The following is a 139,868-nucleotide window of genomic DNA, read 5'->3' on the forward strand; positions in this document are numbered from 1 at the left end:
CAACAATAATGTTTTTCAAGTTCAATTCTTCAACCAAGTCAATTTAAACCAACCACAAATGAGCGATGGGTCTTTAATTTTCTATAACACATATGGCAAAGATGGAGAAGGAGGAAGAAGGGGATTACGGTGGATTATATTTGCTAAACTTTTTTTTAACGGGACTAAAATTTAAACAACAGTCCTTAAAAAGGATATCTGATGAAATTTCTTGCGGTTAACAAGATGCAATATTGTCTTTTTTTCCCTTTCAAAACACGTACGATTTTCCTGAAAAAGGCGACAACATTCTAAAAATATCCTTGTAGTAGCTTACTCTTTTATCAACGTATAATATGAGACCTTATTCTCACATCAAACATTTATTTCTTACTATCCATTCACTACTAAAAATTTGCTAAAAACCGACCAAATATTTCCGATCAATGTTGGTCGGTCAAAAAAAGCGACCAAAAACCGTCCGGGTTGGACGGAAATTGGGAATTTTTTTTTATATTTTTTTAAAACTAAATACCGACCAACGTTGGTCGGTAAATTGGTCAACGAATTGACCAAGCTGGTCAGACAAGAAAATTTTGGATTACCGACCAACGTTGGTCGGTAATCTGGATCCAATTTTTTAAATTTTAATAATTATTTTATTATTTAAAATATTTTATAATATTTAAGAATTTATATTTAAAATTACCGACCAACGTTAGTCGGTTAATGTAGGGGAAGCATTTACCGACCAACTTTGGTCGGTAATTATTATTTTCTGCAAAATAACCGACCAAAGTTGGTCGATTATTACGTCAACATTGGTCAAACTTTCGAATTACTTTTATATTTACTATCTAAATAATATAAATGTAATTCGTTAACACTTTTGTAATACAAATAATGAATACACTAATATATACTATATATAACATGCTATTTGTAAATTGATTCATCGACTTATAACTTATTTAGATGCATCGATGAATATTAAAAACAAAACGTTTGACCTATATCGACTAATAGTAAAAACAAAACATCTCGACCTATATCGATTAATCTAGCTATGCCATACATTATTAGTGATGAATGAATGAAAAATAAAAAAATTAATACTAAACATCATATATATATATATATATGGATCACAAATTAAATAAACGAAAGAAGTTATTAGTATTAAGTAAACGAGTTAAATTAATAGGTCAAACATGGTCAAACTTTAACAAGCTATATATATACACACTAACATATACTATAACAAGCTATATATATAGTTAAAGTATTACAGTGAAGTGTGTTTGTATGTGTATATATATATATAAGAACACGAAGCGCTAGGACCACAGGGTCGGGTTCTTTATATATATATATATATGTATATAAGAACACGAAGCGCTAGGACCACAGGGTCGGGTTCTTTTAGGGATAGACTTGGGAAGATACTAATTAGTATATATACTTTATCATCAAATATATCTATTTGTAAATTGATTCATCGACTTATAACTTACTTAGATGTATCGATGAATATTAATCGATGATTCATCAAAACGTCTCGACCTATATATTGATTAATCTATGTCATGCATTATTAGTGATGAACGAATGAAAAAAGAAGTTATTAGCATCAATTACAATATAGTGTATGTGTGTGTGTGTGAGAAATTACTCACATACTTAATTATAACTTAGAAAATTTACTTAGATAGATGCTATTATAATTTATTAAAATTAAATAGTTAATATAATTATTTATAAAGATTATGCTTATAGTTTATAATTATTTATAATAATTGCATAGTTAAATAAAATAAATGCTTGTAGTTTATAATATTTTTTTATAGTTTATAATATTTTAAGAAAAAAACACAAAAAAAAATTTTTTTTTTTAAAAAAAAACCGACCAAAGTTGGTCGGTTTTTGGTCAAACGGTCAACACTTAATGTACCGACCAAAATTACCGACCAACTTTGGTCGGTAATTCTGAAATCAGAGAATTGAAAAACGGGGGAAACCCCCATTTCTCTCTTATTTTCCCCTCTCTTCTCTATTTCCCTCACTCAAAACCTTCCCCTCTCCTTCTCTATTTCCCTCACACAAATTCCATTCCTCACCCCGCGTCGCCACCGCCCAACCCTCGCCGTCGCCGCGCCGTCGCCGTCGCTGCTGCCGCTGCCACTGCCACTGCCGCCCCTCTCCTTCTCCATCTCCTAAAAATTCTAGGTTTGAATTACAACCCATTTATTTATTATTTCTAGGTTTTGTTAATTAGTTATGAATTGGTTTCAATTGATTAGTGTTGAACATTGCATTTTATTGAGGATTAGAGTTTAAGTCTTGTTTTAATTAGTTTTTTGTTAATTAGTTTTATTAACTAATTAGTTTTTTTAATTAGTCAATTAGTTATGAATTAGTTTTAATTGATGAGTGTTTCAATTTTGAGTTTGTATTGTCTTGAATAGTTTAGTTAGAATTGAATTATTAACTTTGTATTATCATGAATAGTTTAGTTAGAATCTAGGGTTTACGATTTGTTCTTATGAATCGAACTTTTAGGGTAGGGGTTGAATTTCTTTAGTTTAGTTAGTTTATGTTTAAACTCGTAGGATATGAATTGAAATTTTAGTTTTTAGGATTTGTTCTTGTGAATTGAACTTTTAGGATATGAATTGAACTTTTAAGATATGAATTGGACCTTTTGGATATGAATTGAACTTTTAGGATATAAATTGGTGTAATTAGGAAAAACTAATTTTCTTGAATTAACTAAAAAAGATATAATTAATTTATAATTGTAGAATAAATTAATTTGTTCTTATGAATCGAACTTTTAGGGTATGAGTTGAATTTCTTTCGTTTAGTTAGTTTATGTTTAAACTCATAGGATATGAATTAAAATTTTAGTTTTTAGGATTTGTTCTTGTGAATTGAACTTTTAGGATATGAATTGAACTTTTAAGATATGAATTGGACCTTTTGGATATGAATTAAACTTTTAGGATATAAATTGATGTAATTAGGAAAAAATAATTATCTTGATTTAACTAAAAAATATAATTAATTTATAATTGTAGAATAAATTAATTTGTTCTTGTGAATCGAACTTTTAGGGTATGGGTTGAATTTCTTTCGTTTAGTTAGTTTATGTTTAAACTCATAGGATATGAATTGAAATTTTAGTTTTTAGGATTTGTTCTTGTGAATTGAACTTTTAGGATATGAATTGAACTTTTAAGATATGAATTGGACCTTTTGGATATGAATTGAACTTTTAGGATATAAATTGGTGTAATTAGGAAAAAATAATTATCTTGAATTAACTAAAAAAGATATAATTAATTTATAATTGTAGAATAAATTAATTTATTCTTGTGAATCGAACTTTTAGGGTATGGGTTGAATTTCTTTAGTTTAGTTAGTTTATGTTTAAACTCGTAGGATATGAATTAAAATTTTAGTTTTTAGGATTTGTTCTTGTGAATTGAACTTTTAGGATATGAATTGAACTTTTAAGATATGAATTGGACCTTTTGGATATGAATTAAACTTTTAGGATATAAATTGGTATAATTAGGAAAAAATAATTATCTTGAATTAACTAAAAAAGATATAATTAATTTATAATTGTAGAATAAATTAATTTGTTCTTGTGAATCGAACTTTTAGGGTATGGGTTGAATTTCTTTCGTTTAGTTAGTTTATGTTTAAACTCGTAGGATATGAATTGAAATTTTAGTTTTTAGGATTTGTTCTTGTGAATTGAACTTTTAGGATATGAATTGAACTTTTAAGATATGAATTGGACCTTTTGGATATGAATTAAACTTTTAGGATATAAATTGGTGTAATTAGAAAAAAATAATTATCTTGAATTAACTAAAAAAGATATAATTAATTTATAATTGTAGAATAAATTAATTTGTTCTTGTGAATCGAACTTTTAGGGTATGGGTTGAATTTCTTTAGTTTAGTTAGTTTATGTTTAAACTCGTAGGATATGGATTGAAATTTTAGTTTTTAGGATTTGTTCTTGTGAATTGAACTTTTAGGATATGAATTGAACTTTTAAGATATGAATTGGACCTTTTGGATATGAATTAAACTTTTAGAATATAAATTGATGTAATTAGGAGCCAATTATTATCTTGAATTAACTAAAAAAGATATAATTAATTTATAATTATAGAATAAATTAATTTGTTCTTGTTTTATTTGTATAGATGGAACATCGTACTTGGATGTATAATAGGAATTATCCTAATCGGCGGGGATTGCGGAAGGATTTTGTAGAAGGGGTTGATGACTTTATTAGACATGCAATGTCACTTCCACCATACCAAAGTGAAGGAGTAATTAGGTGCCCTTGTGTCAGGTACGATTGTATGAAGTTTAAAAAATCGGAGGAAGTTAAGCTTCATCTTTATAGGAAGGGGTTTATAGAGAATTACTTTGTGTAGACTAATCATGGAGAGATCGATGGTAGCCGTGGGATATTTCATAACATGATTGTTGGTGAAAGTAGTAGGTCGGTGGAGAATACAAATCTTGATTCTAGAATTCAGGATATGGTTGCAGTTGCTTTTGGGATGCACTTCGGGGGTGAGCCCAATGAAAATGTTGAACAAACTCCTAATGATGACGCAAAATATTTTTATGAACAGTTAGAGGAAGCTAGTCATCCACTACGTGAAGGAAGTCCCCACTCTGAGCTGTCTGTTGCAGTTAGATTACTAAGTATCAAATCTTAATTGGAATATTTCTCAAGCAGCCATGGACTCTTTCATTGACCTTATGAGTGAACTAGTTGACCCTAATATCAACTTACCTGGTGATTTCTATAAGGCAAAGAGATTGTTTACTAAGTTAGGACTTTCGTCAATGAGAATTGATTGTTGTGAAGATGGTTGCATGTTATATTATAAAGATGATGCAACTTTAGACAGTTGTAAATTTTGCGAAAAGCCTCGTTTCAAGAGGCTTTCCAGCGGGAATATGGTCGTTGTCAAGGCGATGCATTATTTACCTCTTATACCTAGGTTAAAGAGGTTATATGCGTCGATGAGTTCTGCTCCTCATATGAGATGGCACTTTGAAAATAGAAGACCACCTGGTGTTATGTGTCATCCTTCAGATAGAGAAGCTTGGAAGCACTTTGATAGGACATATCCAGATTTTGCTAGTGAACCAAGGAACATTCGGTTAGGTCTGTGTGCGGATGGCTTCACGCCTTTTTCTATATCTGCGACACCATATTCATGTTGGCCTGTCTTTCTTACACCTTATAATCTACCACCTGAGTTGTGTATGACTAGTCCATATATATTCTTAAATTGTATTATCCCCGGTCCACGTAATCCAAAAAGTTTGATTGATGTATATTTGCAACCTTTGATTGATGAGCTAAAACAATTGTGGTATGATGGTGTTGAAACATATGACATATCAACCAAGCAGAATTTCAATTTGCGTGCTAATTTAATGTGGACTATTAATGATTTCCTGCGTATGGAATGCTGTCCGGGTGGATGACTGCTGGGAAGCTAGCTTGTCCTTACTGCATGGACAATAGTAAAGCGTTCACTTTGAAACATGGCCGAAAGCAATCATGGTTTGATTGTCACCGTCAATTCTTGCCTGATGATCATGAGTTTAGAAGGATGAAAAATAAATTCAAAAAGAATAAAGTGGAATATGATTCTCCACCTCCGATACTTTCAGGTGAGAAAATTTGGGAGAGGATCCAGAACTTCAGTAAAGTTACTGAGGCTCTACCTTATAGATTCCCCGAATATGGTGTTAATCATAATTGGACGAAACAGAGTATATTTTGGGAGTTGCCTTATTGGAAGGATAATCTTCTCCGACACAACCTTGATGTCATGCATATTGAGAAGAATTATTTTGATAATTTGTTCAACACAGTGATGGATGTTAAAGGTAAGACAAAAGATAACCCGAAGGCTAGAATGGACTTGCAAGAATATTGCAAGCGGCCTGAATTATACTTGCAGACAGCAAACAATGGTAAGGTGTTCAAGCCCAAAGCAAGTTACACATTCACTTTGGAGGAAAGATGACAAATTTGTGATTGGGTTACGAAATTGAAGATGCCTGAGGGTTATGCATCAAATCTTGGAAAAAAAGTAAATATGGAGGTAGGGAAGTTGAGCCATTTGAAAAGTCATGACTTCCATATTTTCATGGAGACCTTAGTGCCTATTGCATTTTGTGGTTTGCCTGAAAGAATCTGAAAACCAATCACAGAGATTAGTTTGTTTTTCAAAGACTTGTGTTCTACCACATTAAGGGAAGAAAACCTACTTCGGATGGACCAGAACATCCGTGTAATTTCTAGTAAGATGAGAAAAATATTCCCATGTGGTTTCTTTGATGTGATGGAACACCTTCCAATACACCTTGTACACGAGGCACGATTTGGAGGGCCTGTTCAATGCAGATGGATGTATCCCTTTGAGAGGTAATATTATTAGTTTGATGTAATATTCTATTTTATTTGAATGTACTTGACTAACATGAGATTATGTAGGAAAATTGGCAAATGCAAACAATTTGTTAAGCAGAGGAATAAGATTGAAGGATCTATATGGGAAGCCTATCTTGCAAAGAAAACTGCACATTTTTGTTCTTATTATTTTGAGAGTAACGTGCCATGTACTAGGAATAGGCCCAATAGGCACACTGTCGAATGTGTGAATGATCCATTATATCCACCAATGTCCATATTCAATTAACCAGGCCGATGTTCTAAGGATGTTAGAAAGAGAAGTTTGAGTGATATGGAGTACAAGTCAGCTACATTTCATGTGTTGCTAAATTGTCCCGAAGTTGTACCATTTCTCAAGTAAGTATTGATTTATTAGTTATCAAAATATAAATTTACTGTGACTACATATTGATGCAACTACTAAAAATATTTGATATGTCACAGTCACTTCGTGGGTCAATTTGGCCATGATGCTGTATATACGAGATTTGATACGTGGTTCAAACAGTTTGTAAGTGTGTGTGTGTGTGTGTGTGTGTGTATGTGTGTGTGTGTGTGTGTGTGTATATATATATATATATATATATATATATAGTGGACGTATAAAAATTAATTCATAAGTAGTGCTAACTTATGATTTTTTTTAACTCTATGTAGGTAAATAATCCAAATAATGGTGTAAATTAATTTTTGAAAGATATATCTTGGGGACCTGGGCTTCAGGTCACAACAATGTCTAAGTACGTAGTGAATGGTTATAAGTTTCATACAGAGGATTGCTCTAAAAATAAAAATAGCAACAACAGCGGGGTGTGGGTTCAAGGTGGTGATGGCAACCAAGTTGGAGATATTGATTATTATGGTGTGGTCAAAGAAATATTACAACTAGATTATACAGGTTGGCCATATAAGAAATTGATACTCTTTAGATGCAAGTGGTTTGACCCAAATCCAATATGAGGTACAAGAGTACACAACCAATACAACATAATTGAAGTTAATCATACGAGGGAGTATGATCGCTATGATCCTTTCATAATTGCACATAACGTTAGGCAAGTGTATTATGCTCCTTATCCATTGTGGCGGAATAAGTCCGATTGGTGGGTTGTAATAAAAACTAAGCCTGTAGGTAGGGTGGAAGTCGAGAATGTGTTAGATATTGCATATCAAAACGATATCTCCAATGTTCACCAAATAGTGGACGATCAGTTAGAAAATAATTTGGAACATCCTGAACGCATATTGGAAGAAGTTGATATAAATGAAGTAACAATTATAAAAAATAAGGACGAAGAATCAACTGATGAAGCTCAAACAAGTGAGGACGAAGAATTCTCGGACGAGGAACAATACGTCGATGAGGATTAAAAAGTTGGTTTTTTAAAGCACTCTCGTTTTATAGCTAGTTTCTTATATGTTTCAATCTAAATGTGTATTATATTATGCAGATGGCAGGCAAGGGTCAAGGTAACAATGACCCTACTAGTTCTCGGGGTCGAGAAAAGGGTAGGAAGGGAAAGAGGAGGGTAGAAAATAATACTCCCTCTTGTCCACCCTTTTCAGAGATGCCTATGTCTTATCCTCCACCTTACGGCTATACTGAGCTGCCACAGCATCACGAGCCGTACACCTTCATTCAGACACCAAGTCTTCCATCACAGGGCCATAGGACTATACGTCTGACATACAGTCCAGCTGCCTCACAGCCATCTGCATCACATCCACATGGATCACATCCCTACATATCACAGCCACATGGATTGCATCCATCCATGTCACATCCACTCGGGTCACAGCCACTCGGGTCACAACCACTCAGATCACAGCCATTGGTAACACATCTACTTGGGTCGCATCCAGCTATGTCGCAGTCACAGGGATCGCAACCATCTTCATCATCGACTCCATCTATTGCAGGCCTTCGCCTGCGAGGTAGTAGCTCTGACCCGCCTACACCGTCTTCACATGCCTCTGATACACATGCTTCGGATGGTGATGACGAGGTAGTGCATTATGATCGATATGGCAGGATCATCATAGTCCCTGAGGGTGATGGGTAAGTGTTATTCATTATTTTTGCGTCTATTGATTTGTAACATTTTTACTAAGATATTAATGTGTTTTTATTATTAAATTGCAGGTTCAGGCCGGGTAATAAGACTACGAGAATAATCACCAATGCCATCAGAAAGCTTTATGATGGCCCTTATGCGACTTGGACCGATTGCCCATTCTCACTGAAGGAGCAAATTTTCAATCAATTTAAGGTATAAGATACAGAGCAAGTGTGTATGGGAAGACCGCTATAGCGCGAAAGTGGCTACAAATTTTCATCATAAAGCTCGCAAGAGATTGGCGGATGCTTTCTCGGATGCTAGAAAGTAGAATAAGAGGCCTGGCTGGTTTACTTGAGAATTTGTGGAATGATTTGCAAAGGCAATGGCTTACCGCAGAGTTCTTAGAGAGGAGCAAAAAAGGAAAGAAAGGTCGCGCATCCGAGAAGGGAGGCTCCTTGCACACTGGAGGTGCGATCAGCCTAGGGACAATAAAAAGAAGATTGGTACGTAATTGCTTAAATTATTTTACTTTTCTAAGTATGTCTATTCTGTTTATTAACTAAATTAATTTGTTTTCAGGAAAAGAAGTATGGGCGTCCAATGAGTCATGATGAGCTATTCAAGAAGACACATATTGTGAAGAAGAAGAAAGAGGGGGATCGAGATAGGTGGGTCGAGGACCGGGCCTCGACTGCATATGTAAGCTTTCAATTTTCTTTAAGTATTATAATTTACTTTTATAAAAATTTTGAAATACTGATTTAATTTAAAATAATATAGGGTCGCTACCAAAGTAACGTGGAGGAATTCATCCGTAGTCATCCAGCTGGTGAATCGGGCGAGGCAACCCAACCTTCGGACGAGGATGCTGAAAGAATATGGTTGGAGTCTGTTGGCGGTCCAAAATGGGGGAAGGTATACGGGCTTCCTACTAAAAATTTCCATCGCTATAAGTGTGGAATGCGAGGAATAGGGACTTCCTCGCAAGGTGAGCAACTTAATAGGGAGAGCCTCTCCGCTATGCGGGAGACAGTGACAAAGCTCACATCAGAGCTAGAAGCGGCCAAGGAAAGAGAAAGGCTTAGAGATGCTCAATTCCTTGGCATGCAAGCTTAGATCAGAACTCTCCTATCTAGTGGAGCTTTTCCGTTGCCCCGATCTCGTGAGTCATCTCCAGAGGGTTGACCTCCATGTGATCGTTCCTCCCGTCCTGCTCGTGATCGTTCCTCCCGTCCTCCCCGTGATCGTGCTTCCCGTCTTCCATAAGACTGTTCTCTATATCGTCTTGTAAATGAAAGTTCATCAGACGGTGATGATGATGTTGTAGAAAATACCCCTTGACTTTTATATACTTTGAACTAGACAAATAGAACCAGTTTTGAACTAGTTGTAATTAGTTTTAACTTGGTTTTGAGTTTTTATGTTCAATTGAACTTTAATTTGTTAGTTTTAAAGTATTTATTGAATGTTTTGGCTGTTGTTCTTGTTGTGTTGTTGTTGTTGTTGTTGTTGTTGTTGTTGTTGTTGTTGTTGTTGTTGTTGTTGTTGTTGTTGTTGTTGTTGTTGTGTTGTTGTTGTTGTTGTTGTTGTGTTGTTGTATTGGTATGCTGGCAGGTGGTGTAGCTGCCAAAACAGGCATTTTATGCCAAAATTAAACCCAGAAAAACCGACCAAAGTTGGTCGGTTTTTAATAAAAAAAATAAATTATTCCAAAATACCGACCAAAGTTGGTCGGTTAATGAACATTGAATTCCCAGAATTCAACATTACCGACCAACTTTGGTCGGTATTTTGCCTGCACTGTTGAGATTACCGACCATAGTTGATCGGTAATGTTTAATTTTAATTATTTTAAAAAATATATATTTTCAATTACCGACCAAAGTTGGTCGGTTTTTTTAAATTTTAATAATTAATAAAAAAATATAATTTAGTTAAACCGACCAACTTTGGTCGGTAAAATTAAATTAATAAAATATATTTCCGACCAAAGTTGGCCGGTAAGTAATTAAACTTGTCAGATGGTCGTTTTAAGCTATCGACCAAAGTTGGTCGGTAATTTCCGACCAACTTTGGTCGGTAAGCCATTCCGACGATCAAAACACCGTCCACACCGTAATGGTTGCGTTTTGGTCGGTAATTGGCCATAACCGACCAACTTTGGTTGATTTTTTTGGTCGATTTTTAGCGAATTTCTAGTAGTGATTATCCTTTTGAGTTTTCAAATTGTGATCCTAAATTTATTTTTCCCGTAATTGTGTCAATTAAACAAGCCATTCAATCTGCATCTTAGTTTACCTATGAAAAATCTCATCAAAGAATGGTACATTAATAAGTTCGACATGAGTTTATCTTTCGAGAATATATATTCTCCAATGAAACGAGTCCAAAAAATATCAAAATTAAGGAAGCTTCGTCGTGAATTGAATGTATGTGTGTTTTTTTTGTCACTCTTCTTAAATTAAATGCGATTAACACTTACATTCTATAGAAAAAATATCAAAATTCTAGCAAATCAATAATTTCAAATTAGATGAAGCGTGATCCTATGATAAATCTATGAAAATATGTTTAACCTTTTTGAGATTAAATAATACCCCGTGAATTTACATTCCCACTAAAACTAGATTTTTATTGATTGAGTCCAAGTCATTAAGAAAGGTCAGACAATAAATTGATTGCCAACTAAGGTTGTCTGGTGTTTATTTGGAGCAATTGAGGCAAAGAATAAAAATATCCTGTTTGCCCCACTTACTCTTTGTTGATTGTCAAATAATTGCAAAAGAAACGACACAAAACCAAGTTTATATCTCATTATTACTTTCCAGCTGCTTCAGTTGGTAGATGTTTAATTTATTATTCTTTCATGTACACTTTAACAGCATATAAGAGAAATTGAAATTGATTAATGACCAACTTCTATCCATGGAATGGAATCACTTCTTTTTCCATGCATATTGACTGACTTCCCCCTAAGACAAGAAACTTGCTTTATGTCTGTCTTTCCACTTTGTGATATTTTAGACCAAGAGTAGGGATTGGGGTGGGGTGACTTTTCTTTTTCTTTTGAGGGAATTGATAATGTGATCAGCTAGTTATCATTACAAAACTTGAACATTTAAGAAATGGTTATACAATCAACTTTTTTTTATATAATGGTTTCGTTTTTATGGACAATTTTTGGTGTTATAGCGAAATGCCGTTATAAAAATATATAATATAACGTAATATGAAAAATCAGTTTTGAAAAATACTTGTTTGTGTAGAGGATTAGGGATGGCAAACGGGCGGTCCGGGTCAAATATGAGCGGGTCGAAAATAATTAATACAAAAACGGATAAAATATCTGACCCGCTCATATTGAATACGGATTGAAAAATAGGTTAACCGACGAATAATATCCATGACTTCTTGAATGTGATCACTTTTGGGAGAACTTTTAGTCCCCCAAATTTGAGGAACCCTCTTTGCAAATGTAAAAGTTAAACTCGATGACTTTTTATCAAGTATCCAATTTTTTAAGTGGATAATATGGATATTATTATTTGATCCATTTTTAATAAGTTCATTATCCAACCCATTTTTAATGGATAGTATGGATAAATTATTTTTTTTGTTAACTTATTTTGCCACCACACTATAGAGGATCGTTGTTTAAGAGAGATTTGACAGTATTCGTTTTATAATAAGTCGATGAATTTTGAATCAACGGGATAATTCTTGATTACTCTTGCATTACGTGCTGTGATACGAAGCCGATTGTTCTTGTGATCAATTGTTGTTTAGAGTCAAAATCCACAGTGATGATTAACAAATACTAAACCTTAAACTCAAAATTCAATAAACATTACTATTAATTAAATAGGTCTACTTAGACTAACAGATTTGATTAGGTGTCCATGGTTCAATGTTGAGGACATCTAGTCTTGTTTCTATATATAGAGTCAAATAAAAGGGCGAACAAATGAGCCTACCACGGTATGAAGAAGTGAAGATTCTGAACGACAAAATTCTAATTACATGAAAGGTTGACAAGATCAATTGTAAAGAGAGAAAGTTTCATCTTTTATCTCAAGAGTAAATAAAGTATTTTTTGCTTTGTTACGTCTCTGTTTAGAGTGGTTGGTATAACATGACGTGGTGAGATTGATGGCCGAGGAGACAATAAGAGTGAAAAATGACATTCCATTATTTGCTCCATATATATGTGTATAGGTTGAAATCTACCACGAAACATTTAGGGCGAGCAAGTATTGAGGAAAAATCATTCGAGGTCAATCAGGAAATGACGAAACTTGTGGTCGAGATGCTTATGATGGTCGATGACGAGGTCCGCAGAAAGAATCATAACGACTAGTTTTTAGAATAGGATAATAGAGGGAATATTCTAAAAAATATTCTCAGCATATGTATTATTAGAGTTTAGTGGGGATATGTCTCATATAAAGAGAACAAAAGAGAAGGAAAAAGGGTATGTAATATTCAGGGGATAAGAACAAATTTCTGAAAAAGATTTTCTCTCTCTAGCAAAGATACAAACATTACTTTTTCATCAAAATTTTTGTTCGCATTATTCCATACTTTTTCATCAGATCCGAGAATAGTTCGAACATTCTAGGATTTATCTGTCACTCATCATTGTTAGGAGGAACAATCATCTAGTTCATTCTTCATTGGGTGAATCATTCCTCCTATTTACTTAAATATCATTTATTGCTAGTTACTCCTCCATTATTGCTCATACTTTTTGGAATATTTAATGCTTGTTATTGTCAATCTCCCACTAGATCTCTCCAACATTATCCACACTTTGAGGACCCGCATTTAGAGATATTATCATTAACTAGGTTTAACCCATCATTATATAAATACAATAGTTTTAACCGAAAGTTATACTTTTTGGTCAAACAATTTGGCGCCGTCTGTGGGGATTTTCTAGTTAAATTTTTAGTTTCCTCTAGATCTATAGCTAACACGGATCGGTAACGTAAAAAAAAGGGAGAAAGCAAGAATAAGATCCCCTTTCTTTGTATGCACAGATCTAATATGGCAGGTAACAAAGAAGAAAGAACGAGAATAATAAGTGACCTCCCAACCAACCTCATGAATATCATCAATGAGAGCTCTGAAGCAGTGGACGAGGACGCAACGCCCAATGTCTCCCCAGGCGAGGTGGATAACCCCCTCCTCACAGTAGCATCACAAAATCTCTTGGTAAGGGAGCCTCAACATCCGTGGTGAAAGAGACACCACCAGCAGTAAAAATGCTCCTCGAGGCTTGGCTAACTGATACGCTAACCAACGTCCTCCATAAGCCCGTTCGAGATACAACTACAAAAAATGAAAGGATTTGCATTATACCACAAGCGGACGAGCAACATGATCAAATTCCTCCTAATCCAACGACAAGTATTACTCACAATATCGTTAGTAGTGCAGGTGACAACACTCTCGCAACCATCCTGAAAAGGATGGAGGAAAAGAAGAATGAGAACAAAGCACTTCGGGACCAAATGAGAGAACACCAAGTAAGGGTCGATAAGATACCAGGCGCCCCTAAGCTCTTGCCGAAGAGAGATTCTGGTCGGTTCATCGAGCAACCGTATAGTGATGACGCCGCCCCACATGCCATACCAAAGACCTTTAAAATACCGCCCTATCTGAAAATATACGATGGCACGACCGACCCCGAATACCATGTGACTCACTACGTCACCGTCGTGAAAGGCAATGATCTCGCCAAGGAACAAGTATCCTCCATTTTGGTAAAGAAATTCGGCGAGACCCTCACGGGAAGAGTGTTTACATGGTATTCACAACTGCCTGCGCGTTCCATTGAAACCTTCGAAGAAATGGCCGACAAGTTCGTTACGGCCAATGCTGAGGCCAAGAAGGCCGAGGCGAGAGTAAACGACATATTTTCTATTAAACAGTCTTCGGAAGAGGGATTGAGGGACTTCCTCGCCCGACTCAACCGAGTAAGAATGACCTTGCCGAATGTATCAGAAGGGATGGCGGTCGCAGCTTTTCAGAACGGGCTGAGTAGAAATGATTCAAGGTTAACAAGAAAGTTATTAAGTCGGCTTATGAAGTACCCCCCAACTACTTGGGATGAAATACACAATGCGTATTGTGCCGAGGTCCGAGCAGACGAGGATGACCTCAATGGGCCGACTCATCGACTGACCTCGGTACAAGCTGAATCCAGAAAAGATCGAAGAAATGATATCATAAGGGACCTCACAGCTCCGCAACCCAACAGGGAACAACATCTACCATATGTCTGAACCGCCATCGCATCCTCCTCCCGTCGTGAAGAGGTCCCACCTCGATCAAGAACAGGGACTTACCGAAACAAAAGAGGTATGGCAGATTTATTATCCGCTCACAATCTCTATGTGTCACCTACAGAAATAGTCTACGCCTTGGAGAAGCTCGGACCAATGGTGAAGTGGCCGCAAAAGATGAGGTCGGACCCGTGTACCAGAAAGTTGAACGCCCTAAGCGAGTTCCACTAAGAGCGAGGGCACAAAACCGAGGATTGCATCACCTTAAGACAGGAGGTCATAAATATGCTATGACATGGACACCTCAAAGAGTTGCTGAGCGACCGAGGAAGGATCAACTTTTCCAGAGGCCGTAAACAACATCAAGAACTGCCGAAACCACCCTCGCTGACCCGCACCATCCACATGATCATCGGCAGCGGTGACGATGCTTCCATCAACAATGTGATAATCACCACAACCCACAAGATCAAACAGTCAATCACCCACGAATGGTATGATGAACTCGAAGAAAGTATCATCTTCGATAAGTCAGATACCAACATTTTGGTTTTCCCTCACTATGATGCCCTTGTTATCACTTTACGAATTTTAGATACCGATGTGAGACACATTATGGTAGACTATAGGAGCGGCGCGTGCATTATCCACCCTCGAGTACTTGCACAAATGAAACTCGAGGATAAGATAGTACCGCACTGCATCATGCTAACAAGTTTTAAAAATGCGAGTTCACACTCCCCGTCCTGGCCGGTGCCATACTGCATGGCTCCGAAAGAGTTGAAGGAGTTGAAAGAATAGCTTGAGGAGTTGCTTGTCACACCTCTTTTTCTACCCCAAAAAGATAACGTGTGTTGGATTGTGGGTTAAAGAGTTTTTTCAATTAAAGTGACAATTTTTGAAATAGGGATTATTTTATTTACAGAGTCGCCACTTGGAATTGATTTTTTGCCGGTGTTCCAAGTCACCTTTTATTTGAATCCCTAGTCAAAGGAAGGTTTGACTCCTTTATTATTGGTCTGCGAAAACAAAGTCCGGGTAAGAAATTCTGTTGACCGGGGAGAAGGTATAAGGCAATCCCCAGTCCCGTGGTTCTAGCACGGTCGCTTTATTGACTAGAATTTGGCTTGAATAAATTTTGGATAAACTGTGTTTTATTGATTTTCATGTTTTACCTATGTCCGATTTCATTTATTAAAATATGGAATTATTTTGGATAAACTGTGTTTATTTATTTATTTTAATTTTTTTTATTATTTGAAGTTATGGTCAAGTCGCATGAAACGCGCACTCGAATTGAGGATTATGTATCATGATTATGCCACGGAAATCGTATCCATAGTCACGATATTTTATTATTAACATGCCTAGAAGCAAACTACGAGTGTTTATAAGAATTATTTTCTAAACTAGCGATTATTGCAAGGACAATTGTTTATGGATGTGGAGTTATCGAAATGATTTTTTACATCTATTACTAAGTCGTTTGATCTAACAAAATTGACATTCTCTTCATTTAATTTTCACATGACTCAAGTCTTATACCATACAGTTCTTACATATATCTATGCCCCATTTAAACTCTAAATAACCAAGTTCTTACCACCCCATGGCCCAAATATCTTAGCTAATAGTCCATTTTATAATCCAGCGCATTAGACCTAGGTCCAAACTACCAATAAAGCTCTTAAGCAAAAAAAAGGAAACAACTGAAGCAAGTTCAATGCTAACACAGTAGGCAATGAAATGAAGAATAACAAAGTATCCAACAGTCAATGCACTCAAGAAAAATCAAGATTCATCTGTAGTTTATCTTAAAAAAAATGAACGAAACATAAATTTTTATATCTTCAACACAAAACAAAAATAGAAAGTAGACCTCCAATATTTATTCGCTAAATGAGATCTACAACAGTTGAAAATTAGCACAACAACAATGCTTTCATTGTACCTTAAAAGCAAACCACGAGCGACGGAAGCCGAAGGAACCTCAGTTGCGACATGTACGTCTTCGTGTCATTTTTTAGGAACCTGTGGTGTCATTTTGGAAACAGTAATGAGGGTCATTTTTGGCTGGGTTTGGGACAGGTTTCAAGACAGTTTTGCAGCTGTTTGTTAGAGGAAAAGGAGCTGGTTGGAGATGGTATAATTACGACGGAGACAAGTCTATTTCTGGGGTGTTTTGAGACTGTTTTCGGAGCTGTTTGGTGGAGCTTTTCAGCTCGTTTTTGGGGCTATTTTTGATGCTTTTTGAGCAGATTTTGTGGCTTTTTAGCTTCTGTTTTGAACTGATTTTAAGAGCTGGGGTTTTGATATGAAAATAGAGCTGGTTTATGTACTGTTTTTGGATTGGATTTTGAGTGAGAAAGCAGTGCGTTTCAGCTGCATTTTTGGGTGGATTTGGACTGATTTTAAGAGCTGGTTAGGAGGTGTTTTTGTTGGTTCAATTGCTGGAATTTTTCATGCTTGTTGTTAGAGGAAGAAAAGGATTGAGCTCCCTCTTTTGTGTATGTTATGTGTGTGTTTTATAGCTGAAAATAGGGTATGGGGTTTGTGATAGGAGATAAGCACGGGGGACAAGGAGTGGGGAACAATGGAGAGTGGAGTAGGGAGCAAAGTGTGGGGGGACAAGCATGGGGGACAAGGAGTGGGGAACAATGGAGAGTGGAGTAGGGAGCAAAGTGTGGGGGGGGACAAGCATGGGGGACAAATAAAAGTGGAGTGGGGACACGCCTGGGAAGATGAAAGTAGGAAATATTTAAGCACGGTAAAGAATTAGGTGCTCACAGCATGCCCCTCTTTACTTGGAAACATTAAAAGTTTTCAGGCAAAAATAAAGTGAGCCGTGTGACTAAATTTTGACCATATCGTTACTCAAAATAGGAAGAAAAATAAAAGAAAAGGGTGCAACCGAGTCTTGGTTTTGGACAGCCTACATATCCCCGGGTTATAAGGGAATCAGGACGCGTGTAGTTCCAGGAAAGTGATGGAATGATGACTTGGAGAGTCGAGTGAGGTTTCGTTGAGGCTCCGGTTTGTGGTCTTGCTATTACATCAAAATTGAAAGAAACTAAACAAGCCTATCAACTATGAGTTACAAGATTCCTATCTATAAGTCTTTTGAAGCTTGATCTTGAATCTTGACTGGTTGTTCATGCAAACTCTGATCTGAACCTTGATGCTTGCTAGTTGTAAGTACTAGTTCATTCTTCTACGATTTCTTCTGAGCACAATGGGAAATGTGAAGCTCGTAACTTCAGTCATGTCTTGAATAATCTATATCCTTTCCATCTGCTTCTGCATTTGGATTCACTTTCTTTTCCTTTTCTTTTCTTTATTTTGGATTGAGACCTTTTTCTTTTGTTCATCTCGAACACTGTGCTTCGAGTTAAAACTTGCTCAGACATCACAACAAACAAACAAACGAAATTTTTCTACCCCAGTTTTCACTAGGAAAATTTCGTGAGTTATTGTAACAAAATTCTAAACTACTTGTTTATTGAAAGCAATAATAAAAAAAACGGGAATGGTGTATCCTGAAAAGGTCATGATCCCAAAAGAATGTCTCAACTAAGTATTGGTGTACCTTTATGTTGGGAAAATGTGGCAAGGTAATGGGATACCCTATATTGGCAATGATATCAGGGAGTGGTGTACCATGCATTTAAGCTCAAATCAACTAGGGAATGAAGTATCCTATGTTGGATAACACAACAAGGGATTGGTGTACCCTATACTGGTAAGGAGATCAGGGATTGGTGTACCCTATACTGGTAAGGAAATGTAATCAGGGGATGACGCCCTGTATTACTGAAAAAGAAATATAACCAGGGGTTGGCGCCCTGTATTACTGAAAAGGAACGGTAATCAGGGGTTGGTGCCCTGTATTACTGAAAAGGAAATGTAACCAGGGGTTGGCGCCCTGTATTGCTGAAAAGGATAATGTAACCAGGGGTTGGCGCCCTGTATTACTGAAAAAATGCTGAATCCCCGGGGTGAAAAGGGTCTACCTGGGTTAAACTACGAAAAGCAAACCTGGGCGAAGAGTACTTCTACTCGGAATATGAGTTGTATCCCCCTAGGCGAAAAGTTTCGACCCGGGTTAAATTGCGAAAATCAAACCTGGGCGAAGAGTACTTCTACTCGGAACTATGAGCTGGATCCCCCTAGGCGAAAAAGGTTCCACCTGGGTTAAGTTACGTAAAACAGCCTGAGCGAAAAGTACTTCTACCCGAAACTATGAGCTGGATCGCCCTAGGCAAAATGGTTCTACCTCGGTTAAGCTACGTAAAACAACCTGAGTGAAAAGTACTTCTACCCGGTACTATGAGTTGTATCCCCCTAGGTGACAAGTTTCTACCCGGGTTAAACTACGAAAAGTAAACCTGGGCGAAAAGTACTTCTACTCGGAACTATGAGCTGGATCCCCCTAGGCGAAAAAGGTTCTACCTAGGTTAAGCTATGTAAAACAGCCTGAGCAAAAAGTACTTCTACCCGAAACTATGAGCTGGATCGCCCTAGGCAAAATGGTTCTACCTCGGTTAAGCTACGTAAAACAACCTGAGTGAAAAGTACTTCTACCCAGAACTATGAGCTGGATCCCCCTAGGTGACAAGGTTCTACCTGGGTTAAGCTACGTAAGACAACCTGAGTGAAGAGTACTTCTACCCAGAACTATAAGCTGGATCCCCCTAGGCAAAAATGTTTTACCTAGGTTAAGCTACGAAAAATAACCTGGGCGAAGAGTACTTCTACCCGTAACCGTGAGCTGGATCCCTCTAGGTGGAAAATGTACTACCTGGGTTAAGCTACGTAAAACATCCTGAGCAAAGAGTACTTCTACCCGGAACTAAAAGCTGGATCCCCCTAGGTGACAAGGTTCTACCTGGGTTAAACTACGTAAGACAACCTAAGCAAAGAGTACTTCTACCCAGAACTATGAGTTGGATCCCCCCTAGACAAAAATGTTTTACCTAGGTTAAGATACGAAAATAACCTGGGCGAAGAGTACTTCTACCAGGAACCGTGAGAAGGATCCCCCTAGGCGGAAAATGTTCTACCTGGGTTAAGCTACGTAAAACATCCTGAGCAAAGAGTACTTCTACCCGGAACTATGAGCTGGATCCCCCTAGGTGAAAAGGTTCTACCTGGGTTAAGCTACAAAAACCAATCCTGGGCGAATAGTATTTCTACCCGGAAACTATGAGCTGGATCCCCCTAGGCGAAAAGGTTCTACCTGCGTTAATCTACGAAAAATAATCCTGGGCGAATAGTACTTCTACCCGGAAACTATGAGCTGGATCCCCCTAGGCGAAAATATTCTACCTGGGTTAAGCTATGATTAAAAACCTGAGCGAAAAGTACTTCTACCCGCAAATATGAGCTGGATCCTCCTAGACGAAATGGTTCTGCCTGGGTTAAGCTACGAAAAATAACCTGGGCGAAGAGTACTTCTACTCGGACTATAAGCTGGATCCCCCTAGGCGAAAATGTTCTACCTGGGTTAAGCTACGAAAGACAGCCTGGGCAAAAAGTACTTCTACCCGGAACTATGAGCTGGATCCCCCTTGGCGAAAATGTTCTACCTCGATTAAGCTACGAAAAGCAACCTGAGCGAATAGTACTTCTACCCGGAACTATGAGCTGGATCCCCCTAGGCGAAAAAGTTCTATCCGGGTTAAGTTACGTAAAACAACCTGGGTGAAAAGTAATTCTACCCGGAAATATTAGCTGGATCCCCCTAGGCGAAAATGTTCTACCTGGGTTAAGCAACAAAAAATAGCCTGGGCGAAGAGTGCTTCTACCCGGAACTATGAGCTGAATCTCCCTAGGCGAAAAGGTTCTACCTGGGTTAAGCTACGTAAAACAGCCTGGGCGAAAAGTACTTCTACCCGGAAATATTAGCTGGATCCCCCTAGGTGAAAATGTTCTACCTGGGTTAAGCAATAAAAAACAGCCTGGGCGAAGAGTGCTTCTACCCGAAACTATGAGCTGAATCCCCTAGGCGAAAAGGTTCTACCTGGGTTAAGCTACGAAAATGAGAGGTATGAACAATAGTTAGGCATGCTAAAAATAAAGGAAAGTGGAGATTTTGAGGAAACTTACCTTTGGTGACATTCGTCCTTTAGAAATCACCATTCTTCACTGTTTTGTTCATGCTACAAACAAAGAAAAATTGTGAGTTTTGAAAATAGTGGTCAGTTTGTGGCCCTGATGTCTTTGGAAGCTTGGCTTTGTGCCCATCTTCTTTTGATGATGATTTCAACCTGCCGCTAAATGTTTCCTGAATACCACTAGCATGTCTGGCCCCAGAGAGCCTTTGACTTTTCAAACTTTTACATGACGGTTGGTCGCATGGGACTTAACCTTTTCAACTTTGTTTTGCCTTTGTGGAATTTCACTTTCGACTTCTTTCCTCCGAAACTTTCAATTTCTGAGAATTGGGGAACCTTTAGCTTTTCAATCTTTGCCAAAATGGTTAGCCACTTGGAACTTAACCTATTCAACTTCATTTTGCCTTGTAGGCACTTTTAATTTGATTTCCTCTTTACAAGAGTTTTTGATTTCTAAGCATCAGCCGCCATGGCCAGTCGGGGTCGACTTGATGTCGCTGCCGAGTCTGAGTGCCTTTTTTGCATATTAGCTTGTATCAAACGAAAGCCCTGTAAATCAGTCTTGCTATCCCTTCTTTGCCTTAGTTTTGGAACAGAGTTAGACCAAAATGGATTCGAAGAAAAACAAACAATGGAATGGACAATGAATTTAGACAAGAGGTATCCCTTTCGGGGAAAGAAAGAAGGACTTATCTGGAGTATATGCGGACTTCAATGAACATGACATGTCTTTTGGACTTGATGTCTGATCTGTGTAAACCGTCCGACTCTTAGAAATTCATCACAACTTTTGCCTCGAAACCTAGAAACCTTGCCTAGGATTATCAATACCAATGGCTGTGAAGATCCTCTTTTCGATCAGTAGTGCACTTTGCGAGTTTTCACCAGCTAAACTCTCTCAATTCTCTTCTCACCATCGCCTTATAGTGACCTTTGCGGGTTTTCACTAACAAGACTCTCTCATTTTTATTTACTTTGCTCGTCATCGCCCTATGGTGCCCGTGAAGGTTTTCACCAATAAGACTCTCTCATTTTATTTCTCTCATTTTGGTGGCATCAGATCCAAGTGATTATATCCTCCAATTCTTGAACATTCTCGTTGATTGATCGGAAGGACTTGAAAAGGATTTGAGTAAAAAGGATTTGGATTGAATTACAACTTTGGAACCTCTCAGGTGTTTGGATAGCGAGAATGAAAGCCTTCATCATCCCAATCAGAAAACATTAATGCTATATAGAGGATCAAACATAGTACCTTTTGACTGCATCCGCGTTGACGGTTGTTTCAGGGACACTTTCTTCGTTGCTTCCCAAGTACAACGCTCTCTTTTGTAGTACTCTCATTACAATGTATGTACCTTTCCAATTTAGAGCCAATTTTCCTTTAGCTTCTTCATGAGTTGGGAGGATACGTCTCAGAATGAGTTGTCCTATTTTAAATTTATAGGGCCGCACTTTCTTGTTGTAGACACGGACTATTCTTTGTTGGCACAACTGCCCGTGGAAAATTGCGGCCAATCATTTTTCATCCATCAGTGTCAATTATTTCAATTGGTTCTTGACCCAATCTTTATCCTCAATCCCGGCTTCAACAATGATCCGAAGAGAGGGAACCTAAACTTCATTCCAATTTTCTATTTATTTTCTTACAAGCCTTGTCTTCAAAATATTTTGTTTCTTGATCTATTATTTTGGGGTCTGACAACGTTTTAGGATCTGGGCATGAAGTCCGCAAGCATGTCATGTCATTAAAATCTGCATTAACAGAAGTAAAAAGAGAATAAGAAAAGTGACAAGATTAAGAAAAGAAACATTCCCCGATAATGAAATATTAATTTTATTTGATTTTTTTTTTAAAAAGTTTTTAAGATAGAAGGGTTTACATCAGAAAGCAAAGCAGTGAAGTAAAATATTAGGAATAGATCCTGAAATAATTCGGACGCAGAAAAGATAGCAAGACCGGCTACCGAGACTCCCTTATGAAAATTTCAGGTTTAGCGCCCGTTTTTAGGTTTCTCTTCTGTCTCGGCAATGACTGTAATGGCCTTCAATGCCAGATCAAATTTTTCATCTTCATAGATCATTCCGATTACTGGCCCATTGGTGTGAGTAGGCAGAGAATTGTTCATCATATTAGGGGCCTCTTCATTCCTAAGCACTATTTCCTTGACATTGATGAGGTCTTCCACTACTCTCTTAAGAGTCTAACAGTCTTCTGTATTATGTCTGACTGCTCCAGAGTGGTATTCACATCTAGCATTAGCCTGGTGCGAATGGGACTCAGGGTTTGGCCGGTTCGGGGCTACTGGCCACAGTAGACCTAGCCTGACTAGCTTTTGGAACAAGATCGAGTATGATTCACCAACAGGGGTAATCCATCTCGGGAGGCTCTCTCTCTTCTTCTTTTTTTTTTTGATTTTTTTTTTCATATCTTGATTTTTTTCTCTTTTTGTTATTTTTCGCTCTTCGTTTTTCTCTGTTATTTTTTGTCACTCTTTCTCTTCTTTTTTTCACTCAATGTTTTTTCGATTTTTTTTTTACTCAATTTGTTTATGGCTATGATCGAATCTGATGGGGATTGCCTACGTATCATGACGCCGCATGAATCAGATCATTACGTAGTTCAGGAATACCGGGAACAAAGTACATAAGCTAGCTCTTTTTTTCTTTTTGAATGTTTGAAAAGAAGAATTCTTAAAGGAGAAAGAATTTTTTTTTTTTTGGATTTTGATTATTTTTGTTTTTGGATTTTTTGGGAGAAAGACTTCTAAAGAAGGAAAAAACATATTTTTGGATTTTGATTTTTTTTTTTCAAATGAAAGACTTCTAAAAAGAAAGAAAATATTTTTGGTTTTTTTTTCCGGTGAGAATCAGACCCGTGTAGTTCGGTGGATCAGAAATAAAATAGATAAACTAACTCTTTTTTATATACAATTAATCCGACAAAATTTCCTAGCAAAGAAAATATTTTTAATTTTTTTTTTTGTTTTTTTGTTTTTTGGAACTGGTGAAAGAAAAACTTCTAAAGAAGAAAAAAAATTATTTTTGAATTTAATTTTTTTTAAAAAAAAATTCAAAAGAAAGAAAATATTTTTTTTTTTTGGATTTTGGGTGAAAGACTTTTTAAAAAAATAAAAGGAAGAAAATATTTTTGGATTTTTGGTCTAAAAAAAAAAAAGGAATCTTCTAAAGAAGTAATTAAAGGAAAATATCTTTTTGGATTTTTTAAAAATTGGGGGCCGAAACCGATGAGCTTTGCCTACGTATCTCACATCCGGTGAGAATCAGACCCGCGTAGTTCGGTGGATCAACTATGTTTTTTTTTGATTTTTTTGAAAAATTAATCTTTAAAAACCGTATGCACTAGACCACATCATTTTTTCTATATTTGTTCAACTGATTTATGCTAAAGTCGGTCGACATGCCAGCCTCCCAAATAATGCAACAAGTAGCACATAACATGACATAATGGTCTCAACAAGGTACCTGTCCTAAAACAGAACTCGGCCCTTGTGTCGAACGCTGCTAAGTCAAATGCATATGATGCAAATAAAGCGTAGACTACTGGGGATATTCATATTCATTGCTTGTGGCTTGTTCTTCTAAGTTTCTAAATCCTAAAGGAGATAGTATCTAGACCTGACTTATCTGGGCGGACAACCCGAGCCGAGGAGCGTCAAGCGTCACCAGAAGTAGAACAACACTGGCTAGCTAACGGCTCTCCCGCGTAAGCATGTGTGACTAAATCCTTCACCAGAAGCTGGTAGGCTAACTGACTTTATCTCAAGATAGAAATTTTGTGATGCTGGTAGGCAAACACAACATAACTAACTATAAGAAGACTCAGAGGGGTGCGAGAGGATACAATTTATATGTACAGTTCAAAAATATCAAAACGGAAAAAAGTGGACAAGTAACACATTAGGCCCAAATAAATCACAATATATACAAAAATTAATAAAGCCAAACAAAGTCAATATACAAGCTCGAATTCTTGAGATTCCCCAGCAGAGTCGCCAGAGCTGTCACACCCCTTTTATGCCCCCCCAAAATGATAATGTGTTTGGATTGTGGTTTAAAGAGTTTTTCCAATTAAAGTGACAATTTTTGAAATAGGGATTATTTTATTTACAGAATCGCCACTTGGAATTGATTTTTCGCCGGTGTTCCAGGTCACCTTTTATTTGAATCCCTAGTCAAAGAAAGGTTTGACTCCTTTATTATTGGTCTGCGAAAACAAAGTCCGGGTAAGGAATTCTGTTAACCGGAGAGAAGGTGTAAGGCATTCCCCGAGTCCCGTGGTTCTAGCATGGTCGCTTTATTGACTAAAATTTGGCTTGAATAAATTTTGGATAAACTGTGTTTTATTGATTTTCACATTTTACCTATGTCCGATTTTATTTATTAAAATATGGAATTATTTTGGATAAACTGTGTTTTTTTTTAATTATTTGAAGTTATGGTCAAGTCGCATGAAATGCGCACTCGAATTGAGGATTATGTATCATGACTATGCCACGAAAATCGTATCCATAGTCACGATATTTTATTATTAACGTGCCTAAAAGCAAACTACGAGTGTTTATAAGAATTATTTTCTAAACTAGCGATTATTGCAAGGACAATTGTTTATGGATGTGGAGTTATCGAAATGATTTTTTACATCTATTACTAAGTCGTTTGATCTAACAAAATTGACATTCTCTTCATTTAATTTTCACATGACTCAAGTCTTATACCATACAGTTCTTACATATATCTATGCCCCATTTAAACTCTAAATAACCAAGTTCTTACCACCCCATGGCCCAAATATCTTAGCTAATAGTCCATTTTGTAATCCAGCCCATTAGACCGAGGTCCAAACTACCAATAAAGATCTTAAGCAAAAAAAAGGAAACAACTGAAGCAAGTTCAATGCTAACACAGTAGGCAATGAAATGAAGAATAACAAAGTATCCAACAGTCAATGCACTCAAGAAAAATCAAGATGCATTCATAGTTTGTCTAAAAAAAAATGAACGAAACATAAATTTTTATATCTCCAACACAAAACAAAAATAGAAAGTAGACCTTCAATATTTATTCGCTAAATGAGATCTACAGCAGTTGAAAATGAGCACAACAACAATGCTTTCATTGTACCTTAAAAGCAAACCACGAGCGACGGAAGCCGAAGGAACCTCAGTTGCGACATGTACGTCTTCGTGTCGTTTTTTAGGAACCTGTGGTATCGTTTTGGAAACAGTAATGAGGGTCGTTTTTGGCTGGGTTTGGGACTGGTTTCAAGACAGTTTTGCAGTTGTTTGTTAGAGGAAAAGGAGCTGGTTGGAGATGGTATAAATATGACGGAGACAAGGCTATTTCTGGGGTGTTTCGAGACTGTTTTTGGAGCTATTTGGTGGAGGTTTTCAGCTCATTTTGGGGCTGTTTTTGATGCTTTTTGAGCAGATTTTGTGGCTTTTTAGCTTCTGTTTTGAACTGATTTTAAGAGCTGGGGTTTTGATTTGGAAACAGAGCTGGTTTATGGACTGTTTTTGGATTGGATTTTGAGTAAGAAAGCAGTGCGTTTCAGCTGCGTTTTTGGGTGGATTTGGACTGATTTTAAGAGCTGGTTAGGAGGTGTTTTTGTTGGTTCAATTGCTGGAATTTTTCATGCTTGTTGTTAGAGGAAGAAAAGGATTGAGCTCCCTCTTTTTTGTGTGTTATGTGTGTGTTTTATAGCTGAAAATGGGGTATGGGGTTTGTGATAAGAGACAAACATGGGGGACAAGGAGTGGGGAACAATGGAGAGTGAAGTAGGAAGCAAAGTGTGGGGGGGACAAGCATGGGGGACAAGGAGTGGAAAATAATGGAGAGTGGAGTAGGGAGCAAAGTGTGGGGGGGGACAAGCATGGGGGACAAGCAAGGAGGGAAAAATAAAAGTGGAGTGGGGACACGCCTGGGAAGATGGGAGCGAGAAATATTCAAGCACGGTAAAAAATTAGGTGCTCACAATATCATGGACCAGGAGACAACATACAACGCCATAATAGGGCGACCATGGATACACACCATGAGAGCCATCCTCTCCAGCTTGTACCAAGTCATCAAATTCCCAAATCCATGGGTATATTCAGTATACAAGGGGAACAACGCATATCTCGGGAATACTACCGCATCGCTCTACCCTGCACTATCACTCAACAAACGAAGGGCAAAGAAAAAGAAGCATAGCAATCAATAGGGTCGAGGTCGATTCACGATGATAGCGAAAACGTCATCAGAGACCCCGATACGGTCGAAGCTGCGGGATCGACCGTAGAAGACCACATCAAGAAAGCTTACATCGGCTGCAAGCTTCAGGAACCAGGTAAATTTTATCAATTCTTAACTGCTAACGCGGACTTGTTTGATTTTAGCCATGCAGATATGCCAGGTATCTCGAAAGAAATCACCACACACAAGATGAACGTCGATCCATTTCATCCCCCGGTGAGGCAGGTTAGGCGTAAGTTCAACTCCACAATTAATGATGCAGTACGCTAAGAGGTGAAAAAACTATTACAAAACGGCTCTGTCAAGGAGTCAAAATACCCCCCAATAGGTCGACAACGTAGTCATGGTGAAAAAGAAGAATGGGAAATGGAGGATGTGCATAGACTTTACAGATTCGAACAAAGCATGCCCCAAAGATTCATTTCCGTTACCCCATATCGACCAACTCATCGACGCAACGGCCGGGCACGAACTACTGAGCTTCTTGGATGCCTACTCGGGCTATAATCAATTCCTTATGGAAGAAGAGGACCAGAAGAAAACCACTTTCATCACCCATCAGGGGACGTACTGCTACAGGGTCATGCCCTTCGGGTTGAAAAACGCAGGGCCAACTTACCAAAGGTTAGTGGCGAGGATGTTCAAAGACCAACTCGCCAAAACGATGAAAGTCTATATAGACAACATGCTGGTCAAGTCCAAAAGGAAAGGGGATCACATCGACCACCTAAGAGAAACCTTCGACATACTCAGAAGGTACAAAATGAAACTGAATCCCGAAAAGTGTGCATTCGGCATGGCCTCGGGAAAATTCCTAGGTTTCCCGATATCGCAGCGAGGAATCGAGGTCAACCCTGATCAAATTAGAGCCATCGAAGGAATAACAGAACACCTAACCACAAAAAAATAGGTTCAGAGCTTAACTGGTCGTATCACCACCCTTTCAAGATTCATTTCGCGATCATCGGATAAGAGCCACAGATACTTTAACGTACTCAAGAAGGATAACGGCCTCCAATGGACTTCTGAGTGCATCAAAGCCCTGAAGGAATTAAAAGCATATTTATCATCGCTACCATTACTTTCAAAACTAGAGCCGGGGGAACGTCTCCTCGTCTACCTCGCCGTATCCGAAGTAGTTATGAGCACAGTCCTGGTCTGAGAAAATGAAGGTACACAGTCTCCCATCTATTACATTATTAAATACTAGTCGACATCGAGACGAGATACCCTCACCTCGAAAAACTGGCTATGGCCTTAGTCGTAGCTTCATGAAAGCTTAGACCATATTTCCAATGCCACCCCATCTCGGTCATCTTGACTTTCCCCCTAAGAAGCATTTGGCATAAACCCAAGCTATAGGGCAGGTTGGCCAAATGGGCCATCGAACTGAGTGAGTACGATATCACATATCAACCATAAACAACGATATAGTCACAAGTCCTTGCAGACTTCGTCGCCGACTTCAGTGCAAAAATAATGCCCGAAGTCGAAAAAGAAGTCGTCCACGCTTCTCCCCAAACACAAGACCTCTAGGTCCTATACACTGACGGTGCGTCCAATGCGTCAGGGTCCGGACTGGGACTCGTACTCGAAGTCCCAACCAGCGAAGTGATTCGCCAGTCCATAAGGTGCCCAGACATGACTAACAATGAGACTGAGTATGAGGCCGTAATTGCAGGGCTAAAACTAACACTCAAATACAGGGCGAAACGGCTAAGACTACGCTGTGATTCTCAACTCGTTGTCAACCAAGTCACATAAACTTTCTAAATCAAGGAACAAAAGTTACAAAAGTACCAGACCAAAATCTGCAAGCTGCTTCCCGAGTTCGACGAATGCCAACTCGGTCAAGTCCCCCGAACACAGAATATCGAGGCAGACGGCCTCGCCAAATTAGCCACAACCAGCAAAAACATTGCAACCGGAGACAGAAGTGTAATCCACCTTCTTAACTCATCGCTAGACCTAATCGAGGTAAGAACCATAAACCTGACTTGGGACTGGCGCAACCGTATTATCATATATTTGCAGGATAGAGTACTCCCAAGTGATAAAAAAGAAGCCAAGAAACTGAGAATGCAAGCAGCCAGGTATAGCATCATCCACAACGACCTGTATAAGAGAACGTACGGCAGCCCTCTGGCAAAATACTTGGGCCCAAATCAGACGCGGCACATTCTTGAAGAGGTCCATGAATGCCATTGCAGAGCTCATTATGACAATCAGGCTTTGATCAGATGCCTAATACGAGCAGGGTATTACTGGCCCACAATGAAAAAAAGGTCGCGGATTTCGTGAAAAAATGCGAGCAATGCCAAAAGTAGGCCCCAATGATTCACCAAGCAGGAGAACACCTCCACTCAGTCACTTCTCCTTGGTCGTTAATCAAAATGGGAATATACATTGTAGGCCCCCTCCCAGCATGACGAGGTAACGTATGATTCCTTTTGGTTTTGACTGACTATTTCTCTAAATGGGTAGAAGCAGAAACATTCGCCCAAATACGTGAACATGAAGTGATCGCCTTTATATGGAAAAACATCATATGCCGATTCGGCCTCCCCAAAGAGATCAGCTGCGACAACGGACCCCAATTTACAGGAAAGAAGGTCGCTAATGTTTTTGAAAAATGGCATATCAAAAGAATACTCTCAACGCCATTTCATCCTGCGGGCAACGGACAAGCGGAGTCCTCCAACAAGTCGATACTGAACATCATGAAGAAAAAACATAAAGACGCTAAAGGGCTGTGGCCGAAAATATTACCAGAAGTACTTTTGGCTTACCGAACAAAGAAGAAGACAAGCACATAAGAGACACCTTACTCATTAATTTATGGGACTGATGCAGTAATACCGGTCAAAGTCGGGGAGCTCAGTCTAAGATACTCCAACGAGAGTAGACCAAGGAAAGATGAAAGCAGAAGGCAGGAGCTTGACGGAGTTGAAGAATGAAGAGATATGGCCTACGTAAGGATGATCGCCCAAAAACAACAAGCAGAACGCTATTATAACAAAAAGGCAAAGGTCTGGACACTCAAAGTCGGGGACTACGTGCTTAAAGCTAAAACACAAGCAAGCAAAGACTCACGGGAAGGTAAATTGGGAGCAAATTGGGATGGCCCGTACAAAATCACAGCAACAGCAAACAAAGGGTCAATCCAACTAGAAACAATAGAGGGAAAGCTACTACCAAACAACTGGAATATTACTTACCGCAAGTACTTCAACTTTTAAGGGATAAAACGTTCCCTAAATCATACTCTTTTTCCCCTCACTTGAGTTTTGTCCCAATTGGGTTTTCTCAAAGAGGCTTTTAATGAGGCGACGATAGGGACACTTCAGGTTGAAGTGCACACAAACGGAGGCACAGGACGACTAGTTCATTACTCAACCTCTCAAGACTTCTCCAGGTCGACCAATGAAGGGACTAGATAAACTGGGACTGGGGCTGGAACGCCAGCCAACGCCCGAAAAAAAGATGTAAATTTCTCCAAATGTATGAACAAAGCACAAATGCATGAAGTTTATTTCTATTTCTCCGGATATACAACCAAGGCAACATTGCCTTAAAGTTCACAATGTCGATAAATGCCTCACCTAGAGGCATATCTTTCTAAACATAGGTTATGTTCGACCTCGCACGAATTAATACCTAACTGGCCCTCGGCCATAACTCAACATAGGTTATGTTCGACCTTACTCGAATTAATACCTAACTAGCCCTCGGCCATAACTAAACATAGGTTATATTCGACTTCGCTCGAATTAACACCTAACTGGCCCTCGACCATAACTAAACATAGGTTATATTCGACCTCGTTCGAATTAACACCTAACTGGCCCTCGGCCATAACTAAACATAGGTTATATTCGACCTTGTTCGAATTAATACCTAACATGCTCTCGGCCATAATTAAATATAGGACATGTTCGACCTCGTTCGAATTAATAGCTACTGGCCCTCGGCCATAATCAAACATAGGTTTTGGTTCGACCCCATTCAAACTAATGATCCTCGACCGTAATTAAACTTAGGATGTGTTCAATCTTATTCAAGATAAATGATTACGGCTAAGAAAATCAAAAAGCATACAAGTGAGAACCAAAGAAAAAGAGTCAAGTACGAGTAACAAAGTCGGCATTTCATACTTAGAATATTTTTACAAAGGCTTATAAAGACGCCTACAAAAAATGCACAAATTTATAGCAAAATAAATGAAGGAAAAAGAAAAACTATTGGTCGCCACCAGGACCATCAGTGCCACCGGCTTGACCAGCTGCCCCCTCACCATCACAACCGCCCTCAGGGTACGTGTCCTCATACCAGGCGTCCTCTTCTATCTGATCCACATCCGCGTCTCTCTCATCGTTACCGGTCTCCAGCGTAATAGGGTCATATCCACAAGCAATTCGAGCTTCACGAGCCTTAACACGAGCATCTTCAAGGGAGTCCCCAGGAACAGATCCCGCCACATGCAAATCTCGGAACACGTCCAGTTGGGCCTCAGCGTGAATCCATTTCTCGTATAGGCCCCGGGGAACGTTTGGGAAATTTGAAGTGTGAGAAGATGATGGTTGCGCAAGCATTTGAGACTTCTCGGCCTCTAAGGCGGCCACCTAGTCCTGAAGGAGGGAGTTGTCTTTCTCCAACTCCCCAATCCTCTTATCAAGCCACTCTTCTTTAAGCCTAGCCATCTCCAAGTCATTTTGTTGCTCAGAACGAAGAATACAGATCACTACCTCCAAGCTTCCACCTTCCTCAAAGCCCCCGACCGAGCAAACTCATCTTTCTCAAGGTCCTATGCCTCCTCGACGACCTCGCCTCTTAGAGAATCCGCTCTGAATTGCCACTCCTCAAGTTGGGCGCGCAGATAATTTACCTGGGCTTAGAGGTCTCCGCACTAGGCTTCGACCTCCCTGCTAACATCAAGCTCTTCCTCTTGATTTCTGAGCGTCTCCTCGAGGACGCTGCACTTTTCGTTGACCCTCACCAGTTCGTCATCCTTCTCCTTCAGTACATCTCGAAGAGCTTGGAAATTGCCGCTCTCACCAAACCGCCTATAAATTTCCCGGTGCTTGCCACGGTACTCGCAGTATTTTCGCTGCAACTTTATAAAAATAGCCTTACTCGCTCCTCTCTTCAGGCACTTTCAATTTCCAAGATCACGGTCTGAAAATGAAAGAAAAAGAAAACAGACAGAGTAAGAACAAAGCCTAAATGTTGAGCATAACGAACAGAAGCATCGAAAAACTTACCCTGAGAGCGAGGCCGGCTATGTTCCTCGATAAGGTAGCATCTTTTAGCTCATGGAGAGTTCGACTCTCCATGTCAGAACAAAGGGGACCGAGGGCACGAACCACGTTCTCAGTATCTTTTAATAAATCCCGATCCATAGGGATCGCAATAGTCCGCGTAGACCCCTCCAGTCTCACCTCCAGCTGGGTAAATCCCTCCTCCATCATCATCATCTCGTCAGCATCGAGATCAGAAGTCATAGCAGCCAGCCGTTCGGCTCCTATCACCGCAAAAGGAAGAGGTATTTTCCCAACGGCCTCCGCCGATATCGGAACATGAGATGCCAGTTCGGCGTCGTCCTCAAGTATTATGGTCTCCGTCTCACGGATGACAAAATCATCCCTTGCTGAATCCGCAACCCGAGCGACCCCATCACCAAAGTCCACCAATCTTCTCTTACAGGGGACCAAATTTCCTCCGCTCGGTGACTCCTCATCCTCTTTGTCCACTAGACGGTACAAAGGGGAAGCCGGAAGCTCTGCAGTCAGGATATCCACAGGTTGAGAAGAAACAGACGCTGAGGCATCATTAGATGGGGCCGACGATCGAGCAGACCTGGCCATGGTTGAGGAAGGAATAAAAGCAGATGATCATGCAGTCTAGTCGCGGTCACAGCGGGAATAGACGCCGAAGAGGAGGCAGCCTTCCTCTTATGAAACGCAGGAGGAGGAGCCCTCGGCCTCCTCGAAGATCCTCGGGATGAAAATAAATAAATCATAGCAAGGTAATCATCACCACCAAGAGCAAACTACAATAAGTAGGCGACCATGAGGCCAAAACATCAAAAACATATATAGATAAACTCACTGGCCAAGGAAAGAGCAGGCCCGAACTTCTTGAAAAAGCTCGGCCACTCACGAATTCCCATGATATGAGGCAGAATCTGGCCAACCCAGTCAGAAATGTCCGCGACCAAAGGAGGGGCGTAGTCTTGGCTGCACAAAGAAGGGATAAAATTTCAGGGCCTATGACTAAAGCACACAGATCAAATGTTTTAACAAAAGAAGAATAGACACTCACGAGTGTAGTTCCAAGTCTCAGGGAAGCCGTACGCGTTGGCCACCATGTCTTCAGTTCTGACAAAGAAGAAGTTGTGCCAGAACTGTCGATTTGCCTTGTCGTCCATCTTCATCACCGGGCATTTGCCTCCTCGATGGCGAATGTTCAATATTGCCCCTATAAAAACTAGGGGCGAAGAAATGCATCAGATGCCGGAGTGTGATCTCGACCCCGACTAACTCAGCAAATTTAGTAAGCATCCTAATGAGCTTATAGATATATGGGGCGAGTTGAGCCGGGCACACACCATAGTAGCGACAGAATTCCTCCGCCAATAGGAGAAGAGGAAGAGTGTAGCCGACCTGGAAGGGATATGCATAGAACGAGCAATACCCGGGGCGGTGGATTTGTACCACATCACGCCCTGCTGGGACCAAATCGATACGGGCAATAATGTTGAAATTTGCCCTAAGCTCTTCTTGATCGGCCTCTTTCATCGCCGACTCAGAAACCTCGGGCTCGTCTTCAGGCGCCTTTGAAAAATCAGACCTAACTTTCTCACTGCGAGAAATTATTTCCTCCACAGTAGGAAAGTTCCCATCTTCGAGGCGACAAAGACGCCATCAGAGTGAGGAGGCATAAGCACCGCCAAAGGGACAAGATCAGTTCCTACACCAGAACCAGAGGATACATTAGCCATATTTCCGATGAGAGAAAGGATATTAGGGAAAAGAAGGATTAGAAGCAACATGAAGCACTAAGACCAGGAAAAAAGACTTACAGCAAGGGAGGAAGGAGAAGAAGTCACAAGGTTTGATGAGAAAAACACATAAAGAACAAATGGATGTCATCACATCTCTATTTATAAGAGTTCGGGCATCAAAACCAAGAGATTATGCCATCATTACCCAGCACTGGAATCGACGCGGCAGCTCCAACTGACAGTCGCACGAGAAACGACGCAAAGCATCGGAAAAATGCACCATAATGACGCATTATGTCATGACGTCATTCTAGTGCAGAAACGACGCAACCTCAAAAGTTGTGACTCACGAACGGCCCACTCTCCTTGACCATAACCAACAAAGTCCGCTCATCGAGGTCGTCTGAGGACGACCTCAATAAGCTGAGGGACTAACTGTATAGGTCAAAATCTACCACGGAATATTTATGGCGAGGAAGTATTGAGGAAAACTCAGTCGAGGTCGATTAGGAAATGACGAAACTCGTGGTCGGGATGCTTATGATGGTCGAGGACGAGGTCCGTGAGAAGAATCATAACGTCTAGTTTTTAGAATAGGATAATATTCTATTCTCTGCACATGTACTATTAGGATTTATTGGGGATATGTCTCATATAAAAAGGACAAAAGAGAAGGAAAATGGTATGTAATATTCAGGGGATAAGAAGAGATTTCTGAAAAAGATTCTTTCTCTAGCAAAGATATAAACATTATATTTTCATCAAGATTCTTGTTCGTATTATTCCATACTTTTCCATCAGATCCGAGAATAGTTCGAACATTCTAGGATTTATCTGTCACTCATCACTGTTAAGAGGAATAATCATCTAGTTCATTCTTTATTGGGTGAATCATTCCTCCTATTTACTTAAATATCATTTATTGTTATTTATTGCTAGTTTCTCCTCCATTATTGCTCATACGTTTTGGAATATTTAATGCAATTGTTATTGTCAATCTCTCACTAGATCTGTCCCACATTATCTACACTTCCAGGATCAGTATTTAGAGATATTATCATTAACTAGGTTTAACCGTTCATTATATAAATGCAATAATTTTAATCGAAAGTTATACTTTTTGATCAAACAATATGTCCATATTTTTAAAATATCACTGGGTTTTTATTGGCTTGAACTCGGAACATATAATAAAATCATTTATATATGCATAACGGATGGCTGGATGATGTAGATGGGCGAGAGAGGACTGACAGGTTATTTGACTTTGTAGACCGGTAAATTTCTTAAGAAAGAGAACATATGACCCTTAGGCAAATAGGAAGAATTTCTTCCGCATTAGATGGAGAGCAAAGTATATGAACGTTAGCATCACCTAAAACGATAGACTTAATAAAGGATCGATGGTCTCATTCCATAATGTCCATAGTTAAAAGTCTACTTCGATTTCAACACTCCGACAAAATTGTTGGTTTTTTTGTGCTCTTAGATAAGGTCTTTCACGAGCTCCACATAGCTTTGTGTTTTCCAATAGTTTCCCACCTCCTTTGAGTTGGTCTCTGGCCACAATTTTTTGAACCTCCAAACTCATTATTTTTTTAACTATTTGACAAACACAAAAGTAGTGACATATATATATATATATATATATATATATATATATATATATATATATATATATATATATATATATATGAGAATGGACCAACGAGTAATTAGTAGTTGATTCAGGAAGAATCTTTCGCTCAATCCCTTAAACTAAAAATAGTTAGCGGATATATAATATTTAAGTTAATTCTTCTTATATGGGATCTTTATGCAAATAGCCAGATAGATTTATTGTTTATATTTCTTAGCCGGTATACATAGATTATGCCTGATTATATACAGTTATACATATATTATACATGAATTATACTTATATTATACATCCGTCAACTATTTTTAATTTAAGCGATTTGGTGAACGACTATGAGGTGCTCGTAAAAGACCAACACAAAGCTATATATAACTGCATAAGCTTCAATAAACAGTATGTATACGGTCGAAATAGATTTCGGCCTTCGTACGATTGATCGAGGTCAAAACATAATGTATCGAAGTAAGACTTCGAGATGAGTTCCGAAGATGGTACAAACAAGCTTCGAGCCCGAGGGACCGATCAATGTCGAGCTCGATATCCTTATCAAGCTCGAATCCAAGTCGAACTATGATGCAAAGTAAAGTTATCGAACTTATGATTCAGAGATCGACCAACATTGGCCCCGAATCAATTCAAGGGTCCAAGTCAGAATCGGGCTCAAGTCAAGATCGAGAGCTCGAGTCAAAATCAAAAACTCGAGTCAATATCGAGCTCATAGACAAGAGCCGTTGCAATCCCACTAGAGGAGAGAATCTTGGCAGGAATTATGGAAAAACTGATTTATCATGGATCTTCTACTATGTATTTTAATTATATCTAAAGTAAGGTCCCTCTACTATAAAGGGCATGGTTATTATTTCTATAAGGACCAAGTTTTTACTTACATTGTAATTCAAGCACCATATTCTTCCATAATCAAAAATTATTCTTTTAAGCTTCATTAATTGATCCATTGTGCTAAGTCCTAAAAGTCATTTTCTTTCCTACCTTGTTTATATCGCATTCTTTACAATCCATATTCGATATTTCTATTTATCCCTACGGTTTGTATCAAGTTATATCATATATCCTTAGAACTACGTACAAATTCAACTCTATCCATTAGTACAAGATAGATATGTCAAATCAAATAATTTGTTCTCACGTAAAACTCAAATCTAACTAAATCATAAAAGATAGTAACTTCAGCGTGTAAGTACGTTAAGATCACTCCTAATTCGAATTAATTTCCTTAACTTCTAGACTAAATCTTATAAAACCAACTATCCACAAGTCAAGCTTTTCATTGCCAGTAATTGACATGTATCACTTCCTTCAAAAATGCTGCACAAGAAGTCGCAAAAAAAAAAAAAGAATTATAACTTTTTAATAAAGTGAATTCTTTCCTCCTCTAAAACAATTGGAATACCAAAAATAATAACTGATTGAGGTTCTAAAAGAGAAACAAATTGATAATAAATGTAATACTAGTAGCTGAAGAGAGAAAGAAACAGACAACATAAAGCAAAAAATCCAACAAAGTGAACGCAACCGCCAAAACTCAACAACAATTGAAATAATCTAATATCATAATGCAGTTGAAGATATTTTTTTGGTTGTGGGGGGATGTGAGAGGGGAGGGTTGAATTTTGAAATATTAGTTTCTGTAAATGATATAGTGAGTTGAAAACTAATGAATGTTATATAAGTTTTGCAAACTATAACATGAAGGGTTTCTCCCTTTGAAAAGGAAGAACAAGAATCTTGTATTTTTTTCAAACTTACCCACTTCTTTTTCTTTGTGCCAACTTCACTAACTTCACTAACTCCAGTCTTCTTGATTATGCTAACCTGTGAAGAAATATAAGATTGGTTACTCTGGTAGTTTAGAAAATTGTGAATACAAGATATAAAAAATAGAACAAAGTCAAATAATAATTTTTATTTCCTAATATGATGGCGTTTCAATCATAGATCTTTATTTTCCTAATCTAGACAAGAGTCTTTAACTTATTCTTTCTTCGAGGTTCTACAAGAGTCTAAATAACTTATGTAGGAGGGTAAAATCATGCTTGATGGGAATCTTATCAACATACTAGAACTTAACTACTAATAAAAACTTCTCAATCAAATCCCTTTATAATATGTTTCATATTAGTAATGACAACTCCATAATCACTCAAGATACTTCTATTAATTGCATTTGGAAGATAAGGTCGCTAAATAAGATAAAGTAAATTTGACTTCTATGCCAAGTAAAACTACCCAATAATTATCTCTTAAGTAAGAGATTAATTTAGCTAGCTGAAATGAATCATACATCAGAATATACCCTTCAAATTATTTTACACTCAAGCAGCACATAATAGCCACATATCCAAAAAAAGAAAAAAGGCAGACATTAGAATTCTGAACCTTATAAGAAATATGCAAGAGAAGAAACCAAATAACTTATAAATCAAACATCATATGATGTTAAACAATAATCCAACATTCTACGTGAATAAAGAACAAATGAATCATATATATGAGCAAAAATAAACTTGTAAAAACTTACGATGTGACCTATTTTATACGACCAATCAGTCGCACTCCAACCATAAATATAAGCAAATAACTTTTACATAATCCAATATAATATTTTCTTAATCCTTAAGCCCTTGGTAAAGTAATTTTTCTTTTCCATGGCAGAGATAAATCAAATTGTGCAACTAAATATGGCAAACATAAACCGCCTTTTAGATTTGATTGTCGCATTAACTTCTTTAGGTCACAGGATTACATGAAATTGTCCTAAAGAAAAGCTCCTTATCAATAAAAGTTACTTGAAAGAGGGAGACAAACCCATGTCCCTACAAAAGACCACCGAGTCAATAAGCTAGAGATAATTCAGTTGAGAAGAAAGGGAAAAATGATGTGGAATTTGCTAGAGAGAAACAATGAAGATGATAACCCAGGCTATTAAAACTAATCCACTCTGACTTCCCCCTGCTGGCTTAGGGCCCACTGCTAGCCTCTATGATCATCACAGCACCACAAACTTTAGCAACTATCACTGACCACCCACATTTATTATAGCTTGAATTTCAATAAAATGCACATATGCAAGAGAAGGAAAAATACTCGGTCACTGCAAAGTTTTTACCAATAACTTAAACCGACTATGTGTGCTTAAACAAAGCATTCTTCTTTTGAAATTATCGGAGCCAATCTGGTTAAAGTGCAACCAGCACAATTAAACCCTTAGGCAATAATTCCAATATAATGTAGATACGTAAAAGATTATAATTAATATTTTCCCAAAATAGCACAAGCTACAAATCCAAGATTCTTTAAAATGGGAATGCAACTATCCCTGAAACTCATGTGAGGTACATACCCAAAAAACATATACATAACTTTCTTAAGTTGAAATTAGATACGAACAGAAAGTAAAAGCAATAAACTAAGGCTACACCCATAGTAACATCAATTCGTAATTTATAGTTAAAAAGATATAGTTAAAATGAGCTTACGAACTCACCTTCTTTGTGTGAACAACGAAAACAGGTGATAGTGATTATTGGTGATCGTCCATTGAGTTATCAGAAACCTATCACAAAAGAGGAAGATTACTACAATTAAAAGAAAACTAAATTACAAGATTATCGTAAAAACAATAAATTTTTGCTAAAGAGCACAATATTTTTTACCTGCTCATTACCAAATAATTTCCTATTTGAGCCAATAGTAATACCCAAAGACTCTAGATATGCACCTATACCCAACTTTACTTTCTCGTCTATTTTTGCTTCCATATCCTTTGTTGCTTCAAATATTTTCCCCCCATCTCTTTTATTTCTTCTTTTGCTTCAAATAACTTTTTCTCCTTCGCTTCTATTTCTTCTTTTGCTTAAGACAATTTTTCTTCCATCTCAATTCTTATGGCGGAGGTTGTTTTTTTAACTTCTATCTCAACCCTTCTATCAAATTCTCTTTGCTCAGCCTGGGATCGTTTATATGCAGGGCCATAAACAAAACTTGAAGCTGCTCTTTTTCCTAGAGTTCGAACATTTCCATGAGTGCCTGGTCCCATAACCTGTGCATACACATCATTGGGAGCACTTCCACGGACATTTAACTCAGGATACACCTTAGCAAGTTCATCCATTTCTTTCTTTTGGAAATAAAAGGTAAAACAATAAAAAGTTAATAAAATTTTATTTGGAAAGAAAGTAATTTTATATTCATAAAGAATGAGAATTTACCATAGTTTCATCAGCTATCTCATTTACTGGTTGTTTATTCTTTCTCGTATGTGTTTCTTTGAACACCTCAATACGACTTGGTTTTACACCATTCTTCTTTGTCATCTGTTTAAATAGTAAAAAATGAATTGCAAATATATTCAAGAAAATAAGAATTGATATATAAATTGCAGAAAGCTTATAGTAAACATGGCATACATTATCTATAATTTGAGAATGACTTTTTCTTCCTGATGTGTGTGGCATACTCAACTTCCTTCGACTTTCTTTGTTCCTCTCACTTTTTTCCTAGAAAAGTTACACATAATTTTATATATTAGAGATAATTCATGGCCAAACATTTTTAAAAGAAAAAAGATAAAAAGTAAGAAGAATGACAGAGGAAAAGCATAATAATATTTAAAGGAAAAAGTGGGATCCGCATGCGGAATGCGCTAATAGCATGTGCTAAGAGCAAGAGAAGAAGATGTTTGATGCTTGGAGAATACCTTTGCTTCATTAGAGCTCCAATAATGAACTAATGCACGCCACTGGTCTTCTTCTACCTTGTCTGGACATTTAGCTAAGCGCTCGATATCGTTGTTGTATGGCTCATAACCAATCATTTTTGCTTCATGCTTCCATTCTTTCCATTTAGATCCAACCGATATCATCAACATAAGTCTCATATCCTCAGTAGCATCAGTATTTTCCTGCAAATATCAACATATAACACATGTATAAAAGTATAATATCAATAAGCATCTTAGTATATAATATTTTTTTTATTTTTCTAAGCACCTTAATATGATCCCATATCTATTCTTGTACAGTTTAGGCACAAGCCTCCAATCTTTATGATTTAAGGGAGCTAAAATACCATTTCGTGCTATGACACCAAGTTTTAAACTCAATCTAGATGCATCAGGCCCAATAGCTTGGCTAAGATCATTGAACTCAACATGTAAAATGCCACCATCTTTTTCCCATCCTAAGTGAATCATAGTAGGACCCCTAGGTCGCTTAGATTGCTCTTCACTAGCACTAGAGTCTGCAATAACCAAATATAAAAAAGAGGTTGCTTATGAAAAAGTGTACAAATACACAAAGAGTAACTATTCAAGAAAGATAAGATATTATGCAGAATAAGTACCTAGGGAATTTTCTATTTCATGTGAATAATTTCTTGATTTACCAGATCAGATAGCTTGTCCTTCATTTTGTGTCCAGTTTTGAGGTGGTTGAGGCATTGCCGCACCTCCCATTTGTTCTTCTTGTTGCTCCGAAAAATCAGGCAGAAGCATTTCTTGACTGGAATTTCTCTATCTTTTTCTTGCCATCACAATAAAGTTGCTCAAATACTATAGTTCCTGCAAAATTGAAAAATATTTTCTACTATCCAAAAGTATAAAATAATATCAAACTAACAAGCCAAACAAAAAGACACATGCACATATGAAATTTAAACAACTAAAACGCATAGTAAGAAATCCCCAACACGATGATCTATATATGTTCAATAACAATCTTTACTAAAATAATGACAAATAATAAAAGTAACTAAGATATGTCGTCTTCTTCATCATATGTCTCATTACTTTCCAAAGTAAGTGGGTCAATTTCTATTCCCAGCACACCTTCTCTAACCCATTCAATATCCTCTTCATTTTCAAATATAGTATCATCCAGCTGTTGTTCTGGCCACAATTTCATGTGCTCTTCCATATGCTCATTTGCTGGTTTGTTTTTACCTAAATTATAAAAACCTCTTGGTTTAATTTCAACTATAATCTGCCATTCTTTTGCCATTGGATGATGGACATAAAACACATGTTGAGCTTGAGAAGCAAAGATCAAAGGTTCATTTGATGGGTGCTGCCTTTTCTAGAGTAGATGAGAAAAATTAACAAGAGTAAATCCGTAATCATCTTCCACAATAAGCCCATTGTTATTGTCCACCCATTCACATCTAAATAGAATAAACTTGAGGTTTGCGGTATAATACAACTCAATTATGTCCGTGAGAATTCCATAAAAGGTGACTTCTGCTAATATGGGATTTCTGTCTCTTGCGCTTGCATAGCTCTGAGTGGCAGCCTTTACCATAACTCCACTATTTTGTGTTTTTAGCTTTGCATCACGAGACTTTGTTAGGTATCTAACTCCATTACTTATGTATCCGCTCATCCTTTTTGCTTGCTTTGATGGGCCAATAGCTAGATTTTGAATTTCTTCTGGTATTTGCTCACCTACCATATGTATCTTCTCAACCTATCAATTATAAATAAGCAAGAACTAATTAAAAAATGATATTCTATATAGTGTGTGTGGGTGTGTAAAAGCATTTTAGATGGTTCACAATTACATATTTTCTAAACCATATGTGAAAATTTTCATTGTGAATCCGATCCACATCATGTCTCGATAGACGAGGATTTTGCTTCTTGATTTCTTTTATATGCTCACTCAAAAAGTAAAACACATAAAAACTTAATAAAGAAATTATAAATATTATAACCTAATAATTAATTATAAAGCAGAATATTATTGATACTTACTCGCGATATGGAGTTATGGTAGCAGAATTAAATAAAACATATCTATGTGCTTGGGCATGGGTAATGTCATCAAGCATAAACCCGTCAATTTTAGTTGACTGACGACCCTCTTGATTTGGAATCTCATTATACAAACCATAATTTCTTAAAGGTCGATTTAACTTTGTCTCCACATCATGTAAATATCTTGAGCAGAATGTCATGCACTCTTCTATCCAATATCCCTCTTCAATTGAACCTTCTGGATGGCTTCTACTCCTCACATAATTTTTAAGAGTAAGCAAATACATAAAATAATAAATAATATTATAGTTCAATATAATACTTCATAAATACTATAAATAAGAATAACGAAATGGTACCTTTCAAATGCCCACATCGAACGGTATTGTGGAGGTCCACCAATCTTTGCCTCTTCAGCTAAATGGATGACTAGATGTTCCATGATATCAAAAAAAGATGGAGGAAATATTCTCTCCAGATGACAAAGAGTTATTGCAACTCGATCTTGGAGCTTTTCTAATTCACATATATTCATAACTGTTGAACAAATGCCCCTAAAAAAGTTACTTAATTCGATAATTGGCTTAAGGACATTCATGGGAAGGAGGCCTCGCAAAGCAATAGGAAGGAGTTGTTACATTAAAATATGGCAGTCATGACTCTTCAATCCATGCACAGTGCGTTGATTAAGATCAACACAACGTGATATATTTGAAGCATATCCATTTGGTACTTTCACATCTCTTAAAACTTGTAAGAGCATATCTTTTTGTGCATTGCTCAAGGTGAAACATGCCGGAGGTAGATAGTATTTGCCATTAGCTCTTTTTTTAGGGTGCAACGCCTTTCGAATCCCCATCTCTTGTAAATCCAAACGAGAATTCAGATTGTCTTTTCCTTTCCGGTCAACATTTAGTAATGTCCAAAATATATTGTCAAATACATTCTTTTTAATATGCATTGTGTCAAGATTATGACGAATCATATTATCTTTCCAGTAGTCTAACTAAAAAAATATGCTCTTTTTCTTCCATAAATATTGCAACATGGCATCATCAACATGATCAGAATTCTTCCATTTTCTTTTCTGGGATTTGGTCGATGGACATTTTCCGAATTTATTTTTAATACCTTTCAATTGCTTAAGAACTTCAATACCTGACAAACATTTAGGTGCTGCCTCTAACTCCTTAAAACCATCAAACAAAACTTTATCTTTTTGAAACTTGTGCCCATGGGGTAACCATCGCATGTGCGACATGAAACAATATTTTCGCCCATATTTCAATCTCAGAAATTTAGTCTTGGTCAGACAACATGGACAAGCATATCTGGTTTTCACACCATATCCTGATAAGTTACCTAGTGCTGGAAAATCACTGACTGTCTAAAGTAATGAAGCACGCATTTGGAACATATGATTCTTTGATGCATCATAAGTGTCAACACCAACCCACAATTCTTTTAACTCATCAATTAACGGTCGTAGATAGACATCAATATCATTGCCCGGTCCATGAGGGTCATCAATAATCATTGATAATATCATGTATGGTTGCTTCATGCACAACCATGGTGGCAAGTTATATGGAACCAAGACAACTGGCCATGTGCTATGTGAGATAGACATAGACTTGAATGGATTAAATCCATCTGAAGCCAATCCAGGTCTAACATTTCGAGGATCTTGAGAAAAATCTTGACGCGATTCATCAAATTTTCTCCAAGCAATACTATCAGCAGGATGCCGCATTACCTCGTCTTTAGTGCGACCTTCTGCATGCCATCTCACATCAGTAAATGTTTTAGATGACATAAATAATCTTTGAAGCCTCGGTATCAATGGAAAGTATCTAAACACCTTTGCTGGAATTTTTGAGGTTTCCAAACTACCAGATTCACCTACAAATTGTTTGTATCTTGGAGTTTTGCAAAACTTACAATCAGTTCGATCTTTTGTCTCACTCCAATAGATCATACAATCATTTGGACACGCATGTAATTTTTTGTATTCGAGTCCTAAATCTTTAATAATTTTTTTTGCATCATTAAAGGACTTAGGTAACATTTTACCTTTAGGAAACACATCTTTTAACAACTCTAACAGGATGGAAAATGAATTGTTACTCCACCCATTGAGACACTTTAAATGTAATAGACGAACAAGAAAAGAAAGAAGTGAATATTTGCTTCCGGGATATAATTCACGCTTTTCTTCCTTCAATAAGTTAAAAAACTTCTTTGTTTTCTTATCAAATCCCACATTATGTTGATTTAACCCACCAAAACTATCACCACGAGTGTCCGTATTAATAAAGTCACTAGTAGGAGGAACTCCAAAAGCATCATGCACCAAGTCTTGTATCTCATCACCTCTATCTTATCTATCCACAGACATTGATGAAGATGATGTCTCACCATGAAAAATCCAATTAACGTAACTAGGTAGAAATGCATCAACCACAATATGTTCAACAATTAACTCTTTTGGGATAAATTTCATATTACGGCACTTCCGACATGGACACAAGATTTCAGATGCATTAGGCCTATCTAATGAGGCAAAATAATGAAACTTTTTGGCTCCATTCTCATATAAGGATCATTCCTATTCGATATGTTTATCCAACTCTTATCCATTAATAATAATCTATATATATAGCCAAAAAACAACTAAAAGAGATTAATTATAGATAGAAACTACAAAGAGTATATCGCAGAATACAAATATTTATTTTAATTTATACACTTTACTAATGAATATACAAATGTGTTCATTCAAGGCATGGAAAAAAAAACATATCTAGTTTCTTTAGTTTTTTTCAAAAATGAATCTTACAAACTAGTTCACTTTATTGCCACAATATATAATATTTTATCATGACTAAGCAAAATCAAACTATAGAATACCATAATTGACATCTTGAGTAAATATAACTTTTAAAAAACAAGTATCAAATTGATGTTTGATTGAACTTGATTTAGCTCTATTTTAGATTGAACTAGTAAATGACATCATACTAATCCAATCTTTTCAAATAGTACCATTATTTCGATACATAAAGTTTAAGTATTACAAACACTTTGCAAGCAAACTTCTAAACAACTAGGAAAGAAGAAACCTACTAAGTATTTTTAGAACACAAAAATCTCATATTAGAGATATGAATAAAGCAAAACAAATTAAAGAACTGCCCCAAAAAAATGAACTTTCTTCCATCTATCATCAATTCGTCAAACTATGTCTCATCCCCAAATAAGTTAGAGTTGCCTATAAAAATCTAAGTCTATTGTGTTCGTTATTATTTATCTGTTCTTTTATATTTAAATCAATATCCTATTTCTATGTTGGCCAAACAACCTACGTCCCTCTTCCTTTATCAGGTTAAAGAAATTAACATTCTTCAAAAAAAATCCGAACAACTAAGAAAAAGAAAGAAAATGTTTAACCCAAATCTGAAAAATTAAGAAAAAGAAAGAAATCTGTTAACCCAAATCCAAACAACTAAGAAAAAAAAAATTATCAACTAAACTGGTACCTTGACTTTGTAGAAAATAAGTTTTGTGAAATCTCAGCAGCAAAAAATTCGGTGATAAAACTTTTTTCTTCTCCAAGTATCATTATAGTACAACCAAATGTAAAATATTAGGTTTTTTGAAGAATTCTAACTAAGGAAGGAAACTGTATTTTTTAGAATTGGGAGGAGGGAAGCAAAATTCTTACCGCCAAAATCTTTTCCTTCTAAATCTCCAATACTCTCCATACATAGCTCCTTGTAGAAATTCTAGCCAAACCCAATTTGAGATTTTTTGCCAAACCCGATTCGAGATTTAGATTGAGAAAGGAGCGGATAGGTACTGAGGACTTCAAAGGCTTGGAGTACGGCTAATTTCACTTGTGTTTTAAATTGTGGTCAATGGTGGGTTCCTTGGTTCTATCAATATTTTTGTTTTATTTTAAATATTTCAATCTTTAAATAAATCCAACATCTAGTAAGTAGTAGTAATAATAATATATATATTTTTACTAAACATTGATATTTTAATAAAAAGTTTTAAATAGGCATAATATTTTAACGTGATACGACATGGAAATTTTATTTAATATCGGGTGAGGTGTAAGCTTCGTGAACCTTTATATTTTTAGTTTAAGAAATCGAAAAGAAAATAAAAAGATAGAAAGTACATTAAAAGTTTTAAAAAAATCAAAGGATTAAGCAAACTCATAAAAAACCAAAATATTTAACAGTTTTACCAGTGTAAATAATGCAATAGTGTTAAAATTATTATCAAAAAACACATTTTATTACTTCCCTAAAATGCTAAAAGTTATATATTATTATCAAACTACAAATTTAGTTACCTTCCTAAAAGTAAATAATCAATAAACTTTATAAATATTATAATTCAAAATATTACTCCTTCATAAATAAATATAAAATTACTTTTAAATAGTAAAATAATAAAAGTCTCATAATAATTTTGGAAGATAAAAAAACTAAGAAAAAAAATCAATTATAGCGAGTGAAGATATAAAGTTCGGCTATATATATATTCAGAAAAAATGTTCAAATGATATTCACCCTCACGATATTCTCACTTAGTAAATATGAAATACTATGACTCGTTATTTGAGTTAAGATCATTCAATTGTTAATGTATTTTGAGGGTCAACACTATTAATTAGAAATTTTAACATATGATATACCTAGTAATTGTTGAGTGAGCCTCGAACGTTGAGCGATCGGTGTGTTTAGGGCGCATAACCATATGTTTGGGATATAAGCTTCACAAATTAAGTCATACACTTGAGCCGTTGCAAACACTACTAAAAATCTGCTAAAAACCGACCAAATATTTCCGACCAACGTTGGTCGGTCAAAAAACGCGATCAAAAACCGTCCAAGTTGGATGGAAACTGGGGAAAAAAAATTACATTTTTTTTAAAACTAAATACCGACCAACGTTGGTCGGTAAATTGGTCAACGAATTGACCCAGCTGGTCAGACAAAAAAATTTTGGATTACCGACCAACGTTGGTCGGTAATCTGGATCCAATTTTTAAAATTTTAATAATTATTTTATTATTTAAAATGTTTTATAATATTTAAGAATTTATATTTAAAATTACCGACCAACGTTGGTCGGTTAATGTAGGGGAAGCATTTACCGACCAACTTTGGTCGGTAATTGTTATTTTCTGCAAAATAACCGACCAAAGTTGGTCGGTTATTACGTCAACATTGGTCAAACTTTCGAATTACTTTTATATTTACTATCTAAATAATATAAATATAATTCGTTAACACTTTTGTAATACAAATAATGAATACACTAACATATACTATATATAACATGCTATTTGTAAATTGATTCATCGACTTATAACTTACTTAGATGCATCGATGAATATTAAAAACAAAACGTTTGACCTATATCGACTAATAGTAAAAACAAAACGTCTCGACCTATATCGATTAATCTAGCTATGCCATGCATTATTAGTGATGAATGAATGAAAAATAAAAGAATTAATACTAAATATCTTTGACATATATATATATATATATATATATATATATATATATATATATATGGATCACAAATTAAATAAACGAAAGAAGCTATTAGTATTAAGTAAACGAGTTAAATTAATAGGTCAAACATGGTCAAACTTTAACAAGCTATATATATACACACTAACATATACTATAACAAGCTATATATATAGTTAAAGTATTACAGTGAAGTGTGTTTGTGTGTGTATATATATATATATCGCTAGGACCACAGGGTCGGGTTCTTTTAGGGATAGACTTGGGAAGATACTAATTAGTATCTTTACTTTATCATCAAATATATCTATTTGTAAATTGATTCATCGACTTATAACTTACTAAGATGTATCGATGAATATTAATCGATGATTCATAAAAACGTCTCGACCTATATATCGATTAATCTATATCATGCATTATTAGTGATGAACGAATGAAAAAAGAAGTTATTAGCATCAATTACAATATAGTGTATGTGTGTGTGTGAGAAATTACTCACATACGTAATTATAATTTAGAAAATTTACTTAGATAGATGCTATTATAATTTATTAAAATTAAATAGTTAATATAATTATTTATAAAGATTATGCTTATAGTTTATAATTATTTATAATAATTGCATAGTTAAATAAAATAAATGCTTGTAGTTTATAATATTTTTTATAGTTTATAATATTTTAAGAAAAAAATACAAAAAAAAAAAATTTAATTTTTTTTTTAAACCGACCAAGTCAACACTTAATGTACCGACCAAAATTACCGACCAACTTTGGTCGGTAATTCTGAAATCAGAGAATTGAAAAACGGGGGAAACCCCCATTTCTCTCTTATTTTCCCCTCTCTTCTCTATTTCTCTCACTCAAAATCTTCCCCTCTCCTTCTCTATTTCCCTCACATAAATTCCATTCCCCACCCCGCGTTGCCACCGCCCAGCCCTCGCCGTCGCCGTTGCCACTGCCACTGCCGCCCCTCTCCTTCTCCATCTCCTAAAAATTTTAGGTTTGAATTACAACCCATTTATTTATTATTTCTAGGTTTTGTTAATTAGTTATGAATTAGTTTCAATTGGTTAGTGTTTCAATTATTTGAACATTCTATTTTATTGAGGATTAGGGTTTAGGTCTTGTTTTAATTAGTTTTGTTAATTAGTCAATTAGTTATGAATTAGTTTTAATTGATGAGTGTTTCAATTTTGAGTTTGTATTGTCTTGAATAGTTTAGTTAGAATTGAATTATTAACTTTGTATTGTCATGAATAGTTTAGTTAGAATCTAGGGTTTACGATTTGTTCTTGTGAATCGAACTTTTAGGGTATGGGTTGAATTTCTTTAGTTTAGTTAGTTTATGTTTAAACTCGTAGGATATAAATTGAAATTTTAGTTTTTAGGATTTGTTCTTGTGAATTGAACTTTTAGGATATGAATTGAACTTTTAAGATATGAATTGGACCTTTTGGATATGAATTGAACTTTTAGGATATAAATTGGTGTAATTAGAAAAAAATAATTATCTTGAATTAACTAAAAAAGATAATTAATTTATAATTGTAGAATAAATTAATTTGTTCTTGTGAATCGAACTCTTAGGGTTCGGGGTCGAGAAAAGGGTAGGAAGGGAAAGAGGAGGGTAGAAAATAATACTTTCTCTTATCCACCCTTTTCAGAGATGCCTATATCTTATCCTCCACCACACGGCTATACTGAGCTGCCACAGCATCACGAGCCGTACACCTTCATTTAGACATTAAGTCTTCCATCACAGGGCCATAGGACTATACGTCCGACATACAGTCCAGCTGCCTCACAGCCATCTGCATCACATCCACATGGATCACATCCCTACACATCATAGCCACATGGATCGCATCCATCCATATCACAACCACTCGGGTCACAGCCATCTGTATCACATCCACTTGGGTCGCATCCAGCTATATCGCAGTCACAGGGATCACAACCATCTTCATCATCGACTCCATCTATTGCAGGCCTTCGCCTGCGAGGCAGTAGCTCTGACCCGCCTACACCATCTTCACATGCCTCTGATACACATGCTTCGGATGGTGATGACGAGGTAGTGCATTATGATCGATATGGCAGGATCATCATAGTCCCTGAGGGTGATGGGTAAGTGTTATTCATTATTTTTGCGTCTATTGATTTGTAACATTTTTACTAAGATATTAATGTATTTTTATTGTTAAATTGCAGGTTCAGGTCGGGTAATAAGACTATGAGGATAATCACCAATGTCATCAGAAAGCTTTATGATGGTCCTTATGCGACTTGGACTGATTCCCCATTCTCACTGAAGGAGAAAATTTTCAATCAATTTAAGGTATAAATGTTCTTTTAAACAGTTTAATAATTTATATTTATGATGTTTCCATATAATATTTAACTTTTGAAATACAGAGCAAGTGTATATGGGAAGACCGCTATAGTGCGGAAGTGGCTACAAATTTTTATCATAAAGCTCGCAAGAGATTGGCGGATACTTTCTCGGATGCTAGAAAGAAGAACAAGAGGCCTGGCTGGTTACTTGAGAATTTGTGTAATGATTTGCAAAGGCAATGGCTTACCGCAGAGTTCATAGAGAGGAGCGAAAAAGGAAAGAAAGCTCACGCATCCGAGAAGGGAGGCTCCGTGCACACTGGAGGTGCGATCAGCGTAGGGACAATAAAAAAAAATTGGTACATAATTGCTTAAATTATTTTACTTTTCTAAGTATATATAATCTGTTTATTAACTAAATTAATTTGTTTTCAGGAAAAGAAGTATGGGCGTCCAATGTGTCATGATGAGCTATTCAAGGAGACACATATTGTGAAGAAGAAGAAAGAGGGGGATCAAGATAGGTGGGTCGAGGACCGGGTCTCGACTGCATATGTAAGCTTTCAATTTTCTTTAAGTATTATAATTTACTTTTATAAAAATTTTAAAATACTGATTTAATTTAAAATAATATAGGGTCGCTACCAAAGTAACATGGAGGAATTCATCCGTAGTCATCCAGCTGGTGAATCGGGTGAGCCAACCCAACCTTCGGACGAGGATGCTAAAAGAATATGGTTGGAATCTGTTGGCGGTCCAAAATGGGGGAAGGTATACGGGCTTCCTACTAAAACCTTCCATCACTATAAGTGTGGAATGCGAGGAATAGGGACTTCCTCGCAAGGCGAGCAACTTAATAGGGAGAGCCTCTCCGCTATACGAGAGACAGTGACAAAGCTCACATCAGAGCTAGAAGCGGCCAAGGAAAGAGAAAGGCTTAGAGATGCTCAATTCCTTGGCATGCAAGCTCAGATCAGAACTCTCCTATCTAATGGAGCTTTTCCGTTGCCCCGATCTTGTGAGTCATCTCCAGAGGGTCGACCTCCACGTGATCGTTCCTCCCGTCCTGCTCGTGATCGTTCCTCCCGTCCTCCCCGTGATCGTGCTTCCCGTCCTCCACAAGACCGTTCTCTATATCGTCTTGTAAATGAAAGTTCATCAGACGGTGATGATGATGTTGTAGAAAACACCCCTTGACTTTTATATACTTTGAACTAGACAAATAGAACCAGTTTTGAACTAGTTGTAATTAGTTTTAACTTGGTTTTGGATTATTATGTTCAATTGAACTTTAATTTGTTAGTTTTAAAGTATTTATTGAATGTTTTGGTTGTTTTTGTTGTTGTTGTTGTTGTTGTTATGTTGTTGTTGTTATTAAGTATATTGGTATGCTGGCAGGTGGTGTAGCTGCCAAAACAGGCATTTTATGCCAAAATTAGACCCAGAAAAACCGACCAAAGTTGATCGATTTTTAATAAAAAAATAAATTATTCCAAAATACCGACCAAAGTTGGTCGGTTAATGAACATTGAATTCCCAAAATTCAACATTACCGACCAACTTTGGTCGGTAGAGATTACCGACCATAGTTGGTCGGTAATGTTTAATTTTAATTATTTTAAAAATATATATATTTTCAATTACCGACCAAAGTTGGTCGGTTTTTTTTAATTTTAATAATTAATAAAAAAAAACATAATTTAGTTAAACCGACCAACTTTGGTCGGTTTTTTTTTTTTAATAATTAATAAAAAAAATATAATTTAGTTCAACCGGCCAACTTTGGTCGGTAAAATTAAATTAATAAAATATGTTTCCGACCAAAGTTGATCGGTAAGTAATTAAACTAGTCAGATAGTCGTTTTAAGCTACCGACCAACTTTGGTCGGTAAGCCATTCCGACCATCAAAACACCGTCCACACCGTAATGGTCGCGTTTTGGTCGGTAATTGGCCATTACCGACTAACTTTAGTCGGTTTTTAGCAAATTTCTAGTAGTGAAATGCTTAGCCCAGGAGCTAGTCCTATACGAATTAACCTTTTAAAATATTAATCAACAATAAGAGAAATTGTTTATACAACAACAACAACAACAACAACAACAACAAAATACAACCCAGTATGATCCCACAAGTAGGGTCTGGGGAGGGTATAGTGTACGCAGACCTTACCCCTACCCCGGAGGGAGAGAGAAATCATCTATGTTATAGGTAATTATCACTAATTAAATATTAAATATAAAGGATGATTTTTTTAAGACAAAGAATGATTTAAAATTCGAAAAATTAGAGAAATTTTCAATAGTAGATGTAAATGTTCGTAACTACCGACAAATAATATGACATTTAAAGTATGGTCATATTTTTTGTCAGTTGTATCAAAATATTTTTACAACATTTGATATAAGTATCGTATTTTTACCAAATTTTGCATCAAATGTCGTTTTTATGACATTTTGTACCAAATGTCATCTTTTTTTACGACATTTTGTATCAAATGTCTAGTTTTTACAATATTTTATAGCAAATGTCGTACTTTTTACGACATTTCTTCAAAAATGTCATTGTTCCGACGACATTTCGTATCAAATGTCATTTTTTTACGACATTTAGTATCAAATGTCATTGTTTCTATGACAATTTATATCAAATGTCGTAGTTTTTACGACATTTTGTCATAAATGTCAAAAACATCTTTTTTTTCCCGACATTTATTTCAATAGTCACTAAATAAATGTCGGCGTATCCTCAATTTCTTGTAGTGAATTAAAAATTTCGAATCCGCCTCTTCATGAGCAGTGTTTTAAAAGGCGTTTTTCGGGCAAGCCCCGAGGCGATCGAGCCCTGGGGTCAGGTGCACTAAAAATTTCCCGAGGCAATTTTGGCAATTTTGAGGGGAGGAAGTCTCAAGAGGCGTACACCCAGCGCCCGGGCGTTGAGGTGCATTTTTGTGGTGAGGTGTAAGCCCAAGAGACTTTTTCAAATTAAAATAAAATTTCTGAATAAGTCCTTAATATAATACCCAAATTCTCAAAAATCAACATGTAATTACCCAAAAGTCTTTAAAAAAGCACGGGAAGTCTTTAAAGTTTAATATAATATTTTAAAGTCAAGACCTTTTATTTTATTGCTAGAATCTCTAATTTATGGACTTTTCCAATTCTTTATCTTGTTCGCAAGTCTGCTACTATCTTTCAAAAGTAACGAATAGTTAATTTTTTTGCAAATACAAAGAAAACTTCATTCTCCTCCATAGCAGTAAGTTCAAAGTTAAAATTGTAGGTTATCGTTTTTGTTCCTCCATGTAAAAAATTTTATTTTATTCAATTCAAGTTATTTGTGCTTGTAAGTAGCGGAGAGATGATTATTTTGACTAATATTTTATGGAGATGTAGCACATTTATATATATTTTTTTACTTATTTATAGTTTTCTTTTATTTTTATGTAATTTTACATACTTAGAAATATTTACTGTAATTCATGAAATATTAAAAATTAAATACGTGTGGGGCTTACGCCCCATGCCTCAGGGCTTACACCTCGCTGAGACATATATAAAATGTTTGTCTTACGCCCACGCCTTTTAAAACACTATGAGTACCATGGTCATTTCATGCACGCAAAATGTAGGCATTTCATATTGATAACAAGAATAAGAGAAAAGAACAAACAATTAAAGTGTCACTTCCGATCCACACAGTTCAGAGAATATTCCACAATTACAAATACTATGAAAGTCCACCAGATTCAACTTTACGTATTTGTACATTGTTGTTACACACAAAGGCACAACTGCAGCAGACCATTTGCAAGAGCCTTCCAGTTTTCATATAGCTCTGATTTTTTTCCTGTTCAAGTTACTGGAGAAATCAATTGCATGCAAAACATATTTGACAAATAATGAGGAATTAAATTTGATTAGGAGATGAAGATTGATAATTACACTTGCAATTCTTGGATTGGTGCTCCTTTGCCATCTGTTCAAATAGGCTACCATCATAAACACCTCTAACCTTTTCTTTTCCCAACAATCCATGTTTGTCTTTGCAAAGGAAATAAAGGATTTTCCACTCTGATAAAGCAGCAATACTGCATAATCCAGTTTATTATATTATTACTTTTCTCAAGAGGCCATAAAAATGGAGTTTTACGCCACGATGTAAAAGAAATTTTTACATGTTAATAAATCATCTAAAGTATAACAATACAGGTAACTAACTCTGCTCATAATAAATGAAACTAATTAATAACCTAAAATACAGATTATACTAATTACATGTTAATAATTTACTGATGGGTAAAATCCAAGTTGACAATAAGAAATTTATATTACCGTCCCTTAGAGTCCTTTGGTTGCTCATTTGCCTTGAGCATTTCATCCAGTTCTTGGGCTGTCAAGGCGTTTCCATTTGAACGTGCATGTTTCCTGAATATCTCTTCGAATTTTTCGGGAACAAACCTTCAAAATGGCAATTGGCAAGGCAGAAATTGAGTTTCACTGTTCAAGTATGCTAAAATATAGGCTGAATACATATTAAACTTGTCCATTTTTTTTCATTAGACACCCAAACTGTTCCTATATATTGAACACCTGAACTCAAATTAAAGCAGTGTGTCCTATTAAACATCTAACTGCAAAACAAGATGCAACAACTCTTAGTTAAGGTGTCTAAATGAAAAAATTGGACAAGTTTAAGGGGCTACATATGTATTCAGCCTAAAATATACTTTATAAGCAGTATAGAACCCTTGGTAAGCATCAACAATAAGAGACTGAAGTTTTATTCACTGACTATGCAATGACTTTATTTGTGCTCGTCCAAATTAATACAGATACTTCATAATTTTTCATATTTATCAATTCATACGTTGAATAAACACTTATCACATTAGTTTTTAAGTGACACCAACATGTAACTACTTTTCACACGTCTGAGATGAAACTTAGCTCTCTTAACAATAAGTTAGGGGGACTGCAGGAGCGAAGCTAGCGTTTAAGGTACGAGTTCGGCGAAACTCAGTAATTTTGAACTGAAATTTGCATTTGTATTAAGAAATTCGTTTAATATGTATTTAGAACTCCGATCCGTAACTTAAAAAAACTGGAATTTCAAACTAATAAACTTCAAAATCTAACTCGGTCGAGAGGGAGGGAGAGATTCTAGCTAGTGGGATAAAGAGAGGCACGAGATGCGTACCTTCCTTCAGTGTCATAGACGCCACTATCACTGCCATGCTTTGCTAATTTGATGTTCTTCACTTCAATAGGAAACAGTAAAGAAGGCCATTTCCCCTGTGCATTCGTAATAGTTATCAGTTTCTTCCCTCCATCATTTTTCCTCGAGCAAAACTATATATTATTCATGAATTTATAGTGTGTAGTTAAGTACCAAAGACGTTGACTAACTAAATATATATATGACCGATATTGACTAATTGGTACGTCCTCGCATGTCTAAATCTTGAATAAACTTGATTAATTTGTGAATTGAAGTTGTATCACTTATGATTATAGCTCTATCATTTCTGATAGTTCATTGATCTTTAATGAAATTAGATCAATAAAAGAAAGAGGGGTTTGTTTAATACTCTCTCTTGTTTCAAAAAGATTGACATTATTTTTTTATTAGTCTGTTTCAAAATGATTGACATCTTTCAATTTTTTCTTAATAAGAAGTATTTATAGTCATACAAATGCTATGGCAGGTTTCAAACCACAAATTTCAAAAGTTTTACATCCACACAAATGTTATAGCTTATTTAAGACTACATATTTCAAAAGTCTTCCCTTTTTTATTAAAGCTTGTGCCAAGTCAAACTAAGACAATCATTTTGAAATATAAATAACAAAATACTAGTCAAAATAAGAGATTCTTTTTTGCTATATTCCGGTTGTTATGAGCTGACTCTAACTCGTGTCTTTCACACATGGACAGTCTAATAAATTATTGGCAGCTTATTTTAAAAAGTATTTTTGGTGAAAAATAATTTATATTTCGCTAACCAATTTGGAAAGTACTTTCGAGTAGTAATTAGTATTTTGCCAAACTTTTAGAAAATGCTTCTAAATGTATTTTTTCTCAAAAGCATTTTTCAAAAAAATATTTGGGAAGAAGCTATTTTTTTTTTCTTCTCAAAAATTGCTTCTGTTTCTATTTAGAAGTACGTTTTTTTTTTTTACCTTCCTAGAAACTTGGCCAAAATTGGAGAAGCTTGGCCCAACATACTATAAATTATTTTTATTTAAATTCAATTACATGTAACTTCATATGAATAGCGCCTATAACGTACTCAATTCTCTAAAAGGTGCCAAAACTATGAGAATCTTTTCCTAAAAATATTAGAATTAGAAAGCACAACAAAATTGGAAAAGAATAACTTTAAAACGTCATTAAACACACCATGCAACAGGTAATGTTTGGTTTATTTAATTTGCATGTGAACACGATGGCTTGATTGTGCACCTTAATTACTTAATTAGGGATAAAGCAATTAGCAAGAATATGAAATCCAATTCATGAAGTGAAAGGAATTAAGATGGGCATCTGCCAGCTTGCTCCATATTTGGCACTTTCCAAAATCACGTGCATATTAGAATATAAAAGCTATCTTATTGCTCCACTTTTGGTAATATTAGGGTCCATTTCCAGCCAGCCAAACCACTTCTATAAAAGCTTCTGCCTAAATATAAATTTTTCGCTATCAATACTTTAACTTGTTGTTTGTGTTATTTTCCAGATTACTAATAATGTAAATATTTTTTTCGATGTCAATATAGAGTAGTTTAACTCTCTTAAATAATGGAGTAACTGTAAAGTGTAAAGTGCATTTGTTATCCTACAGTGAAATGTTTATTTTCCTTTTTTCCTTCTTTTTTGTTTCTCCAGAAAGGAAGGATCCGTCGTCATATGTGGATAATATTTTAGCAGAATACACAAATATATCTTCTAAATTTAGCATAAATTATTAGTGCCACAACTAAATTATGACGAGTCCCAAATTTATGGGGTTGTTATTAATTAATTCTATTCTCCTATTAGTGTCATTTTTCTTCCCTCCTCCGACAGGCAAGGGTACTTCTCACAACCCTTGCATCTACAAATTAATACGTAAATAATAGTTCTCCTATTTTTGTTTTTCATTCGGTTGTTCGGTATTCGCATTGGAATCTAATTAAATCCGAATTCGCGCCGGAAAGTCCTCACATTAAGAGTAAAGTGCTTCCTAACTAATACGGCTTCATACCCAATAAATAATAATTATCGATAGTCATGCACAAATAAGAGAATAAAGGTGGAAATATACTTCTGATCAGGGCCACAGGCTTATTATCTGATATGAAACTTTACCAATAGAATCTTAAATAAATAAAGTAATTAGCTTCATGGACGAACAATTCGTGAATAAATAGATTGGACAATATTTTAATCGCTTTCCACCGTTGAACATTCTAATTAACTCTTGTTACCTACTCATTCATACATAACTTCTCTTCAAGTTAGGGAAACAAAGGGAAATTTTCTCATTTATTTTTTTCAGTTTAGTTCTTCTATGTCATATTAAGTAGTATGAATATACCTACCATAGTCTTTCAGTGTAATTCTGTTTTATTTCTCTTACGATCTTCAAAATGAGATCTAGATCAAACAACTTATTAATATATGAAGGAAAACAAATAATAAATCTCTTGATAATCTCTATGATTTTCTACACTTCTCTACAAGTTCTTCACACATACCTCCACACTTAAAATAAGCTAACAATCCTATTTATAATAGTATGAAATCTATTTTAACTACGAACAGAAAAACATTTCTTATATTAATTATTTGACTAAAAATCCTAAATAAACTTGCAAATATCAAATTCTAAACAATTTTGGTTTGGTACTAAAACTTTAAATTTGTTTTCCAATTATAACCACATCATAATCAAGTGTAGGAAATTATGAAACTCAAAAGAATCATATATAGAGAAAGAGATGGAGAGAATTACAGGTCGAGTTTTGCGACTGAGGCCAGCATTAATAAAAATGGAGGCGAAAATGGAGAGGAAAATACCACTTCCAATTTTCCGAAAACCTGGTAAAAATCAGAGAGAAGATTGTTTTCAGAAGAAAAAAAAAAGATGGTACATAAAATGAAGTAGAAAAGTAATACTGAATAATATGGAAATTATTTTGTAACAGAAAGAAAAACGACAAACGAACAAAAAGATATTTTCCAAGGACTAGACAAAGATCACAATTCAACTCATAATATGACGAATTAGAATTAATTGATCGCTTGGCCACAATTGCTTTGTAGTTTCATACTCCCCCAAACTATGCTAAAGAAAAAATGAAATGAAAATATTTAGATAGAAATTAAAACCTTGATAAGTTTCCCAAGGGTAAATAGTTCCATCCTTGTTGATATCAAAGAACATAACATGCTTTTCCAGAGGAGTTGGCTCTTTCTTCTCAATTCCTGCATGCCAAAAAATTACACGAATTATGTGTAACTCTTTAAAATTCTCAATCACAAAAACTAAAAAAGAAGAAAAAAGAAAAGAAAAAGCGCATACCCTCTTGGTGAATGCTGTTGTAAGAAGCCATAAAGTTTTTGAATAAAATGAACTGAGAAAGAAGATGAAAAATATCAATAAGAATATGGATGAGAGTTTGGAAAGAAAGGAATAATGGAATTATATACGTTGGGGTTGCTCTTTAACTCTTTCTTGCTTTGTAGTATTGGTATTTCACAGAATAAGTGTGTATAAATAATATATAGACACACATATACACGTATGAGTGTTGCTTGTGCGTAGTTGCTGAGTTGTATAACACACGAGGCGAAATTTTCACCAAAATATTTATTTGAACCAAGAACTTCTTCCTGCTCTATTACAATGTTGATTTCTAAGCTATTAGAAAATAAAATAATACTACAAAATGTTAGGATCGGGAACCCGGGTAGTGCGTAATATAGCCAAATAACGGTATAATGGCAATAACAAAGACAATGGAAGTTGATAACAACGACAATTAAAGTAGATAAAGAAGACACAAATTTAACATGGTTCGGTCAAAGTGACCTACGTCCACAAGTGGAGAGGAGCAATTTACTATAACAATAAGAGGACAAAAGAGAGTACAAAGTTAGAGTAAACACTCTAATTAATCCCAAATACCCTAAGAGAATAACCTCACAAGATCACTCCAAAGAAAGGGTTCACACAAGTGCTTCCCAATACTAACTCTCATACAAAACACTCTTAATAAAAAAAGAAAGGAAGAAACAAGAATTAAAGACAAGTCTTGTTGGTGTATCTAAAATGAACTAATGGCCTTCCCTTTTATAGGCAAAAAAATCTTGACCTCTTAGGTGTAAAAGAAGAGATACAACTTGTACAAATGATGTCCAACACACAATGCAATATTTTTGGGTCCCAAAGAATATTGCCAACAAAGTCTACACTTTACAAAGATGCTTATGCTTATGTGAGATGGACTCCATTTGACAAAATAATGGCCATATTACAAATCTCCACCTTGGCCTAATTTTGGATGATATAGTAAATTTGCTCCACCTTCTCCGTAAAAGCCCCAATGGGCATATGTCAAAATTTAATGCCATCAAAATCAGACAAATTGTCTGATACTGAAACTGTAGTAGGGCCTATAACAGTGGGTCCCAATAAAGTATACAACGAACTAGATCTGTGTGCTTTCATGATCAAACGAGCACCTTGAAAAATTTTCAGAACTCCACCTTCACCAGTGAATTTGCACCCAAGGGATTCTAAAGTGCCTAGAGATATGAAATTTTTCTTCAACTCAGGAACATATCTAACATCGGTGAGAGTTCTCACCACATCATCGTGCATTCTAACCCGAATTGTACCTTTGCCAATAACGTTACAAGTAACATTGTTACCCAATTGGACAACTCCACCTGCAACTAAATCATATGTAGAAAACAAGTCCCTTCTAGGACACATATGATATAAACAACCGGAATCTAAAATCCACTCATTGTCTAATCTGAAACTAGTTTCAATTGCTAAAAATATAGTTCCCTCAATCTCATCAGTTGCTACACTAGCTTCGGCAGTGTCAGTATTTTTGTGCTCGATTTTTCTTTCCTTATGCTTTTCTTTATTTTTCAGCTTATAGCATTCGGAGATAATGTAACCTTTCTTATGACAATAGCGACACTGTAGATTATTGTATCTGGATATGGAGTCGGATTTGCCCCTAACAAACAAGCCAACTTCCGCTTGAGTTCCACTAGCTTCCCCAGTAATATCATTATCTATCTGTTCCTTTAATTTTAAAATAGATTTAATATCCTTATAAGAGATATTATCCTTTGCATAAAGTATAGTATCTCTTATATTCTTAAAAGATGGGGGTAGAGAACAAAGCAGTAGCACGGCTTGATCCTCATCTTTAATTTCAGCATCTATATTACTCAAATCCATAAGAATGGAATCAAAGATGTCAAGATGAGAGAGAATAGAGGTACCTTTACCCATACGAATTGTATAAAGCTTTTGCTTCAGGTAAAGTCTATTTTCTACCGTCTTCTTCATATATAAGGTTTTTAATTTTTTCCACATGCCTTTGGTTGTGGTTTCTACAGAAACTTCACGTAAAACCTCATTTGAGAGATTTAAAATGATACCTGCTTTTGCCCTTTTGTCTATGACGGCAAACTCCTCATTCGTTATTTTATCCGGCTTCTTTTACTTTTCTTGCAACGCCAAGTCTAAGCCATCTTGAATTAGGATAGCTTCTATCTTTAATTGCCACATTACGAAGTTTGCACTTTGGTCAAATTTCTCAACATAGGTCTTTGTTAGAGTCATTTTGGCTATTGAAACTAACCCGGTTAGATCCGGCTCTGATACCAATTTGTTAGGATCGGGAACCCGAGTAGTGCGGAATATAGCCAAACAACGGTATAATGGCAATAACAAAGACAATGGAAGTTGATAACAACGACAATTAAAGTAGATAAAGAAGACACAAATTTAACGTGGTTCGGTCAAAGTGACCTACGTCCACAAGTGGAGAGGAGCAATTTACTATAACAATAAGAGTACAAAAGAGAGTACAAAATTAGAGTAAACACTCTAATTAATTCAAAATACCCTAAGAGAATAACCTCACAAGATCACTCCAAAGAAAGGGTTCACACAAGTGCTTCCCAATACTAACTCTCATACAAAATACTCTTAATAAAGGAGGAAAGGAAGAAACAAGAATTGAAGACAAGTCTTGTTGGTGTGTCTAAAATGAACTAATTGCCTTCCCTTTTATAGTCAAAAAAGTCATGATTTGGTAGCTAGCTGACAAAAAATCCGTAATAAAAATGATGTCCATCACATAATACAATATTTTTGGGTCCCAAAGAATATTGCCAACAAAGTTTACACTTTGCAAAGATGCTTATGCTTATGTGAGATGGACTCCATTAGCCAAAATATTGGCCATAATTACAAATCTCCACCTTGGCCTAATTTTGGCTAATATAGTAAATTTGCTCCACCTTCTCCACAAAAGCCCCAATGGGCATATGTCAAAAGTTAATGCCATCAAAATCAGACAAGTTGTCTGATACCGAAACAACAGCAAAGTAAAGTCATGTCTTAATTATATTCCAGAAAATTCCTTGCTATTCTGGGTAGGACCAGAACTGCAACACCTGGATTTTCACTTTCGCATCTGGAATTTGGAATCTTTCTTTATTGTCTTAATTTTATTTTCATCTCTCTTTTACCTTTTTCTGTAATTTAGTTTGTTTGACATTATTTAATAGAATTAAAGCTTGTTGCTGGATCTGGAGTACTTTGTTTTTTTCTTAAAAAGAATTTATTGTAATCAGCTTCCAAGGACAAAGAAACAAACGAAAAAACTCCCGAGGACCAAGCCTGTTGTCCTCGAAAAGAACGCAATGAAACCAAAAAATGAAAAAGGAAAGGTGTATTTGGTATGACGAAGGATATATATATTTTACCGTAGATGTTTAACATGAGCAAGTTATTGTGTCGTAGACCGCAAGGATCGGCTGAGTGAGTGGTTTTCCTTATAGAAGAATGAGATTCCTTTTACCAAAAGCTTCCTCATGCAGAACTCGTCGCATCGGGCTTGTCTAGTGCGGTTTACATGATCTTATGTGTGGTTTGTGAGATATTACACAATAAGCAGATTACTTAGTGCGCACCCAAACGAATTTCACCCCAAACTTTGTAAAAAAGTTATTATGTCGCATTCGAATTGACTGAAGTCATTTTACAAAGAAAATATTGTGCATTAAATGGACGAAAATGACTTCTTACAAGGAGAAGTTATTCTTCTTGTAACTTAACTACCTTTAACTTTTAGTTTCATATCGCTTCAACTAATAATTAAATATTATAATTAGTCTTTATTTTTTGAGAATGTTACACAATATTTTCAATTTGCGTAATATCTATATATACTTATTTAATAAAAAATTTACACATCACTTGCCGCAAGATGTATTCGCCTCTGATCTCGAGTCGGTCCATTGTATTTCTCCCTTCACTAAGGAAGAGAGAAAAAAAACTGACAATATTATGATTCTGCGTTATCTCATTCCTGAAAGAAAAAACACACACACACAATTAAGGTAGTGACAGTAAAGTTTAAGTCAGTGGATGCTTCTTACTTTTCTTTTCTTATTATTATGTTTTTGGTGGGCTCATAGTTCACCGCCTAAAAAATATTAGATTTAAAACGTTGAAGCAACAATCGCAAAAGCAACTTAATTATTTGGCTTGAAAGCTAAAGCATCAATCTAATAAAGCAACAAAAAACATTATTTGCTTTATGAAGAAATAACGTATTTGTACTTCCTTTTGTTCTTGCCGCCTTTTCCCTTTAGTTTTACAAGAAACTTCCGTGAAGCATTAACGAAGAAAAATGCGTCGTCTGTGTGGGGTCCCTGAGAAATAAGGACTTGAAAATGTTGAGTCTTGAATGATCTCATATTGTTATATTTTAGGTATTGCAACGTAGAGTTTGGTTTACGAGTGATCTCATTGTTCGTGCATTTCTGTTATTGCATGCATGTGTATATATAGCTTGGTTTACATATGGCATCATTCTCTTGTGAAGATCATTTTTTGACCGCTTTACATATACCTCAACTATTCTATCGGATATATATTCTTTCATTAGCACAAGTGTCGAGTAACTCTAAGGCAGATAGCATAACAGTTTACAAGGGCGGGTTAACCACATTAGGGGCCTAAAGTCAGAGTTTAATGGAGGTCTTAAACTTAAAAAGAAAATCTTAATTTATTTGAAGTCTATTTTTTTAGCTTTGTGAGATTCAAAATTATTTTTTATTACAATCGATTTCTTCTAATTATTCTTTTTAAATTGATAATATAGCTAATCCATTTAATATTTCTTGAGACATTGTTGATCTTAGGTAAGTCTAAATCATTTAACATTTTTAATTTAAAAAATAAATCTAAATTATCAATATTAGAGTGACTATTATGTTTTAACGAACATTGAAGAGCACACGCTTCAAATTGTTTAAATCTATTCTGAAGTGAGACTTCGTTTGGTCTACTATAGATAAGAAGTATTGAACTTTAAAAAAAAAAATCTTCAAGAGACTCTGTGACTATCAACATAGTACTAATCAGTTTTTTCTTTCTATAAATTATACCATTATTATCAAGTCCAATTTCTATATTTCAGTGGTGAAAAATAATCTTTTTTTTTGTTGAGCAATGTAATGAGTAATAAGAACCTTCAAATCAATTAATGTTGTTCAACAACAATAGTTGAGGCATTAGCATAAGAACTAAGGCATGAAAAATGAGAAAGAAACTGAATTTACTTACGATGGTGTTGCACTCCCCATCTTACACTTTAAGGAGTCATTTGGTACGCAGACAAAATTATCTTGGAATTATAATTCAGGAGTAATTTATACCACATGAGAGATGGGATAAAATAATCTCATATTTGACTTTTTGGTTTAGTGCAATTTTTCGGTTCGGTTTGAACACCCACCCCTATCACTAACGATTGAACTCAAAAGTGATTCTCTACAAATCTTTTTTTAAACAAATCCCACGTCGAAATGTGTGGGCAAAGTAATTAGTGCGTATAAAAAAGACAAGTTCAAGATTAAACCGTGAAGCGTATTTTGAGTTAAAGCCCAAGCTAACAAAACCATGAAACAATAGACTGGGCCGCTACAGTGGCAAAATAATTGGTATATTATCATTTTTAGCCCGCACCAGAAACTATTTATATTTGATAGCCGAAAAAGTGTATAAAACTTGTATATATTTTTTGTATATAACATACAGAATGTATCTATATACAAAAAATATACAGATTTTATACTTTTTTCGGCTATTTTTTATAGCGGCTATACAATGTTATTTTTCCAAAATAATTGGACCTTAATTGCAAATTTACATATGGCGTAAAAATGACGCCGGCTGGCCACTTTTTGGTTCATTTCTTAATGTTCCGCCACTGTATGAAACACAGCTAGTTTTTCATTGGAAAGTAACAGAGGCCAGAGACAGAGACCCACTTCTTTATCTTCTCTTGCTTTCTTGAACTCCAAGTTTCTACTTCTACAAAAACAAGACTTCTCCCTTAAGTTTCTACTCCTACGAGTGAAACCCCAAGATAGTACTATCATAGAGTTGAAAATTGTATGTGAAACTTCAGCACAGTATGGTAGAGTTGGAACTACGTTGGAGACGGGGGCGGCTCAAGTGCATGTGGGACCTGAGACCAAAGTTTAGTATGAGGCCTAAGTATTTATAAGAACGTTATAATTGTTATAAATAGAATTGTATTTAAGGTGAATTTCTATATTTTAGAGAGATTTTAGGGATTATTATTTGTTGGCTATAAATAGAAGGGTTCTATTCTATTGTAAATCATCCCAAATCAATAAGAATTCTCGCTCTACTTTTCTCTGCAATACTTTCTTTCTTCTTTTAATGTTTCATTACACGTTATCAGCACAAGACTCTACCGTCTCAAGAAACTTTTTGAGAAGACTAATGTATAATTTTTCTCATCTTTTAACTATGACTGATATTATTGTATACGGCCGAAATAGATTTCGGCCTTAGCACGTCCGATCGAGTTCGAACGATGATCTATCAAAGTAGATCCCGAAGGTGGAACAAACTAACCTCGAACCCGGGGAGGCCGATCCGTGTCGAGTTCGATATCATTATCAAGCTCGAATCGAAATCGAACCATGAGGCAGAATAGATCTATCATGCTCATAATTTAGAGACCAACCAACATTGACCTCGAATCAATTCGAGGGCTCGAGCCAGGATCGGGCTCGAACCAAGATCAAGAGCTCGAGTCGAAATCAAGCTCAAACCAAAATCGAGGGTTCTAAGCAAGATCGAGCTCGCAGACAAAAGCCGTTGCAATCCCACTAGAGAGAATCTTGGCAGAAATTGTGAAAAAGCTGACTTATCATGGGTCTCCCACTCAATGTTTATTTTATTATGCTTAGAGCCAAATCCCTCCACTATAAAAGGGCTTGGTTACCATTTCTGTAAAACAAGTTTTCTCAGGCTTACATTGTAATAAAAGAGCTATATTCTTCTACAGTAAAGAATCGCTCTTTTAGATTTCTTAGATTGATTCTATTTGTTGAATCCTAAGATTCATTGTTCCTGACAACCTTATCTATTTCTCATTCTCTGCGATCTATATTTATATTTCTATTTATCCTTATATTTTGTGTTAAGTTACGCCACATATCCTCGGAACAACGTATAAATTCAACTCTATCCATTTTTCGCGTAAACAGTTTTGCGCCCACTGTGGGGCCGAGGATAACAGTGGTTATTTGATACAAATCTGAAAACACACGCCATTGTGCTTTGCGCTTATTTCCGAAAACATCTTGAATTTCGGATCTGCTACGAATAACCACCAATCAAATGGCTTCACCGAAAGCCCACCACTACTTCACACTCCAAAAATAGACGAAAAACTTTGTTTGTACTTGGCAGTATCGGAAGTCGCCGTAAGCGGTGTTCTAGTTCGAGAAGAGCAAGGTACGCAATTCGCCGTTTATTATACGAGTCGAACCTTAGGAGAAGCGGAAACTAGATATCCTCTCCTAGAAAAATTGGCACTTGCACTGATAAGCACCTCAAGAAAGTTAAGGTCATACTTTCAATGTCATCCCATATGTGTGTTAACCACCTACCCGCTTTGTAATATTTTGTACAAACCCGAGTTATCAGACCGACTGGCCAAATGGGATGTCGAACTCAGTGGGTACGATATCGAATATCAACCCCGTACGACCATCAAGTCTCAAATTTTAGCAGACTTCGTGGCCGATCATTCACGCCAACCCTCGTACCCGAAGTCGAAAAAGAACTCCTGTTGAAATCAGGTACATCATCGGGGGTATGGATCCTTTTTACGGACGGGGCTTCGAACGTGAAAGGGTCCGGGCTGGGCATAGTTTTGAAACCACCCACGGGTTACACTATTAGGCAATCTATTAAAATTATCAGGTTGACTAACAACGAGGCCGAGTATGAAGCCATGATTGCAGGTCTCGAGCTAGCTAGAAACTTGGGAGCAAAAGTCATTGAAGCCAATTGCGACTCCTTGCTGGTGGTAAGTCAAGTAAACAAAACCTTCGAAGTTCGAGAAGGTAGAATGCAAAGAATAATGAGGCCGATGCGCTTGTGAATTTGGGGTCGTCGGTTGAGGTAGATGACTCGGGCTCGGGGAATGTTGTTCAACTTTCGAGATCGGTAATCGAAGAAGGTTGCGCCGAAATAAATTCTACAAGCTTAATCTGGGATTGGAGAAACAAGTATATTGAATACTTGAAGAGCGGGAAACTCCCATCGGACCCTAAAGATTCCAGAACCCTATGGACTAAAGCTGCTCGATTCACGTTGGCTTCGGACGGAATGTTGTACCGAAGAATATTCGATGGACCGTTGGCAGTATGCTTGGGTCCGGGAGATACCGATTATATCCTACGGAAAGTGCACGAGGGTACTTACGGGAATCACTCTGGAGCCGATACATTAGTTCAAAAAATAATCAGAGCAGGGTATTATTGGATCGATATGGGCAAAGATACGAAGGAATTTGTTCGTAAATGTGACAAATGTCAAAGGTTTGCACCGATGATCCACCAACCCGGAGAGCAACTCCACTCAATCCTATCCCCATGGCCATTCATGAAGTGGGGAATGGATATCGTCGGCCCTCTTCCATCGACCCCAGGTAAAGCCAAATTTATTTTATTTATGACTGATTATTTTTCTAAATGGGTTGAAGTGCAGGCGTTCGAGAAAATAAGAGAGAAAGAAGTTATAGACTTTATTTGGGATCATATCATATGCCGATTCGGGATACCCGCCGAAATAGTGTGTGACAATGGAAAACAATTCGTTGGCAGCAAAGTAACAAGATTCCTCGAAGACCATAAGATAAGAAGGATATTATCGATGCCATACCACCCCAGTGGGAATGGGCAGGCCGAATCAACGAACAAAACTGTCATTCAAAACTTAAAGAAGAGGTTGAACGACGCTAAAGGAAAATGGAGAGAAATCCTACCCGAAGTCCTTTGGGCATATCGGACGACGTCAAAATCCAGTACGGGGGCGACCCCATTCTCCTTAGTATATGGGTCCGAAGCATTGATACCAGTCGAAGTTGGTGAATCCAGTGCCAGATTTCGATTCGTGAAGGAAGAATCAAATAACGAGGCTATGAATACCAGCCTTGAACTATCGGACGAAAGACGAAAAGCTGCTCTCGTCCAATTGGCTGCCCAAAAGCAACGAATCGAAAGATATTATAATCGAAGAACCAAGCTCCGCCATTTCAAGCCTGGGGACTTAGTGTTAAGAAAAATTACCATCAATACCCGAAATCCGAATGAAGGAAAACTAGGATCGAATTGGGAAGGACCATATCAGGTGCTCGAGAACATCGGAAAGGGATCGTACAGGCTCGGCATTATAAATGCCAAACAGCTATCAAGTAGCTGGAATGTATCACATCTAAAACGGTACTACTGCTAAGGTACGACCTTTCCATATTCATTTATATTTCAAAACTGACCCCTGCAGAAGTTCGAACAAGGGCTAAGATGGATCTCTCGCTTGAAGGCACGCGTTGCACTCTTTTTCCCTTAGACCGATTTTATCCCAAATGGGTTTTTCGGCAAGATTTTTAATAAGGTAACCATTGATCGTGCAGAATTTACAACAATATCCGAGGCCTCGCAAGAGAGTTATTTCACAACAACAGGGTTCCAATAGGAAAAATTGTAAGAGCCAAATGGTCGAAGCGAACCATGCTCATATAGATTGGCCCGAACCCAGGCGTGTAATAACGTGCGAAGAAAGTTCTCTTCTTTATCGGCATCTTATATCCAAGGAAAATTCCTCTATTTTGAGATTTATTATGCAATCAGAATTAAGATAAACTCGACCACTAAGCCTACGGGCTACTTTTATTTCGAGTTCGAGCAAACACTCACTCGACCATTACGCCTACGGGCTACATTACTTCGAGTTCGAATCATTCACTCGACTAAGCCTACGGGCTACTTTTATTTCGAGTTCGAGCAAACACTCACTCGACCATTACGCCTATGGGCTACATTACTTCGAGTTCGAATCATTCACTCGACTAAGCCTACGGGCTACTTTTATTTCTAGTTCGAGCAAACACTCACTCGACCATTACGCCTACGGGCTACATTACTTCGAGTTCGAATCATTCACTCGACTAAGCCTAAGGGCTACTTTTATTTTGAGTTCGAGCAAACACTCACTCGACCATTACGCCTGCGGGCTACATTACTTCGAGTTCGAATCATTCACTCGACTAAGCCTACGGGCTACTTTTATTTTGAGTTCGAGCAAACACTCACTCGACCATTACACCTACGAGCTACATTACTTCGAGTTCGAATCATTCACTCGACTAAGCCTACGAGCTGCTTTTATTTCAAGTTTGAGCAAACACTCACTCGACCATTATGCCTACGGGCTACATTACTTCAAGTTCGAATCATTCATTCGACTAAGCCTACGGGCTACTTTTATTTCCAGTTCGAGCAAACACTCACTCGACCATTATGCCTACGGGCTACATTACTTCGAGTTCGAATCATTCACTCGACTAAGCCTATGGGATACTTTTATTTCGAGTTCGAGTAAACACTCACTCGACCATTACGCCTACGGGCTACATTACTTCGAGTTCGAATCATTCACTCGACTAAGCCTACGGGCTACTTTTATTTAGAGTTCGAGCAAACACTCACTCGACCATTACGCCTATGGGCTACATTACTTCGAGTTCGAATCATTCACTCGATTAAGCCTACGGGCTACTTTTATTTCGAGTTCGAGCAAATACTCACTCGACCATTACGCCTACGGACTATATTACTTCGAGTTTGAGCAAGCACTCACTCGACCATTACGCCTACGGGCTATATTTCTTCAAGCTCGAATCATTGACTCAACTAATAAGCCTAAGGTCTACATCGCTCCAAGTTTGAGTAAGCGCTCGCTCGGTTACAGAGGCTATCGTTCTGGTATCAAGCCCATAGGCTTTCAAAAGCATCATTACCTGCTTAGAAAAATCGGTCTGATCTCGATAAGCCTTGGCCAACTCAGCTCGGAGGTCTTTTATTTCCTCTTCTCTCTGCCCTAAGGAAAGTCTAAGGGAGTTCCTCTCATCAGTATCCCGTTATAGGTCGGCCTCGTATCGATGTAGCTCATTTTAGGATCGAGAACATTATTCTCGATGAACTGCCGCTGCCTACAAAGAAACAAGAAGCAAAGTTAACGAAAAATGAACATAAAGATAGTACCGACAAAATAATTTTAAAAGCTCACCTGATTCAAAGCCTGCCGCAATCCGTGAAAAAGATCCGATTCATCACCAGCACCGGCAACGTCCTCAATGCCAGTAAACAGGTCACGAAAGGGATCTTCTTCATCGTGAGGCCTATCTAGATCGAGGGTTCCCAGAGCTTGAGCATCCCGAATCACCCCTGTGGAAAAAGCAGGAAAGGTAGGCGAATCCTCGATTGCTGCTGCCCCAAATGAATCGCCTGGAGCATTCTCCTCGGTTCGAAGGGGTTCGAGGGCCCCTTTGGTCATATCCCCTGCCCGTTGACTCCAATGAGATGCGTCTTCGATATCCGATAGTTCGGGGACTCTACCCGAATCTTTCTCCGGTATATCCTCAGTTCGAGGCGGAGCCTCATGGAGCATCATCGATCCAGCCGCTGATGAGGCATCGGTGGTTCTCTTAATTCGGACCGCCAGCGCGGACTCATCATTTTCTTCTTCTTCTTCTTCATCTTCATCCCTTAGACGCAGAACGGATTCCACGGTCAAAGGAATGACATTCTTGTTCGGCTTATGAGCCATTCTCTTCTTCGGTTTTGGATCTTCGAGAACGGAGGCTCTTTTCCTTTTTTTTCCTTCACCGGCTTTGGGACAGAGGCCGAAATTTCCTCTTCATTGGACAAGGGCCTCAAAACCACGTATTTACCCAAACCTGCATATGGAAAACCTTAATAAAATATTTTGAAAACCACCTCGTTCGGATCATCAAAGAGTACGAGAAATGAGCTTACCGTGATTTTTGTCCTCCCACCGACCCTTTGACAAATCATGCCATGAGCGCTCGGCGTATGTGGAGGTTGAAACAAGGGCTCGTACCCAGTTCTTGAGATCGGGAACTGCTCCGGGCATCCAGGGAACCGCTATATCACAAAAAGAGGAGTGTCGATGAGAGAATAAATGAAAGAACAAAGTAGAAGTAACAGCAAGATCACACTTACGTATCATATTCCACTCCTCGGGAAAAGGCATCTAGTCCTTACTCGAACGAACCTGCCCATCCAACCCCGGTCCCTGTCCTCGTCAATACTCGAGAACAAAGCCTTGGTAGCCCGACACTGAAGTTTTATTAACCCTCCTCAAAAAAGTCGAGAAGTTTTATTAACCCTCCACGAAAAAGTCGAGGACGGTATAATCGGATAAGATGGTCAAGAGTGAACGGCATCCCCTCGATTTTGCTTACGAAATATCGGATCAGGATAATGATCCGCCAAAAAGAAGGGTGGACCTGGCCTAGGGTTATTTGGTATTGACAACAAAAATTAATGATAACGGAATCGAGGGGACCCAACGTGAAAGGATAAGAATACACATTCAAAAAACCCCTCACGTGCGAAGTGATATCTTCGTCAGAAGAAGGAATTATTATTTCTTTTTATCCCAATTGCAATCTTTCTTTAGCTGTTGGAGGTGCTTCTCGGTTATCGAACATATATACCTCGATACCGGTTCACATCAACCAGGCACCGATGATCCTTTATCGACCTTGAAATCAGAAGTAAGGACGCATGCCCCAGGAACGCACTCCTCAGGCCGTGGTTCTGCCGGCGTATCATCGGCGGCACACTGTGAAGATGAATTTTTCTCTTTTGGAGGGATGGTTTGTGACGTTTTTGCCATTTTCGAGTTCAGAAGCAAGGATGCCAAAAATTTGGTAAAATTGAGGAGGGGCTTTTGCAGAAAGAAATCACAGATTTACTGGTAAGTTGGAGAGTACGAAGAAGAACTTGGGAAATTTGGAAGATAGAAGATGTAAAAGTGGTCAAAGATAAAAGAAAGGGTTATTTATAGGTTCAAGCGATGGCGGTTCAGTATCAACGGTGGACGACCACCGCCTGACATGCATTAAATGCCTTGAAAGACTAAACCGACGGGACAGCTATCAGATGCGTCATGGTCGAACCCGATGAAAACGACAGGTTATAATCTGATCGAGCCGTTAAAAAATCATATCATTTCTCGCCATATTCTTTCTGAGAAACGAAGGGACTATCTGTATACGGTCGAAATAAATTTCGGCCTTAGCATGTCCGATCGAGTTCGAACGATGATCTATCGAAGTAAGATCCCGAAGGTGGAACAAACTAACCTCGAATCGGGGAGGCCGATCCGTGTCGAGTTCGATATCATTATCAAGCTCGAATCGAAATCGAACCATGAGGCAGAGTAGATTTATCATGCTGATAATCCAGAGACCAACTAATATTGACCTCGAATCAATTCGAGGGCTCGAGCCAGGATCGGGCTCGAACCAAGATCAAGAGCTCGAGTCGAAATCAAGCTCAAACCAAAGCCGTTGCAATCCCACTAGAGAGAATCTTGGCAGAAATTGTGGAAAAGCTGACTTATCATGGGTCTCCCACTGAATATTTATTTTATTATGCTTAGAGCCAAATCCCTCCACTATAAAAGGGCTTGGTTACCATTTCTATAAAACAAGTTTTCTCAGGCTTACATTGTAATAAAAGCGCTATATTCTTCTAAAGTAAAGAATCGTTCTTTCAGATTTCTTAGATTGATTCTATTTGTTGAATCCTAAGATTCATTGTTCCTGACAACCTTATCTATTTCGCATTCTCTGCAATCTATATTTACATTTCTATTTATCCTTATATTTTGTGTTAAGTTACGTCACATATCCTCGGAACTACGTATAAATTCAACTCTATCCATTTTTCGGGTAAACAATTATGAAATGAAAGTTCGATGCCCTTGAAATTTCGGGTAAGAACTATATGACATGGGTGTTGGATGCGGAAATCCATTTAGATGCAATGGGTCTTGGAGACGCCATCAAAGATAAAAATAAAGCATCTACCCAATACCGTGCTAGGGCTTGATTTTCTTGCGCCATCACCTTGATGAAGGGTTGAACATAGAATATCTGACAGTTAAGTCAAAAATCCATTTGTTTTGTGGAATGGCTTAAAGGAAAGATATGACAACTTAAAGTTGGTCACTCTTCCACAAGCACGATATGATTAGGCTCATCTGAAACTCCAAGACTTTAAGTCTGTTTCTGAATATAATTCTGCGATGTTTAGAATTACTTCTAAATTGAAAATCTGTGGAGATAGTATCACTGACTATGATATGCTTGAAAAAACGTTCACAACGCTTCATGCCTCCAATATGGTCTTGCAACAGCAGTACCGAGAGAAAGGTTTCAAGAAGTAGTCTGAGTTGATTTCTCTCCTTGTGGCTTAACGAAACAACGACTTGCTTTATGACAAATCACGAAAATCGACCCACTGGATCTACACTATTGTCTGAAGTGGATAAGGTGTATTCCCATTATGCTAAGCATGGAAAAGGTCGTGGCCCTGTTCGTGGTCGTGGCCAAGGAAGAAATTTTCCTAGTGTTAATCATCCCCCAAAGAAAAATAACCACGAAAAGTGGAAAGGGAAAGATGAGAAGACAAAGGGTTCAGAAACTGAATGCTATCGTTGCGATGGAAAAGGGCATTGAGCAAATATTTGTCGTACACCAAGATATTTGGTTGAGCTTTATCAAGCATCTCTAAAGAATAAAGGTCCTGAAGCTAATTTTGTTTATGACAATGAATTTGACATCACCCACTTGGATGTGGCAGACTTTTTTGAGTACCCTGATGGAAAAATATACAACTTGATTGGTGATGGATCCGTGGTTAAAGATGATTGAGCAGTTTGATTTTTATTTTTACCTATTCGTAGTAGCTAGTGAATAAATATTATGTAATCACAGTTCTTTACATGAGTAGTAGTCATTAGTATCAATTAATTTAATTTAATTTGTTTTATAAAATAGTGTTAGTTGTTTTGATTAAATATATTTCTAGTATTTGTTTTGAACAATATTTCAGTTTGGTTAGTTTTCAAGGATTAACATATTTTTTATTAAAGTAACATTGTGATGTGAAGAGAATATTTAGTTACTGGTTTTGGACAGAAAAGGTACGAATGTATAGATTGTTACTGGCAACCGGCAACTGGCAAGAACATTCGCCAACAAAAGCAAATGTTTTTTTTTTTGTTACCTAGATTTGACGGCTTTCATTCTTTGGTTTGTTGAATGGACAACCAAATCATCTTAGTTAATTTCCACAAGTGCACGTTTGCTATTTAACAAAAGAAAGTAATATGATTGTCTTGTCACCATGTCGCTACTAATAATAAGTCAATATTGCTAACTATCCGGTCTATGAATTTTTGTTATGAATCTTAGTAGTGAGTTAGGATATATAGACTATTAAAGATAGCCTAATTGAGCAAACCCATGTAGTACATGAAAGCATATCCTAATTTTACTGTTTATGTTTAATGGTGCAAAATACTAATGTTTATTTGTATATTTTTTTTGTATGTCACACCATGGGAAGCAAATATGGATATCTCTCAAAGCAATTTTGGATCAAAGTTCAATTGTAAAAATATTTGTTTAGTTGATTCATGTACGACACATACAATATTCAAAGAGAAAAAAATATTTCTCTCCTTTAAGTATGTGTAAGGCAGATGTTACTACAATTTCAGATAGTAATAATCTAATTGAAGGCTCTGGAAGAGCTACTATAACTCTGCCTAGGGGAACAATACTTATCATAGATAATGCAACGTTCTCCTCGAAGTTCAAGAGAAACTTGTTGAGTTTTAAAGATATTCGTCGAAATGGATATCATATTGAGACAATAGATAAGAATAATCTTCAATATCTCATCGTTACCAAGAATGTCTCAGGCCAGAAAAGGGTTATTGAGAAGTTCCCATCTTTATCTTGTGGCCTGTATTGGATAAGAATTAGTGCAATTGAGGCACATTCTATCGTAAATCAAAGGGTTACTGATCCCAATACATTTGTATTTTGGTATGATCGATTGGGACATCCTGGATCAATTATGATGAGACGAATTATAGAGAACTCAAATGGGCATTCATTAAAGAATTTAAAGATTCTTTTAAATAATGAATTTTCTTGCACTTCTTGTTATCAAGGCAAGTTAATCATTAGACCATCACCAACAAAGGTTGGGATTGAGTCCCCTGCATTTTTAGAACGTATACAAGGGGACATTTGCGGACCTATTCACCCACCTAGTGGGTCGTTTAGATATTTTATGGTCTTAATAGATGCATCTTCTAGATGGTCTCATATGTGCCTATTATCATTTCGCAATCTCACGTTTGCAAAATTATTGGCACAAATAATTCGATTACGGGCACAGTTTTTCGATAATCCAATTAAGTCTATTCGACTTGATAATGATACTGAGTTTTCATCCCAAATATTTAATGATTATTGCTTATCAATTGTGATAAAAGTGGAACATCCTGTCGCTCATATTCACACTCAAAATGGCCTTGCAGAGTCTTTAATTAAACGTCTCCAATTGATAGCAAGATTATTACTCATTAAAATGAGGTTACCCACTTCTGTTTGGGGTCAGGACATTTTGCATGAATCAATGCTAGTTTGTCTCAGACCGACAAATTATTATAAATACTCAACGTTGCAATTAGTTTTGGGTCACGAACCTAATATATCTCATTTAAGAATTTTTGGATGCGCGGTATATGTGCATGTAGCACCGCCATATCGCACCAAAATGGGTCTCCAACGAAGGTTAGGAATATATGTTGGGTTTGAATCGCCCTCCATTATTCGCTACCTCAAAACATTAACGAGAAATTTGTTCACTTCTCGATTTGCAAATTGTCGATTCGATGAGACACTTTTCACAAAATTAGGGGAGAAATTGGTGAAACCAAACGGAAAATTTTGTGAAAAAATCAATCATTGTCTCATCTTGATCCACGTACCAGTATTTGTGAAAAAAAAGGTGCAAAAGATTATTCATTTGCAGAAAATAGCAAATCAAATGCCAGACGCATTTACGGATCTGAAAAAGGATAACAAAATTGCATATCCCTGCAGAGAATGTTCCAATCCGTATTGATGTCCCTGTTGGACAATCTTCTAATGTCATAGCTAATGAGTCAAAATCATGCATAAAGCTTGACAAACCATTGAGTTCTAAGGTTCGAAATCCTAGAGAAATAAAAGAACAAATGATCAAGATGACACTACGAAATAGTCTCATGAAGAAATCCATGATTTAACCAATCCTGAGATTCATGAGGAAATCAATGAGCCTGAGACTTAAGAAAATAAGGAACTATCAATAAATCCAATCGATATTGAGATAGATTTGAATCGATTGGATATAGTGGTGGATTATGTCTTTGCATACATTATGCAAAATAGTGAGGATCTTGAACCTCAATTTGTTAGAGAAAGTCGACAAAGACGTGATTGGCCAAAATAGCAAGAAGCAATCCAATCCGAGTTGGATTCACTTGCGAAACGTGAAGTTTTTGGGCATGTAATCCAAACACCTAATAGTGTTAAGCTTGTTGGCTATAAATGGTTCTTTGTATGTAAAAGGAATGAGAAAAATAAGGTACAAAGATATAAGGCACGCCTTGTTGCACAAGGATTTTCACAAATGCCTGGTGTCGATTATGAAGAGACGTATTCTCCTGTTATGGATGCTATAACGTTCCGTTATCTCATTAGTTTTGATGTCCATGAAAAGCTTAACATGCATTTAATGGATGTGGTTACATCCTACCTTTATAGCTCACTTGAAAATGAGATATACATGAAAATTCCCGAGGGATTTAAAATGCCTGACGCGCATAATTCAAAATCTCGGGAAATATTTTCAATCAAATTACAAAGATCTTTGTATGGTCTAAAGCAATCAGGACGAATATGGTATAACCTTCTTAGTGAGTATTTATTAAAGAAAGCTTATATAAATGTTGTCATTTGTCCATGTATTTTTATAAAGAAAACAACGTCGGAGTTTGTTGTACTTGCCGTATATGTTGATGACATAAAACTTATTGGAGCTCATACAGAACTCCAAAAGGCAATTGATTATTTAAAGAAGGAATCCGAGATGAAAGATCTCGGAAAGACAAAATTATGTCTCAGTTTGCAAATTCAACATTTGGCAAATGGGATTTTTGTTCATCAATTTGCCTACACAGAAAAGGTATTGAAACGGTTTTACATGGATGGAGCACATCCATTAAGTACTCCGATGGTTGTTCGATCACTTGACGTGAATAAGGATCCGTTCTGACCTCAAGAAAAGAATGAAGAGCTACTTGGTCCTGAAGTACCATCTCTTAGTGCAATTGGTGCACTAATGTATCTTGCTAATACAACAAAGCCTGACATAACTTTTTCAGTTTGCATGTGGAGGCACTGCCATATATTGGCGATCGACTAAGCAATCAATCGTAGCTACTTCATCTAATCATGCTAAGATAATTGTTATTCATGAAGCGAGTCGAGAATGTGTATGGTTGAGGTCAATAATACATCTTATTCGAGACAAATGTGGTTTCTGCTGAAGCAACTGTTATAGGAACTGTTAACATTATTTTATAAGCAATATAAGCATTTGGAAAAGAATCATCAAGTCTTTTTATTTGATTGACTATATCGATTAGAGTATTATTTTCTACTTGTACTATTTCTCTTAACACTTTTAATTCGAAAAATAAGTCTAAACCATCAATATCAGAGTGATTGTTATGTTTTAAGGAACATTCAAGACTAAGACAATATTTTTTAAAATTCTCGTCATCTAATGATCTGAATTTTTTTACCACTAAATAGGAAACCAAAGATATTTTCATATACTTCAAACTGTTCAAATCTATTTTGAAGTGAAAAAATGGATTGATCTACTATGTATAAGAAGTAATCAACTCTAAAAGATTCTTCAAGAGACTTTGTGATTTCATTATCAACATTCTCATCAAATTATTTCTTTCTATGTATTACACGTTTATTACGAAATTCAGGTTCTATATTCATCTCAAATACAATTTCCTTAACTGAAATCATAGCATTTGTAAATCCTTCAATCTCAAATGCAGGTTCTAATATTTTTTAGAAAAAGAAATTAGACCTCTTAGTTGATCTATGGCAACATCAATATGCATATCTTTTGATTGTAAACTTTTGCTAACTAAATTAACAGCAAATAATACATCGTACCAAATAGTGATGCCCAATAAAAACTCAAAATTTTCAAGCTCATATGTTGCTAAACAACTTACTTTACTTTTTTTTTTTTGGATCGTCCCTAACTTCTACTAATTTTATTAAAGTATCTCTTATTTGTGAACCCTGAAATCTTATTGCTTTAATACTTTCAATACGACTTTCCCAACATGTTTCTACTATTTTTAAGTACGTCAAATCTTTACTTTATTAATATATCTAAAAGATTTTCTTTCCTTTTATATGAAAAACTACAAAAGTATTATATATATATATATATATATATATATATATATATATATATATATATAATTTTTTTAAACCTATAAACCTATAAAATATATTATTCCTAAAAAATGGGGCCCCCAAAAGTCACTTGCCTTACCCCCGTACACTTTTAGAGCCGGCTCTGGTTGGAGGTCTACCATTAAAACCCAGCACACTAATTCAAACTTCCGCACATTATGTGAGGAGGTTCCAACTCCAGCGTACATACAAGGAATTCCACCACCAATAGTAATACAATCCACTTGGAAAAGTTCTAAACTCTATAGGGAATTTTCAAATTGTGCTGAAATTTCAAATATGGCATCTATTTCTCCCTGAACAAAATAGATGGCGTTTCCAAAAAGTTCAATATTAATTAGTAATAGATTTATAATTTTGGAGGTCGAAAATTATGTAACCTAAAAAAGAAAACATCTGGAAAAAGATCGATTATCTATACAAGTCATTACCCTCTAAGCAATGACTCTTCTTCGATAGGATTAGTTCATAACTCAATGATGTTTTTACATTAGTAATGGTTAAAAATACATTGAGGTTAAATTCTGGAGTCTCATATCAAGAGCAGAAGTAGTTTTCAAGAAGCATAAGAAGGCAAAAATAATTTTATATCTAACTTCCCTCAGGCAAGAGATTTGATATCACAAAACATATTGAGTCTTACTCAAGTAATGGACTTAAAAAAAGGAATATTTTACACTAGATACCTGTGAAACAAAATTTTAAAGAACTCATGTTTTACTTTATGTATAGTCATCCACCCTGATTTCTGCTCTCTTTTTCCCCCAAGAGGATGACATAATAAAAATTTCAACAGAATTTCCCGAAAATTGAACTATAATCAAACATCTATTCCTTTGTTGATTTCCTCTTCATTCCAACAGAGTATTTTGATTTATTTTTTATTTTTTTGGGTTGGGGGGGGGGGGGGTGAATTTGAATTAGAAAAACATTACTTGTTGCGGAATTTAAGTGTACAATGTATTTTTATTTTCTTTTTTTGAACTCAAACAAATACTTTTATTAGGCTGAATCAACAACCAATAAGTTTACAATAAAACTAGGAGCAAGTGTACAATGTTACTTTTAGAATCAGACTAACCAAATTTTATAGTGATATCTCATCAAACCGTAAAATCTAGAAAGCCTATAGCTGTTGCCTGTTGGGGACATCCGATAAATAAATGGTTATAAGATTGTTAGCTATAATATAATATTAAATACTAACAAGTCACAAAGTTTATTTTAAAAAAGACTGATAAGAAAAATTCATTGGTCAAAATAAATAATATTTGGCCTTCAAAGTCAAAGTGAATAAGTACTATTGGAATAGAAGAAATTTTTTACACATGACAGAAAAACTGGGGTTATTTTGCTAGCTTGTAGAAAGTTAAAAAGTGTGCACATTACCAGGAATACTCTTCAGCAACTAGAATGAAAGTTAGAAGAAATCCACATTTCAAGATCTTTTTCCAGAACATCTAAAGGTTGATATAGGAAGCAAAATAACACTTGGAATCACATAAATATTATTGTTCCAAAATCTACACTGAAGCCATTTCAATACCTTAACATGCTTCACTGAGTATTTGAGGGGCAATCATCGACTCTCTCTTTAAGCGCCATCACTGGTATTCTCAAACAAACTTGAGCATCATTCAGGATATGATTTAAGTCATGAAACTAGTTTGCCTTATTTATACAGTTGGAAAATTGGCATTAAATAGCTGTCCACCCCATAATTAAGGAGGATTCAATAAGAAGTACAAAGCATATACGCGTTGATACATACTAAGACAATGTTTGGAATCATCTAAGTATTAAGATTATATACATTATTACCTTCAGTATTTCATTCAATTACATAATGCAGCATTTCACCACTAAGCCTTTCTGATCCACCCGGCCCTCCTCATTGCCTGACAAAAGAAAGTACAGCCTTGATTCAGACTATCGCATTTTTTTTTTCAACATCCTATTTGACGTAACAACAAAGACCATTACCTAAACTGATCGTATTGAGACATTAAATCAACATGCATCAACATATACTGAGATATAGACATGACAAACTGAATGAAGGGGAAAAATAAATATGCAGACGTGTAGATGCTAACCAATCCTCTTCTCGGAATGCAAATTCTCTTTGGAATAAAATTAAACAAGCAGTGCAACCTAGCTTTTGTTCAGGACGTTGATGCTATGTAAGATACAATTGAGGAACTGTGCAATCTGTAACTATGTTTTGTAGCACTAGGTTAGTGCTCGATCTCCTAATAATAACATTATTTATTACTTATCAAACAATAAAAGGTTAAACAAGCAGTGAAGAAAGACCAATATGTTTTAGTCTTATTAGTTCGTATATATCCATTAAGAAAATAAAAGCATAAAAGATCAACCTAGTGATGACTCACCATCAGAAGGCTGAGATAGTTTTCGATTTTGGGGAGACATCATTTCCTTTTTCAACTGCATCAATATATCCTCCATTGTGTTTTCCCTCTTCCAATCAGCAAGCATCGGGAAAAGACGTGGCTCTACCTGATAAACGTTCTCACACATAAGACTGTTTTATTAATATCAAACCTAATAAAGTCAAATAGAAAGTAGTACCTACCACACCAGTTTCATAATTTACACAGCTCATGTTAATCCTGGTCTGGAACCTTACACCAGGTGGCTCATCTGGATACTCCTTTCCACAAAATAGTTTCAACTGATAGATCCTACCTTCATGTACAGTCTGTCAAGCATTGCATGTCAGTTAGCGCACATAATATTTTCTCTCATTACTGCCGAAGCCACCATGAGTAGCAAACAATTCTTTTCTTTGTCTTACAAAAATGAGTTAAATACAAGCTAGAGGCACATTTGATCGAAAGGTTGCTGTCTTGATTCCTAATATTGGATTAACGCCATTAAGAACCCTAGAGAGGTTTCCAACAATTACAAAATGGACGTTTTTTTATTTACAAAAGACCGCATTTACTTCAACAAACGGTAAACAGCTAAGAGAATTAAGGTCCTCCAAATTTTATCAACAGCTAACTTGTCGTTGTTACCTCATCAAATTTCATTTTATTACTTAAAATATATCTTTCTGCCCACCTACTGCTGACCTCTTGTTTCTTGTACCACACGTGGTGGTTGAGAATCAAGTTATCCAGAAGTGCAGAGTTGCAGAGTTGCCCAGCTGGAGGCAGGTCTCCATTACTCTGTCATTTTGTACTTTTTCTTCCATTACAATATTTTCAGCTAAAATGCATTGATGCTTCACTTATTTTATATACCCGTGTAGAATAGGTGTGATGTGGTCCTCATGCAAATTCCTCCAACCAACAATTACGCCTCAGTCCCAAATAAGTTGGGGATACATAAAACTTGCCAATTCACGATTAAAGATACATAAAAATTGGCAAATAAAAAAATGTGAGTGCCCATACTGAGTTCATGTAACATAGATTTTCATAAGCATTTGAATTAGAAAGTATGAAGGTTGTGAGATGGAAGGGTATCGCAGTTGGTAGGCAGTACAGCAGTTAAATTTTTATTCAAATAGTATCTCGGTTAATAAGAGGACAACATTGGCCTTGGTGTTGAGGTTAAATGTGTTGGACACCGTCGCACGGGGCTAAAATTGAAACTGAGGTAAGTGCAATATTTTCATATTAGTATCTTATCCAAAGAGTAGACAAGGTATGTTTAGGCTGTGTTACAATGGCAGAATCAGTACACATCAAACACGAATGTCTGTACGGGTATCTGCAGCTTTGCTAATTTTTAGTGTGTACCCAAAAATTCACACCAAGTACTCACTCATGCCCATGTCACACCCATCAAACACCGATATAGTGATATGTCAAACGCAAATGCAGGATTCATGTAATATGATCCACTTTGGTCGTCTTTTCCCTTTTTCCTTTTTTCATTGTGCTAACTCAATTTCATCTATTGGGATTTTCTTTTTTTATTTGATGAAAAGGTAAAGCAAAATTTCATCAGAGCAGGTATCACGCAAGAACTACACAAACATAAATTCAAAAAATTCCTAGTCAAATTGCACAGACAATACCTTCTAGAATGACATTAAGTACGAAAAAGAAAAATTCAAAACAACCAAACACCCAATCAGAAGTGTCGAAACGCCTTGAGGTCAACACCTAGAAAATGTGCCGTTCCCACAGTTTATTCAGTCTGAACTACATTTCCTAAGTTTTTCTTTCTCTCTTCTTGTTCCCCTTTTCTAGACTGTTTCTCGCTCTTCTATATCTGTCCCCCTCATTCTTTATCTATCCCAAAACAAATAACAAGTATTTCAGGTACAGAACTTGCAGGTGAACCCCTAGAAACTTTCCTGCAATTGCAGTCCTTAACTCCTTATTAGTCTTTTCTTTATAACTGTGATGTCCAGGCCAGCTTGCGCGTACCTCGACTAATTCCACGGGATATCTGCTACCTCCCACCATCAATCGATACTAGGTAACTCTATCCACCTTATTATTCTAGTTTCTGCTATCTACAGTAGGATATCTTTTTATTGTTAGTTTCTGCTATTTACAGTAGGATATGTATGCTACTTTCTACTCTACCATCTTCTTATTCATCAAGTAGTCCGAGTTTAAAGATTGAAGCCCTTCTATGAAAATCCAAGTGTAATTTTCAAAGTTTTTGTGACTCAAGTGTGTCCTTAGTTCCTTAAGGCGGAAACTTAATTATCTTTAGATGTATTCGGAACAAAGTCCGGTATACAAACTTGCTCGTCAAGTCATTAAGTAGCAAAGAAAGTCTAGGCCTCCAACTAATTAAAATTCACTCTTGCACTCTAAGTCATCACTCTTGGCTCCTAACTATTATGTCCTGCTATATGCACTGTATCATTCTTTCTTTAGCAGATTATAAATGGTTATGACTCATATCCAGCGTCCTGTTTTTTCGGCAGGACGCCTACTCTCTCTTCTTTCTTTTGCTACTACTCCTACTGCTTACCTTCTACCTTCTTCCTCTTGGACCTGAGTCATTACTATTGCTCCCTAATTATTACATCCTATTACATGAATTATATCATGCTTTCTTCAGAAGATTGTATGAACAGATTTTCTATATGAAAATTCATTATGAGTCAAAATTGACATCCCGTAAGAGGGGATTCCCTCTCTCTCTCCGCCTCTTCAATCTTCCTCCACGGTTTGTTTACCTCCCGCTCCATTTTTTGTTTTTTTGGATCAGTGGTGATAACGGTGGTGTTCGGACAATCTTGTGTGCACCTCGACTATTCAGCCGGGTACTTGCTAGCTCCCACTAACTGAGGTACCAGGTAACTTTGCCTACCGAGGCTTTAGGCACCCTCTTCTTCTTCTTCTTCTTCTTCTTCTTCTTTTTCTACTGCTGCATCCTGTTCAAAATGAATGGACTTGTAGTTGCTCTTTTCTATTTAACCCAAGATACACTTTCTCCAACAAATTAGCATATAGACAAGGCATAATCAGCCCCAAGTCCCCTTTCTCTCAGCAACATCTTACTGTTATTTTTCGGATAGCCTCCGAAAGGTGTCCAACAGTAAATGCAACATCACGAAGTGTGATCAAATAGTCAACAAATTGAACAGTAGATCAGCCCGAAAAGTTTACATTAACAGCAGAAAAGTACCATGAAGGCCTAATTACAGTCACAGCAGTACAGCTCGACAGTTATTGAATAAGCAAGATATATCAATATATCTTATAACTGGAATTCAATTAACTTTAGGTCCCATTTCAATTGGTGATGTGAACTCATAATGTGAAAACCCCTAATGTTAATGTGACAAGTATTTTCATAGAAGTAACTCATATTACTTTGTTAGTCCTCCAACTGGAGTAGTAAGATTTCGAATGACATCTAAATTGACAAGATTTGAAATCCTTTGAAAATGATTTAAAACATACTTTAGATGTCAACACGAGAGCTGCACCTCATTAATTCATACATGCAAAATACGATTTTTATGTGCAACTATATAGATGTCATGTCAAATCACTTGCATTCAAATGGAGCAACAGGAAAACAGCTATTCAAGAGCACAGAAAAAGAAGAGTTACAAGAACAAATGTGAAAGAGCTGAGAAAGAAAGCCTACATTAGGAGGACCAATTATAGTTCCTGTCCATGACTGCATGAACACATCATCCGCGTCATCCATCCCGTAGCTGACAGTTCCATCCCCTATTCCCTTTTCTCCTCTTTCGAGCTCTTCCAATAATCTGAAATTCCTCGGGACTGGACATGAACACAAATACTATCAGGTAAATATTACATAACATGATGATATGGTGTGTGGGATGTAGCACATTAAGAAGGGGCTTCCTCGAAAAAGACTAAAGACAAAGTTACTGAACAATATCATGTTATTGCAATTATAAATGATTAAGTAAGCAGTTTAAAGCCACAAAAGGGGCAGTGTAAGAGTAAATGTCATTATACTGCTTGTCCATTGAACGTTTTAAAGAAAATTAATGTCAATTCAAATAAAGAAAGGCATCCCGGAAGTCTTACAATTTTGTTAATTCTCTTTGAACTCCAAGTAAAGAGGATAAGAACACTTCCATTAGCCTTATATAAATTGAGCTCCAGACAGATTTCTCGTGAAAATAGTTGTTTTTAGAAAGCTAATAAAGATAACTGATTACGTGCTTACCACAATTATCAGCATTGTAGAAAGGTCATGCACGCATGCTAAACAGAAAACTCAAAGTGGGACCTAAATTAGAACCACTGTCATCTCCATAGATGAAGTCCTTAGCCTTTTCATTTTCTACTTTTGAGACTTTTGTAAAGATTGATCCGTAATTGGAGCTTCAGAAGCAATGTTGTTTGACCCATTCGCCCACCACTCTAATCAAACATGACATAACTCAATGTTTAAGTGTTCAGTTCGATTCATTTTGACAACTTCTCTGGTATGGACGAATATAGCTGTTAAGCTTGTTCTTTTTTAATTATATAAAAGCAGTCTGTATTTACAGTTATAGAAAAATCACTTGAAGTCCTGCGATCCCTACTTGTTTTTGCATCATGTTGTCTTACACTAGTTGCGCACCCAACACATTCCAACATTTAACAAAATCTTCTAATGCGGGTGTGTCATAAATCATATTCCCCATCCTTACTTCCACATTTTTCAACATCTACATCTCAGATACACTATCCTCTCTCTGCAGTTAAATTCGGTTTCCAAAAAAGTAAGACACACACACACAGAGAGATAAGCATTATAAATCGAGAAAAGAAACTCGAACTGCAGTATAGATTAAGCCCCCATCAGTAGTTTCTTATCCATAGCATTTCGGAAGAAGTAAAGCGCAGCTACATATTACAAAAGAATAGTAACCCTATCAGTAGTTTCTTATCCAGTTTTTGTACAGAACCTCCAAACTTGGCACCAATTCAGCTGACATCTCTTCATCTTAATTGGGCAAACATTTCTGTTAACAAATTCTTCTACTTATCCATAAAAGCTCACACCAAGTTCACCAGATTCATTCAATAGGACAAAAAATTTAAACTTTCTGTGTCGAAAAAGGCAAATAATCATATGCCCACCCACAGCGCACCTATCATAATCTGGGCAAAATCCAAGAAAGAAATCCTACTCCCCAAATACCAAAAAGGGTTTAAACAGCATAAGAAAATACATAAATTGTAAGCACATGAATTCATACAAAAGAAAAAGACTTTCCAGTAACATATAAAAGAGTTATACAAAGATATACAACTAGATTAAGATCAAGTTTACAATTAAAAGAAGAAGAAAAAACTGGAACTTTGAAGATTTTGAAGCTTACCTACAACTTTTGATGATCCTTCTGATCCCATATCTTGCAGCATCCAAAACATACAAATTAAAGGTTTTTGAGTTAAAAACCCAAAAGGGTATTCCTAAAAAGAGGCAACAAGAGAGAGAGAGAGAGAGAGAGAGAGAGAGAGAGAGAGAGAGGTGGGGGGAAAAAGGGAGAAACTGGTACCAAAATCAAGACAGCAGCTTTATGGTGTACTATTCACAGTGTGAAGTTACTTTCACAAAGGTTTGAGGATAAGATTCAGGTAAGAGGGAGAAAGATTTAATTCTGTAGTTCATTACTTTAATTATATAAATAATCATGTTCACATAAGATCACTGGGAAAAAAAAAAAACATAGAAGATTTGCCGAAAAATATAAGTAAAAATTTAGTAATGTTATGAAAATAATTATATTGTGTATGTCCATTTATTACTCTGTCTTTCCGAAAAAAATTATCTATTTAGTACTCTGTTGAAGTTTATCTACAAGTATCTGATGCAGGGAGGTTGCAAGCAGCTCAATGAAATGATTTGCAACATATTCTTATTAAGCAGGCAGATTGCAATCAGCTCATGAAGAAAAGCTGATTGCAAGAAAAGCCTTGAAGCTGCTTCCTGAAAAGCCTCGCAACTGCTTTATTTCTTGTATAAATAGAGGAATTTTCAGTTCATTATATACATAAGTTTGAAGTTTGAATAATATATTAATCTCTCTCTATACTTATCTTCAGTTTATTTACTTTACAGATTTTATTTTATAAGAAGTAAGATCAGATTCTTTCTATTTAAATTTTGATTGGTAAGCTCCATACCCTTCGGAGTTGCCGTGTCTAGAGCTTTACGTACATCTTTATATATATATATATATATATATATGCAATGAGTAGAATATCTGAAAATAAAACGTAAATGAAAAAACTCTTTGCATGATCGTTTTTAACTATTTAGATGTTAAAGAATTACTCTGATAAACTATTTTTCGTATTATTGAAGGAGGATTAAATCGTTAAACAGAGTTCATTTCCCTAATTTCATTTGAGTAGGTAGAGTGAGTAATAGTCTTTTAGGCCCGCAAAAATCAGCTTATTTTGAGAAGTGTTCTTTTCAAAAAGTTTTTTTGGCGAGAAGTACTTTGTGTTTGGCTAATATACTTAAAAGCACTTCTGAGCAGTAATTAAAAATTGACTAACTTTTAAAAAAATGCTTCTAAGGATATTTTTCTCAAAAGTATTTTTCAAAAAATAGTATTTTTAGAGAGAAGCTACTTTTTCTGTTTCTACTCAAAAATACTTTTCTTTCCTCTAAAAACTTGACAAAACACTTCAACTTCGAAAAAAATACTTTTAAAAATAAATTGCCTTGAAGAAGCTTGTCAAATAGGCTATAAGTTGTTAAACTAGCTAGTCACTCAACTTTGATATTGGGATTTCATTCTAATTTAGCGCCTTGTTTTTTTCAAAATTAAAATATTTATAAAATACTCCACTAGCAACACTTGATATAATTGACATTCTATTACTAAGTATTTTAAAAAGTTCATAATTTTATTGTCAATTGAATTAATACTTTTTTTTGGGTGAATAAATTTTTTATTTCACCAAAGGAATTATGTATAGGTATCTAAGCAACAAAAAAGTTCTAGAGTTAGGCATGAAGCCTCAAAACTCTCAGCAACTACAGAACTTCTAAGCAGTTACAAAATTATCCGCCTACTACAATCTACTGTAATAACCTTTTAGTGTAATTACGCAATGAGTAGAAGTTTAAGCTTTCAAGCCTTCTGGCCATCGTATGCTTCATGCTCCCTCTGCAGAATATGTCTTGAATTACTTGTCTTGTAATCATCCCAAGACTTCTTTGGTTACTTTGAAATACCCTTAGATTCCTCTCTTGCCAAATGTAGTAAACACAACCTGCAAAGGCCATTCTATAGATCTCAGCATTGACAGTCTTGCCTTTCATCTCGGTAACAACTTAGTGTAGTTCTTCTTGCCATGTCATCACAGGTCTTTTTATCCCTTGCCATAGAAGCATCTTTCCCCATAATTCAGTAGAAAATTTGCACTAAAAAAAGAGATGTGTAATGGTTTCATTATGCTCTTTACACAAGATACACTTTTGTTCGATCCCCATTTGGCAAGCTTGTCCTTTGTATTCAATCTACCCCAAGTAGCCAGGTTTAGAATGAATATCCACTTTAGAGAAGCATAGTTGTTGCAAGTCAATTTCCTCCATAGAAAATTTACAAAGGTACCACATAACAATTGGTGTATTTTTTTAATAGAGAAGTTTTGCATTCGCCTCAGTTCATCAATATCAATACCAGCATCTGTGATGTAATGTTTAGCTTTCAGTATCTTCAGCAGCATCCAAGAGACTTGTTTAGGTTCTATCTCCCAAATTTCTCTCTTCTGAGTATAATAAATGTGGACCCATTGAATCCACAACTTATCTTTTTCCGGCATAAGTTCCACAATAACTTGCATATAGTTGCTCTATTCCACATCCTAACATTCAGAATATTGTAGCCTTCTGCTATTTTTGGCCAACAAACTTTATCCCATGCTAGCAATAATTTTTTTGATAATGCAGCACCCCAAGTCCATAAGAATGCTCTGCAAGTTGCTTCAATCGTGTGAATAGTTTTTTGGGGCGGCATAAAGATTTGGAACCAGAAGGTTTGTATGGTAAATAAGACATTCTTTATTAGTTGAACTCTCCCAGCATAGGATAAGTGTCTAGCAGTCCATGAGATTATTCTACCCAGCATCTTGTCAACCAAAGGGTAACATTGCATCACGGATAATCATTTAGTGCTCAACGGGACACCAAGGTATCTAATAAGCAGCTCCTTTTTTGTAAATCCCAGAACATTTAAAATTTTCAGCTGTGTATCTCTTCCAACACCCCCAAAATACACTGAGCTCTTATTAATATTTGCTCTCAGTCTTGAAGCCTCAGAGAAATAGTTGAAGCGGTTGAAAAGAAGTGGAGCTGAAATAACATCCCATCTACAGAACATGAGAAGGTCATCAGCAAACCCAAACTGTATAATCTACAATTTATCACATCTGGGATGAAAATTAAAGTCTGGATTACTCCTCAATGTCTTCATCAACCTATTGAGGTACACCATGGCCAAGATAAATAAAAAAGGAGACAACGGATCTCCTTGTCGTAGCCTCTTCCTAGCTGAAAATGGCACACTAGACTTCCAATACTAGATGTGATAATATATCACATTCCCTCAGTGATATTCCTGAGGGGTAATATTGGATCACAAAGAAAATATTTTTTAATAGTAAAAATAACAATAATAGAAAAAAGGTGTCTTCAATAATTTGTTTAAAGAATTAGAACATTTCCAACTCATAGGTAAGTATAGTAATTTTTTCAAGAATCATTCAAAAAGTTCTCCAATTGCCTTGCAACTACCTTATCAATTTCGTTTATAAAAAAAGTATAAAAATAGCTAGTACAAGCTGTAGTAGAAGACAAACTATATATAAATATCACATTTCTCGTCCACACTACTTCTACAACCTTTGGAACTTCCCTACGAACACTAAACATAAATGATAAATTTGTGTTTAGTATAGCAATTTGTTCCAGAGAAATTTTAAATTTAAGATTCAAATTGAAACTCGAAATAGATTTTGAAGATGTTATTCAGATTTTTAAGCAATCTTTTTTCCTCAAGGGAAAACAATATCCCCCATCATAGTGAACCTCTTCTTGTGATCGGGATAAGGTAAATACCTCCTAGCTGGGAGCAAATCGGATCAGAGTTTTTTTTAGGTAGCCATTGACCTACGATTATCCTTAAATTTTCGTGTTTAGTGGAGAAGAAGCGAACAAAAGTTATTAGGCTGAATCAACAACCAACAAGTTTATAATGAAACTAGGAGCATACTCCCAATATAAAGCACTAGCATAATTTTTAGACACTCTTGACAAGCAAAGTGCAACTAGATTTGCTTGACTCTTCACCCATAGCAGAAAAATATTAGGATTTCTTCTTAACAAGAAACGACAATCTTCTAAATACCCTTCGACCGCCCTAAAATCTTTACTTGAGGAGTTATAAGAAGTCACAAATTCCTAGGCATCACATTCAACTATACCGGGGCCAATAAGTATTGAATCAACTAGACAAGAGCAAAATGTAAATTTATAATTTATGCATGATTGATACAACCTCGAAAAAACAAAGAAGCTGCAGTCACAAAAAAACCTGCCGAATCACGCACAACAGTCCTGTTCCACGGTAACTCCTAATAAGAAAGACAATTGTATTTATATTGTATTTAGATCCCATGTGGAGGCTCAAACCAAAACGGGATCATAACTCGAGTGGAAGCACTCACTAGACCTCTCGATTACTTTTCAGCCATGGCAATTGTCACGACCCAAAACCCACTATAGGTTGCGATGACGCCCAACTTTGCCATCAGGCAAGCCAACGGTGAACTAACAACTTAATTATTTATTTTATTATTTTTAAAATCATAATTGTAATTAAGTAAGGAGGTTTACACCTTTAAAATCACGGGTACGTACATAACTAGTAGTCTTAAAAAGGAAATGAAAGGTGATAATAATATACAAATCCGTAGTCATCATCTAGAATATCCCAAAACTCGATGTCACAAGTGCATGAGCATTTACTAAGGAGTACAATAATAATACAACATCTGTCTGGAATATAAATAAGACAGGATAAAGTAATTAATACGATGGAGACTCTGTGGGCTGGGATACGTAGCCTGAAATTTGCAGCTCACCATAAAGTCCCTATAGCAGTTGCGCCTATGCGCCAAGGTGACCACCAAATAAACCTGTCAGATCCTACACATTTAGTGCAAAAGTGCAGCATGAGTACGTAAATCAAAGCGTATCCAATAAGTATCTAGCTTAACCCCGGAGAAGTAGTAATGAGGGGTAGACATCGACACTTACTAGAGGTCCAATAAATCAATATAATAAATCATAAGAAGATATGAAGCACACAACAATAACGGGGTAAAAATCTGTAAGATACATAATCTTCCTAAAATTTCTTTTAAAGGTATGAATTTTCCAGTCTTGTATTCTACCTCAACAACTGAGATGTATCAAGTACCAGTATCAAACGGATAAGAAATACCATATAAAATGTCAGGCATTAGTGGAAGGATAATTTCGTAAATATTCGGACTACCAGCGAAATAACGCACTATTATGCCGATGTCCTTCGGTCCGATCCAGAATAATATGTACACTGCCGAGGATCGAGCGGCATTGAACCATAGATACATCTATTATACTGCCGAGACGTTCGACCAGCTCCATAAGAAAAGAAGTAAATTACCGAATTATGAGACACGTACTTACAATACAGTACATGATCACCAAGTGAATATAACCTTTACCATTTCCCAAATAACTTGCCAACAACTCAAGGTGATAAGGCTCGCCTAATATATACATATATTTATTAATCAATTTTAATTATAAATTTAATTAATTAAGCCAACAAAATGAGTTCAAATAATTCAAATATTACATGATAAAGTCATAAGTCTACATGGACATAAACATGGTTTAGCTACGTACGGACTCTCGTCACCTCGTGCGTACGTAGCACCCATAACTAGTAGCACATAACAATTACATCACCTAGGGGTAGTGTCCCCATCACAAGGTTAGACAGGAGACTTACTTCGCTTCGAAGTTCCATAACCGGCTCCAACGCCTCTCTAACACTTCAACTCAAAGCCAAACGCTCCGAAACTAGTCAAATAATGTGCAAATCAATCAAAATATACTCCAATGCGTATAATTTAATAATTTATAATAATTCTCAACCCCGCTCGAAAAGTCGACAAAGTCAACCATCGGGGCCACGTGCCCGGATGCCGAAAATGTTAAGCTTTACCCATAACATCACGAACTCAAATATATAATTTATTCTCAATTCCACGTCCAATTTCGTGGTCAGCATCCAAAAATACCATATTCTAGTTTTTTCTCTTAAAATTCCACAATTTTCATAAATATTTGTGTTTTAATCCACATATAAACCATGTATTTAACTCACAAGGTGTAAAAATCACTTACCTAAAGTTTGATGATGAAAATGGCACTCTAAAATCGCCCCAAAGTCGGCTCCCATGGAAGAAATGAGGTAAAATGAGACAAACCCCTGAAATATAGCTTCTGCCAAGGTATTTACCCTTTGCGGTCGTGGAAAATGCTTTGCGATCGCGAAGACAACTTTTCTCAGCTCAAAATTGCCCTTCGCGATCGCGAAAAACAAGCTGCCTAACTCCTCCAGACAGTCTCTAGTATAATGGTAATAACTTTTCGTACAAAACTTCAAATGACGTATGGTTTGACTTTCTAAAAACAAAACACCAGGGCTACAACTTTTAATTTGAATTATCTCCAAATTCCTTATAGATTCCAAGATATAAGCTTCCAAAGTTAGCCCTATGCAACATAAATTTCTTCTTCGCGAACGCGAATCTGCCTCCTTGAACGCGATTCACAGATCCCTTTCTCCCATTTTTCTCTTCGCGAACGCGATCCAATGTCCGCGATCGCGATGCACACCATTGTAGACGAAAACCAGCAATTTAAAATGGCCTAGAAATAGTCTGAAACTCACCCGAGCCCCTCGGGACCCCGTCTGAGCATACCAACAAGGCCCAAAACATGAAACAAACCTGCTCGAGGCCTCAAATCACAACAAACAATATCCAAACTACGAATCGGCGATCAAAATCCTTCTTTTAACTTTCAAACATCCAAACATTGTCGAACGCGTCCGAATCATTCTTAAACATTCTGGAATGACGCCAAACTTTACGTACAAGTTATAAACCACGATACGAACCTATTCCAAGGCTCGAAACCCCAAACAGACATCGATAACACCAAAATTCACTTCAAATCGAACTTTAGAAATTCTTAAACATTCAAAATGCCAACTTTCCATAATAGGCGTCGAAATGCTCCCGGATCATCTGATACTCAACCCGAACATACGTCCAAGTCCAAAATTATCATACGAACCTATTGGAACCTTCAAATCCCGATTCCGAGGTCATTTACTTAAAAGTCAATCCTCAGTCAATTCTTCCAACTTAAAGCTTCCGAAAGTAATCAACTCTGAACTTTCCGAAATTCGATTCCGACTATGCGTACAAGTCATAAAATATGAAGTGAAGCTACTCAATGCCTCAAACCTCCGAACGACACGCTAGAACTCCAAACGACTAGTCGAGTCGTTACATTCTCCCCCACTTAAATATACGTTCATGCTCGAATGTTCCAAGAACTATTCTAGAGTTGTCCAAAAGCATTATTTAACACCTTGTGCACCTGCCCGTGCCACCACAACCCATGTGAGCACATTAGCTTGAGCCAAACTGAAGATCCTCCCTATAACCTTGGCTAACATGCCTTAGAACCAAATTCCAACATTCATAATTCTCCACGAGACCCAATTCTAGCATACGAACACCGCATAAATTCCTATACACTGTACCAAAATTTGATCATGCTCATATGCTAAAATCACACCATGCACCACATAAGTCGCCTGCCCTAATAACATCCTCCGACCACAATAGTTGAAATTCCACGAATCGGATGCATGCAATACACCTCTGGACAGATATAAGCCATGTTCTAACTCTCGCAATGCCGCCACAGTGAAAGAGATGTGCTGAAACTCATTATCACCTGCCGAATAAATAAATCATGGGGGTCTCTCCACCTGACAAGAATCATTACCTCATTCTGAACTGAATAACGATATTCTCTTTAATATACCCTACATAAATCTGATCGCACTGATCTCAGGTCCAATAACCTTGTCTCTCCCAGTATAAGTTGCTCGGGCAATAAGTCACCTCAAATACTATCTAAAATCTCATACAGCGCCAACTAGATGTAACTCGAATGTGACCCATTGGGAAGAACGAACTCTGGCAAAGAACTATCCAGCCCGCGTAATGAATAAAACGGCCAAACTGATGTTATGGTTCTATATCAGAGATGGGAAACAAGGTACACAAAATAAGTATAAGGAACCGTACTTAACATCTCACTATTGCGGCGTGCAACCTGATCAAAATATGACATTGTTGCGCCGCGCAACCCAATCCAATCATGACATCATCGCGGCGCGCAACCCGATCCACATAATATACCCGTGGAGGCGTGCCACCCGATCCAAACAATATACCCGTGGTGGTGTGCCACCTGATCCACTCATAACAATCAATAAGGAAACACCCATCAAACCGAAATGCTTATACTTATGAAATGCCGAATATCGACCACAAGCAAGCCATAATACAACCCTGGGGAGACAGATAGTTCCATAAGCTACAAAAACCCAAGCATGACTCAGGTACAATAAATGACCTGCATCTCGAGAGCCATCTTGCTCATATAACACCACAAGCTACACGGGATCACAACACATGTGCGAATAATCAAGTCGTCTCACAACCCACCTGGCACAATTGAGTATTACATGGAATAGCTGATGACGAGAATAACATCCAACGCCCGAAGACTCCTCGGTAAGAAATGTTATGCCAAATGAACACATCCGACCTGACGTAGAGTACACACCCACATTAGACCCACCAACGGACCCCAAGCCGATTATGATCATACCATACTGAGCCACAACTTTCCAAGGATCCACAATGGCTCTATTCATGACACACACGAGCAACCGTCCAATCCGGAACAAACTCCCATAGTCCATAACCAAAGGAATAGAGTGTCTTCCAAGCATAAACTCTCACGTTAGCAATAGTACCATAATCTTCATACTTGGTTTCAATATTTAACAATCAAGTGACTAACATGTTACACTTATACGATCTCCTCGTGGGATATACCCCCACAATCTTCCGCATCAGGTAGTAAAATCCGAACATTAATGGCCATCGACCATGCTATTTCCATAGTGCTAGTCAAGCATCCGCAAATCAATACACGATGCCTCTTATCCCGGACATCATTCTCAAGCGACAATAAGATGATTCTAACTTACTCTAAACATCTTAAATCCCCCCCTCCCCCGCTCCTCCAAGCTCGTGACATTCTTGCTAACATTGAACTGCAACCTTGATCTTCCACTTCCAATTCCCATGCCGCTCACTGCACCTACCATGCCACTACGCGAGAGTACAAGAATTCATCATAACCCCTGAACCACTAGTGGAATAAGCACCATTGGCTAGGAACCTTTCACTTAACTCATTTGAACTATTGCAACACACAATTGAATCCCCTAACAACAGAAAATACAAACCTCAAGTCGTGATATAAACTGTCATAGCTCTTCCGGGATCCATTTACACATAACAAGGCCATTAGAATCAAATACCTCCCAAACCAATCAAATTATGGTGGTTGTCAAGCCCGCACGTACAACCACCAACCAACTGTATAACTTAACGCACTGAAGGAACTGATCATTGTCATAATCATGCTGATTCAAACCATTACCAACCGACCCAACTTCCTCCAATTTACTCTTGACATGCCTTAGAAATAATAATAGCTCCATTCAAAAATATAACAAAACTCGATCAACACTCATCCCGAGTGACCCAAATCACGAGATCACATTGTCTCAATACCCACTGCAAAATGTCTCAATACCCACTACAAAAACTCAATCCTTAACCATACAACAGACCCAAAATCCTTAGACTTACATCCTTGAACCCATTAGAGACACTATTGAGAGTCACCCAATCTCACCTGATCCCGAGTATAATCAAACTCCAACGCTCTATTAGCACATGAACACTCCCGAAGAAGCAACCAGATGAATTATTTTCCTTGTACATCACCTCCACAAGAAGCATAAACTCTAAGTCTTCCCAAAACCTGCACATGAATCGATAAGGCCAAATATAACACACATTCATCAAGTTTTTTGCTCGAATTACCCCTGATGTTTTCTTTTCTTAGTCATAAATAATCCACCAATGCACAGATAACCAGAAACCGCACAAGCAGACAAACATACGACCCAATCGTAGGCGGTTGGCTCCCCCACTTAGCTTTAAGCTACACGCACATAAATCTAGAATTCACAAGGATTCCTCCTTCCCAATTACTATGATCTCGCACCATTAACTCGCCAAACCTCTCGAAATCTCTTGTTAAACTCTTCCTAAAACATCCCGAAGTATCATCCATAATTGACTATTCGACCTATTGCTTGGTAGTAAGTAGAACACCTTGTAGAAGCTTTATTAGAAATCATGCGACCGTTGACCTGCTCATAGGAGATAACTCACTTGTGGAATTTTCGTACTGACATCTTCCCACGACGTTGCACTGGGTACAACTACTATGAAATCAGTAAAACCTCCTAAGCCCATGATCGTCCATTGGCTGTACAAGTCTGTCCATTCTCCATTAACATCAACTGAAAGTCCGACAGCACATTCCAAACTCAAAGTCATGTTGTATCCAAAACGATAATCAAGTTTCCACACCCCTCTTCATTTCAAGCAAACTCTTTTCTGTCGTATTCAATCTTCCTTAGTATAGTAACCACTATTCCAAATAAAGTTTGTAGACCTAGTCACTTTCCATCATGACTCTCAAATCGCTCTAAACTTTCTCAAGGCACATGGCTATCCTACCACAGAATCCATACACCACTCTGTCACTCCCACTTCGGCCAAACCATCTCCTTTAAGCAACCTCCCGACCTCTGCTTTTCATACTTTACCTGATAATAATTCAACCACCACGAGACACCTTCCACCATGTCCTTCCTCAATCTTCGCTGCACAATTGCTGCCTCAAATCAAAATCCATCTTTGTAGCACCTAAACTAATAAATTTGCTACCAACTCTAAGCCTCCTTGAAGATCATCTTTCTGAGCCATCAGTAATAGAAACACTGATTCAATTATAGAGCCGCTACACACCGCCATATCTTACAACCTCTTCTCAGACACTATTTCACAACACCCTGCCCCGAAGGCAAATCAAGAAGACCATAACACCTGCGAGCCTTAATGCGTTCAACAAGTACGACGACACCACATCACAATTCAGAGTTCCACCATGCTCGGATATATCAAGTCTCATTACTCCATCAACCAAAGCCTGGACATTCATAGTCTGATTGCCTTTCCTCCGCTGAAATTAAATGTCGAAACTCTAAATCATGCACTGAGAAATCCTCCTTTCGAGTCATGCATTGCCTTGACACATAAACAAGCACCCTACCATTACACCAACATTGTGCGATAACAACGCATGAATATCATGATAATATGTGCATAGCCTCGAAACCATAGAAAATACAGATACTGGACTGAAACAGCAGAACACCCTTCCGCAAGGCGACGATAATAGCCTGGCCAAATACGCAGGGAGAAATATCCTGCACCACGTTTGCAGTACCACTACAACTCCTCGATGCCCAATTGATAATAAGCGCTCCACGTCGCACAAGATTGAGTAGGAAGGAAATAAAGGCATAATCTCCAATGGAATCAAACCGCACGAAGAGGAATCAAGAAGGGAAGTGCTCATAATAGATATGTAGCTTCTCGAAGATAAGTACAGACGTCTCTGTACCGATCCTCAAGACTCTACTAGACTTTATCATGACTCGTGAGACCCGAGTGAACCTAAAACTCTGATACCAAGCTGTCACAACCCATAACCCTCTATAGGTTGCGATGGCGCCCAACGTCGTCGTTAGGCAATCCAACGGTGAACTAACAACTTAATTATTCATTTTATTATTTTTGAAATCATAATTATAACTAAGTAAGGAGGTTTACACTTCTAAAATCATGGGTACGTACATAACTAGTAGTCTGAAAAATGAAATGAAAGATGATAATAATATAAGTGCATGAGCATTTACTAAGGAGTACAATAATAATTCAATATCTGTCTGGAATGTAAATAAGACAGGATAATATAAGTAATACAATGGAGACTCTGTGGGATGCGATACGTAGCCTGGAATTTGCAGCTCACCATAAAGTCCCTTTACCAGCTGCGCCTATGATCCAAGGTGACCACCATATAAACCTGTCAGATCATGCACATTCAGTGCAGAAGTGCAGCATGAATATGTAAATCAACGCGTACCGAGTAAGTATCTAGCCTAACCCTGGCGAAGTAGTGACGAGGGTTCGACATCGATACTTACTAGAGGTCCAATAAATCAATATAATAAATCATAAGAAGATATGGAGCACAAGGCAATAACAAGGTAAATCTGTAAGATACATAATCTTCCTAAAATTTCTTTTAAAGGTATGAATTTCTCAGTCTTGTATTCTACCTCAACAGCTGAGATGTATCAAGTACCAATATCAAACGGATAAGAAATGCCACATAAATGTCAGGCATCGGTGGAAGGATAATCTCGTAAATATTCGGACTGCCAGCGAAATACACGATTATGCCGATGTCGTTCGGCCCGATCTAGAAAATGTGTACATTGCCGAGGGCCGAACGACACGAACCATAGATGCATCTATAATATTGCAGGGCGTTCGGCCTGCTCCACAAGAAAGGAAGTAAATTACTGAATTACGAGACGCGTGCTTACAATACAGTACATGAGCACAAAGTGAATATAACCTTTACCATTTTCCAAATAACTTGCCAACAACTCAAGGTGATAAGGCTCGGCCTAATATATACATATATTTCTAAATCAATTTCAATTATAAATTTAAATAATTAAGCTAAAAGAATGAGTTCAAATAATTCAAATATTACATGATAAAGTCCTAAGTCTACCCGGATATAAACATGCTTTAGCTACGTGCGGACTCTTGTCACCTCATGCGTACGTAGCACCCACAACTAGTAGCACATAACAATTACATCACCTAGGTGGTAGTGTCCCCCTCTCTAACACCTTTTGTCAAAGCCAAACGTTCCGAAAACTAGTCAAACAATGTGCATATCAATCAAAATATACTCCAATGCGTATAATTTAATAATTTATAATAATTCTCAACCCCGCTCGAAAAGTCGACAAAGTCAACCCTCGGGCCCACATGCCCGGATGCCGAAAATTTTTGAAGATAAACTTTACTCACGAATTCAAATGTATAATTTATTCTCAATTCCACGTCCAATTTCGTGGTCAACATCCAAAAATATCATATTCTAGGATTTTCTCTTAAAATCCCATAATTTCCATAAATATTCGTGTTTTAATCCACATATAAACCATGTATTTAACTCACAAGGTGTAGAAATCACTTATCTAAAGTTTGATGATGAAAATGGCACTCCAAATTCGCCCCAAAGTCGGATCGAGGGGTGGGCGTCGGTCAGTTCGGTCGGTTATTATGAAAGTACGGTTCGGTTTATCGATTCTCGATTTTGTAATATTAATGACCAAAACAAACCAAAGTATTTATAGTTCGGTGTGATTTTTTCAAAGTTTTATTCGGTTATTTTCGGTTTATTTTTTCGGTTTTAAACGGCTGAAGGAAATTTTATGCTTCTCTAGCAAAAGGAAATAGATTGTCATAATGAATGAATAGAAAAGAAGATATTGGTCCAACAACCATTGCACATAACATAGACGATATTCTCAGTTCTCATGCAATAAACAAGGCTGAAATTTATTTGATGTTCGTCCAGCCCAGCAAATTGTCATTTTGAGATAGAGTTCTCTTAGAGGAGGCAACAGAGAAAGACAGCGGCAGAGTGATATTGTCAGTTCTCATGCCATTGTTTATTTGCTGACAATATCACTCTCATGACTAGTTTCAACTGATTTGTAGGTGAAGAACTAGGTTCGCTTTCAGATGAACCCACCTCACTTACTCTACTTTCAAATTCTGCCATCTATAAAAAATCTATAAAAAATCGAATGAAAATAAAATTAAGGTCGAAACTCCTATAAGTCTATAACAAATAGAACAACAAATTTTGTGTATATCAGATACAACTTACAGACTAAGAAAGTGAAATTATATAATATCTGAATCAAATTGATCTAGTATAATGTTTAGAATGTCCTTAATTCTAGAACTTAATAAAATAAAATCAACATACACAAAAGAGGAAGTACTAATTGAAATATCCTTAATTTGAGAGATGTTGCTGCTTGTTGATTGAAGATAGTTTCTCAAAAAAGATTGATTTTTTATTAGTCTTTCAAACTTTGGAGACAAACATCACCCTAAGAACATCTAAATCGGGAAAATGGAGTTAACGTGATATGATTAACAAAATTACTACGGCGTCATAGACTAAGACATTTTCTTTCTTCATAAACTTAAACTTGACTTTGAGCTTTCATATACTGGAGTATTCTCAATCACATTTTTTTTCAACAATAAAAGGGAAAAGAATTGTTCAAAATTATTCCAAGGAAAAAAAGAACTAAAACACAAAAAAGAAGCCTTATCTTAATAAAAAAATCAACCAAAGAAATCTTGAACACCTTTCCCGGCAAAAACTCTATCAGAAAGTTCAGCCAAAATGGCATTATCAATGAGCAAAACTGCAAAACGACACTGAACCCAACTCAACTCAGAACTCAGAAGAAGTCGCACTACCATAAGAAAGAAGGATGAGCGACGAGCTGAGGAAGAAGACGTCACAGTCGAGCTGAGGAAGAAGGCAGCAATCGCACAGAGACAGAGCTGAGGAAGAACCCTAAATCTAATTTTTTATTTAGGTTTGGGAAATGGGAATTGGGAAGTAAGTGACTAAGTGTAACGTATCAGACTATTAGTAAGTTTGGGTAAATTGGGCTTTAAAGTTCAAATGGGTATTGGACTATTGGGCTTCACCCTAAAATGGGTAATAAGTTTTGGACTCTCAAAAGAACCCACATGTTCAAACCTATTTTTCTTAACTAATACCCCAAATTTTGGTTTTTCGGTTTAACCGAAAACCGAAACATCAAAACCGTAAATCGCACCAAAAAATTAAAAATTAATAATTTAAAAATCGGGCACCGACCGAAAAACCGATTAAATCGAAACCGAAATTCACGGTTCGGCCGGTTTTTTCGGTTTGCCCGGTATTATGATCTCCCCAAAGTGGGATCCCATGGAAGGAATGAGGTGAAAATGAGCCAAACCCCCGAAATATAGCTTCTGCCCAGGTATTTACCCTTCGCGATCTCGGAAAATGCTTTGCCATCGCGAAACACAACTTTTCTCACCTCAAAATTGCCCTTTGCGATCGCGGAATACCAATCGCGATCGCGAAGAACAAGCTGCCCAACTCCTCCAGACAGTCTCTAGTATAATGGCCATAACGTTTCGTACAAAACTTCAAAGTCAGCCATGTGCAGTAGAAATTTTTTCTTCGCGAACACGAATCTTCCTCCGCGAACGCGATTCATAGATCCTTTTCTCCCATTTTTCTCTTCGCGAACGCGATCTAATGTCCGCGATCGCGATGCACACTGCTATAGCCAAAAACCAACAATTATAAATGGTCTAGAAATAGTCCGAAACCACCCTGAAACTCACCCGAGCCCCTCGGGACCCCCTTCGAACATACCAACAAGCCAAAACATGAAACGAACCTGCTTGAGGCCTCATATAACACCAAAAAATATCCAAACTACGAATCGATGATCAAAATCCTTCTTTTAACTTTCAAACATCCAAACTTCGACGAACACGTCCGAATCATACTTAAATATTCTGGAATGACGCCAAGCTTTACTTACAAGTTATAAATCATGATACGGATCTATTCCAAAGCTCGAAACCCCAAACGGACATCGATAACATCAAAATTCACTTCAAACCGAATTTTAGAAATTCTTAAACTTTCAAAATGTCAACTTTCAATAATAGGCACTGAAATACTCCCGGACCATCCGATACTCAACTCGAACATACGTCTAAGTCCGAAATCACCATACGGACCTATTGGAACCTACAAATCACTATTTCGAGGTTGTTTGATCAAAATTCAAACTTCAACCAATTCTTCTATCTTAAAGCTTCCGAAATTAGAATTTTCCATCCGAATCAACTCTGAACTTCCCGAAATTCGATTCTGTCTACGCGTACAAGTCATAAAAATGAAGTGAAACTACTCAAGTTCTCAAACCGGCGAACGACGTGCTAGAGTTCAAAGCTACCGGTTGGGTCGTTACAACACTATCCAATTAGCACAGCAAATTAATGTTTAGCATTAACTTTCAGTACTAATAAGCTACACCCAGACAATTTCACAAACAAATCACCATTAGCTTCGAATTTTCATATTCAACTTGAAAAGGAATAACTTATAAAACTCAATAAAGAAAAAACGGACGGGGAAGAAAGGTGCACTTAGCTAAAGGATGCCAAGCATTTGATTGAAAATGCTAAATTAGGCAAAACTTGATAACAATAATTAAGCTTTGTTATTTCTTACTATTCATTTGGTCGAATGGCCACAGAGTAGGTGTGCCAATAGATCTTTAAGCACCAATTAAATTGACTGAATGATACTGTATCGAATTGATTATTATATTTTTTAAAATAAAATAATAGGTTTTTATATAAATCTATAACTTGTACCGAATAATAGGGTAGATTCTTAATTTTATAAAAAATAAACCAAAAAATATTGAATCATACCGATGAATTTATATTCAAAAAATATATTTCGTATATTTGCTTTAAAAATAACAAAGCATTTGTTTTTCATAAGGCCTTGGGATTATGAAAACGGATACAACCAACATGTAATTAACACCTAAAGGTCTAACTCCCAAACTTATTTTGATACTCATGTTGAAATTAAATTAGTTCCAACATTTTAAGTAGCAAGCCACAAGGTATTCCAACGATCTTGAGTAGCAAACAATAGGGTATTAGATATATTTCCTCTTGTATGATTTAGATTTCATTTGTTGAATACTTGATCTTGTAATTGATTTTATTTTTGAGTCCCGAAATAGGAAGAAGATTTGGACACGGTGTTTATTGACCTAGAGAAATCATATAACAAGGTCCCTAGGGAGGATCTTTGGAGATGCTTGGAGGTAAAATACGTCCCGGTAGCATATATTAGGGTGACTAAGGACATGAATGATGGAGCTAAGACTCGGGTTAGGACAATAGGAAGAGACTCAGACCATTTTTCGGTGGTTATGCGGCTACACAAAGGATATGCGCTCAGCCCGTTCTTATTTGCACTGGCAATGGACGTACTGACTCAACATATTCAATGGGAGGTGTCGTGGTGTATGTTATTTGCTGATGATATGGTTCTGATTGATGAGACGCGAGGTGGTGTTGACGAGAGGTTGGAGGTTTGGAGATAAACCCTTAAGTCTAAAGGTTTCAAGTTGAGTAGGAAAAATACAAAATACTTGGAGTACAAGTTCAACGACGTGACGGGGAAAGTAGACATGGGCGTAAGGCTGGATTCATGAGTCATCCTCAAGAGAGGAAATTTCAAGTATCCAAGGGAATGAGGAGATCGACGAGGATGTCACACACCGTATAGGAGTAGGGTAGATGAAATGGAGGTTAGCATATGACATCTTGTGTGATAAGAAGGTTCCACCAAAACTTAAAGGTAAGTTCTATAGAGGGGGGGTTAGACCGACCATGTTGTATGGGGCAGAATGTTGACCAGTCAAGAATTCTCATATACATAAGATGAAAGTAGTAGAAATGAGGATATTGAGATAGATGTGTGGGCACACTAGGTTGTATAAGACCATGAATGAAGATATACGGGCTAAGGTAGGCGTAGCTTCCTTGGAAGACAAAATGTAGGAAGCAATGCTTAGATGGTTCGGGCACGTGCAGAGAAGAAGACTAGATTCCCGGTTAGGAGGTACGAGTGATTGACCTTGGAGAGTATGAGAAGAGGTAGAGGGAAGCCTAAAAAGTATTTGGGTGAGGTAATCAGGCAGGACATGGTGTGACTCTAGCTCACTGAGGACATGACCCTTAATAAGAAGGTGTGGACGTCGAGCATTAGGGTTAAAGTTAGTAGGTAGTTGAGCATTTTTCTACTTTGTAGGGGATGTAAGTCTAGTCTGTTAGTGTCTTGTTTTCGTATGCTAGTGTTACGTGTTTTGTTCTTACTATTTTTACGCTCTAGTTTCTTAGTACCTTGCCATTGTTACTGATTACTGATATATTTTTTTTCCATTTATTTTCTTTGATTCTATCTTTATGGCATCTGTTGCGTTTTCTGTTCTATTGTCTCTTTTCATCTTCTTATGTTGAGAGTCTATCGGAAACAACCTCTCTACTCCACAGGGTAAGGGTAAGGTTTGCATACTTACTATCCTCCCCAAACCCTATTTGTGGATTATATTGGGTTGTTGTTAATGATGATTTTATTCTCGAGTCCCAACTTAATTAATATTTTTTCACTTAGATGATTTGTATCTCTCTCTTTGCTTAATTTATTTAACGCTGCTATAGAATAGCGAGATGACTCTATTCATGTTATCTATCATATTCCCTTAATTCATTGCCTCTTAAAATTAAAAAAAATTCCTAAAGAGTTTTTTCAAAGTCATATGCAAGTTTGTATGTTGTCGCGTATTAACTTCTACTAGACTCTGACATAACATCTTGACAAAATACCGAAAAATAGCCGAAATTTACCGATACCGAAGAGAAACTGAGATGATTGATACAGTTCGTAAAGTCTAATTTCGATTTTACAAAATGTAGTAACAAATAATTGGTATGATATAAATATTATAAAATAATCATTCGAAACAAGCCATTAACACCCCTACGATAGAGTGCTAAATTCTCTAGTATTAAGCTATTAATCAATCTAATACATTGACAAGTTAAAACCAACTCTAAATTAAGGGCGGGGCTACATGGTTCTATACGGTTCGATTCAATTAATTGAATCGACTTCATAAAAATAATTATATTACAATACAAATAAGGTGGAAAAAGATTTTGTATTTCTTGATATAACTAATGCTTATAATCTATATATAATAAAAGGAGAGTCAAAGCCACTATATTAAGTGGGCGTTTGGACATAAGAATTGTAAAATTCTAAAAAAAAAGTAAAATAGAATTTCAAGTGAAAATGGTATTTGAAAATTAGAATTGATCATATCCCTTCCCTACCAAAAATCCCTAGCCTTCCCCTTCTCCATCTTCATTCTCCTAGCCGCCGACCCCCATTCCCCTTGGTCAATTCCAGCCGAAAACCTAGCACAAGAGAGACACGAGCAACAACTCCATCCCTCCAAAACAAGAAAACTCTCAGACGCTATTGCCGGCGTCCATGGCTCTCCTGAGCTCGGCCAAATTCGGTCGCCACTGCTCACACCTTTTCTCCCATCACCTCTCTCTGGACTCGAAGAGAGATCTGAAATTCTAAAAAAAAAAAAGCTAAAAAAAGAAAAGAAAAGAAAGAAGAACTGGACGTTTGGATTTGAAGAGAAAAGTTTGATTCCTTTTCTTCCCGGATTTCTACAAGCTGTCAAAACTCAAATTTGTGATTGTTGTGTGCTAATTTCTATTGGATCTGCGCTGCCGAGTTTCTTACTTTTTATCTCTCCTTATTTGGCGTTCTCCTTGAGATTCTGCACTTTAGGTATTGGGACATCCGCCATCGTGCAAAATGAGGAACTTGAGGAGATGCGGAGAACAATGCAACAACTTTCTAGGAACTATGCGGATGAAAGAGAAAAAAGAAAGCATGAAGAGAAGATTAGAGACGCACTTAGGAATGACATCGAGTCCCTCAAGGCTCAAGTAAACCACTTAATCGGCCTACCCCGCTCTCCGCCAAAAAACCACATTTATGAAGACGATGAAAATGATGGAAATAATATAAATGATGAAGAAGATGAGGGGGAATCCGAAGATGAAGGGTGATTTTATGTTTGGTTGGATTGTTGTTTAGTTGGACGTTAACTTTGAATATTACATTTTGAAGTTTGGTTGGATAGTTTTGATGTTTGATGGGATAATTTGGATGTTTGGATAGTTTATAAAGTTTTGTTGTCGTTAATTTGTGTTTTATTGTGGTTGCATTTCTGTTTCTATTGTAATATTGGCAGGTCTATTGTAATATTCTGGCTGGCAGGTGGTGCAGCAAAAAATAAGCACTCCCTGCCAAATATGTACCAGATTTACCGAGGGACTTATTGACAGAGTTAGTCGGAATACTTATTCAAAAAAAAAAATTAGAATTGTGTTTGGACATGAGTATAACTTTGGGTTGTATTTGAAGTGTTGTGAGTGATATGAAAATAAATTTTGAAAAAGAGTTTTTTTGGAGTTTTTCAAATTTTCAAAATTCATATTCAAGTGAAAATTACAAATTTTATCGGCAAATATTGATTTCGGAAAAAAGAAAAAAAAATCAAAAAAAAGTGAAAAACTTCTTATGTCCAAACGCGCTCTAAGTCAAGTGGCATAACTATAAGATGATAAATGTAGATTTTTAGGACAAAGCTCCAATAAAATTGAAGTTTTAAAATTATTTTAAAATAAAAAGCGATAATAAAGAAAATGTCTATTCAAATTGGGGAGTAGTTCAAGTTGAAAATTTTAAATTATTTTAAAATAAAAAATAAAAAAAATAAAATTGGGGAGTAGTTTCTTTCTAATATTCTCTCTCTCTCTCTCTCTCTATATATATATATATATATATATATGGAGTTTTAAATAAATTTTTAAATAAAAAAAATCAATAACAATAAACAGTAACAATAAAGATATGATAAATGTAATTTTTTTTATTTATAAAAAGGATGTTCATATATAAAGTATAAGATGAATTTGATATGAGAAAGTAATTTGTATTATGATGGGAAAAGTTTAAGTTAAGAAATTACAAGCAACTCATTAAAATTTTAAGAATATAATAATTTTTTAATATATGTTATCTTTAATAATAATTGAAATTATTACTAAAATATTATTTTGAAAATAATCTTGAGAGATAATTTGATTTTTAATTTTATGTATTACAACAATACTAATTATTGAAAATGTTGTTAAACTTTTCATGAAAGGCTTCACTCATAAAGAGGTTTGCTCGAGGTCGACCGAGGATTAGGTGGGGAGCCTTAACTAAGGATAAATATCAGGAGTTGGAGGGGAGGTTATCGGCTACGGGAGCCTGCAGGAGTAGTGGGGACGCGAGCATTATGCAGACTACGACTGTGAACTATGTAAGGGAGATAGCGAGAGAGGTGTTAGGGGGTCTCGAAGGGTTACTCTAGCGGGCACAAATGTGACTAGTAGTGGAATGACGTGGTCAAAGGAAAAGTGGAAGCGGAGAAGGTAGAGTATATGAAGTTAGTAGGGAGCATAGGCGAGGAGGAGAGGAGAGCGAACAGAGAAAGGTATAAGGTAGCGAGGAAGGAGGTGAAATTGGCAGTCACAGAGGCTAAGACTGTTGCGTTTGGTCATCTGTACGAGGAACTGGGGGAAAAAGGAGGGATAAAAAGTTGTTTTGGCTAGCTAAGGCGACAGAAATGAAGGTTCGGGACCTGGATCAAGTAAGGTATTTCAAATTCGAGGACGGTTAAGTATTGATGGGGGAGTCTCAGATTAAGCAGAGATGACAGACTTACTTTCATGGCTTCTAAATGAAGAGGGGGACCAGAATATTATGCTAGGTGATCTGGGACATTCGAAGAGTCTACGAGACTTTAGGTATTATAGGCACATTAAGGTTGGGGAGGTCATGGAGGCTATGCGTAAGATGAGTAGGGGCAGAGCGACCCGACTAGACAAAATTTTGGTTGAATTTTGGAGGCGTGTGGGTAGAGCAGGTGTCACGATCCAAAATCCAACTAGTCATGATGACACCTAACCCAACCCGCTAGGTAAATCAATTATCAACTATCCAACTCCAATGTAATTTAACAAGATAATTAATTAAAAGAAAATATATGAAATTGATACATTTTCCCAAGAATTGGTAGTACAAATCATGAGTTTCTAAGAATAGAGTATACAAAGCTGGTATGAAGTAAATACATCATATGTTTGGAAAGTACATAAACAGAGTTTTATAAATCTAAGGCTACCAAGAACAAGAGGCAGCTACAACCGGAATGCAGGTACGTCTTCAATTCCAGCTCCCGTCGAGTACAACAACATCAACATCCAATATCTGCATGCAAATTGCAGAAATATAGTATGAGTACAACCGACCCCATGTACTCAATAAGTAACAAACTTAACTTTAGGTTGAAAGTAGTGACGAGCTTGTACAAAGGTCGGGTCCAACACCAATAGCCAACAATAATTTATAACAACATAAAGCAAGTAATAAAAGAAGTAACTCATAGACAAAATGCTCAGCTTAATCATGATTTCACAAAATAGTTCTGCCCCTTTCAAGTACGTCACTGAAAACCCAAATCATTTACCAAAGTTGCCAAAAATATGAATAAGTTTGAAAACAGAAAGTTTCCCAAAAATCCTTTCAATAATAATTAAGATGTCTCATTTTGTTTCCAGATAGCTAGTGTAAAACAAATGCATCACTATGCCCATATGTCAACATGTGTGAGAAGTCATGAAAGACGTGATACCGTACAACATGAGGAAAATACATCTTTATGCATGTGTATCATGTGTGTATATCAATGCAATATATGTCAGAGATGAACTCGTGTACTCACACTCTTAGAGTACTCAATCTCACTTCCTCACACATTCCACTCATCATGCTCAATAACTCGGTATTGTATATGGCCAATCCGGCCCAGGGAAGATCCATCCCGGAATATACACATCAACTGATCATCAATCACTCAATACCGAGTTGGGCCAATCCATCCCATGGAGAAGATCCATCTCCAGGTATATAATGCTACGAACAAGATCCATGTCCAGGGAAGATCCACCCCTCAATAATATCAACCGCGCTCACTGGGGTGTGTGCAGACTCCGGAGGGGCTCCTTCAGCCCAAGCGCTATCATAAATCAGTATAACCACTATGGCGTGTAGCCTGATCCCATAAATGTCACTCATAATCAGGCACTCGGCCTCACTCAGTCATCAATCTCTCCAGTCTGTCTCTCACGGGCACATAATGTCATGATACTAGCCCGAAAACAATGATATGATGCATCAATAAATAACAATAGAGACTGAGATATGATATGCATATGAATGCGTATGACTGAGTATGTAATGCAATAAAAGCAGATAACTCAACGGCAAAAATGACCTCAGTAGGTCCCAACAGGATAGGCATGTAGCCTAGACATGATTTCTAACATGGATCACAACTCAATAGCTCAAGAACGTAGAAATTTCATGGTTACAGGTAAGATCATGTAACTACACACTACCACAGAATAACAGAGTCACAATTAACACGGTGCACGCTCACACGTCCGTCACCTAGCATGTGCGTCACCTCAACACCAAACACATAATACATATATTCAGGGTTCATACCCTCAGCTCCAAGATTTGAAGAGTTACTTACCTCGAACAAGATGAATCCAATATCGAGCAAGCTAAACAATGCTCCAGAAATTCCATTTTGCACGTATCAACTTTTGAATGGCTTGAATCTAGTCACAATTAGTTTGGTTCAGTCCACACAATTATAGAAATTAATTCTATATCGAAATACTAATATTTTCCCGAAACTACACTCCAAAAATCGCTCATGGGGCCCATGTCTCGGAATCCGACAAAGCTCACAAAATCTGATAACCCATCCAATTACAAGTTCAACCATACTAATTTCACTCAAACCCGACTCCGAATCGGTGTTCAAATCTCGAAAATTCATTTTATGAAATTGTAGAAAATTCCTCCGATTTCTCAAAAAATCAATAATCTAACGCCGAAAACGAAGATTAATTCATGGAATATAATCACAAGGGAGTCAATAACACTTACCCCAAGTTGTGTGGAAACATTCCTCTCCAAAATCGCCCAAACCGAGCTCCAAAATACGAAAATGGCTAAAAATAGTGAAACCCCGAATTTTAAGGCTTCTGCCCAGCGACTTTCACATCTGCGGTGGGATAGTCGCATCTGCGACATCCGCTTCTGCGGACGAAGGTCGCACCTGCGAAGGTCGCTTCTGCGGCGCCTAAGCCGCATTTGCGGTCGCGCTTCTGCGCCCTTCGCTTCTGCGACTACCTTGTCGCACCTGCGAGCCCATTTCCGAAGGTGTGATCATCCGAGAACTAGAAATCTTCAGCAATGCAACATGAAGTGAAAATGATCTGAACCTCGGCCGAAACTAACCCGAGCCACTCGGGACCCTGTCCAAATATACCGACAAGTCCCATAACATAACACAGACCTACTCGACATCTCAAATTACATCAAACAATGTCAAAATCACAAATCATACTCCAATTCAAGCCTAATGAACTTTGAAGTTTTTTAAATTCTACAAACAACGTTGAAACCTATCAAATCAAGTCCGATTGACCTCAAATTTTGCACACAAGTTATAAATTACATAACATGCCTATTCCCATTTCCAGAATCGGATTCCGTCCTCGATATCAAAAAGTCAACCCTCCGGTCAAACTTTTCAAAAATTCGACTTTCGCCATTTCAAGCCTAATTCCACTACGGACCTCTAAATAATTACGGACACGCTCCTAAGTCTAAAATCACTATACTGAGCTACTGAAAATATCAGAATTCAAATCTGAGGTCGTTTATACATAAGTCAACATCCGGTCGACTTTTCCAACTTAAGCTTTCCATTATAAGACTAAGTATCTCAATTCATTCCGAAATCTCTCCGGACCCAAACTAACTAATTTGATAGGGTGCAAGATATGTCATTAATAAACTAAGGGAGTACTGATGGCAATTAATAACAATACAAGATATGTGATAATAACAGACTAAGGATAAAAGTCATATCATACTAACATTATAATATTGAAATAAGAAAGACAAAGGGGGACACTCGACTACCTACTAACCTTCTACCCTAATTCTCGATCTCCACACCCTCAAGGGTCATGTCCTCGGTTAGCTCAAGCTGCGCCATGTCCCACTTGATCACCTCTCCTCAAAACTTCTTTGGCCTTTTTCTACCCTTGTACCCCCTAAGGACAACCTCTCACACCTCCTGACTGGGGCATCTGTGCTTCTCCTTTTAACATGTCAGAACCATCTTAGCCCCGCCTCTCGCATATTTTCCTCCACAGAGTCCACTCGCACCTTGTCCCAAATAACTTCATTCCTAATTCTATCTAACCTAGTATGCTCACACATCCATCTCAACATCCCATTTCAGCTACTTTCATATGCTGGACATGGGAGTTCTTGACTGGCCAGCACTCTGTCTCATACAATTTAGTCGGTCTAACCATTACCTTGTAGAACTTACCTTTAAACTTCAACGGTATATTTTTATCACACAAGATACCGGAAGCGAGTCTCCACTTCATCCACCCTGCTCCGATACGATGTGTGACATCCTCATCAATTTACCCATCACTCTAAATAACAAACCCAAGATACTTGAAACTCTCACTCTTAGGAATAACTCACGTATCAAGCCTCACATCCTTGTCTGCTTCCTAGGTAACATCGTTAAACTTGCACTCCAAGTATCCTGTCTTAGTTCTGCTCAACTTGAAACCTTTAGACTCAAGGGTATGCCTCCAGACCTCCAGCTCTCGTTAACACCACATCGCGTCTCATCAAGCAGAACTATGTCATCTGCAAATAACATGCACCAAGGCACCTCTCCTTGAATGTATCTCATTAATGCATCCACTGCCATGGAAAACAAAAATGTGTTAAGTGATGATCCCTAGTGCAACCCCATCTAAACCGAGAAGTGATCAGAGTCTCCCTCCATTGTCCTTACCCATGTATTAGCTCCATCATACATGTCGTGGATCACTCTAATATACACTACATGCACTCCTTTAGCCTCCAAACATCTCCATAGAACCTCTCTCTGAACTTTGTCATTAGCTTTCTCTAGGTCAATGAACATCATATGCAGGTCCTTCTTCATTGCCCGATATTGCGCCACCAATCTCCTCACAAGGTGAATGGCTTCAGTAGTTGACCGTCCCGGCATGAAACCAAACTGATTCTCGAAATGGACACACTCTTTCTCATCCTCCATTCTATCACCATTTCCCAAACTTTCATCGTATGACTTAACAACTTGATACCCCTATAGTTGTTGCAGTTTTGGATATCCCTATTGTTCTTGTATAATAGAATCATCGTACTCTACCTCCACTCTTCAGGCATCTTCTTCATCCTAAAAATAACGTTAAATAACCTAGAGAGCCATTTCAAGCCCACCTTACCCACGCTCTTCCAGAATTCCACACCTCTTGAGTAATATGTCGTAAAAATTCTAATTTTAATAGTAAAAGTAACAAGAATTACCTTTTTGAAGAAACCCTAGTTCTTCACCTCTTGAGTTCTTGGAGATAATCTAAGTATTTCAAGATAAAATCTTGTTAGAACTATGTTGAGGAGTAATAAGTCAACTATAATTGCGTTAAAGACTCACCTTATAAAAAAACAAAAGAAATTAGCTAAAATACGAACTAATCAAGTTTCGCACCTACTAATCGCTGCATTTATAGGTCGATGCATAACATGACCAAACCATCTCAAGTGGCCTTCTCTTATTTATTCTTAATGTATGCTACTTGCATATCCTAACAAATGTGGTCATTTTTAATCTTATCTAATCTTGTATGCTTGCACATCTATTTTAGCATCTGCATTTCTACAACACTCATCTTGTGGATATCCTAACTTTAGCAGGCCAACATTCACTACCGTATAACATTGTTGATCTTATAGTTGTTCTATAGAACATATACTTTTCACTTTGGTAGGCGTTCTTCTATTATATAACACCACGGTAGCACTTCTGTTATTAAATAATTTTATTTTAATCATATGAGTAACATCTTCATCTATCATTCTATTCTCTTGAAATAACGAGCCTAAATATCTAAGTTTTTGTATTTTGGCACCGCAATCATGTCTACTCTCACTTCAACTTTGATGTTCTCATGCTGACTAAATTTATAGTGCATGTACCTAGTCTTACTTCTAGTTAACATAAACCCTTACTCTCTACGGTACTTCTCTGTAATTCAAGCATTTGGTTGACACTCTCGCTTGTTTCGTTAATTAACATAATATCATCACCAAATGGACAACACCATGAGATCTCATCTTCTATAGTGTTGGTTAGCTCATAAATAACTAGGGTAAATAAGTAGGGGCTCAATTAATGCTCATTCCTGCTGTAGACCTACTGTTAAGAGAAACTTCTCAGTATCTCCTACTGTTTTTTTCATGCTAGTGACGGCGTCTTCATTCATCTCCTTTATGAATTTATATATTTAATATGAATCTTCCTTTTGAGGTATTCTGTCATATGCATTCTCTAGGTCAATGAATACCATATATAGATCTTTCTTTCTTTCGCGACAAATATTCATCAATCTTTTTGTCAAGAAATTAAAATAGTGTATGTTGTAGATCTACCTAGCATAAACTCAAATTGGTTCTTTGTCACTTTGTCATGTTCCTAAGTCTACGCTCTGTTACTCTGTATGTCTCATGAGTTTAACGCCACGATAGTTCACACAGCTTTGAGTATCTCCTTTGTTCTAATAAATTAGAATCAGGGTACTCTTGCTCCACCGGTCGAGCATCTTGCCACTTCTTAGTATAGCATTGATTAGCTTGGTGAGCCATTCTACTCCAACCTCTGCAAGACACTTCCAAACCTTTATGGGAATACTATCTGGACCACAAGCTTTTTTAATCTTTACTAAGCTGGTGAAGTTAGTTAGAGCAATGTTGAGCTGGATTAGTCATTTGAAAGCTAGTTAGGAGAGTAACTGAAATGTGAAGTTATCTACAGTTAGTCAAAACTGAAGTTGTGCATATTGTAGTTCATTTCAATTCATATAAATACATTGGAATCTATTCGGTAAAATACAATCTCTTCTCCTCTCTAAATTCTTCTTGTTCCAGTTAGAATCTCTAGACTCTATTCATCTTCCTCGAGCTATAAGTTCCTGGATTACTTATTATTCCGTTGCATGGGTCTGTATGCTTCAGTTAGTGCCACAGTTGAGTTTAGTAACTGTGACCATAACCGCAGTACCTGAAGAAGCATACAACTTGAGGGCCACTCAGGGTAGAACGTGTCTTCTTGTTCTTCTTTCTTTGGTTTAAATGATTATTTAGGAATTTAGTCTTATGTAGGCAAAATGTAGAGATGTAAGTGACTGATGTTTGGTTTTTGAATTATTAGGTTTCATTAAAAAGAAGTACAATCATCAGGTATATTGATGATTCAATGGGTGGTTTGAAGCGATTAAAGAATGAAGAGCAAATTGTTTCAAAGTTGGCTGAGATTGAAAAGCTAATAATGGAACTGATGTTCCTAAGAATACGTGTCCAGATTGGCAATTCCAAGTTGGATCATCTTGCCTCTAGTCTGCTGAAAGATATCAAAAGTTATGTGAGTTCAAAGAATGATTATTATTTACCAAGTGCCGCCATGGCAGAGAAGCAAATGTTTGAATACCTAGACTCCCTCCTCAGCAACCTCTATAATCTACGTCTACCAAAGTGTTGTGCTAAATTGATACTCCCTCTGATGAGCGAATACAGAATTCTTCTGGAAGTATGTAGACATCTAAGAGGTTTTAGTGAGTTGAAAATTAAAGGATGCATCTGGAACAAGACAATTGAATATCTCTCTCCTCAGTTTCAACATACAGCTGATAGAGTAAGACAGTTCTGTCTTAATCTTTGGACGAATGAAAACTGTAAAGAAGAAGAAGAAGAAGATGATTACTCCTGCAAGTTCACTTCTCTACTCTTTGAGATAATCCCTGTTGAGCTAGAGGTCCTGTACATTTGTTCTACGAAGCTGAAAGATTCAAGTTCAACTGAAGTAAAAGGGTTCATTAAGCAACTCCCAGAAGCAACTCCACAGATTCTTCGAAGATATTTGATTCTTCTCAAAGGACGCATGGCAGGTGAAGTGGCTGTCAACGCTCCAATTCAAAGCATTAATTTCATGATGGAGTTCCTATTAATATTTTTCACCGACATACCAAAGGGCTTAATCTATTGTGACAAATTGAATGATATCTTGGAACATACTGTAGTACTTACTAGGGAGATGTCTGTTCTGGTTCGCAAGTTGGAGGAGAGCTCTTCAAATGAAGCAAACTTTGCAGCTCCATACTTCTTGCAACAAATCGAACAAATAAAAGGAGATCTCAAGATTCATTTGAAAGCCCCAGACTCATTTCAACTTTGTTTCCCGATGGGTGCTGGAATACTCTTCATGGATCTTCTACTCAGACATTTAAACAATTTGTTCAATTCCAATGCTTCCACAGTTGCTTTGATATTAAATCAAGAGATTGGGATGTTGAAAGAAGACCTTGAATTCCTAAGATCGTTTTTCAGGGAAGCTAGGCAAACATTGGATGACAATAGATCACTTAAAGGTCTTTGGGGGCGTGCTTTAGATGTGGCACATGAGGTACAACATGTCATTAATTCCTTTCTTGTTAGAGATAATGCTCTCTCACACCTTATCTTCTCACTTCCTAGTGTCATCGATAAGATCAAGCTTATCGTGGTAGAAGTAGAAGTCACCAGTTTACTGCTGGAGGATACTGCTAAGATTGGAGACCCTCTTGATGCAAAGTCTTCCAACGAGCCTATTGAACCTAGTTCAACATCTGTTGTTGAGGTAACAGTAGGGCTTAAGAAAGAAACGCATTCGATCATTCATGAACAGATCATTCATTTCTATTGTTGGACTGCCGTGTTTGGGTAAAACTATTCTAGCCAACAAAGTGTATATATAAGAATACATTAGTTGCTCGTCATTTCAATGTTTGGGCATGGTGCACTGTTTCAAAAAAATATAACAAGTCAAAGGTGTTGCATGACATTTTTAATCAAGTTACCGGTTCTAAAGACAAACCAAGGGAGGGTCATAATGGCATTGCCGATAAGCTTCGAAGAGAACCACGTAAGAAAAGATACCTCAACGTCCTGGATGACTTGTGGGATATTGTAACATGGGAGGAATTAACAGCGGGTTTTCCTGATGTTTAGAATTATTCTAACTAGCCGAAGCGCTGAAGTGGCTTAGAAAGTCAAATGTCATACTTCTCCTCTCAACCTTCGATTTTTAACACCTGAAGAAAGTTGGGAGTTATTTGAAAAAAATGTATTTGGAGAAGAAAGATGCCCTGGTGAACTGTTGGATGTTGGACAAAAAATAGTTGAGAAATGTCAAGGGCTTCCTTTGGTTGGTGTTTTGATCGCTGGAGTTATTAGTAGAAAAGAAGAAAAAGAGGATTCATGGCTTGAAATTCTAGGTAACCTGAAATACTTTGTTTTCGAGGACGAAGAGCAAATGATGAAGGTTATGCAAATGAGTTATGACCATTTACCAGACAACGTGAAGCCGTGCTTGCTTTACTTTGCAAGATCTCAAAACAATAAACGAACTCCAGAGTCTGAGTTGATACGGTTGTTAATGGCCGAAGGGTTTGTAGATGATATCCCATCCAAGAGTTTAGAGGAAGCAACTGATCAAACTTACTTGGATGCTTTAATTTCCAGTAGCCTGGTAATGGTCTTCGAAAAGGAAGTAGTTTTTTCTCGTATCATCAGGGTTTGCTCTGTGCATGAATTTTGTTCAATAAAAGCCAAAAAGGAAAGGTTTTTCAACTTCATCAGTTCAGGTACTCCGGTTCATGATTCGGATTTCATACACCGTTGTTTAACCATTCAAAGTATGAATGACCACCAACTCGACCACAACTACTGTATTAATTTGTTCAATTCTGAAAATGAGAAATCTTCTAGGAAACATGTCATCTCTTTGAAAGTGAGCGGTTTGCTTGATCCCTTTTCTGTCTATCACATAACACATCTGAGGCTTCTTTGAGTGTTGCAACTGGGCTACATTCTTCTGGGAGATAGTTCAGTGAATGAAATAGGGTTTCTAGTTCATTTGAGGCTCCTAAAAATTTGGACTGAAGTAAAAGGTGTCCCATGTCGTGGTCGAACCTAATGAATCTTGAAACTCTGGAGGTGAAATCGGAATCCAACTTGGTAATTCTTCCTAGAATATGGAAACTCTCAAAGCTGAAACATGTGAGCATCACCAAGAGTTGTACTTTCTTTAGTAAGGACATGCATGACCCAGCAGTATCGCAAGAGAACTCAAAGTTAGAAGATTTGAGTGATGCGGAAGCCAAATGTATATAGTGTGAATGAGTCACAACTACTATATCAAAAATTATGACAACCACTAAATATTAAACAAGACAATAAGACAACAATAAAAGAACACCAGAATTTACGAGGTTCGGCCAATTTTGCCTACTTCCTCGGACACAATCAATATTTTATTCCACTCTAAAATTACAAGTGAAATAATACTAAAGAGAGAAGATACAAATGCCTTAAGAAGATAAAAGGGCAAATGAGAGGTGTGTTTAAATCCTAAACATTAGGCCTCCTTTTATAGGGTGAAATTCCCATTCAAAATTGTCATCCACCGATGTGGGACTTTTGACAATTTTAACAAATCTCCACCTTGGCAAAATTTCACATCTTCAATTTTCTCTCAATAACAAATTTTGGTTGTGTCTTCATCTTCAATCTTTAGTGTTCAACAATGTTGATCAAATCCAAACAATGTTGAAACTTGACCGTAGTCACCACTTTTGTCAGCATATCAGCAGGGTTCTCCGTAGTATGAATTTTCTTCACCGTGACTCCACCTTCTTCTATGATTTCTCGTACGAAATGATACCGAACATCAATGTGCTTCGTCCTTGCATGATAAACTTGGTTCTTCGCTAATTGAATAGCACTTTGACTATCATAAAAAATTGTAATATTTTTTTGTTCAATACCAAGCTCCTTTAGTAACCCCTGAAGCCAAATTGCCTCCTTCACAGCCTCTGTAATAGCCATGTACTCTGCCTCTGTTGTAGACAAAGCAATTGTTGACTACAAAGTAGACTTCCAACTAACTGGTGCCTTTGCAAAAGTAAACACATAACCAGTAGTTGACCTTCGTTTGTCCAGATCACCCGCAAAATCTGAGTCACAATATCCAACTACAGACCGATTGCCTTCCTGCTCAAAAACTAACCCAACATCTACAGTACTATGAATATACTGTAGAATCCATTTCACAGCTTGCCAATGCTCCTTTCCTGGATTATGCATATATCTGCTAATAACTCCAACGGCTTGTGAAATATCAGGTCTCGTACAAATCATTGCATACATCAAGCTACCAACAGCATTTGCGTATGGTACCCTTGACATATACTCCTGTTCAGTTTCATCCTTTGGCGACATAGTAGTACTTAGCTTAAAATGGGGAGCAAGTAGCATACTAATTGGCTTAGTCTTCTTATCTATGCCAAAACGCTGTAGTACTCTCTTCAAATATTCTTTCTGAGATAAACAAAGTTTCTTAGAACGTCTATATCTTATTATCACCATGCCAAGAATTTTCTTTGCCTCACCCAGATCCTTCATCTCGAACTCCTCCTTTAGTTGAATCTTCAACTTATCAATTTCTTCCGAATTCTTGGAAGTTATCAACATATCATCAACATATAGGAGAAGATATACAAAGGAACCATCATTAAGTTTGCGCAAATACACACAATGATCGTATTTGCTTCTCTTGTACCCTTGCCGCAACATAAACTTGTCAAATCGCTTGTACCATTGTCTAGAAGATTGTTTCAATCCCTACAACTATTTTTCAAGTTTGCATACCATATTTTCTTTTCTAGCAACTTTGAATCCTTCTGGTTGATTCATGTAGATTTTCTCCTCCAAGTTTCCATGTAAAAATGCAGTTTTTACATCCATCTGAACTAGTTCCAAATCCAACTGTGCTACCAAAGCCAACATAATTCTAATGGAGGAATGTTTTACAACTGGAGAAAATACTTCATTGTAATCAATTCCCTCCTTCTGAGCATATCCTTTGGCCACCAATCTTGCTTTGTAGCGAATATTTTCTTGGTTAGGAAATCCTTCTTTCTTTGCAAATACCCATTTGCACCCAATTATTTTCTTTCCCTTCGGGAGATTGGCCAATTTCCATGTATGATTCTGATGAAGGGACTGCATTTCTTCATTCATGGCAATCCTCCACTTATCTTCTTCTGAACTTTGGATTGTGTCTTTATAAGTGGTAGGAACACCATCAGCTACAATTGAGGTTGCGCAAGCAACCGTCTCTATGAGACGAACATGTTTCGTTATTGTCCTTTTTGGCCTGCTGGTTGCTATTGATTCAAGTTGTTGTCGAGGTTCCTGAGTTGGAATCTCCCTCTCTACTGGCTCTTCTTCCAGTGGGTAATCTTCATGAGTTTCCTCCTCTGCTTCTTGTGTAGGAAAAATAAATTTTCCCTCAAACTCCACCTGCTTTGATGCACCACCAGTTTGTTTGACATATTCAACTGTCACCTTATCTGTTATGGCAGATTTATCAAAGGTAACATCTCTGCTGAATATAATATTCCTTGTCTCTGGACACCATAAGCGGTATTCTTTGACTCCAGAAGTAATCCCCATAAATATAGCCTTCTTTGCTCTCGGATCCAATTTTGACTCTTTCACATGATAGTATACAATTGAGCCAAACACGTGCAAAGAGTCATAATCTACAGTAGGTTTTTCATACCATTTTTCAAATGGTGTCTTGCCATCAATAGCAGCCGATGGTAGACAATTAATGAGGTGGCATGCATATGTAATTACCTCAGCCCAAAATTCTTTGCCCAAGACAGCATTAGACAACATACACCGTACCTTCTCCAGTAAAGTCCGGTTCATACGTTCTGCTACTCCATTCTGTTGTGGTGTATGTCTGACAGTGAAGTGTCAGACGATGCCATCATTTTCACAGACCTTATTGAAATGATCATTTTTGTATTCACCTCCATTGTCTGTGCGAATACACTTGATCCTCCTGCCTGTTTGATTCTCCACCATCGTCTTCCATTTGAGAAAAATTCCCAACACTTCATCTTTCCTCTTCATTATATACACCCACACTCTTCGGAAAAAATCATCAACAAAGGTTATAAAATAGTGCTTCCCACCCAATGAAGGTGTTTTGGAAGAACTCCAAACATCAGAGTGTACATAATCCAAAATACCTTTAGTATTATGGATTGCTGTACCAAATTTAACCCTTGTCTATTTTCCTTTGACACAATACTCGTAAAACTCCAAGTTGCAAGTCTTTACGCCTTTTAACAATCCTTGATTAGATAGAGCATTCAAGGATTTCCCTCCAGCATGTCCCAAGCGCATGTGCCATAGCCTGGTTGCTTCTGCCTCTTTGTCATCACTGGATGTCACTGTTGCTGTCCCAATAACTGTACTACCATGATAGCGGTACATGTTATTGTTCTTCTGATTGGCCTTCATTACCACTAGTGCACCGGAGCATATTCTCATCACTCCATTTTCTGCAATGATTTTGAACCCTTTTGATTCTAGGGATCCCACAGAGATGAGATTCTTCTTCAAACCCGGTACATATCGAACATCTGTTAATGTTCTGATCATTACATCATGGCTCCTTAATCTTATTGAACCATTGCCATATAAGGTAAGAGGGCTGTTATCCGCTGTGTGGATGACTCCATATTCTCCTTCTTGAAAATTCACGAACCAGTCCTTGTTGGGACACATATGATAGCTACAAGCCGAGTCCATCAACCATATGTCTGATGATGTTGATAACTCTGTTGTAACTAATGAGAAGTCTGAATCATCACAATCAGCTACATTTGAATCCATAATGGCCTTTCCATTGTTATGTCTGGCCTTATTCTTCAACTTCGGACAATCTTTCTTCCAGTGCCCCTTTTCTCGACAAAAGGCACATTCATCTTTGTTGGGTCTAGATCTCGACTTGGATCTTCCTTTCTTAGTCCTCGTTTGATTTTGAGGATGACCCCTCACAATTAGTGCTTCTCCTTCTCCGCCCTTCTATTTTTCTCCCTTTCTTTGTTCATAGCTGTACAAAGCCGAACAAACTTCTCTGAGAGAAATTTCGTCATTACCATGGAGTAGAGTAGTTTCAAGGTACTCGTACCCATTAGGAAGTGACCCCAACAACATCAAGGTCAAGTCACCATCATCAAAAGTTGCATCCATATTTTGCAAATCTGTGACCAACTTATTGAAACTGGTGATATGTTCATTCATTTTGGTACCAGGAACATAGGTGAAGCGAAACAGTCTCTTCTTCATGTACAATTTATTTTGACTGTTTTTCTTCAAAAATTTATTCTCCAGTGCTTTCCATAATTTACTTGCAGAAGTTTTCTTTGTGTATGGATATTTTTGCTCTCTAGCATGGTAGGATCGAATGGTACCGCAAGCAACACGATTGATAATTTTCCAATCTTCTTCTCCAATAACATCTGGCTTCTTTTCTTCAATGGCAAGATCTAGCCCTTGTTGAAAAAGAACATCTAGAACCTCGCCTTGCCACATCCCAAAATGTCCTGACCCATCAAAAATTTCTACCGCAAATTTCGCATTTGACACAATTCTTGTCATAAACGAAGATACCAACGATGACGTATTATTGACACTTGATGTAGATTATTCTTATTTATTGTCTTCCATTTTGACACAAATATTATTTAGTAGCTGATGACACAAATCAAGATTATTTCCTTTCTGGTGTGGAAGATCAGACTAAGCTGCAACCACAGAGCATACTCAGACAGAACCTTGACTCAGTTACCAAGATAGATCTTTTCTGATGTGGAAGATCAGACTATACTGCAACCACAGAGCATACTTAGACAGTACCTTGGCTCTGATACCAATTGTTGCGGAAGCCAAATGTATATAGCGTGAATGAGTCACAACTACTATACCAAAAATTATGACAACCACTAAATATTAAACAAGACAATAAGACAACAATAAAAGAATACCAGAATTTACGAGGTTCGGCCAATTTTGCCTACTTCCTCGGACACAATCAATATTTTATTCCACTCCAAAATTACAAGTAAAATAATACTAAAGAGAGAAGATACAAATGCCTTAAGAAGATAAAAGGGCAAATGAGAGGTGTGTTTAAATCCTAAACATTAGGCCTCCTTTTATAGGGTGAAATTCCCATTCAAAATTATCATCCACCGACGTGGGACTTTTGACAATTTCAACATTGAGAACCTTATCCCACGTCGGTATTCCATATTCTGAAGACACAACTGATGTTTTGGAGAGGTTTCCAAATCTTCAGCACTTTGAATGTACCTTTGTGCAACTATCCGATTCTCCTAGAAACTGCAATTGGTTTCCAAAGTTGGATGTCCTTACTAAACTTGAATCTCTCCTTTTTGTTGTATATTCCGAACTTTCCTGGCAGAATCTTTTCATTGCTTTACAAGGCGAGTATATTATAATGGTCGACGTCCCACCTTCTCTTGAATATCACTTCCCTACGAGCTTGAAAGAGTTGCGGTTGTATTATTTTCCTGTGACACCTGTTTTGTTGTCAGCAATTGCAGCATTGCCTGAGCTTGAAATATTGAAGTTTAAATGGTCTTATTTTGTTGAGGATGAGTGGATCCCAGCCCCAGGAGATGACAGCTTTGAAAATCTCAAAATATTGAGTTTGGACGCTGTGCGCTTTTCCGAATGGCAAGTAAAAGATGATACATTTCCAAAGCTTGAGGAATTAATACTAGAAGAATGTAAAGAGCTTAAGGAGATTCCTTCTGAATTTGGGGATATTATCTCTTTAAAGTCCATTCACTTGGCTCATATGAGGAGTGACTTTGTTGATTCAGCCATTAAGCTTAAGGACGATGTAAACGAATTTGCGGGATATGATAGACTTGATGTCACATCATCAGTTTATTCACATTCATGAATCTGTAAGTAACACGAATGTGTTTGATTTCTTTTTCACCTATATATGCTTTATGTCATTGTGTCTTTGTTCTCTTAAATTGCAGAAACCTCTTAAGGTATAAATCTACCTATGTGAAAATCACCGCGGCAGAGACCAGCGGCCTAAAGGTGGTAAACTACATATCTATGGAGACATGAGATTCTTCAGCCCGTTTGGGTTGTGTAATTATTATTTTTTTTGACGTAAGAGGGGAAATTCGCAGCCGCTACAAACTTTCACTACAAGAAAATTAGCTTTTAATTTGACAACCACTTTTTAACGAAGGGACCTAAATCCGGTGGTTATAAGTGTACTTGTAGCGGCCATATTTTTTTTTCGGACGGTTTAAAGCCAATTTTTAAATTCATATTAACGAACGGACAATATCCAGCCCTTAAAAGACATAATATCCTGCCGGTAAAACTAATTAGTACGAATTGATTAGTAAAAGGGAAGTTAATTATTTTCGTTTCCCCTTCCCCAATCCCAACTCTCCCAAGCAAAAGAAACCGTCGTTATCATTCTGTTGATTTTAGCCTTCTTTTATTCTTAACTAGTACACTTAACCGCGCTTCGCCCGGTCATAAAGTACCCCATTTAGGAAATAATTTCTTATACTCGAATATTAAAAATAATCAAATAAAAAACTAAAATATACTTGAGTTTTTATTCGTAACCAAAATATACAAGTTTACAACTATAACCTGACAAAGGTGCAAAACTTATCGTTTAAGAAATTAATCAAACATGAAATTAAAACACTAACTATATTTTATAACTTAATATTTGTCTTATTCAACGCGAGAAAGTATCTGTAATTCTCTCAAGACCACAAATAGGCTTTCATATGGCTACTTTGAAGTCCTTACCCTTTAATTTCTCACACAGTTCTTGAATTTTCTCATCCCTCTATCCTGTAAGATGAAGAACCAATTAAAAGATGAAGTAAAGAAAGAATGAAAAAGGCCGAATAGAGGAAGGTTGGAAACTTTATAATTAAGCACAATGCAGTGCTGCGAAATATTTTCTTGGGAACATATGTAATGAGTGGTGACTAAACAATATTATGCATTTGAGGAACACCTGAGCAAGCTTCAGGAATAGATCTATAACCTCTGGCATTAGTAAAGTTTATATGCTGACCACCATAGCCAACTAAATTTTCCGACCACCCCAGGATATTTCTCCAGATAAGATCCTGCGCAATAGAATCAAATTAACATCAAGCACTATTTCATACATGCATATGATAAACTCTATAGAAAACTCACCAACAAATTCAACAAATTCACCAATATTTCATACAATAAAATGGGTTCTCCATGTTATAACTTTTCAATTATCAAATATCATGAAACCACAGAATAAACCTGCGATGGATCATCTAACAGACTCATAATTCAGATAAGGCATTCAAACACCATTAGAAATATATATGTGCATAAAGAAATAACCAAAACAGAATTAGATTCTAAAAAATATTAAGCACTTCCCCAGTTCAGTAATCCTTTACACTTGCTCAGAATTCGTTCTTAACACTAATTCAAGGGATGTAAGGAGGTCACCGCCGTATCCCAAAATCTTTTAAATGGCAATATGTGAGTTCTATGAACATAATATTACGTTCTAGGTTTTAACTTTTAAGTGCTTCAAAAAATATGAGAAAAATATATTCAATTTAAGGAAATAGAATATGGATTAGTAACTGAAAGTTTGGAAGAAAAAAAAGATTAGTAACAGAAATTTTTATTAATTGAGTCATTATGACATATTAAGTGTTTGTGAATAATGGGAAGAACAAATACGTTTAAGGGGAGAAAAAAAAGGAAAAGAAGGAAGTTGCCCAAAAGAATCCAAACAAAGGAGATAAAAGATAAATAGCAATGCAAGAGAGGTGTCAACTCATCTCTTATTGTCCCATAAAAATTTATACATACAATATACCCGTCTTTTCAGCTTCCCACTATCATCATACATAATACACAATAAATTTATTGATGTTTAAGGTAATTTAATGGTGAAAGATGTGGAAGAAACGTTAGAAGCTCACAAATGTTATTCACAATTGATACATTATAAACTAATAATGGCACTCTCTTTATATCCATAACTGAAATCTCCTCATAACCTGAAACCTCATCTCTTTTTCTTATTTCACTTTCATTTTTTATTTTATTAATAAATAAATAAGTAAGAGGGAAAGAGTCCAAAAGAAGGAGATAAAAGATTGTTACGACCCGAAATTTCCCACCGACGGGATCGTGATGGCGCCTAACATTTTACTTGCTAGGCAAGCCAACGTTAGAGAATCATTAAACTAATTCTTTATTTCCATTCAGTAAATAACAATAATTAACTAAAATAAAATATAATAAGTGCGGAATATCATAAAACTGTATTAATTACTACTACCCGGATCTGGAGTCACAATTCACGAGCATTCTAGAATTTACTACAAGTAATAGTCTGAAAGAATTACAACTGTCTGAAAGAAAGAAAACAGTAGGACATAAAAAAAGATAAACGGGGACTTCAAGGTCTGTGAACGCTGACAGATCTACCTTGAGTCTACGAACAGCGGACCAATAGCAAATCTCGATCAACTTGAGCCGGTATCAAAATCTGCATAGAAAGTACAGAGTGCAGCATCAGTACAACCGACCCCATGTACTGGTAAGTGTCGAGCCTAACCTCGATGAAGTAGTGACGAGGCTAAGGCAAGGCACCTACAATCAACTTGTACAATTTAACAGTGTATACGCAAATAACAGGAATGAAGAACTAAACAGGAAATGTTATGAGGGGAGACATACTGAGGGGAATACAGATAAAGAACTACAACAGAATGATCACCGGAGCAGTCAATATACCATGAATCAATAGGAATAATGAATACAGTAAAGAAAAATGCATGGCATCACCCTTCGTGCTTTTACTCTCAATCTCACCATAAAATTAATAGAAATGGCACGGCATCACCCTTCGTGCTTTTACTCTCATATCATGGCACGGCATCACCCTTCGTGCATTAACACTCACAATATGGCACGTCATCACCCTTCGTGCATTAACACTCACAATATAACACGGCATCACCCTTCGTGCATTAACATTCTCCCTTACCATAATGCAATGCATGAATAACAACAGGGAGATAGAATAACAAGTACAAACCTTACTTCAATATTTGGTTCCATAATATCAATCTCAACTTAGAAATAAAAATTATATTATCACCAGAAAATTCCGTAAACATGATAAGAACGATAATTTGAACAGCACCAGTATAACACGTAGCAATTTGGCATAGGAATAAGACAATATAAGAAAAATAGAGAAACATGGAAAACAAGTAAATTGGCGGCGCATAAGTACTCGTCACCTCACATATGAGCCACTCACATGAATTTCACTTAGCAAATAATCTAAGGTTCCTAATTCCCTCAAGTCAGGGTTAGACACAACACTTACCTCGCTCTGAAGGCCGCTTAATTCTCAATCACAGCTTTTCCTTTGCAATTCACTTCCAAACCACTCGTATCTATTCAAAAATGACTCAATAATATCAAATATTGCTAAAGGAATCAATTATATTGCATAAATTAAATTTTCCAATTTTTCCTCCAAAAAGTCGAAAAATCAACCCCGGGCCTGCTTGGTCAAAACTCGAGGTTCGGACCAAGATCTTTTTACCCATTCACCCCCGAGCCCGAATATGTAGTTAGTTTTGGAATCCGACCTCAAATTGAGGTCTAAATCCCCAAATTCTCGAAACTCCTATTTTCTACCCTAACCCCTAATTCTACCATGAAAACTCTAGATTTTAGGTTGAAAATTCAAAAAATATAATGGGTAATTGAAAGAAAATGGTTTAGAATCACTTACCAACAATGTGGGGAAGGAATGACTCTTGAAAAATTGCCCCTCACTGTTTGGATTTTGAGAAAAATGAGTTTTTTGGCAAAAATCTCATTTTGGATTTTGTTAAGTGTTGAGTGACAGTGTTCATCGCGTTCGCGAGAGCACTGTCGCGGTTGCAAAGTGTATGGGCTGCCAAGCCTTCACATTCGCGAAGCAGTGCTCGTGTTCGCGTAGGCTACCCTTCCCTGGTCTTCGCATTCGCGAGACACTGCTCGCGTTCGCGATGAAGAAAAGGCTGACTCCCCCTCCCCAGTGCCTAACGCTACGCGTTCGCGATGGGCTTGTCACGTTCGCGAAGGGTAATGCTCCCATCGCTTCGTGTTCGTGACCAAGCCTTCACGTTCGCGAAGAAGAAATCCTCAGCTTCCCAGTTTGCGTTCGCGAGAGTACCTTCGCGAACGCGAAGAAGGACATGCCAGAACACAGATTTTGCAGAAAAATCAGATTTTCAAAGTCCAAAACATCTCGTGGCCTATCCGAAACTCACCCGAGCCCTCGGGGCTCCAAACCAAACATGCACACAAGTCTAAAAACATCATATGAACTTGCTCGCGCGATCAAATCGCCAAAATAACACCTAGAACTCTAAATTTAGCACCAATTCAAATGAAATTCTCAAGAACACTTTAAAACTTCTAATTTCTCAACTGGACGTCCGATTCATGTCAAATCAACTTCATTTCTCACCAAATTTCACAGACATGTCTTAAATATCATAATGAACCGGTACCGGGCTCCGAAACCAAAATATGCACCAGATACTAACAATACCAAATATCAATCAATTCTTAAATACAAATAATTTCCAAACTTTTAATTTTCATCAAAAATTCATAACTCAAGCTAGGGACCTCCAAATTCGATTTCGGGCATACGCCCAGGTCCCATAATTCGATACGGACCTACTGGGATCGTCAAAGTATGGATCCGGGCCCGTTTACCAAAAATATTGACCGAAGTCAACTAAAATTAACTTTTAAGGCAAAAATTCTTATTTTCATTAGTTTTCAACATAAAAGCTTTCCGGAAACCTACCGGACTGCGCACACAAATCGAGGACGGTAAAATGAGATTTTTAAAGTCTAAGAGCACAGATTCGAGTTCTAAAACATAAGATGACCTTTTGGATCATCACATTCTCCACCTCTAAAACAACCGTTCGTCCTCGAACGGACATAGAAAAATACCTGGGCTGGTGAAAAGGTAGGGATATCTACTCCGCATATCGGACTCGGACTCCTAAGTAGCTGCCTCAATAGGCTGACCTCTCCACTGCACTCGAACTGAAGGGTAACTCTTTGACCTCAACTGACGAACCTGTCAGTGTAGAATGGCCACCGGCTCCTTCTCGTAAGTCAAATCCTTATCCAACTGAACAGAGCTTAAATCTAACACGTGGGACGGGTCACCATGATATTTCTGGAGCATAGACACATGGAATACCGGATGAACTGAGGATAACCCTGGAGGCAACGCAAGTCTATAAGCTACCTCCCTCACTCTCTCAAGGATCTCAAATGGCCCGATATACCTAGGGCTCAACTTGTCCTTTTTCCCAAATCTCATAACACCCTTCATGGGCGATACCCGAAGCAATATTCTTTCTCCAACCATGAATGCAATATCATGAACTTTATGGTCAGCATAACTCGTTTGCCTGGACTGAGCTGTACGAAGTCGATCCTGTATAATCTTGACCTTGTCCAAGACCTCCTGAACTAAATCTGTACCCAATAACTGAGCCTCCCCCGGCTCGAACCACCCAACTGGTGACCTACACCGTCTACCATATAATGCCTCATAGGGAGCCATCTGAACGCTCGACTGGTAGCTGTTATTGTAGGCAAACTCCGCTAATGGCAAAAACTGATCCCAAGAACCTCCAAAGTCAATAACACAGGCGCGGAGCATATCCTCCAAGATCTGATTAGTACGCTCGGACTGCCCGTCTGTCTGAGGATGAAATGTTGTGCTCAACTCAACCTGCGTACCTAACTCACGCTGAACTACCCTCCAAAAGTGCAAGGTAAACTGCGTACCTCGATCAGAAATGATAGACACGGGCACACCATGAAGACGGACGATCTCACGAATATAAATCTCTGCCAACCGCTCCGGAGGAATAGGTAACTGCCACAGGAATAAAATGCGCTGACTTAGTCAGCCTGTCCACAATGACCCAAACTGCATCGAACTTCCTCTGAGTCCGTGGGAGTCCAACAACAAAGTCCATAGTGATACGCTCCCACTTCCACTCAGGAATATCTAACCTCTGAAGTAAACCACCAGGTCTCTGATGCTCACACTTTACCTGCTGGCAATTTAGGCACCGAGCTACATAGGCAACTATGTCCTTCTTCATTTGCCTCCACCAATAATGCTGCCTCAAGTCCTGATATATCTTGGCGGCGCCCGGATGAATAGAATACCGGGAACTGTAGGACTCCTCAAGGATCAACTCATGAAGTCTATCCATATTAGGCACACAAATACGACCCTGCATCCTCAAAACTCCGTCATCTCCAACAGTAACCTGCTTGGAACCACCGTGTCGCACTGTGTATCTAAGGACAAGTAAATGAGGATCGTCATTCTGCCGATCTCTGATGCGCCCAAATAAAGAAGACCGAGCAACTGTACAAGCTAGAACACGGTTGGGCTCAGAAATATCTAACCTCACAAACTGGTTGGCCAAGGCCTGAACATCCAATGCAAGCGGTCTCTCACCAACTGGAATATATACAAGGCTACCCATACTGACTGACCTTCTACTCAAAGCATCGGCCACCACATCGGCCTTCCCGGGATGATACAATATGGTGATATCATAGTCTTTCAATAGCTCCAGCCACCTCCTCTGCCTCAAATTGAGTTCCTTCTGCTTGAACAAATACTACAAGCTCCGATGATCAGTGAATACCTTACATGGCACGCCGTAAAGATAGTGCCTCCAAATCTTCAGCGCGTGAACGATGGCTGCCAGCTCTAGATCATGAACAGGGTAATTCTTCCCGTGAACCTTCAACTGCCGTGAAGCATATGCAATAACCTTGACACCCTGCATCAATACTGTACCCAGACTAATACGAGATGCGTCACAATAAACTGTATAAGATCCTGAACCTGTGGGTAACACCAATACCGGTGTCGTAGTCAAAGCTGTCTTGAGCTTCTGAAAGCTTGCTTCACACTCGTCTGACCACCTGAACGGGGCACCCTTCTGGGTCAATTTGGTCAACGGGGCTACTATGGATGAAAACCCCTCCACAAATCAACGGTAATAGCCCGCCAAACCAAGGAAACTACGGATCTCTGTAGCTGATGTGGGTCTAGGCCAATTCTGGACTGCCTCAATCTTCTTAGGATCCACCTGAATACCCTCTGCCGATACAACGTGACCCAAGAAAGCAACTGAACTCAACCAAAACTCGCATTTTGAGAACTTAATATAACTGGCTGTCTTTTAGAGTCTGAAGAATAATCCGAAGGTGCTGCTCATGCTCCTCTCGACTGTGGGAGTAGATCAAGATATCATCAATAAACAAAACCACAAAGGAATCCAAGTAGGGTTTGAACACCCGGTTCATCAAATCCATGAATGCTGCTGGGGCATTTGTCAGTCCAAATGACATCACTAAAAACTCATAATGCCCATACCGAGTCCAAAAAGCTGTCTTAAAACATTGGATGCCCTAATCTTCAACTGATGGTAGCCAGATCTCAAATCAATCTTTGAAAACACCTTGGCACCCTGAAGCTGATCAAATAAATCATCAATCCTCGGCAATGGATATTTATTCTTGGTGGTGACTTTGTTCAACTGCCGATAATCTATACACATCCTCATCGATCCATTTTTCTTCTTCACAAACAACACAGGTGCACCCCAGGGCGAGGCACTAGGTCTAATGAAGCCCTTATCCAGCAAATCTTGCAACTGCTCCTTCAATTCTTTCAACTCTAGCGGGGCCATGCGATATGGCGGAATGGAAATAGGCTGAGTGCCCCAGAGCCAAATCAATGCAGAAATCAATATCCCTGTCGGGTGGCATCCCCGGCAGGTCTGCAGGAAACACCTCTAGAAACTCACGAACAACCGGCACCGAAACTATAGAAGGAACCTCCACACTAGAATCGCGGACATAAGCCAAATAAGCTAGACACCCCTTCTCGACCATATGTCGAGCCTTCACATAAGAGATAACCCTGCTGGCAGAATGGCCAAGATTCCCTCTCCACTCTAATCGAGGCAACCCCTGCAAGGCTAAGGTCACCGTCTTGGCGTGACAATCTAATATAGCATGATATGGTGACAACCAATCCATACCCAGTATGACATCAAAATCAACCATGTCGAGAAGTAAATGATCTACATAAGTCTCAAGACTCCCAATGGTGACCACACACGAACGATAAACACTATCTACAATAATAGCATCTCCCACACAGGAGCAGTCAAAGAATCACGGGGCACAACCAAATAGGAAGCAAAATAGGATGACATATAGGAGTAAGTAGATCCCGGATCAAATAGAACTGAAGCATCTCTACTGCAAACTGAAACAGTACCTGTGATAACAGCGTCAGATGACTCAGCCTCAGGCCTGGCTGGGAAAGCATAACACAGGGGCTGGGCCCCACCACCCTAAACTACGTCCCTGGGACGGCCTCTAGCTGGCTGGTCTAAATCTCTAACGGCCTGGCCTCCACCTCTAACTGTCTGGCCCCTACCTCTGGCTGCCTGAGCAGATGGTGCAGCAACTGGTGCCGGAACCATGGCACGAGAACTCTGATGCTGTGAGCTGCCCGTTGCCCGAGACAAAATCTGGCAATGTGCCTCGGATCACCACAAGTATAACATAACCTTGACTGATGTGATTACTGACCCTGAAACTGACCCTGTCGACCTGAATAACCACCCTGATAACTCTGGAGTAGAGGTGCACTAATAAGAGCTGGTGGTGCACTGTAGGCTAGCTGGTTGGAATAATGCATCTGAGGGCCACGACCACCTGAGGCACCGTGGGATGCCTGGAGCGCTGAATGAAACGGCCTGGGAGGATAGCCTCTACCAAAAGTACTCATGCCTCTAGATGAGGCACCGCTGAACTCACCGGAATGACGAGGCCTCTTGTCAGACCCCTGACCTCCCTGAGTAAGAACCATCTTGACTCGTCTGACAACATTAGCAGCCGCCTGAAAAGAAATCTCACTCCCAGTCTCCTTAGCCATCTGCAATCTGATAGGCTGAGCAAGTCCATCAATAAACCTCCTCACCCTCTCTCTCTCTCTCTCGGTGGGAAGCAGAAGAATAGCATGACAGGCCAAATCCAAAAAATGGGTCTCATACTGAGTAACCGTCATACCGCCCTGCTGGAGACGCTCAAACTGATGGCGATGCTCCTCTCTCAATGTGATAGGCAGAAACTTCTCTATGAAGAGCTGAGAGAACTGGTCCCAAGTAAGAACAGGCGACCCAGCTAGTCTGGTCAACAAGTAATCTCTCCACCATTTCTTGGCGGAACCAGTCATCTAAAATGCAGCAAAATTGACCCCATTGGTCTCCACTATACCCATGTTCCATGAAACCTCGTGACAGATGTCAAGATACTCCTGGGGGTCCTCTGAAGGAGCACCACTGAAATGAACAGGAAAGATCTTGGTAAACCTGTCCAATCTCCATAAAGCCTCAGAAGACATAGCTGGCCCATCTCCGACCTCTGCCGCAATAATCGGCTGAACTAATCCGATTGGCTGAGCTGCTGGAGCCTGATATTGGGGAGCTATCTGCTCCAGAGAGGGAGTGGTAGGAGTCCGGGATCCTCCTCCAGCTTGAGAGACTGCTGGTTCCATGGGAAATGCGCCAGTTTGGGCCACATTCTCTATAAGGCCCACCAAACGGACCAAAGTGTCCTGAAGTACTGGGGTAGCAATGAACCCCTCCGGAACCTGAACTGATCCGAAAGGAACAGTCTGGGCTGGAACCTCGTCGTCAATCTCTATCTGAGGCTCCACTTCTGGGGATGCTGCTCGGGCCCTAGGCTGAGCCCTGCCCCTGCCTAGGCCTCTGGCACGGCCTCGGCCTCGACCTCTGCCCCGCGTAGGAGCTATCACTGGAGGCTCTGGCTGCTACTCAGCTGAGGAAGCGGTATATGTTCTCGCCATCTGTGAGATAATAAGAGTAGAAGAGTTTAATAAGTATTGAGAAAGCAAAATCGCACGACAAAGAAGAATAGAAATGAAACTTTTCCTAAACTTCATAGACTCTAGAAGATAAGCACAGACGTCTCCGTACCGATCCTCCAGACTCTACTAAGCTTGCTCGTGAATCGTGAGACCTAGGCAACCTAGTGCTCTGATACCAACGGTCACGACCCGAAATTTCCCACCGATGGGGCCGTGATGGCGCCTAACATTTCACTTACCAGGCAAGCCAACGTTAGAGAATCATTAAACCAATTCCTTATTTACATTCAGTAAATAACAATAATTAACTAAAATAAAATATATTAAGTACGGAATATCATAAAACTGTATTAATTATACCACCCGGATCTGGAGTCACAATTCACGGGCATTCTAGAATTTACTACAAGTAATAGTCTGAAAGAAATACAATTGTCTGAATAAAAGAAAACAGTAGGACATAAAAAAGATAGACGGGGACTCCAAGGTCTGTGAACGCCGACAGATCTACCTTGAGTCTCCGGACAGCGGACCAATAGCAAATCTCGATCAACCTGAGCTGGTATCAAAATCTGCACAGAAAGTGCAGAGTGCAGCATCAGTATAACCGACCCCATGTACTAGTAAGTGTCGAGCCTAACCTCGATGAAGTAGTGACGAGGCTAAGGCGAGGCACCTACAATCAACCTGTACAATTTAACAGTCTATACGCAAATAACAGGAATGAAGAACTAAACAGGAAATGTTGGGAGGGGAGACATACTGAGGGGAATACAGATAAAGAACTACAACAGAATGATCACCGGAGCAGTCAATATACCATGAATCAACAGGAATAATGAATAGAGTAAAGAAAAATGCGCGGCATCACCCTTCATGCTTTTACTCTCAATCTCACCATAAAATTAATAGAAACAGCACGGCATCACCATTCGTACTTTTACTCTCATATCATGGCACGGCATCACCCTTCGTGCATTAACACTCAAAATATGGCACGGCATCACCCTTCGTGCATTAACACTCACAATATGGCACGGCATCACTCTTCGTGCATTAACACTCTCCCTTACCATAATGCAATGCATAAATAACAACAGGGAGATAGAATAACAAGTACAAACCTTACTTCAACTTTGAAATAAGAACTCAATTATCACCAGAAAATTTCATAAACATGATAAGAACGATAATTTGAACAGCACCAGTATAATACGTAGCAATTTGGCATAGGAATAAGACAATATAAGAAAAATAAAGAAACATGAAAAACAAGTAAATTAGCGGCGCATAACTACTCGTCACCTCACATATACGCCGCTCACATGAATTTTACTTAGCAAATAATCTAAGGTTCCTAATTCTCTCAAGTTAGGGTTAGACACAACACTTACCTCGCTCCGAAGGCCACTTAATTCTCAATCATAACTTTTTCTTTGGAATTCACCTCCAAACCACTCGTATCTATTCAAAAATGACTCAATAATATCAAATATTGCTAAAGGAATCAATTATATTGCATAAATTAAATTTTTTAATTTTTTCTCCAAAAAGTCGAAAAATCGACCCCGGGCCCGTTTGGTCAAAACCCGAGGTTCGGACCAAAATCTTTTTACCCATTCACCCCCGAGACCGAATATATAGTTAGTTTTGGAATCCGGCCTCAAATTGAGGTCTAAATTCTCAAATTCCCGAAATTTCTATTTTCTACCCTAACCCCTAATTCTACCATGAAAACTCTAAATTTTAGGTTAAAAATTCAAGAAATGTAATGGATAATTGAAAGAAAATGGTTTAGAATCACTTACCAACAATTTGGGGAAGGAATGACTCTTGAAAAATCGCCCCTCGCCGTTTGGAGTTTGAGAAAAATGAGTTTTTTGGCAAAAATCTCATTTTGGATTCTGTTAAGTACTGGGCGATAGTGTTCATCGCGTTCGCGAGAGCACTGTCGCGTTCGCGAAGTGTATGGGCTGCCAAGCCTTTGCGTTCGCGAAGCAGTGCTCGCGTTCGCGTAGGCTACCCTTCCCTGGTCTTCGCGTTCGCGATGAAGAAAAGGCTGACTCCCCCTCCCCAGTGCCTAACGCTACGCGTTCGCGATGGGCTTGTCGCGCTCGCGATGGGCTTGTCGCGTTCGCGACCAAGCCTGCGCGTTCGCGAAGAAGAAATCCTCAGCTGCCCAGTTTACTCTTCGCGTTCGCGAGAGTACCTTCGTGAACACGAAGAAGGACATGTCAGAACACAGATTTTGCAGAAAAACTAGATTTTCAAAGTCCAAATTATCCCGTGGCGTATCCGAAAGTCACCCGAGCCCTCGGGGCTCCAAACCAAACATGCACACAAGTCTAAAAACATCATACGAACTTGCTCGCGCGATCAAATCGCCAAAATAACACCTAGAACTCTAAATTTAGCACCAATTCAAATGAAATTCTCAAGAACACTTATCAAATCAACTCCATTTCTCACCAAATTTCACAGACATGTCTTAAATATCATAATGAACCTGTACCGGGCTCCGGAACTAAAATACGGACCCGATACTGACAATGCCAAATATCAATCAATTCTTAAAAATAAATAATTTCCAAACTTTTAATTTTCATCAAAAATTCATAACTCAAGCTAGGGACCTCCAAATTCGATTTCGGGCATACGCCCAGGTCCAATAATTCGATACGGACCTACCGGGACCGTTAAAGTATGGATCCGGGCCCGTTTATCAAAAATATTGACCGAAGTCAACTAAAATCAACTTTTAAGGCAAAATTCTTATTTTCATTAGTTTTCAACATAAAAACTTTTCGAAAACCTGCCCGGACTGCGCATGGAAATTGAGGAGGGTAAAAATGAGATTTTTAAGGCTTAAGAGCGTAGATTCGAGTTCTAAAACATAAGATGACCTTTTGGGTCATCACAAAGATAAATATGAATGGAGGCCATAGAGAGGTGCCACATCACCTTATCTATGCCTAGCTTTATATTATATATTGATATAGATTAGTGAATTAATCCGCGCTTCGCGCGGTTATGAATATTTGTTTTCTAATGTTCAAATAATGAAAAATATATAAAGCTTTTGTAATCTTCAAATTCAAAAATAGATTAGATTTTAAGTTATAAATATTTTATTCTTACTTTTTTCTTTTAATTTTCATCATTTGAGGATTTGTTTTATCTATCAGAAAAGGTTTGTCTAATAATCTATATATGTGAAACAATATTTTCTATTTTTGCTGAAGTAAACATGAAAGAAATAGATGAATTTCAAGAAACATAGTTGTTTCTTTGTTCAATTAATATATTAAGTATCTTCTACTCTTCACCTTTCAAAAGTCATATTCTATAATTTCTCTTTATTTAGAATCTTAAATAAACATATCAACGTCTCCTTCAACAAAATAAGGAAAAGAAATCTGTCAGCCCTAAATCAACGCAAATAAATTGAATGAATCTTTTCTATTATTTTTTATTTTTATTTTTTAGTTGCTTTTACCTTTCTTTTCTTTTTTTTTCTTTTTTTCTTTTTTCCTTGCCTGCCCATTCATTTTACACTCTTTTGGTGAATAACAAAAAAAAATATTTATTAGCTATTTCTTTCTTCTTCTCTCACTTTTCAACACCTTCTTTATAACCAGCTACTCCTCCACTCTAAAGCTGCTCCTTTCCATCCTCTAAATCATTAAAAGTATGAAAAAAGATCTCATAAAATCTAAAAACATTTGCTCATTTCTTGAAAAATTACTCAAGAAATATTGACTTGGGAAATTAAATACAATATAACTTAGTTCTTAAAAAAATTATATATTATTGGCTTCATAAAATAGTCATATACGGCATGAAATTAAAAACGATGGGAGGTCAAACTTGTAGTAGAGAAAAAAAATGAAAATAAGAATCAATCAGCCAGTTCGCCCCACCTGCAAAGAAAATAACAGTATTATTACAATCAACAATATTCTTTTCTCTGCCTTTTATTTCTTTCTTTTTTAGTATGAAGATGTATGGCATTACTTAAAAAGTTAATGAGAAAAACTTACTGGACATTATAAAAGGTTTTCACTCTCTTTTCGAGAATACTATTTATCAAATTAACAATATTGATGTTGAAAAACGTTGAAGGATCTTATAAGTATAGGATGTTAATCTTTAGCATTTATTGTTGTTCCTCATAAATACCGAATATGAAAGCGTCGAAGCTAAGTAACGATCATTTTTGTGACACAATAGTTGGTAAGCATTAAATTTATGAAAGGTGGAATAGTAACCGACGTTTTTGAAACACAAACGTTGGTAAACATTTCCTTTTTACAAGAAAATGATACAAAAGCTTTATATATTTTTCATTATTTGAACATTAGAAAACAAATATTCATAACCGCGCGAAGCGCGGATTAATTCACTAATCTATATCAATATATAATATAAAGCTAGGCATAGATAAGGTGATGTGGCACCTCTCTATGGCCTCCATTCATATTTATCTTTTATCTTCTTTTTTTGGACTCTTTCCCTCTTACTTATTTATTTATTAATAAAATAAAAAATGACAGTGAAATAAGAAAAAGAGATGAGGTTTCAGGTTATGAGGAGATTTCAGTTATGGATAGAAAGAGAGTGCTATTATTGGTTTATAACGTATCAATTGTGAATAATATTTGTGAGCTTCTAACGTTTCTTCCACATCTTTCACAATTAAATTACCTTAAACATCAATAAATTTATTATGTATTATGTATAATGATAGTGGAAAACTGAAAAGACGGTATATTTTGTGTATAAATTTCTACGAATTTGCTTCATATCCTTGCCATGGATATTAACGAGAAAATTAGCTATGAGATCGGTCTTCCAACAATTGAGAAGGATAGGGCTAGCTCACAAAATTGAATTTATAAAAGTCCATGCACTTCCCTTTCATGACAAAATGATCGGAGAGTACGTATAATTTTTTATTGAAGAAGATATCAAATGAATAAGTTGAATCTACCGTTTTATTGAAGAAGATATCAAATGAATAAGTCGAATCTACCAGTCAGTGTTTATTTTTTGTGAGTTATTTTTATTAACAGGGTAAGACTACACAACAAATGATTTGAATGGGAGCAGTTAAGCATATATAGAATCATTTTTCCTCTTTGTTTCTTAATCTTTCCTATATGAGTCAATGGTTTTTCTTTAATGGACTATCTTAAAGCCTTTAAATTAATTTGTTTCATAATCTGATGATCAAAAAAATCTGACTTTTGGGACGTAGTACACAAGAGAGAGAGATAGATAACAGCAAATTGTGTACTACGTCCCAAAAGTCAAATTTCTTTGATCATCATATTATGAAATAAATTAATTTAAAGGCCTTAAGATAGTTCATTAAAGAAAAATCATAGACTCATATAGGAAAGATTAAGAAACAAAGAGGAAAAATGATTCTATATATGCTTAACTGCTCTCATTTAAATCATTTGTTGTGTAGTCTTATCTTGTTAATAAAAATAACTCACAAAAAATAAACACCGACCGATAGATTCAACTTATTCATTTGATATCTTCTTCAATAAAATGGTAGATTCAACTTATTCATTTGATATCTTCTTCAATAAAAAATTGATACGTACTCTTCGATCATTTTGTCATGAAAGGGAAGTGCATGGACTTCTATAAATTTAATTTTGTGAGCTAGCCCTATCCTTCTCAATTGTTGGAAGACCGATCTCATGGCTAATTTTCTCGCTAATATCCATGGCAAGGATATGAAGCAAATTCGCAGAAATTTACACATACAATATACCGTCTTTTCAGTTTCACACTATCATCATACATAATACACAATAAATTTGTTGATGTTTAAGGTAATTTAATTGTGAAAGATGTGGAAGAAATGCTAGAAGCTCACAAATGTTATTCACAATTGATACGTTATAAACCAATAATAGCACTCTCTTTATATCCATAACTGAAATCTCCTCATAACCTGAAACCTCATCTCTTTTTCTTATTTCACTGTCATTTTTTATTTTATTAATAAATAAATAAGTAAGAGGGAAAGAGTCCAAAAAAAGGAGATAAAAGATAAATATGAATGGAGGCCAGGTGCCACATCACCTTATCTATGCCTAGTTTTATATTATATATAGACTAGTTAAATTGTCCGCGCTTCGCACGGTGAAACATTAGTGCATTACAAAGTAATTCTCTTAACAAA

At 37.1% G+C, this 139,868-nt stretch overlaps 2 protein-coding genes and 2 pseudogenes across 4 annotated transcripts; 1 reads left to right on the forward strand and 3 right to left on the reverse strand.

The window, feature by feature from the left end:
• Positions 1-34,076: 34,076 nt before the first annotated feature.
• On the reverse strand, positions 34,077-43,475 carry LOC107788606 (uncharacterized; annotated as a pseudogene).
• A 10,698-nt stretch (positions 43,476-54,173) lies between these two features.
• LOC107808920 (putative peroxygenase 5) lies at positions 54,174-59,243 on the reverse strand. Of its 2 annotated transcripts, XM_075226834.1 has the most exons (8): positions 59,204-59,243; positions 59,076-59,127; positions 58,883-58,978; positions 58,506-58,591; positions 55,709-55,803; positions 54,844-54,969; positions 54,454-54,599; positions 54,174-54,370 (listed from the first exon to the last, which is right to left on the reverse strand). In XM_075226834.1, the coding sequence occupies exons 2-8, from the start codon at positions 59,104-59,106 to the stop codon at positions 54,363-54,365; spliced, it is 588 nt and encodes a 195-aa protein (XP_075082935.1). In that variant the 5' UTR covers positions 59,107-59,127; positions 59,204-59,243; the 3' UTR covers positions 54,174-54,362. The 2 variants fall into 2 exon arrangements, with proteins under 2 accessions (XP_075082935.1, XP_016488966.1); XM_016633480.2 differs by having other exon boundaries at positions 54,174-54,358; positions 59,076-59,238.
• Positions 59,244-80,461: 21,218 nt separating this feature from the next.
• On the reverse strand, positions 80,462-86,901 carry LOC107817091 (ubiquitin-conjugating enzyme E2 variant 1B-like). Of its 2 annotated transcripts, XM_075226836.1 has the most exons (6): positions 86,795-86,901; positions 86,615-86,647; positions 84,910-85,049; positions 81,409-81,538; positions 81,210-81,332; positions 80,462-80,711 (listed from the first exon to the last, which is right to left on the reverse strand). In XM_075226836.1, the coding sequence occupies exons 2-6, from the start codon at positions 86,643-86,645 to the stop codon at positions 80,653-80,655; spliced, it is 483 nt and encodes a 160-aa protein (XP_075082937.1). In that variant the 5' UTR covers positions 86,646-86,647; positions 86,795-86,901; the 3' UTR covers positions 80,462-80,652. The 2 variants fall into 2 exon arrangements, with proteins under 2 accessions (XP_075082937.1, XP_075082936.1); XM_075226835.1 differs by lacking the exon at positions 86,795-86,901 and having other exon boundaries at positions 86,615-86,785.
• A 27,756-nt stretch (positions 86,902-114,657) lies between these two features.
• LOC107817090 (putative late blight resistance protein homolog R1A-10) lies at positions 114,658-123,538 on the forward strand (annotated as a pseudogene).
• Positions 123,539-139,868: the final 16,330 nt, after the last annotated feature.

Source organism: Nicotiana tabacum, chromosome 12 (assembly GCF_000715075.1).
Source record: "Nicotiana tabacum cultivar K326 chromosome 12, ASM71507v2, whole genome shotgun sequence".
In the NCBI taxonomy this organism is placed as follows: Eukaryota; Viridiplantae; Streptophyta; class Magnoliopsida; order Solanales; family Solanaceae; genus Nicotiana; species Nicotiana tabacum.

Bases quoted from the DNA above. Each gene is read 5' to 3' on its own strand.
- LOC107817091 (XM_075226835.1), bottom strand. From the start codon at position 86,666: ATGTTTTGGATGCTGCAAGATATGGGATCAGAAGGATCATCAAAAGTT. The intron at 81,539-84,909 runs GTAGGCTTTCTT...AATGCTTGACAG, and splicing joins CTATAATTGGTCCTCCTAAT to ACTGTACATGAAGGTAGGAT. The intron at 81,333-81,408 runs GTACTACTTTCT...TTTATCAGGTAG, and splicing joins TTATGAAACTGGTGTGGTAG to AGCCACGTCTTTTCCCGATG.
- LOC107808920 (XM_075226834.1), bottom strand. From the start codon at position 59,106: ATGGCTTCTTACAACAGCATTCACCAAGAGG. The intron at 58,592-58,882 runs GTTTTAATTTCT...GATTTTTACCAG, and splicing joins CCCTTGGGAAACTTATCAAG to GTTTTCGGAAAATTGGAAGT. The intron at 54,970-55,708 runs GTACGCATCTCG...GCCATTTTGAAG, and splicing joins GTCTATGACACTGAAGGAAG to GTTTGTTCCCGAAAAATTCG.